We start from the raw sequence: 135,953 nt of genomic DNA, 5'->3' as shown, positions 1-135,953 counted from the left end.
GCTGTGTTTCACAATAGGACCACAAAATTCCTGGAAATTTGACAATCAGTTCTTATGAGCTGGTCCAAGTCGGTTCTACCACACAACTTCACCCATACTCTACACCTTTGTTCCTCAAGCTGTGATTTGTTGACCTGGGAATTTTTCAGAGATTCGGAATCTCAAGGTTTACCCCAGACCTACCGAATCAGAATCTGCGTGTTAACAAGATCCCTAGAAGATCTGAATTCACATTAAAGTTTGAGACACAGTGTTTCAGAGTACCGTATGGCAGTAAAAAACAATGTGAGGTCAATCTTTACGTATTACCATAGGAAAAAGGGCCAAATTTATTGAGTGAAAAAGAAAGTAACTTCCAGAATAATATTTATAGGACAAGAGTATTTTGGTAAAACTCTCACAGTGAGCTAAATTCCTAGATTTTATATAAATATGTATGTAAATTCATGGAAACGGGTTTGGAAGGAGAGTGGGCATCTCTGGATAAGGAAATGGTGTTGGGTATGAAGTAAAGAGTCAAGGGGGGACCTCGGCTATCCAAAAAAAAGTCTCAGAATCATTCTTGCCCTCAGCCTCCAGAGAAAACCTTCCCTACCAGCCCTTAGTTGGTGTTTACAATGCTACCATTATTCATTTATCTTCTTGGTTTAACAACTATTAAAGTGCAAATGCCTGTGAGTTAACATAGCAGTAGGTTACACATTTCAGTGTGAGTTGATTTGATATGTGGGTCCTTTCTGATCCATCAGTTTATGAGAGAAGGTTCCTAAGTAGTAATTTGTCACATAATACATTTGGGATACAGAAGACCAAAACAAAGCTGTTAAGGAAGAGAAGGCATGTGGAGTGTGTGTGGGGTGTGTGTGTGTGTGTGTGTGTGTGTGTGTCCTGCCCTATCTGCTAAAATGGATGCAGTGAGGAGCTGAATCAGATGATCTTGATTTCCTGATGCCAAGACAGCCCTGGGTATCTCACTGCTGGTAGATATCTTGGTTGTTTCAATAAGTAAATAATTTGCTTCTGGGTAGAATGATAGGGTCTTGTATAACACGGTACAATTTGTTCTCTTACATTGTTGTTGGAAGGACACTTTAGTTTCCAACACGTGTCTTCTGCTCAAGTCCTGTTTTCCAAGTAAGACTCAGCTGAGTAAGAACTGCAAATCCCAGGATGCCTTGAGATGAGTAGCTCAGGCAATATTATAATTTTCAACCAATCATGTTCTAGGAGGGAGGTTTGAAAAGCATTTTATATAGTTACAAAGAATGAAGTGCTTCTACAGGTACAATTTCCAACATATATTACTAAGTGAAAAAACAAGGTGGTGCAGAATAGCTGTTACGGTATGCTGTCATTTGTGAGTATAAATACACAGATACACACATATTCTTATGTGTTTAATATATGTCAGGAGCCACAAAAAAATGGTAACTGACTCTGGAAAGGAGAAATGGGGTAGCTGAGGGCTGGGGAGGTGTATAGAAGAAACACTTCCTTTATCCTATAAAAAGGATTCCTATGAATCCTTTTGCACTTTTTGAATTTTTTTCCTATGTGTGTACATAGAAAAACTTTAAAAAACTAAATAAGTAAAAACAAAAAGTTTTGAAAACTAAAACTTTAAAAAGTAAACTAAAAAGTAACAGGTGGAAAGATGATCTTTAAATACTTTCTGTGACCATAATTTTTGTTTTCTTCTGTACCCTGATTGAGTTGGTAAGCATTTGTTGGTTAGCATTTAATCCTAAAGCCTTCAGTTTAAAAATACCTACTTAGGGGGTTCCCAGGAACTGAGATCCCACAAGCGTGCGGCATGGCCAAAAATAAAAAATAAAAAACCCCACTTAGGGCTTCCCTGGTGGCGCAGTGGTTGAGAGTCCGCCTGCCGATGCAGGGGACACGGGTTCGTGCCCCGGTTTGGGAAGATCCCACATGCCGCGGAGCGGCTGGGTCCGTGCGCCATGGCCGCTGAGCCTGCGCATCCGGAGTCTGTGCTCCGCAACGGGAGAGGCCACAGCAGTGAGAAGCCCGCCTACCACAAAAAAAAAAAAAAACCCCACTTAAAGCTGAATTATCATTATTGGGACTTCCCCGGTAGTCCAGTGGTTAAGACTCCGTGCTCCCAACGCAGGGGGCCTGGGTTTGATCCCTGGTCAGGGAACTAGATCCCACATGCCGCAACTAAGACCTGACGCAGACAAATAAATAAATTTTTTTTTTTTTTGGTATGCGGGCCTCTCACTGTTGTGGCCTCTCCCGTTGCGGAGCACAGGCTCCGGACGCGCAGGCTCAGCGGCCATGGCTCACGGGCCCAGCCGCTCCGCGGCATGTGGGATCCTCCCGGACCGGGGCACGAACCCGTGTCCCCTGCATTGGCAGGCAGACTCTCAACCACTGTGCCACCAGGGAAGCCCTAAATAAATTTTTTAAAGTTACATTGTTTATTTAAAAATAATCCATATTATCCTCTGATATAGAAATTGTGTCGTTTGTGTTGGATGGAATGTTTCTTTTGATATTGATACTTTAAATGAAAAGTAAACTGCGAATGAGGTAGGGAAACCCTCAGAAAAAGGTACCCAACTCTATTAATTCCTCACCTCCACAAGAACTGCAAAGTATTGATCCTACCTCTTCCCCGTTCCTCACTCTTCTCGTCTCCACTCCCCTCCGACCCATCATAACTCACGTGTTCCATCTGTAATCACTCGTTTGCACACACGTCCGTGTTCCCTGCTTGCTCTAGGTCTGCTTACTTGTCTGGCAAAAACCCAAACCCTGACAGCAACCAGTTCCCCATGCCTCATGTCTGCACCTGGCCCATAGTAGATATATAATGAATATTTATTGAATGGATGAAATTTCTTAAAGTGATTGCTATTTGTGAGAAATGGCCCTCGTAGAATACTCCCCAGCAATAAAAAGGAAGAAACTATTGATAACCGCAGCAACTTGGATGGATCTCATAGGCATTATGCTAAGTGAAGAAAATGTCAAAATTATAGACATGGAGATCAGCGGAGTGGTTGCCAAAGCCCAGGGAAGGTGGAGGAAGGGATGGGTGTGACTCTAAAAGAGCAGCGCAGGGAACATGTTATAGTGGTGGAATGGTTCTGTATCTTGATTTTTTTTAAAACTCTTTTTAGATCAGACTATTTTTTACAAATATTTATTTATTTATTTGGTTGCACTGGGTCTCAGTTGAGGCAGGTGGGCTCCTTAGTTGTGGCGTGTGCACTCTTAGCTGCGGCACGCATGCAGGATCTAGTTCCCTGAGCGGGGATCGAACCCAGTCCCCGTGCATTGGGAGTGCGGAATCTTAACCATTGCGCCACCGGGGAAGTCCCTGTATCTTGATTATAATAGTGGTTGCGGGCTTCCCTGGTGGCGCAGTGGTTGGGAGTCCGCCTGCCGATGCAGGGGACGCGGGTTCGTGCCCCGGTCCGGGAGGATCCCACATGCCGCAGAGCGGCTGGGCCCGTGAGCCATGGCCACTGAGCCTGCGCGTCCGGAGCCTGTGCTCCGCAACGGGAGAGGCCACAACAGTGAGAGGTCCGCGTACTGCAAAAAAAAAAAAAAAAAAAATAGTGGTTGCGTGACTACACATGTGATAAAGTTACGGATGCCTGTTAAAATACAGGACACCCAGGTAAGTTTGAATTTCAGATAAACAAAGGATAATTTCTTAATATAAGTGTGTCCCAAATATTGCATGGGATATACTTACACTAAAAACAAAATTTAACCGAGTGTCCTTTATTTTTATTTGCTAAGTCTGACAATCCTGGATAACATGGCATAGAACTGGACACACACATTTCACCAATGCCACTGGTCTGGTTGTGATACTGTACTGTAGTTGTGTAAGATGTAACCATTGGGGGAAACCAGGTGAAGGGTACACAGGACCTCTCTGTACTATTTTTGCAACCTCCTGTGAATGTATAATTATTTCAAGATAAAAAGTTGTTTTTTTTTTTAAAGGCCCTCAAAAGAAAACCAACTGTTCCTGTGATAAAAACAAAGAGATATAGGGAAGTGCTGGTTATTAACCTTGGGAGTTTTATGCAGCATTGTAAAACCAGCATAGGTCTTAAGATGTTTCCCTTTCAAATGTCAATGACCTTGTGTAGTAATTGACAGTATAACAAAGTGGTTAAGCACGCGGGCTCAGGATCAGACACCCCTAGGTTTAAGTTCTGGCTCCTTCATTGACTGGCCATTTGCAGTGCTGTGATGGAGCCAGCTCACACTCTCACCCCTTCCAACTCCACATTCAGTGATTTCAGGCTGGTGGCTTGAGACCGGCCTGGGTGTATTTACACCACCGCAATTGGCACATCCTACAAATCAGGGCTTTGCTCTTTTCCTCCAGAGAGCTGACTGTTAAACATTTACCATCATACCACAGACATTGAGCCTCAGTTTCCTCATCTGTAAAATGGGGGAAGATAACAGTAATAACTTTATAATGCTGGGAGGATTAAATGACATAATGCATGTGAAGTGCTTATCATTGTTTGTCAAATAATAAATGATCAGTAAATGTTAGCTATGATTACACACTACTATATAGAAAATAGGTAAACAACAAGGACCTACTGTATAGCACAGGGAACTATATTCAATATCTTGTAATAACCTATAATGGAAAAGAATCTGAGAAAGAATATATATATATATATCTGAATCACTTTGCTGTACACCTGAAACTTAACACAACATAGTAAATTAACTATACTTCAATTTAAAAAAAGTTAAGAAAAAGTTAGCTATTATCATCTCTCAATCTTATCTCTCATATTAAACTGTGAGCAACTTGAGGGCAGGTTTATGCCTTACTTTGATATCTTTAGTGATTGGCACAGGGCCCGAAACACAGTGAGTGCTAAACAAATGTTTAGGAAATTAACAATAAACCACAAATAGTAGTGACTTGAGGGGCTACATCTCCAGAAAACGCACGTTTCATCAGAGGTGTTTTAGGGCACACTTCTTGATCTTTAATCTTGGAGGTTTCAGGCCCTGTAGCAGGCAGCTGGGGAGTTCTGGGGAGCACTCACACCCACAAGGCTAGTGGCTGCCCTTGCAGGCCTGGCCCTGACCTCCTAATGTGCCCCTGCAAAGCCGGCTCATGCCCCCAGGTGGCAAGGAAAGACCCTCACCTCATCTTCTAGGAGCCAAGATGGGGCATTTCTGGCTCCGAACCTCTCTGACTAGAGGTCATTTAATCCTCGCTGGATTTGTCCTGTTTCTTTTGGTGAACGGGGCTGTTTACTTTCAGTTCGTATTTCTAGGGGTGCCTGCTCATTTTTCTTCCCTATTATGTACTCTTTGCAAGCACTTGGGTTTGAGTAAATATGTCTATAAAGATCCAGGGACTGGCTTATTCTTTGGTATTTTAATGGCCTTTAAACAGTGTCTGCTCAGGTAAGCATTTTATAGATGAATCGAAAAGTTAGAGAATTCTGTTCTCAGTGGCTACTGACTCCTTCCAAGCTGACAGCTGGCCACCAGCAGCCTCTGAATCACGGCTTTTCATCAGTAATAAAGTATCAAAAGCTGACACCCATCTCTGGACAGAGAAACCGACCAACCTTGGTCAGCCAGATATGGGACCTGGGGACTATGGTAGGTATTTTTACTCCAGGGCAGTGTTTAGGATAAGAATACCTAGGGTGCTTTTTAAAGTGCAGATTCACGAGCCCCACACTTGAAAATTCTTCTTCGGAAGATTTGCACGAAGGCCCAGGGGCTGTGCATTTTAAACCATGCTGCAAATAATTCTATCTTTAGACCATTCTGAGAAACACGAATCTAGATTCCCCAAACCATGAGTGCCAATGGGTTGGCTGCCCTTGAGCTCAGTGCCCTGTTGTGGGGTGACACGGAGAGAAGCTAGGGAACTAGATTGGGCTGTTTGGAGCATTTCCTTTTTTCTTTTTCTTTTTTTCTTTTTTTTTGGCCTCGCTGTGTAGCTTTCAGGACCTTAGCTCCCCAACCAGAGATTGAACCTGCGCCCTCAGCAGTGAGAGTGCGGAGTCCTAACCACTGGACCGCCAGGGGATTCCCTGTTTGCAGTATTTCCATCACCACTTAGCACACTGTTCTGCCAGAGTTAACCAAGAGGATGATGAGTATGTTCTGGTAAGCCACTTGCTCAGGGTCTGATTTGTCAGCAACTTGAGGACAGGGACGAAGGCTTGTTCATCTTTTTATCCCCCCAGTCCCCGAGACAGTGCATGGCTCACAGCTTGGCGCTCTGCACTGGTTGGGACATTCTCACAGGAGAATACAGGCCTAGAATGCAGCCCTGGTTACCTCAGGGTAGCCTGGGAGCCAGCTGTTGAGAATGGATGTGGCGGAGAGGCTGAGCGCCATGGTCACCTGCTGGCCTCCTCCCGAGCTGAGGCCGGGTCTGTCAGAGGCTGAATGGACACCACCACTCCTCCCCCTGCCTTGGCTCCTCTGCTCTGAACTGCAGGGTCCTGGTCTATCCCACAGGGCCCATTATGATATCTTCAATGCAATTTGAAACAGTAAGGTCCTCACAGCACCCAAGGGTCAGTCTAGCCTACTGTGGCCAAGGGTCTAAGTGATGACCCTTGACCTGGGGAAGGCTGTCCTGTATTCCAGGAGGCTACAGAGGTCTATTTCCCCCGCTCAGACTGTGAGCTCCAGGAGGCACAGCCTACGTCGCCCTTGTTCATGCTGAGTCCTTAGTGTCTAGCACAGTGCCTGACATGTAGTAAGTGTTCAAAGATTTTTGGGGGTGCATGAGTACATGAATGAGAGGCTTGGCTGGCTCCAGCCATCCATTCATTTATTCATTTGACAAATATGTTTTGTGCACCTGTTGCGGGTCAGGTTCTTGTCGATCTGAGTAAAACTCCTTTTCCATCCCGAGGAGCTCCCAGCCTGGTGGTGGGATGCCAGAGACACATCCTTTGTGTAATGCTCCCTGACAAGGGCTCTATCCGCGGTCTAACGGAGATGGGGTTGCAGGGAGGAGCGCACGGTGGCAACGACAGGCTCCTAAGCCAGAGAAATGGTACGTGGTCTGGCAGGATTTCCCCGGCCTGGGTAGGCGAGCCCCATCGGCCCCAAGCCTCTGCCTGTGCAGACAACCAGGCTGCTTGTTTCTGCTAATACTGCAGCAGGGTGCATCTAGAGAAGCAATCTATAGCACACCATTTACAGCCATAACGAAAACACAAAAATCAATCCCCAGCGCTCACTCCCATCAACAAACGTGCTTGCAGAGCCTCGTGAGTGTGGTGCACAGCTTTAAAGTGCCACGGGAGATACAGGGATGAAAGAGTGAGGACTCTGACCCAGGGGACTTTGAATCTCCCTGGGGAGACAGGACACATGGAAATGAGATGATCAGTCACACAGAGCAAAAGAGTGTCTGCCAAGTAGTGAATGCAGGTTCTGGAACTGCACTGCCCAATACACTAGCCACCAGCCACCTGAGCATCTTGAAATGTGGTTAGTCCGAATTGAGAGGTGCTGTACATATAAAATAATGTATACATCAGATTATGACAAAATATTCATATATCTCAATTTTTGACCATTGCTTACATGTTGAAATAATAATATTTTGGATACATTGGGTTAACTATATTATTGATCTCACCTGTTTCTTTTACCATTTTAAAAGGTGGCTACTAGGGCTTCCCTGGTGGCGCAGTGGTTGAGAGTCCGCCTGCCGATGCAGGGGACACGGTTTCATGCCCCAGTCCGGGAAGATCCCACATGCCGCGGAGCGGCTGGGCCCGTGAGCCATGGCCGCTGAGCCTGCGCGTCCGGAGCCTGTGCTCCGCAACGGGAGAGGCCACGACAGTGAGAGGCCCACGTACCGCAAAAAAAAAAAAGGTAGCTACTAGAACATTTGAAATGACATATGTGGCTCCTGGTTACATTTCTGTTGGACAGCACTGGTCTAGGAGTGGAGGGCACCCAGCGAGGGCCCAATAGCCTGTGCTACTACAGTTGGGAAGAATTCTGAGGAAATGGAACAATTAGGAGCAAGCAACAGAATACTGAGGAAGGGTGTGGGAAGACGTTTGAGAAGTTTGATCATGAAGGGAAGGAGGGGAGATGGCAGCTCAAGGAGGCAACAGAGTCCCAGGAACCACGTACACATCACCAACCCAGCCCTTCCTCCCGTTCCTGACATCTTCCAAAAACATGGTGGTACCTCCAGTCACCCTCCCATGCAATGACTCTGGAGGAAGGCTCCTTCCTCTCAGTCCTGGACAATGGGGATTTGGCCTGTGAGCTGGGGTTAGATGCTAAGTATTGGCTGATTCTCAGCCCCGGGGAAAGGGAAGTGGTGGGAGAAGGGAAGGGAGCTCAGGGACCCCCGTGCTGGTGGAGCTAGGAGTTTGGTCAGTGTTTGAAATGGGGAGGACTTCTCAGAGGAGCTGAATGGGAGGAGGAAGGCAGCCCTCAAACCTGGCCAGACAAAGCGTCCACTGTGGACACATTTCATCAGGAGACATCAGGCAGCCTGGATCTGATGTTCCTGCCTCTGCTCTCTCACTCAGCCACACGGAGAAGCCGTAAACACTCAGATACAAGGATTAGCTCTGCATGTGGTGTCTGGGACATTGTGAACAACTCTTGACAGCTGTGTTTTTGTCTGTGTTAAAATTGATCTTTCTAACCCCCAGCACCTAGGATGTGGGGCCTGGTACACAGCCAGTGTTCAATAAGTATCGATGGATGGAGGAAGGAAGGAAGAAAGGAAGGAAGGAAGAGAGGGAGGGAGGGAGGGTGAACAAAATACAAATCTGTCACAGCCCAGAAGTAGATACTTGGAAGGGGCTACACTTGTTCTATGCTAGAGTTTTGGATGTGGGCAGCAAGAGGGGTCTCTCACAGGCCAGATCCCATAGTGTCCAGGTCAGAGGAGAACCGATGCCCAGCACACAGCTTTCCACCACCCTACCTCCCTGCCGCAGGGCCCTGGGCCCACAAGCTTTGAGAGACAGTGTATGTCCAGGCTGTAGCCTTCCTGGGTTAAAGCTCTGATCCTAGTCTCTTATCCTATTAAGTACTTTTTAAAAGCCTCTTACGGCCTCTGTAAAAGGAAGATAATGTGAAGAATTCCAGGAGGGTTGGATGAGCCTGTACCGGGCTGGGGGTGGCTGAGTTAGTTCCTGGTCCAGCAAAGGAAGGACTCCCAAAGCACATCAGAAGCCTGCAGTTTTCCAATATGGCCACTGGAGGGCACTTCAACCATGTAATACCAGCTCTCCTCCACCTCTCTCGTCCTTGGAGAGCCCAGATTTCAACAAAAGTTTAAAAATCATCACAATAATGATAGCTGTCCTGGTTGAATATCCAATAAGGGGCTATACGCCTTAAACATATATCATCTCATTTAATATTCACTACAATTGTGAATTATTTTAGCTATTTAGGAAAAACTGAGGCTTAAAGGAGCCAAAGAATTTACTGAAAACCCCCTAGCTAAATACAATTTGGGAGTAAGAACAAACCCAAGCCCTTGGGCACCGACCATAAACAGTGAATATACAAGAAGCTGAAAAGGAGACTGGATAGAAGCAGAGAGTCTGCTACACAAATATCATTACTGAACAATTTACACATATATGAAATTGGAAGACGGCTTACAGATAATTTGTACGTTTCATACAGTAATGCTTCTTTTTTTCCCCCCTGAAATGATGTAATTAAATAAATGAAGTGTTTCACAATTCATGGTGTCTTAACTTGGAGGAAATAAAGTCATTGTGATACAAGGCAGGAAAAGACATTTTCGTTTAACACTTAAATAGCACTTACCATGTACCCAGATCTGTTCTCAGCACTTTATGTAAAGTAACTCAATACTCGTAGCCACCCTCTGAGGGATGCACTATTGTGATCCCCATTTACAGATGAGGAAATGGAGACTTAGAGAGGGAAGCAACCTGCTCAAGGTCACATGGCTGGTGCGAGGCAGACCAGGGATTAGGGGCCCAGGCAATCTCTGGAATTTGGGAAACCGGGCTGAAGCTGGCCCTTGAGAGGGGAGAGGGTAAGAGTTTCATAGGAAGAAGTGCACTGTGGAGATAAGGGTATTCCAGGCAGAGGGAATTAGCATGGGCAAATGCTCTGAGGAGGTGGGAAAAGACGAGGTGAGGAATCAGGATCGTGTCAGGCCTAGGCTACGGAGTCCACACGTTAGAGACTTGCGCAGCCAGAGCTCCCTGGGGCCTCCTAGGGGTGGGGAAAAGAAGAGGGGAACAGCAGGAGTGCCCGGGATGGGGCTAGGTGGGGCGGTGCTCCAGTGCAGGGAAGAGCGGAGGCCACCCTGCCTCCACCCCGCCCCTCTCCAGGGACCGGCAGTTTGGGAAGTGCAGTGTGTGCTCAGGAAACAGTCAGATTGCATTACAGGGAAGATTAAAGGAGCTAAATTGGGCCTGGGGCTGGGGGAGGTGTGCGAGAAGGGAGCAGCAAAGGGCCAGCTGCTGGAAGACTAGGAGAGGCCGCCGGGAGCTAGGGGTGGGGGCGGGGATCCCACATCGGGCAGGAAGCCCTCCTGACCCCAGTAAGGCTGGAATGTGGGGTCACCAAGCAAGGGCATCCTCACTTAGAGGCAGCTGGGGGAGGGATGGGGGCAGAGACCCAGCAAACCCGGCTGGGGGTTGGGGTGCAGGGACCCTGGGGGAGGTGGAGACAGACCTGGAGGGGGAGGGGGAGGGGAAGACGAGTGACCTGGAGAGGAGGGGAAGCTGTGGGCAGAGACTCAGCCGGAGCCCCGTCCGGAGAGGGTGTCTGGCACTCCAAGCCCGTCCAGGCTGGGGAGTGGGGACACAGGCTGCCTGTCCGGTGTTGGTGGGGAGCCCGTTGCACTACACTGAGAAGCAGCTGGAAGTGGCCTGGGGCCCTGGAGCACCCACCCTCCTGCAGTCCCAGCTCCCCCTTCCCAACCCCCTCCCCCAGCCTGAGTGGCAGCGCCGGCTGTGGCCCCTCCCAGCCCTCAGGGCAGGTGGTCAGTGGTCTATTCTTGTACCCAGGATGGCTGGGGAGCCTGGGGAAAGGCAGAGGGAGAGCCTGGCCCATCTTTTTGAGGCTGGATGGGGAGAGGGCAATGGGGGGGGCTCTCTGGGACAGTTGGGGGGATAGAGTTCTGAGCACTGTGGGTGGGGAAACAAAAATTCCAGTGCTCTCCGTTTTCAACAAATAGTATCTCTCAGGACCTTTAAAATTGGGAAGAGGAGTGTATCTGGGATGTCTTTAGGCTCTGGGGCCTGGGAACTGGGCAGTGGGAATCCCCAGCAGCTGACAGTAGACCCCAGAGTTTCTTTAGAACCTTGAGGCCACAGGACCAAGCCCAGCCCCCAGTCCCAGTCTTCCAGGCAGCCTCTCCAGGACAGAATTGTGGGTACTGTTGCCTAAGGCCTCCTCCCAGGCCTGTTGGGGGCAGTCTGGGGCCAGGGTGCCCTGAGGGTAGCCTCTCCAGCCTGAGGGGGAGCCCCAGTGCCTGACTGGCCTGACGGTGGCACAGGGCAGAGTGGCCCCTATATTCCCCAGACAGGAAATCTTCAGTGCCCCCCAGCTCCTGTGGGATGAAGGCCAGATTCTTCTGCTGCTGGTCCCTAACTCCCTAAAACCTGCCCCTTCCAAGCCCAGCCCCCTCTCTGGAGGGCAGTGGAGTTGGGGAGAGGAGGAGGGCAGAATGTCAGGAGGGATTTGTCCACTACTGGACAAAGGACCTTTCAGTGGAGATCCCCGGGTAAGGCCAAGTTAAAAGGGGAAGGACCTAGAGCTGAACCTGCCAAGTCAGTCTATGGCAAGGCCTTAGCGACCACACAGAGAAATGAGCTGGGTTTCTAGGAGCCATGGACTAAGGCTCAAAACCAGTCTTTGTTTTTACTTGCTGTGCAACCTTAGGGAACTTACCTAACCTCTCTGAGCCTAGTATCCATAACTGTAAAATGAGGTTAATAGTTACTTCCTAGTGTTGTGAAGATCAGAGATGCAGTGATTTTATATGGCAGGTGTCCAGAATACCATGCCTAGTATACGGTAAGTGGTAGCTACGTTATTATCAGAGGCAGCATAGCCTGTGATAGAGAGATTTGGAGTTAGGCAGTCTCGGCTATGAATCTTGGCCCTCTACCTGCTGTCCTAAAGCAAGGACTCAAGCTAGTTCCTGGACCTCTATGAAACAGTTTCCTTATGTGTCCAAAGGGGTTAAAATATTTTAGTAATGGCTGGCACTTACTGAACGCTCACTGTGTGCTGGGCACTGTGCTAAGTGCTTTACGGACAATTTCTCGTTTAATCTTCCCCAAATCCTATGCTGCTTTTTCACTTTACAGATGAGGAAACCGAGGCTCAGAGGGGCGAAGCAGCTCACCGAAGAGTGGTAGATCCAGTTTGAACCCAAGCAGCGGCCCAGCAGCTGCTCCCCAAATTCCTCCCCTTGTCCATACCTCTGCAGAGTCAAATGGAACTTAGGCCATTGACTGTCTATCTGGACAGGTGTGAGAAGGTAGATGACTGGGGCTATGAAAACACTGAGAGACCAAGAATGGGTGTCTTCTGGAACCCAAGACTCAACTTTCATTGTGTGTTTGGATGATTCAGAGAATAAGCATTTGAACCAGCAGTAAGAACAGCTCAGGGGGCTGCAATGGGCTGTGGTCTGGAGTGGCAGAGAAGACCCTGGGGTCCGAGTGGACTCCGAGCTGACTGTGACTCAGTTGGCTGGAGGAAGAGGCGGTTGAGCCTATAAGGCTATAGATAGCAACTGTGCATAGCGGCCCTGTGAGGTCATTGCCAGCCTGCTCAGCCCCTGTTTAAAGCACTCTACAGCCTCAGAGGGATGTAGAAAACCTGGAAAGCACCCAAGACAGCAGGGATATGACCAAACTGGAGGGGCTGAAACCAAAAAAAGCCTATGAAGAAAGATGAAAGGAATGGGGATAAAGCAGGGAGAAGGGAGGGCTGCGTGATGGCACTAAGAACCTGGCAGAGAATTCCAGGGAAGAAAGGAAGCTGCTTTCCTCTATCTGGGTTAAGGTCTAAGAAAGAAGGAAGGGGCTTACATTTCAGCAGAGGGATTAGAGTTAAGCCTTGAGCGACTCTCTAGGGTGTGAGTCTGTGGGTAGGTAGAGAAGCCCATGAAGTCCCCTCCACGGAGGTTGGAGCAGGGCTCAGTGCCACCCTACACCTTCTCAGCTGCTCCCAACTCACCCTGACACCTTCCCACTCCAATTCTCACACCCCTGCCCCTCTTCCACCCAGATACACCCTAGTCTGGTCAAAGAGAGTTGCTTGTTCTTGTCCTTCTTAGGGGTTTCAGCTGAGGGGAGTGTGCGTGTTTGTGCTGGGGAGAGAGGGCTCCCCTGCCTCTCTAGGAAATGGCTCAGGACTGGGGGGATTTGGAGAAGTTCAGGGGTATCCTCCACAAATAGCTGGGAATCGTGGGGAGGTGGCTGGACGTGGTGGGGGGAGAGATGTGCGGGGACAACTGAGACTCCGAGAGCCCAGGATGGGGTGGGGGGCTGTATCCATTTTGTTATGCAGGACCAAACGCTCACACAGTCAGGATGGGAGCCAGGGGAGAGGGAGGAGGAGAGGCCGGGCAGTCAGGGGCAACCTGGGGGGAGGGAGAACGTGTGTCTATGGAGGAGGCTGAGTCCATTTCTGCTGGCGTCTGATCAACACACGGTGGGACTGGGTCTGTTCTGGGGATGCGCCAGTGTCTGGCTTTGGCTTGATGATGAGTCTATCTGAGCAAAAAGGCTTCACAGAAGGCAGCCCAGGGAGGCAATTTTTCAGAAGAAAGGGTCTCTCTCACTCCTCTTTTGGGGGTTAGAATGGTGGTGGGGGATGTCCAGGATATTTCATTTTAAGCAAGGAGGAACTGAAATGCAGAGAGGGGATGCAGCCAGTCCAAGGTCACTCAGCTTATCCAGGGTTGCCCAGGACTCCGGCCTCCTGACTCCCAGCCATATATATGCTGCTCCCAAAGCAACAGGATGTCATCCTGGGGACCTTCCCTTCATGCTAGCAAAGCCCCCTCCTCTGCCTTCAACCTGACTTCCGTCTCCATCCTCCCCACCTCAAACCTCTTACTGATTCAAATAACACCTGAAATTTTTTTAATTAGTTTCTGCTTTATAACAAAGTGAATCAGTTATATATATACATCTGTTCCCATATCCCTTCCCTCTTGCGTCTCCCTCCCTCTCACCCTCCCTATCCCACCCCTCCAGGCAGTCACAAAGCACCGAGCTGACCTCCCTGTGCTATGCAGCTGCTTCCCAGTAGCTATCTACCTTACGTTTGGTAGTGTATATATGTCCATGCCTCTCTCTCGCTTTGTCACAGCTTACCCTTCCCCCTCCCCATATCCTCAAGTCCATTCTCAAGTAGGTCTGAAACGAAATTGAGCTATTTGTAATGAGGTGGATAGACCTAGAGTCTGTCATACAGAGTGAAGTAAGTCAGAAAGAGAAAGACAAATACCGTATGCTAACACATATACATGGAATTTAAGAAAAAAAATGTCATGAAGAACCTAGGGGTAAAACAGGACCACCTGAAATTTACAGGATGCTCATAGTCCACAGAGCACTTTCATCGCCACCATCTCATTAGCTCCTCCCCTTGAGGCTCAGCTTCCCCCCACCTCCTCCTCCCGAGTCTGCAAGGCATCCTATTTGGTAGAATTTGGGAGCTGGGAGGAGGTGAGATTAGCCTCAGACTTCTCCTACTTTGGCAGAAAACCTGCAGCGCTCCATGTCTGTAAAAGGAGTGTGGGGCTGGAGGGTGTTGGAGCCGGGCTGCGGAGCCTCCCCAGAGAAGGAGCTAGATCAGGGGGGCGGGGTGCCGTGAAGGAAGGGGCCCAGGAGAGGGTCTGGGGTCAAGAGGTGGAGAAAATTGGGAGAGGGAGGCTAGGAGGCCTTAAGCCAATGAGATGTGGACGGTGGCAGATGACAGGGGGTGGATTGCTGGCTGAGCGCGTGGCGGGGCGGGGGGGCAGTGCAGCACGGGGGAGATGAGATTCAGGGAGAATCCTGACGCCACCCTTCCAGCTGGGCCCCCCAACTCAACCTCCCCCTGGTGATATCAGGAAGGAACAATTGCCTCTGGACATTCCTTCCCTTTTACAGTCACTCCAGGCTCCTCAGCCGCCTGTGGAGCTGAGAGGAAGATGGGGGTGGGGCGGGCAGCATGGAAGGGGACCATCGCGGGGAGGGCCTCTGGGAGCACTGAGGCAGGGAGGGCTCAGCCAGGGACCACTCCATGTCCCACCCCCTGAGCCCAAAGACTCAGGATGTCAGAAGCTGTGAGGGCTCCAGAGATGACCCAGCCTGATCCCTTTTCACATCTAGGCATGACAGGGCCAGAGAGGAAACAGGAATTGCCCAGGGAGTTCAGATGGTTAGTTGGTGAACTTCCAGGATAAGCACCCACATCTTAGCCTCTGGCTGACCACGCCGCCTCCACACCCCCTTGCTTGGGCCTCCTACCTCCCCACAAAGTGCTAAAGTTGAGGCAAGAGCCAGGTCTCGGAGTTCATACTTGCTACACCGTCCCCAAGGCTCTCACGTAATGGTTGTCTCCTGGCCCAGCGCAGCTTGGGATGGAAGCATGAGGATGCTGGGAAGCAGAAAGAGGAGGAGGATGGGCCCTGGACAAAGGGACAAAGGCAGAAAGAGGAGGACGGGCTCTTGATAAAGGGACAAAGGCAACCCTGGAGGTGGGGGTCAGTCAGTGGAAGGAGGGCACACCGTGCGGGGGCATCAGCACCCGTCTCACATCTGGGATCCTGGAGTAGACCAGGGGTGCATGAGATACTCCCTGACAGGGCAAGGTGGAAAAGTTACTTCTGGTTCTCTCCTTTTTGACCTCTTGCAGTTTTTTCCTCGATCCAAATGCCCTGTGCTGGCCAAGTCAGTGTCCCCATCCCAGCGATCTACCCATAACAGCCACCTGCCCCCTATCCATGCCATCTATGGGGTCTGGGAGGTCCTTTGGGTAGCCAGAGCCCTTGTCTTCTAGGGAGCCCTCTGTGAGGTTCAGAGATCTACCCAGGCCTCCACAGCCCTCTAGTCACTGAGCTTAGGGGAAGGCAAGGGAGAGCTTGGCAGTGTCGCGCAGCAGAAAAGAGGCTGTGTGGCTGAAGTGAGGTGAACCCAAAGGAGAGGTGAGTGAGCTGAGGTTGGCAAGATGGGCAGGGCCAGTTCTGTGGGGCCTTGGAGGCTATGATGAGTTTGGGTTTTGCTGGTTCATTAGTTCAGGGAAGGGAGAGAAATTGGGAATGGTGAAACAGGCAAAGTCTCCAAAAGGCGTGAGCACTGCCCCCAAATATTTGAAGACTAGATCTCTGAAAGCGGTTTCTTCTTGCTCTGTTTGGCTCCCAGGGTGGAATAATAGGCATAGCAGAGACATCTCCTGGGTTCAGATATAAGGAAATGTTTTCTAACAGCCAAGCTGTCCGCTGTCCCATAACAGAGGCTTGTTAGGTACCCAATACTCTTTGTGGAATGGAATGGGCTGCCTGGAGTTCCCAGGCAGTAGAGGGGTTCAAACTAGAGCAGTGCTTGCTGGAGTCACAGTAGAAACTAGTTAAGCCTTAACTGAGAAGTGGGGGTGTGGGATTCGTCGACCTCATGACCTATGAAGTTACCTCCAACCTTAAGTTTCCAAGATTCTCCAACATCAGAGTAATCTGGGAAGATTTCAAGCAAACAATAAGACTGACTTCCTTTTATAATTGATTTAACAAAATATATTGGTAACACCCATTGTACAAGGGACCATACCATGTACACACATTTATAAACTGTCCCCTTTTTCCGGCAAACCCTGAATGAAATGGTTTGTCTTGGTGGACCTTCCCGTTTCCAATATTATTTAGCTCAGGTGAGAGGTGTGACCATAAAATAATGTGAGTGCTACTTTAAAAAAATTTTTTAGACACCTTACCAAAATTTTTATGTTCAAAAGTTTGTCCCAAGGATGTTCATATCAGCATTGTTTATAATAGCAAAAGACTGGAAAAAATATAAATGTCTATTAATAAAAAATTGGCCAATTGGCCAAATAAATTATGGTAAATCTATTCAGTGAAATACAAATGAGGAGGGACCTCCCTGGCAGTCCAGTGGTTAAGACTTCGTGCTTCCACTGCAGGGGCCATGGGTTCCATCCCTGGTCAGGGAACTAAGATCCTGCATGCTATGCGGCATGGCCAAAAAAAAAAAAAAAAGGAAAATAAATACAAATGAAGATATTAAGAAGAATGACTCAATACCTCCCAATAAGGATAAAAGTAGGACAAGACAGCTTTCTTGGTGAATTCTACCAAACATTTCAGAATTAACACCAACCCTTCTCAAACTCTTCTAAAAATTTGAAAAAGAAGGAATATTTCTTAATTCATTCTATGAGGTCAGCATTAGCCTGATACCAAAGCCAGACAAAGACGTACAAGAAAATAAAGCTACAGATCTATATTCCTTATAAATATTGATGTTAAAATTCTCAACAAAATATTAGCAAACCAAATTCAACAGCATATTAAAAGGATTATATACATAATGACATGGGATTTTTTTCCTGGAATGCAGGGATGGTTCAACATATGACAATCAATCAGTGTAATATACCACATTAACAGAATAAAGGGAAAACCCTTCATGATCAACTTCACTTACAATAGCAACAAAAAGAATAAAATACTTAGAAATAAACATAACCAAGGAGACATAAGATTTGTACATTGAGAGCTACAAAATATTGCTGAAATAAAGAAGACACAAAAAATTGAAAGACATCCAATATTCATTGATTGGAAGACTTAATATTGTTAAGCTGTCAATAATACCCAACGTGACCTGCAGATTCAATGCAATCTCTATCAAAACCCCACCAATGTGTTTTGAAGAAATAGAAAAATTCCTTCTATCTAAAATTCATATGGAATCTCAAGGGACCCTACATAGCCAAAACATCTTGAAAAAGAACAAAGTTGGAGGATTCACACTTCCTGATTCCAAAACTTGCTACAAAGCTAGAGTAATCAAAACAGTGCGGTACTGGTGTGAGGACAGATATATAGGTCAATGGAATAGAATAGAGAGCCCAGAAAAAAATCTTCACATATATGGCTAAATTGTTTTCAACAAGGGGAAAAGGACAGTCTTTTCCACAAATGGTGTTGGGAAAACTAGATATTCACATGCAAAAGAATGAAGTTGGACCCTTACCTTATACTATATATGAAAATTAATTCATAATGGATCAAAGACATAAAACTGTAAAGCTCTTAGAAGAAAACACAGGGGATAACATTCTTCACATTGGATTTGGCAGTGATTTCTTGGATATGACACCAAAAGCACAGGCAATAAAAGAATACATAGATAAACTGGAGTTCATCAAAATTTTAAACTTTTGTGCATCAAAGGATACCATCAAGAGAGTGAAAAGGCAACCCACAGAACAGGACCTCTTGAATTATGTGCTAAGTACATTACCCATCCAGATAAATTATCATTATTTTTAGCAAGTCCAGTTCTAAGCAGTCCTCAGGGGAGTCTAAACTCTTACTCCAGTGGTGCTCCCTGCCTGGCTCAGAACATGGTTTGGAATGCTCCTCTTTCACCTGCCTTCCAAGCCTCAGAGTGTTGTTTTTCTGTCCTCCATGGTAGCAAATCCTCAGGGGTGGAACCAAATTTTGGAAGCAGCTCCAAGTGGTTCAGAGCCAAGTCTGGTAAATGTTGATTTTGACTAGAGAATAGATGGTGTAATTTATTTATTTGTTTTCTGCCTCATTTCACTAAGAAAGTGAGGCCTTGAGCTGGTCCGAAGGGCAATTTCCTTTTGTGGTCTGAAGACTATTCACAGAGAGGAGTCCCAAATATGTTCTGTCCTCCCTAGTGTTGTGGAAATGGTTGCACGGTCTCCTACAGTATATTAGCCAGGATTGTTTTGGTTACAAGTGACAGTAGCCAATACCAAGTGTCTCAAGGAAAAATAAAGGAAAAGTTTATTGGCCCCAAAGCCAGGAAGGACACTGGGGAAGCTCACAATATTGAGGGGAGAACTGCAGAACCAGGGCCCCAGGGGATGGAATTTAGGACTTCTAGCCCTGCATTCTCCTTCTCTCTGGGTGTCTCTGTTTCTCCTGGCATGCTGACCTCTCTTTCTTCCTATGCCAGAAAGAACTCCCTGGTGGGCAGGAAACATGGTTACCACACAGGTTCCAGTTTAGTAATTCCAGTTCCATCTATAAATTCCAGGGTAGGTCTCTGATTGGCCCCGCTCAGGTCCGGGCCTGCCCCTTGAGCCAATCAGTGCAGTCAGAGGGATGCAGTTATAAGACTGACTGGGAGCTGAGTCACCTGTCCACTCATGGGGTGTGTGTGTGTGTGTGTGTGTGTGTGTGTGTGTGTGTGTGTGCAGCAAAATAAGGGGATGGGAAAGAAAGCTTGCAGGCTACTTTGAACTAAAACAAGGACAGTGCTGCCTGGGATGTGCTAAGGATTCACATGATCTCCAAAATTCTCCAGGAGCCTACAGTCTAGTTTGGGAGACGAGACACAAAAATAACCAGAACACAACAGCTTGCACCAACTCGAAGGCTGGATAAGAATACCTGGAACTCCCCACCCACCTCATAAGCTCGTCTCTAGGATAAAAATTAGAAACTGAATGTGAAAGGGCTTTGCAAATACAGCAGCATCAAAGCCCTTTGCAGTTCACCTGGCACATTCACACCCACTCTGGGGTCAGACTGCCTCAGCCTCCTGAGCTATAAAACGGGAATGGTACTACTTCCTACCTCACAGGGTTGTCAGAGAATTGGGGATCATGGGTGGGGAGTGCTTAGCAGAGTGGCACACAATGGGTGCTCAGAATACATAAGGTGGTGTTATCTGCATATCGTTACCTGAGCCTCTTCAAAGCCCTAGACAGCAGACACAGCCAGGCTGACCATTCCCACTTTATAGTTGAGGACACAGAGAAGTGAAGGACCTGCCTGCTTGTAATTACATCTGCTGGTAATGGCAGAGCTAGCGTAAGACCAGTCCTCTATTTCCAAGCTTTGCCTTCCAAAAGGGTCAGGCCTGAGAGAGGCCTGTAGAGTGCCAGGTGGAGATACAGAGAGACAGCCAGCATTCATGGAGAAGTAGGGATGTCCTTAGGGGTCAGCCAGTGCCTTGTACTAAGGAGGAGGCCTGTGAAGGGATGGACAAGCCCTCTGCAGGGCTCCATTCCTGCTGGGGGCTTGGAGCATTATGGGGGTGGGAAGTGATTGGGGCTCATCACCCCAAGCCTTCCTCTACCATCTGACACCCTTGTCTCCTCAAGTACTTGGCCCCCACCACCCAGAGCTCCTCTCCTGTGCGCTTGTTTCCCGGACTGATGCATTCTCCTCTATAAATACCAGCTCTGGTATTTGGGGTTGGCAGCTGCTGCTGCCAGGGAGATGGCTGGGTTGACATGAGGCTCCTGACAAAACACAAACCCCTGGTGTGTGTGGGCGTGGGTGGTGTGAGGAGGGGGATGAATCAGAGAGGGGGTGGGGGAGGGCTCAACGGGGGCAGGAGGCAGGCGAAGCTGGTGGTGCGGGGTTGAGAGTGTACAGTTATGTTATAATTGTTATAATTGGAAACAGAGCCTACCAGCCCCTTTCTGGAAGTCACCCTGTTGTTTATAAACTTGAGGCCCTGCCCTCATCCGTAGTGGGGAGGAAAAGGGCCTTCACTAGTTCAGAGGGAAACTGAGGCTGGGAACTGGAACCCAGGGGCTAGTGGACACACCTGAGCAGGCGGGCTCTGGCGGGGACGGCTGAGTGCCCCGGGCTGGTCCCCCCCATCCTCCCTGCCTGTCTAGAGACCCTCGTCCTCTAGGCCTGGCTAGTGGGCTCCTGGTCTTTGCCCGAGCCGTCCTAAATGTTCGCCACTTTCAGAGACTCTTTAGAAAAAAAGGTGATTTGGAGCCTTTCTTGGAAATAGGCCTTGTCCCTTCAGGAAATGACCCAGAGTATCTGCTTGCAGCAAAAAGGAGCCCCTCAAACTACATGGAAGCCTCTCCCTTGCTCTCTCCTCTGCCCGCAGGCAGGCGGGCCTACCTGGGGGCTCCAGACATGCTTGAGCCCTGGTGAGGCGGTTGGCAGGCTTGCCCATCTTCTGCCCCCCTAGGTCCACCAGCCTCTCCCACGCCCCTCAGGGGCCCCCCACCCGCCGGCTGAGGGGCGCAGGCTTCTTGCGGGGGAGCTGGCCTCCCTGCCCCCACGCCAGAGGCCGCCCTTTCCTGGCAGGACAGCGGGATCCTGCAGCTGTCAGGGGAGGGGCGGAGGGGGCTGATGTCAGGACGCATACAAATAGTGCCGACGGCCTGGGGCCCTGTCTCCCCTCGCCGCAGCCACTCTCCAGCCGGCCGCCCGCCGCTTCCTCCTCCGCGCCGCGCCGCCCAGCCTCGCCCTCGCCGCCACCATGAGCCAGGCCTACTCGTCCAGCCAGCGCGTGTCCTCCTACCGCCGCACCTTCGGCGGGGCCCCGGGCTTCCCGCTCGGCTCCCCGCTGAGCTCGCCGGTGTTCCCGCGTGCGGGCTTCGGCACCAAGGGCTCCTCGAGCTCGGTGACATCCCGCGTGTACCAGGTGTCGCGCACGTCGGGCGGGGCCGGGGGCCTGGGGGCGATGCGGGCCAGCCGGCTGGGGTCAACCCGCGCGCCCTCCTCCTACGGGGCGGGCGAGCTGCTGGACTTCTCGCTGGCCGACGCCGTGAACCAGGAGTTCCTGACCACGCGCACCAACGAGAAGGTGGAGCTTCAGGAGCTCAACGATCGCTTCGCCAACTACATAGAGAAGGTGCGCTTCCTGGAGCAGCAGAACGCGGCGCTCGCTGCCGAGGTGAACCGGCTCAAGGGTCGGGAGCCGACGCGGGTGGCCGAGATCTACGAGGAGGAGCTGCGCGAGCTGCGGCGCCAGGTGGAGGTGCTCACCAACCAGCGCGCCCGCGTCGACGTCGAGCGGGACAACCTGCTGGATGACCTGCAGCGGCTCAAGGCCAAGTGAGGACCCAGCGCTCCCAGAACCCCCCTCTCCATGGGCTGGGCGCGGGAGGCTAGGCCTGGGGCTGGGTCCAGCTGTCAGCACCCTGTCGTACCCAGGGAGAGGGTCGTCTACCTGTGTCCCCCCAGGAGGGGAGAGGGACGCCAGGTCTCTCCCCTGTGCCCGCAGTCTGCAAACGAGGAATTTTCTTGGGGACATCATGGGATGGAAACGGGAGACCTTGGGAGACCAGGTGTTTCTTTAAAAAGCATCTTAAGTTGCTGGGGGCTGGGCAGGCACATGGATGAAGAAAGGAGGCCCATGTGCAGTCAGAGGGAGAGGGGAGGTTGGTAGGAGACAAGGAAATCTGGGGCCAGCAGTAGCTCTCAGCTCATCTGTGATGAGGCCCTGAGTATGGGAGTAGAGAGGGGATCTTGGCCCCTGGGCCCGGCTGAAGCTTTCCAGGGGGGACCGATAAGCTAAAGGAAAGCGGAGAGTGGGTGGGGGCCGCAGCCCTCAGAAAGCTTGGAGGACCAGGTGGTGGGCTCCACCAGGCTCCCAGTATGTACAGGCAGCAAGTGTAGTGAGCCGAGTCACTGGCCCACTACCCAGGTCACAGATGTTAAATGAGCACCTGCGTGGGCCAGGCTGGGGCTGGGGCCTGGGAACGCAGAGGTGGATAAAATAGACATGGTTCTGGACCTCCCTGGTGGCGCAATGGTTGGGAGTCCGCCTGCCAGTGCAGGGGACAGGGGTTCGAGCCCTGGTCCGGGAAGATCCCACATGCCGCGGAGCAACTGGGCCTGTGCGCCACAACTACTGAGCCTGCGCTCTAGAGCCCGCGAGCCACAACTACTGAAACCCACAACAAGAGAAGCAGCCCCCGCAATGAGAGGCCCGTGCACCACAACGAAGAGTAGCCCCCGCTCACCGCAACTAGAGAAAGCCCGGTGCAGCAACGAAGACCCAACGCAGCCAAAAATAAATAAACAAATAAATATTAAAAACAAACAAAAAGAAGTAGACATGGTTCTTAATCCCAGGGAGGTCACAATCTGGTGGGGACATAGACTTACAGGGTGTGGCTCCAGGGCAGAGATTGGGCCACTTCCTGTTCCCTCTCTGTGTGGGCAGGTCCTCCTGTCTCTATCCAGCAGCCAGGCTTCCTCTCTCTGTCCTGAGCCCACTCCCTGGGCAGCCCCCAGTCAGTCTTCTCCACCGCCTGTTTTATCCCCACCAACTGTCTGTCCTTCTGCCTGTCTCTGCCAGGATGCAAGAGGAAATTCAGCTGAAAGAAGAAGCGGAGAACAATTTGGCTGCCTTCCGAGCGGTGAGCCCTCTTTGGTCCCCCAGCAGCCTTACCCCTTCTGTCTCCTCTGTGTCACCCTTGCTCTCCCTCTGCCCTGACCGGGTGATCAGTGACCCTCTCCCTCTCACTTGACCTTTACCAGGATGTGGATGCAGCCACTCTAGCTCGAATTGACCTGGAGCGCAGGATCGAATCTCTCAACGAGGAAATTGCGTTCCTTAAGAAAGTGCACGAAGAGGTATGCCCTTGTGAAAGCAGCTGGAAGGGGGGGTGGTTGTGCTGGGCTCCGGGAATGGGGGTGTGAGGATACGTGCGGGGGCTGGTTGGGGACTGAAGCCCAGCTGTACCCTGCAGGAGATCCGTGAGCTGCAAGCCCAGCTTCAGGAACAGCAGGTCCAGGTGGAGGTGGACATGTCCAAGCCAGACCTCACAGCCGCCCTCAGGGACATCCGGGCTCAGTATGAGACCATCGCGGCTAAGAACATCTCGGAAGCCGAGGAGTGGTACAAGTCAAAGGTGGGACTCTGGCCCCTCTGTCCCCCTCAATCCCAGTTTGGAGATACTTTCTATGGCTCCATCTTTGGGGAGGAGGGTGATCCTGGGGTCTCCATGCTCCCTTGCCCACCCCTACCTGTGTCCTGGTCATCTCAGGGCCCCTCTCTTTGCCCTTAGGTGTCTGACCTGACCCAGGCAGCCAACAAGAACAATGATGCACTGCGCCAGGCCAAACAGGAGATGATGGAGTACCGCCACCAGATCCAGTCCTACACTTGCGAGATCGACGCTCTCAAGGGCACTGTGAGTCCCTGCCCACCTTGCCTGGTCTAGCCCTTCCTGTCTGCAGCTCACACTGTGACCTTGGGCCCATCATAGAGTCTCTGTCTGATCAAATCTACCACAGGGATAAAAAAAGATAGGTGGATTCCCAGTGGGGCTCTCAGGAATCATGGGACTCCTGCATGGAGGCAAGGAGGCCGAACAGTCATGCTCCCTTGTTTCAGTTCTGTTCTCTGAGTTTCCACATAAGACTTCATTTGAGCTCAGAGTTCTCTGGCTCAGAAGAGTTTGACAAGCCCTAGACTTGGCCATCTGGGGTTGCCTCCCAGCCCCGAGGCTGTGCCTCTCTCCGGCCGAGTGTCCCCGCCCCTCACCGCAGCCTGTCCTTGACCCGGGCGCCCCTCCCCTGCAGAACGACTCGCTGATGAGGCAGATGCGGGAGCTGGAGGAACGTTTTGCTAGTGAGGCCGGCGGCTACCAGGACAACATCGCACGCCTGGAGGAGGAGATCCGACACCTCAAGGATGAGATGGCCCGCCACCTGCGCGAGTACCAGGACCTGCTCAATGTCAAGATGGCCTTGGACGTGGAGATTGCCACCTACCGGAAGCTGCTGGAGGGCGAGGAAAGCCGGTGAGGGGGCAAGGCAGGGGCTGGCCGTGGGCTCCTGGGGGGTGCTGGGGGCCCATTCCTGCCCTGAAGCGGGGCTCAGGATCACCTTCACAAGATCTGGAAACGATATTATACGAGTCCACCACTCCGCTAATTGCAGAGAATTAACCAAGGCCACCTGGGTAAAAAGTGATTTAATTAATAGCTTTTATAAAAAGAGAAGTATAAGTATTCCCACATCCATCTTCAGAATTAAGAACCAGCAGCATAAAACCATATTCAGCACCAGTAATAAAACATTACTGCCAGTCAAGAGAGAGATGGAAGCACAGCGGGGAATGATGAGGAAGGAAAGGGAGGGGGCAGATAGAGACAAATAGAGACAGAGGGGCTTGGACACGATAGGCTAAGAGAGAAGGTACAGAAACTCGTGCTCAGAGGGTGCACGCACACGCACATGCACATGTATACACACACATACGCTCATAGGAAAAGACACAATGATACGCTCAGAGCAAATCACCTCTAGACACAGAAAACAACATACAACCAGAAAGGGACACGAGGGAACCTTCTTGATTGATGGAAATGTTCTATATCTTGATTTCAACTGGTGGTTACATGTTTTTAGACACTGATCAAAACTCATTGGATTGCACACTAAAGATCTATGCATTTCACTATGTAGACTTTTTTTAATATAAATTTATTTTATTTATTTATTTTATTTATTTTTGGCTGCGTTGGTTCTTCATTGCTGCGTGTGGGGCGGGGGTTACTCTTCGTTGTGGTGCATGGGCTTCTCATTGCAGTGGCTTCTCTTGTTGTAGAACACTGGCTGTAGGCACACGGGCTTCAGTAGTTGTGGCATGTGGGCTCAATAGTTGTGGCACGCAGGCTCAGTAGTTGTGGTGCACGGGCTTAGTTGCTCCATGGCATGTGGGATCTTCCCAGACCAGGGCTCGAACCCGTGTCCCTTGCATTGGCAGGCGGATTCTTAACCACTGCACCACCAGGGAAGCCCCTTCACTATGTAAACTTATCATCAATTAATAACAGGTCAATTACTCAACAAAATGATGCCCATTGATACTCACAAAAATGAAAAAATCTGAAGTTTAAAAAAATCGGCAGACGTATTTAGATACAGATTTATACAAAGAAAGATTTCAGATATTGTAGAATAACATCTGCATGTAATGACCCCTTAAGTGGCATTGCATTTTCCCAGCACTAGGCATAAATGGGGGTGGCAGCTCCTGGAACTTGCCCTCAGGTGAATGGGCCAGAGGTTCCCAGCCTGACTGGAGGGTGGGCACACACAGTGGATGCCCACAGCTGCCGTTGATACACCCTGCAGTGCCAAGGGCAAGAAGCAAATCCTGGTGCAATGGAGGGTGCAGTGGGGTCGGGGGTTCTGGTGTCACACCAGCAGGTCAGAGATGGAATGGGTGATCCTTCCAGAAGGGACAGTTCCTGGGACAACTGGAGTTGGCCTTTGGCCCCATGCCCCAAGCAGTGTTGAAGTCAGTGGGACTGGGACAGCTGAGGATGGTGTTTACAGAGGACCAGGGAAAGTTTGAGGGGTGGTCACAGAGAGAGATGGAGGGTCCTAACCCTTTGGGGGCTTGGTCTCTCCCCTTTCAGGATCAACCTCCCTACCCAGACCTTCTCTGCCCTCAACTTCCGAGGTGAGTGCATGTTGGTAAGCGGAGGCTGGGGTGGCAGGGGATAGGAGTCCAGCATGGGCACTGCCCAAGGCCAGCCAGGAGGGGAGGATAGAACCGTAGGGACAGGGCTGGGGTCTGGGGAAGAGAAAGGGGGCTGCTACAGGAGGACGGGGGAGTTTAGGTAGAGGCACCTTCTAACAGAGGGAGCTTTTAATTTTATTTTATTTCATGGTATTGTATTGCATGACCACGTCCCCTGCACCTTCTGGGAGTACTGAATGGCCAGTAGTTTCTGTTTCCTAATATGCCCAAACTCCAAGGTACCAGGGGTGTCCTTGGGGACCAGGCAGCAGGAGCATCTAGAACCATATATCCTGGGCTACAAGGCACCCACCACTCACTGTCTGTTTGGCAAGTTGACAAGCACTCCCCCCCACCCCCACCCCCAGCTGCTTGTTGAACACCTCCAGTTTGCTGGAGCAAGATGTTGGGTGCATGTTTTAAAAAATGAAGCCAAACCTTAGCAAAGCCATACAATTAAAAGAACGAACTCCTAGGGCATTCTGCCATTCTGATGTTAGTAATATGCAGATCGAGTGGTTTTCAAACCCCAGAGAGCAGAACAACCTGCTATAATAATACATTAGGAAAGCAAGCTGGAGTCCTTGGCAGCTTCGCCTTTCCTAGATCAAACCTTTTATATATTCGATGTTCATTTTCATCAGGAAAAAATACACGCTGTGCTCCACCGAGTTACAATGTTCCACATGCTGGTTGCCTGCTAAGGAGGTTCACCAACACCAAACTCCTAATACCAAGGACCTAAATTTGACCCTTCCTATAAAACTCAGAACGTCTCTTTTCAGTTAGTAGTTTATCCAGACACCAAGTGTGAGCCTTGCATTTAAAATCGCTTAATGCTTTTACAAGCCAATAGTTCTGGGCCATTATAGGGAAAGTACCGTCGTTACAATTTAACAGTGGGGAAACTGAGGCACAGAGGGACAAGTGACTGGCCAAGGGCACAGTGAATCAGTGACTGACTCCTCTCCATCTCTCTTTCATTAAGACATCAGACTGCTCATCTGGAGTCTTAAGGGGGCTGGGTACCATGAGGTCCTCCACAAGAGTATCTTGGTTCTGGGCTTTGGGGTCCCGTCAGGGTACAAATTCATGCAGGGCTCTCCTGCAGCCAGGGGTGTAGAGGGAGCGAGGTGGTGTGGGGGGTGGGGAGGGGTGGGCCTCGGGGATCCCCTGCCGTCCTGAACCCGCTGGCACCTGGAGCACATCTGTTGGCTTCTGATCTTATCCCAGCCCTGGGACAGGTGCCTGGGTCTGCAGAGCCACCTGTTGGGTGCTGGGCTTAAGGACAGGTGAGGACATTTTGCTGAAAAAGTAACAGGACCATCTTGAGGGGGTGGGCGTCTTCCGGGCTCTGCCCGGTGGGACCAGGGAAGGACTCCCAGCCACAGGAAGAGCCCAGGTGTGGCCTTGGTCAGGCTGAGTATGTGGATGGATCTGTCATAGAAACAAGCCCCGAGCAAAGGGGTCCTGAGGTCCATACCAAGAAGACAGTGATGATCAAGACCATCGAGACCCGGGACGGGGAGGTAAGTGGTCTGCCTGGTCCCCTTACCCTTGGCGGGGGCCTCTGGGGTGTGTGTGTGGGGGCTGTCAGCCAGGTGCTTTCCACCAGCTGTGCTGGTTCAGGCTCCTGCCTGGGGGCAGAGGGGATCCTGCTGTGCTGGGGTGGAGGTGGCCCGGGGCCATGGCTCCATTCTCTGGCCAGCACTGGGTTAGACTGGGTTTCTCTTCCTCTCCAGGTCGTCAGTGAGGCCACACAGCAGCAACACGAGGTGCTGTAAAGCCAGAGACCCCTGTGCCATCAGAGACCGTCCTCACCCCTGCCCTCACTGCCTCCTAAAGCCAGCCTCCTTCTATCCCAGGGCACCACACCCAGCCACAGTGCTCCCCTCACAGCCTCGGACCCTTGCTTACCAACCAGCCCTCATGGTCCCCACAGGGGACATGGCCGAACCCTCCCAGGCACAGGGAGCCCCCTGCTGTGTGAGGTGTGGATGTTGGAAGTGAGTGAGCCTGGCCCTCGGCTGCCCTTGTAGTGTGCTGGGCAGAGCCGGGATGGAGCCAAGACACAGCAGTGACCCTGCCCCTCCCACATCCGTGACCTCAGGCTCTAGCCTCTGGCTTTGGAGAGGACTCCAATGCAGGGTGTAGGGACCCCGCAGGGTCAGGCTCAAGCCCCATGGACCTCCCCCACCCCCCCTCCCCAGCCTGAGTCAGAAAGGGCAGCATCCTCAGCAAGCCGGGCAGGTAACTAGGGACATAGCCCTCTGTGGAGACTGTGGGGCTTGAAACTGACCCCATGGTCCATTACTTTCCCAGGGTGGGCTTAGAAAGCAGGGGCTGCAAGAGGGAACCCCCGAAGGTGCCAGATGTGGGCGCAGGAGATTCAGAAGGAGAGAGGGTGGGCGAGATGCTAGAGAGAAGAGAGGAGAGAGGCAGAGAGCGGTCTCAGGCAGGTGGCCGGGGTGCCCACTTCCCTGTGCCTGCCCCTCCCCTGCTGCAGAGGCTCTGGACAGAAACAATAAAAAGATAAGCACAAGCCTAGCATGGCCCCTGCTGTCTTGACTGCCAGTTCTCCTCTGGGGAACCCCAGGGCCCTGTCGCACCACCTCTTGGGATGGACTGTGTGCTGCCTTCCTGCCCAGCTAGACTGTCCCCCGGGGCCTGTCACCCCTTCTGTCCCCAGAGCCTCCCAGCCTTGCTGTATGTGTGTAGCATATGGGGGAGGGGGCTGGGCAGGGGGCTTTGGGTGGGGAATCACAGATACCTCTCGTTAGGCCCCAGTTCCAGGACTGACCCCACAGACTGGCTCTGAAGTAGGGCTCCCTCGGTCCCTTTCCTAAAGAAACTTACACTTTCTTCCCACTAAACCTGCATCTTTTAAGCTCAAAGCCAGATTCAGGAAAAATAACAATGTTAAGAAAAATAGAAAGCTCTCTCTTGTTCTTGGAGAAGACTCAGTACTCTAAAGATGTGATGTCAAGTCATCCTGTGTTAATTTATAATTTCAGTGCAATACAATCTCAATTAAAATACCAAAGGGAAATTTGGGGAGAATTTGGGAAGATGGGAGGGGAAGGTAGGACATATTAAAAAAAAAGGAAATCATGGAATGAAACATTAACACAGGTACGTTAAATGTTTCTGTGAAGAAACCTTAATTATTCAATATAGGGCATGGGGGCATTTGGATAGCCATGGGCAAGAGCAGGAGTGAAAGCTGTCTTGTCTTTTCACTCCTTCCAAAAAATAAATTCCAGGTGGATCAGAGATTTAGGAAGCTTGATGGATCCACATAGGTCTCAGCCTTCCAGCCACTCCTCAGATTTAAGGGATTACACTTTAGAGGTGGGAGGAGGGTAGAGATCACAAACATGATAAATTCGGACAGTCTGTAGGTGAAATAACTAATGGGGTTTTACTCTTAAAGCCCCTAGTGTGCCATTCCTAACTGGCTTTTTCCAGAAGCTTCCAAAGCCTTTCTGGTGTCACTTTCTCCCCCTCCTTGGATGTGGCCTTGGCTCACGAGTTGCCAGGCTCCCCCTCTAGCTTGTGTGGTCCCTCCCTCCAGGAAGGACCCCTTCTTTGACGTATGCTATCCTTCACCTTGCCCTGGGAGCATCTGGGGCTACGCCCCATGTCCACACCTTCTGCCACTGGTGATTAATGTCCCTTTCTTTCTCCCAAATTCTCCAACGGAGTGAGCCCTGCAGGCCCCAGAATGCTCCCAATCAACTGGTGGTGGAACCCCAAATGAAATTAGAAGTAGCATTTTATGTGTCTGCACAGTGGGATCAAGGAGGAGGGATGGGTGAGGGGCTTCTTAACCTCGAGCTTGTTGGGGGCGCTAGAATCAGAGCTAGTCTCTCTGTGAGAGAAACACCTGGGTGAGATGGGCCAAGTGGATAAGTGGTGGTGTGTGTGTATCTGTGAGTAATCTCCGGAGCCTCTCGCCTCTTTCTTCTTTCCCCTGAATGAGTTCCATGCGCTCATCTACCCCCCAAAGGATAAAGGGACAAAGAGGTCAGAGAAGGTCTTAGAGTCATCCCTACCTTCCCATAAAAGGCTTAGGTGCAGGGACTTCACTGGTGGCGCAGTGGATAAGAATCCGCCTGCCAATGCAGGGGACACGGGTTCGATCCCGGGTCCGGAAAGATCCCACATGCCGCAGAGCAACTAAACCCGTGAGCCACAACTACTGAAGCCCGTGTGCCTAGAGCCTGTGCTCTGCAACAAGAGAAGCCCGCGCACCACAAAGAAGAGTAGCCCCGGCTCGCCACATCTAGAGAAAGCCCGCGCGCAGCAACGAAGACCCAACGCAGCCAAAAATAAATAAAATTAAATCTTTAAAAAAAAAAAAGCTTATGTGCAGACTGGTCACTAAGAAGGAGCGAGTGTAGGACTTTTAGACTCTCAGATCCAGACCTCAGAGTCCCCCAAGCAATGACCTCCACAATGTGGAAATCCCCTCCCCGGCCTTGTCCCACACCTTGATGAGCAGTCCTCAGGCTCTGCTTGAATGTCTGTGGATCCGAGAACTCAGTGCCTCCTCGGTAGCCCCTTCTAGCTGGGACAGCTCTGAAGGTCAGAAAGTCCTTCCTTCTCAGCACACATCTGCCCCTGTGATGGCTATCCACCTGTCCTCAGAGAAGAGGGGAGGCCCAAGGGAAAGCACTCTCTGAGCAGAGCCTTCCTGGGACTGGAGATTCTGGAGATTCTAAGCCCTCTGCTTTGTCTTTCTCCTTAGGAGCCGAGCAGTGACCCAGGAATCTAGGGCAGAGGAGACGGATGTGGGGCTCCAAGAGAATGGACAAAAATAAACGAAAAAGGATCTGGGTCTCATGTGGTCATACACATACACCCAGACCTTCAGTGTGCCCTCACCCTGTGCACACACATACACCCCACACCTCCATGGCAAAATCCCTCCCTGTTCCTTGGGACACTGGCATCTCCTCTTTCAAGACTCTGCAACCACCAGGTGTTCATTCACCCTTGGCATTGCTGGGTTTTATCTCCTTCAGCCATGAGTCATGGGGGAAGGGGAAGGGAGTTAGAAGGTCAAAGTAGTGGTGCTCTAGTGGGAGCGTACGAGGTGGGGTTGAGCCCTCGGTCCTGTCTTCTGTTCCTCTGTACCCTACCCACAGCACCTCTGGACCTTGTGCCCTCCTGAGCCTAACCAGAAGACAGGGGTGTGTGTGACTAAACCAGAAATTGTGCAGTTGGAAGTATTTTATTTTTACTTTTTTTAATTTTTTTTGCGGTACGCTGGCCTCTCACTGTTGTGGCCTCTCCCGTTGTGGAGCACAGGCTCCGGACACGCAGGCTCAGCAGCCATGGCTCACGGGCCCAGCCGCGGATGGGATCTTCCCGGACCGGGTCACGAACCTGTGTCCCCTGCATCGGCAGGCAGGCTCTCAACCACTGCGCCACCAGGGAAGCCCTATTTTTACTTTTGAATACAAGCAACAAAAGGTTTAATGCTGCATGATGTTTGTTTAATTGTAGAGTACAACCGTATAAATAGAAGGTAACAGATGAGGTCTTAATATGTGTTTGATTCAGTATTTTTTGAGCATATAGACTGTTTTCTAAAGTACTGTGGAGGAAAGTTAAGCTAAATAAAATACACCCTGCCCTCTAGCAGCTCAGAGTCAAGTAGTTAATACAGTTCTTATGGAACAGAACCCAGTTGTTACTTGTGTTGTTAAGAAAATGTGAAACTCCACGAGAAAAGCAAATAAAAATGCAATACCAACATGATTATTTTTAAATCTGTAATCAGAATATTGCAAACTCTTCTTAGAAAATCTAGGAAATACAAAATTTATTAAAAGAAAACCAAAATCACTCTACTCAGAGATTAAAAAAAAAAAAAAGACTCTGAATACTGAGAAATGAGAGGGCTCAGAGAGCACTAACCAGCTTCGCACTGGACCGGTGGGACCAGTTCCAGACCAACTCAGGCCCCACTTGAGGAGGTGGAGTGGGAAGGATTGTGGAGGCAAATAGGTCCCTAAGCCAAGAACTGAGGTCTCAGTGGGTACTTTCCTACCCTGTCTGTCCACTCTGGCTACCCTGCCACCCCTCCCCCTGGAGACAAGTCATTCCACCCATTCACCGCCTCCCTCACTCCTCCTCTGACCACAAGCCTGACCAGGACACATATGCAAATATATCATAGACCTTTAATTCGACACCTAAAATGTCAGCTACCCAAGGGCAAGGTTTTCACTCATTTTATTCACTACTACATTCCTGGTGCCCGGAAAAGGGCTTGGTCCATAGAAGGTGCCCATCAAATATTTAAATACCTGTTGAGTGAATACCCACTGGGCCCTTTTATTTACTTTTCTCTAAATTACATATTTATCAGAAAGGCTGATGGTCCCCACTTCATTCACTGATTCAACAAACAGTGAGCTTTTACCATGTGCCAAGCACATGGTGCATGCATCATTATGACTTGGAGGAAACTCCCCATGGCCCAGAGAGGTGGGGTGAGCTGTCAAGGTCACACAGCGTATCATTGGCAGAGGAGTACCGGGGCCCCTGCTTCTTGGCCTCCAGAGCGCAGATTTCTTTCCATGACAGCACAGCCTTGTGATTGCAAGGCAGGGCAGACTGGCAGTACACACCAGCCCGGTGCCAGGCCGCAGGGCACTGTGGGGCCATTCTGAGGGACAGATGAGTGCCTTGCAGCCAGCTGCTCTGGGTGCGGGCCCTGGTTAGGGCCTGAGGGCTTCCAGTGTCACAGCTAGTGCAGACTCCTCCAGGAGAGGGCGTCCGTGACTTGCAAGGGCCTGTACCCTCCCTACCCAGGCCCACACACTCCTGCCCACACCTCAGTGAATGCCCCCATTATGGACATTTAAACAGAAGATGCACAAGCCATGTTCCAGGCTCTGTGCCAGGCCCTTTTAAATAGTTAATATTTATTTTAATATTTAATATACTAATTTAAAGCCATCACAACAACCTACGTCAGATCATGTAATTCCTTGGCTCACAAAATCCTCTGAGATGACTTCTGTTTTCACTAGGAATAAAAAAGCCATGACCAGGCTTCCCTGGTGGCGCAGTGGTTAAGACTCCGCCTGCCAATGCAGGGGACACGGGTTCGAGCCCTACTCCGGGAAGATCCCACATGCCGCGGAGCAACTAAGCCGTGAGCCACAACTACTGAGCCTGTGCTCTAGAGCCCGCGAGCCACAACTACTGAGCCTGCGAGGCACAACTACTGAAGCCTGTGCACCAAGAGAAGCCACCTTAATGAGAGGCCTGCACACCGCAAGGAAGAGTAGCCCCTGCTCATTGCAACTAATAAGAAAGCCCACGTGCAGCAACGAAGGCCCAATGCAGCCATAAATAAATAAATAAATAAATACATTTATTTAAAAAAAAAAAGCCATGGCCTACAAGATTCTAGGTTATCTGGCCCCTGCTGCTTGTCCGACCTCTTGTCCCTCCAGTCTCCCCTCTCACTCCCTCCAGCCCCGCTGGCCTCCTGGCTCTTCTGGAGCCCACAGGGCATATCCCACCTCTGTCTGAAGCAGTCCTGCCCAGACTTCTACCCCGTTTGCCTCCCTACCCCTTCAAGATTGGCTCAACTGCTCCTAGCGAGGTCAATTCCCATCATCACCCTGTTTGAAAGTGCAAGTCCCCCACTACACTCCCATCTCCCTTATCCTGCTCCATTTTCCCACAATACTCATCTTCTTCTAATGATCTCTATCATTTCTTTATTTCTTTATAGTTGTCTCCTTCCTCGAATATAAGCAACATAGGGGCAGGAACCCTCTTCTGTTTTTTTGTTTGTTTGTTTTTTGCGGTACGCGGGCCTCTCACTGTTGTGGCCTCTCCCGTTGTGGAGCACAGGCTCCGGACGCACAGGCTCAGCGGCCATGGCTCACGGGCCCAGCCGCTCCGCGGCATGTGGGATCTTCCCGGACTGGGGCACGAACCATTGTCCCCTGCATCAGCAGGCGGACTCTCAACCACCGCGCCACCAGGGAAGACCCCTCGTCTGTTTTGTTTGCTGCTATTTCTCTAGTGGCTAGCACAGTGCCAGGCACACAGTAGAAACTCAAAAATGTTTGTTGAATGAATGAGTAAACCCTGAGTTGGGCTACCCCCAACTTATAGATGAGGAAGCTGAGGCTTAGAGATGTTAGGTGACTTGATCAAGACCATACAGTTCATTTATTCAACCAACCAGCCAACCAGCCAACATTTATTTGCAGACCACCTACTGTTTTCCATGCAAATTTTTGAGGCACAGTGGCAGGAAGTTTTGGATTATTGGTTTTTAAAAACAGTCTTGAATCCTTTGGTCTTGGTGTTCCATCTGCTTACAATGTCTTCCCCCACATTTTTACTTTTTAGAATTCAATTTACATTTAAGAATTCAGTTCAGCATCAGTGGTTGCCTGGGTTGGTGGAGGGGGCTAGGTTGATTACAAAGGGGATGCTCCAGCCAGTCTTTAGGGTGATGAGACTGTCCTGTATGGTCCTGGGGTAGCAGATGCACAGTTGTTTGCATATGTCAAAACCAGGAGAACTGCACATTACAAAGAGTAAGCTTTAATGTATGTAAACTAAAACCAAAGATTTTATTCCTCAAGGCTCTTGGTCCCTGTAGGCATAATTCAGTGTTTAAATTGTTTCTTCCCTGCCCTCTCCATGCACACACAGACACAAGCACACTTTTTTTTTTTTTTTTTTTGTGGTATGTGGACCTCTCCCGTTGCAGAGCACAGGCTCCGGACGCGCAGGCTCAGCGGCCATGGCCCAGGGGCCCAGCTGCTCCGCGGCATGTGGGATCCTCCCGGACCGGGGCACAAACCCGTGTCGCCTGCATCGGCAGGCGGACTCTCAACCACTGCGCCACCAGGGAAGCCCCACAAGCACACTTTGACTTGGGCCTCCCAGAATGACGGGGTGGGGGGCATGGGGGGTGTATAAGAGTACCTTTCTCCATCTAATGACTCCTGGCTCCTCTTTTGGCTCCCCCCTGCCTTTCCCAGGCTTCATCTCTCAGGGCTCAAGGTCAGGCCTGGGTCTCTCACCTAAACATCTTTTTAAACTTTTTATTTTGTGACAATTGTAGATTCACATGCAGTTAAGTGAACTAGAAACAATACAGAGGGACTTCCCTGGTGGCCCAGTGATTAAGGCTCCATGCTCCCAATGCAGGGGGCCCAGGATCGTTCGATCCCTGGTCAGAGAACTAGATCCCACATGACGCAACAAAGAGCTCGTATGCTACAACTAAAAGATCCCACATGCTGCGATGAAAATCCCGCAAGCTGCAACTAAGGCCTGGCACAGCCAAATAAAAAATAATAATAAATATTTTTTAAAAAACCCAATACAGAGAGATCCTGTATATCATTCACCTGTTTTCCCCCAATGGTAACATCTACAGTACAATATCACAACCAGGAAATTGCCATTGATATAGCCCACCTTCTTCAGGTTTTACCAGTTTGTGCACTCAGTGTGTGTGTGTGTGTGTGTGTGTGTGTGTGTGCGCGCGCGTGCATGCACGTGCATTTAGTTCTGTGCAATTTTATTGCATGTGTAGATTCACATGACTACCACCAGAGTCAACATACAGACGGTCTCATCACAAGAGTCTCACTTAGACTTTTAAAAGCAGTAATGTCCTATCTTGATGTTTCTCAAGGTACAACTCTTAGATGCATCAGAGTCAATGGGCTACTGATGTACCAATTCCTGAGCCCTCCCAGCGCCCCATATTGAATCTGCACCTCTGGGAGTGGAGCCTGGAAATCTCTATTTTTAACAGAGACCATATTTTGAGAACCATGGGTCTAACTGCCTTCCACATCTCCCATCTTGAATCCACCCTCCACACTGTGGCTGCTAGAGGAATCCTTCTAAAGCACAGCTCTGACCACATTATCCTACTGTTTAACGCCCTGTAGTGGCCCCCATCAGCCATCAGGATAGAGCCCTTAGCAAGCAAAGGTTCTCTTGCCAGGCCCCTCCTCTCACCTCCACTCACCTCACCCCACTGCGGTTCAAACCCTCCAAACTCCTCTGATTCCTTTTTTTGGCTTCGCCGTGGGGCTTGCGGGATCTTAGTCCCCCAACTAGGGTTCGAACCCCGTGCCCTCGGAAATGAAACCGCTGAGTCCTAACCACTGGACCGCCAGGGAAGTCCCCAAAGTCCTCTGATCCTTAGCACACGTCATCTACTTTCATCATGCTCTGATTTTGGTCACGCGGTTCCCTCTGCCTGGAACATCCTTCCCACTCTTCTCTGCCTGTTGCAACTCTATACAACAACTCATTTTTTACAAATGAGGACTTGGAGGTTGAGAGAGGTTTGATGTCACCCAGTAAGTAAGGGCAGGGAGCCAGTCCACCCGACTCCCTGCTCCATGTCTTACTGTTCACCACGGCTGTCCTGGAGGCTGGGGGACGCCACTGGTCCCTCTTCCCCAGGGTCTGCTCACCTCCACTTGGGCCTGCCTGCCCATCTGCCTCTCAGAGGTCTCACCCAGGACCTCCTCTCCCTCTCCCCCAGCCGCGTGGGGCTGGGAATCAGGGGCCTGAGAGGAGGGAGGAAGGGAAATGGGATTGAGCCCAAGGGTAACCCGACTCCATGAGTGGGTGGCTGGGGGGGTGGGGCACACCACGGGGGAGGGGGCTTGGAACACGTCCTCGGGGACCCCGTTGAGCCAAGGGGGGCGATGGGGGCTCCTAGAGGGGGGGAAGGAGCAGAGTGGAGTCCAAATCCCCTCCTCTGCTGCCCCCTCCCTCCACAACTCCCTCGGCAACCCGAGCCGGGGGGCCTAAAAATAGCCCCCGAGGCGCAACCGCGGCCGCCCTGGTGACCTTCTGGGTAACACAGGCCGAAGGCGGGCGGGCAGCAGGAAGGCAGGGCGCCGGTCCCCCAGGACTCATCTCCCAGGGCAACATCCCCCGGGTGGCCCAGTGGCCATCCGGTTCCAGCGTCCCCCCAGCCCAACTCGCAGAGACCATGCAGAAAGCCCGGGGCACGCGAGGCGAGGACGCGGGCACGAGGGCACCCCCCAGCCCTGGGGTGCCCCCGAAGAGGGCCAAAGTGGGGGCCGGCGGAGGGGCGGGGGCCGGGGCTCCCGTCTTCCTGCGGCCCCTGAAGGACGTGGTGGTGTCTGCGGGCAGCGACGTGCAGCTCCGGGTGGTGGTGAGCGGGACGCCCCAGCCCAGCCTCAGCTGGTTCCGGGATGGGCAGCTCCTGCCCGCGCCGGCCCCTGAGCCCAGCTGCCTGCGGCTGCGGAGCTGCGGGGCGCGGGATGCCGGCGTGTACAGCTGCAGGGCGCAGAACCAGCGGGGCCAGGCCTCCTGCGAGGCTGTTCTCACAGTGCTGCAGGTCGGAGGTAATGGGGAGGTGGGAGCCAAGCCTGGCAGGGAGGGCCGCCCACAGGTAGAGAAGGGTTACCTGGGCCACACAGGGGAGGTACCCGTTCATCCAGCCTTCCTCCCGCATTTCTGGCTTCTCAGCTGTGCTGACCCAGGAGTGCCCATCAAGAGGAACGTGCAGGGAAAGGGGTGTCAAGGTAGAGAGGCTCCCCACAGAAAGTCAGAGGTTAAGGGTCAGCATTTGGTAAGCAAAGCCTGAGCCCCACCCAGGTGTTTCTGGGAATTCCATAGTGGGAACCCTCCTAGTTTCCCTGTAGAGGGAGGCTTCCTGGGGAAATTGTTTTCATCGGCTCTGATAATTTAGACTGGAGACTCCTAATCAGCCTCTTACAGGTGCGCACATGTCTGAAGGACGAGGCCAGCTCCCCCGGTGTGCTGCAATGTTGAGGGGGTGGGTCAGAACCCCTCACAGTCCACTGCTAGGGCAGGCTGGTGTGGTCAGCACCAGGCCGGTTGGAGGAGGCCAGTGGGTGGACAAGTACGAACAGGGCGCAGAGCATCAGGGGGTAGAGCTAGGGCTGGGGGCTCCTAGGCAGGTATGGAGGTGAGTGCTTGCACATCCACATGCAAGCACGCCCGTGTGCATGTGCGTGTGCACGTACGGGCTGTGCGGGGGTCTGGCGGTACCAGCAGTTGAGGGGTTTGTGGAGTTGGTATAGAAAGTGCATGGCCCATGTCTGTCTGAAGTTCAGAGGGCATGGAAGGGGGGTGCTTAGGCCGGTGTTGGGGCCCCCGCCTGTGTGTGTGAAGGGGTGGACGATTCCCGCATTCCGAGGCAGAAGGGCAGGGGTACGAGACTGGGCCTGGTGCTCAGGGTCCTGCTGGGGCTGATGTGGCTTCAGGCCAGGGCGGAATCTCCTTGGGTCAGTGTTTGGGCTTCCTTTTTGACTTCCTCAGCCCCAAGCCAGTTCTTCTCTAGGCTGAAGACATAGCCTCAGCAGACTGAGTCTTAAGAAATAGAATGCTGGGCTTCCCTGGTGGCGCAGTGGTTGAGAGTCCACCTGCCGATGCAGGGGACACGGGTTCATGCCCCGGTCCGGGAAGATCCCACAGGCCGCGGAGCGGCTGGGCCCGTGGGCCATGCCCGTTGAGCCTGCGCATCCGGAGCCTGTGCTCCGCAACGGGAGAGGCCACAACAGTGAGAGGCCCGCGTACAGCAAAAAAAAAATAAAAAATAAAGAAATAGAATTCTGAGGAAGTAGGCTGCAGCTGAAGGAGACGGCAAAGAGCTTGGGGTCACTGAGTCTGTCCTGGATAATTTCAAGAGGGAATTCTCACTCCAGCTGGGTAGTGTCATATAGGGTACATCCTTGGGGGCTGAGGGGGAGGCGTACCATGCCACCCGGGTTACAGTGGGACTTGGGGGCTCTAGCGTCCTGAAGGAACTCAGCAGTTGGAGGAAAAAGAAGGCCGCAGAGTGCAGCTGTGTCAGGAGCTGGAGCAGGGGCTCAGCCTCCCTCTGTCAGCCTCTCCACTGTCTTCCGAGCCCCGCCCTGCCCACCTTCCTCTTCAATGACACAGAGGGCCAAGGCTGGCTTCTCTTGGCTGCCTTCGCACTGGCCAGGTAAAGGCTTTCCTTGCACCCTTCTGGGGTCAGGGGCTGGGGCCCATCCTGTCAGAGCTCTGAGCTGGGGAAGGATTGGACTCCTTGGGGGTCTTTGCTCTGATGCCCTCAGGGGCAAAGGGGGCTGAAAACAGAACATAAATAAAGGCACAATAGATAGATTGATGAGAATACAACTTGGAGGAGAGACATATTGGGCAGAGAGAGAAAGTGCTGAGAAGGAGCTTGGTGTCATAATGTTTGTTTAGAGTCAGAAAGGACCACAGAGAACCGCAGGTGCAAAGGCTGCCTTTTACAGGTGAGGACACTGTGGTCCAGAGCAGAGGGAGAGGCCATCACTAGCTAACTAGCTGAAAGACAAACAGCTAGTTATGTCCATCCCAGAACTCAGAACCCAGTCCTTTTGGCTTGGGCTCTGGGGGCATTTTACCTCTTAACTTCCGGAGGGAGGAGAGAGAAAAGGGAGGGGGAGCTGTCCATTGTATGGAGAGTAGCCCAGCCCTGGCCTTTCTGAAGATGAGAGGCTCCTAGCCTGTCCTTGTCCCCCAAAGCGGGGAGAGTGACATCATGCTAGAGCTCCCCAGACCCTCTGTAATCCGGGTGGCATGGTTGGCAGAGCTGAGCCCTGGCTGGGCATACCTAGCTAGAGGCCGGGAGGATGGTCTCCAGGCTGCTCTGGCAGAACAGCATGTTTGAAAGGCTGGGGTGTGGAAAAGACCCTGGGTGCTGGGGGACTGGATTGGGGGCCTTTTGCCAGTCATGTTAAAACAAGAAGAGGGTTGGGCTGCAGCAAGTCATATTTGAGAACTTTTTCATGCTGGTAAAATCTTTGCCCCAAGAGCAGGTTTATAATTATGATTAATTGGTAATAATTCTTAGTAGTATTGATAATTTGTAATAATATGAATAGCTACTATGCTGCTGTGTGGTAGGCAATATGCTGTTATATCCTTTGATATATCATTTAAGTCCCACAGCAACCCTAGGGAAACCGAGGCCCAGAGGGATTAAATGAAGCATCTTGGTTGTACTGATAGGAGGTGGCAAGGCAGGGATGGAAACCTGGGTCTGTCCCACTGCGAAGAACCACATGCTTAACTACTATGCCCCTCCAACATGATTGGCAAGGGAGGGGCTTTGCTTTGGTGATGTTGGGGGACTGACTGGGTGAGTCTGTCTTCCTCTTCTTCCTATTGCCCACCCTCCACCAGTCCCTGCCTAGTGACAGGTCCTGGTCAAGGTCAGTTGGGCAGGCAGCTCAGCATTGCTCAGACTTACTTATGGAAAACTTTCTTGGTTGGGATCAACAGCAGGAGGACTTCAGGGTTCTCGAGGAAGTCCAGCCAGGACCTGGCTACAGAGGGAAGAAGGCAGTATCCTGGCTGGGATTGCTGTCTGGCTCGGCAAGACAGGGTGATGCTAAGGTTCCTGGCACTCCTGAAGCCTGAGATGTTAGCTCAGGGATAGAGGGATATTGGCACGGCTTGGGGAGGCTGGGGCCTTGAGGAGACAAGAGGGCTGTTGGAGGATGGGAAACAGGAGGGTGGGATTTGGGGTGCAGAAATGAGGAAAGACCAGAAATAGTGAAGATGGCAGAGATGCAGGATACTTGCAGAATATGTCACATGTGTAAAGCACCCTGTCTCATTTTGGTATTTAAACTTCTAAGCCCCAGGTTACTGTTATGACCATTATATGTATAAGAAAACTGGGGTTCAAAGAGGGAATTTACCCCAGGTCACACGGCTAGTGCGGTGGCAGGACCAGATCTGAAGGCTGGGTCTCTGGGTCTAGGTCCACAGCGCCTGTCCTCAGAAAGAGAAGTGTGGGAAGACGGAGGCAGGGATCTGTCATCCCGACCATCCTTCTGTCAATATCCCCAAAGCCGTCTTCTGCCTCAGTCTCCAAGAGAGGCAGGCATGCTTCTCTCTCAAAACATCAGGCTCCCACTTGCATGGGCCGAGGAGCCATGTGCCAATCAAGTAACCAGAGCAAGCGCCACCATTAAAGCTTGGGGCATGTGTGACCGGAGCGGGAGGCCTGCACTGAAGGATGGGGGGTAAGGAGGAGAGAGCACAGCCAAGGGAAGGCGCAAGCTGGCAATGCTCTCCGTGTTTGGCAGTTGGAAGTCTCATAGCCCGGGCCTGGGGGACCCTGGTGCCAATCAGAAGGGTCAAAGGTCAACAGATGGTAGTGAACCACGCAGGGGACTTGAAGGCATGGAGAGGAGAGATTAGAGAGAAGGAGAGAAGGCCAATTAGCAAGGGAAAGGTGGGGGATACACCAGGAACTGCAGGCGGGTAGATTGTGCAGTATCATCTTTTTCACCTACAATGTGGAATGTCCGGATGAAAAGCCAGGAGGAAACTAGTATGGGGTTGGGAATGGGTATTTAGAGTGGCCTCCTTCATTCATGCCAAGCCTTAATTAGGGAGAGCAGGAGGGGCCAGAGAGGGAGCAGTGAGGAGTCCTGGGAGGGAAGAAAGGGAAGAACAGAGAGCCCATGAAGTCAGCCAAAGCCCGTGCAGGAGAACTTTCCTGAAGCTAAGGCAGGCCCTCCCAGGAAGATCCTGAGTGGAAAGCAAGACTGTCACTTCTCCAGTTTCTGGAAAGGGGTCTGCGTCAGAACAGAAGCGGAAGGCTGGAGAATGAGCTGCTCGGGGAAAATTTACAGTCCCCATCCCCCCATCCCCATCCTCTCCACCGGCAGCTCTGTCGCCCCTTCCCATGTGTATTGAGTGCCCACCGTGTGCCAGTCACTGTGCTAGGTGCTTGAGATTTATAAGTGGGGGGGCGGGAGGGGGAAGACCAAAATTCTTGTCCTCCTAGAGATGACATTCTAGGGAGGGGACACAGCTTATATGCAATAAACATAATAAATATGTGAAAATGATATAGTGTGTCAGAAATACAGAGCTGGGTAAGCAGGAGGAAGGAAGGGAGAAGACTGAAGCAAGGCAGGAGAGAGAGGGGAGTGGGGGTCTGGCTCAGAGGAGGGTCTGTGTGAGAGATGAGGCACAGCATGATGACGGGTTTTCTCTGGTTAAGGAGAAATGCTGGGGGGGGCAGAAGTTGGAAGTCTGGTTTGGGGAAATGGTGGGGGAGCCCAGGCTGCCCAGCCTTGGAGGGAAATGGGACATTCTGGGGCCAGCTGGGGCTCTGAGAGCATGCCCCAGGCTGGCCTATGTGGGTGAGCAGTGCAGGCCCAGAGCAGGAACCCAGAATCTCATGGGCCTCTCCTCGGCCCAGCTGTCCCGTCACTCACGCCTGCTGCCCATTGGTTATTTTTGCTACGGAATGTGCCAGCCCCTCGGATTCTCCTGGGCAACAGGGGCTCAAGTTACCCCCTCTCCTCACTCAGCTCCCCCATCTGTGTGTGGGTGTGTTTGGGGGTGGGCAGGGAAAGCGCCTGTGTGAGTCCAGGGTCCTCTGGTTGGAACTGATGTGGACATGCACATGTACCCTCTCATTGCACGTCCTGTGCGTGTGTCTGTAGGCACAACCTCTGCTTCTGGGGGTCTGGGAAACAGGGCCACCTGTAGGCACTGAGATTGTACAAGTCATGACCTAAAACTTTAAAGGGCCACAAACTCAAATAACTTCAGGAGCCAAGTAGGAACTGAAAAGGAGGGAGCTGCTGTTGTCAGCAGCTGAATTTGAGCATGTTTGCCATGCAAAATATTGGGCAGGCTGAACAAAACTCATCAGTTGGCTCTGTATTTATTTTGGACGCATGCTTTAAAGAAAAAAAGTTAGGCGTCCCACTGACCAATCAGCGCATGAGGCTTTATGGGACAGTGGTCAGTAACTCAGTCACAGTGCCTGGGTTAGAGTCCTGGTCTCCCAGTTACCGGCTCTGTGACCTTGGGCAAGTAACTTCTCTGTGCCTCTGTGCACAGATTAAATGAGTTTATTTATATCAAGTGCCTAGGACATTGCTCGGTACATACTAAGCATGCTGTCAGCATTAATGTTAATGACTTAGTAGTCACATCTCAGAAACCAGATTGGCACTACTTGTGCAGGCTGGGGTGGGAATTTGGATCTGGGGACACATGGAGGCACAGAAGCTGTGTGGCTTTGGCTAAGTGATAGGACTTCTCTGAGCCTTAGTCACTTATCAATTAAATGGAGTCAGTTACATGTTCATAAGGGTTTCAAGCTCACCGTGTTGTTGTCAATAAGGTAACGTTTATAAAGTGCCTGGCATTTAATAAATGCTTAAGAAACTTAGTTATAATGATTGTTGGGGCGGGTAGTTTTGTGTAGGCAAAATATGCATGGTACCAAATGAGAGGCGGACAAAGAAAATTTGGTGAGAGTGCTCACCTGTGAATGAGAAGGTGGGTTATATGTGTGAAGAATAGGAGCATCTCTGGGCACCTTAGCTGGGGTGTGTGTGTGTGTGTGTGTGTGTGTGCTCGCGCGCGCGCGCGTGTGTGTGCGCGTGTGCGCGCGCGCACACGCCAAGATGCACAAAGTACCTATCATCACGGAACTCGAGGGCCCTCTCTGGCTTTCCTAAACAGCCTGGGGGGATTCGCATTCTGGGTACATGTCACTACGAGGATCCTTGCCCTGTGTATGATCTGAGCGCCCCCGCCCGGCGCCACTGCCCTGCGGCGTGTTGGGTACTGCCTAGAAAGGCGGACGCGTGCGCATGTTTGTGGAGTGAGCCAGTGGAGATGCGGCTGACCTTCCGGAGCAGCCCCGCGGGAGGCGGGTGGGGGTGGCGTGGACGCCGCGTTGGGCGACCAATGACAGAGTGGCCCGAACTCTCCTAGGGGCCACTGCACCCCTTTCTGTGCCTCAGTTTCCCCAAGTGTCGATGCGGGGCGGGGGGGCCGCGAGGCAGGTGATCGTCGCCCCAGGGGACGCAGGGGAGCAGGCGAGGGAAGGGGCGTCCGGTGGGGGGAGTGCGGGCTGGCGGGGGAAGGGCCGGCTCCGGCCGCCGCCGCCGCCGCCGCCGCTGCCGCCAACCCCCCCCGCCTGGGCTCCCGCCTGGGCTCCCGCCTGGGCTCCCGCCTGGGCTCCCGCGGCCCCGAGGCTCCTTCCGCCACCGGCGCCGGTCCCCGCCCGCTCCCCGCCTCGCCCCCGGCCCCGCCTCCGACTCCGCCCCGCCCCCGCCCGTCCCCTCCTCGCCCGGCCGCCGGCCCGGCCCCCTCCCCCGCCATGAAGAAGCTGTGGGTGAAGAAGCGTTTCCAGGTGAGGGCTCTGGGGGCGGGCGGCGCAGGGAGGGGGCAGGAAGGGCTGGGCGCCCCGGAGGGAGGGCGGGTCGCCGCGGCCGGGCCCGGGGAGGGGGCGCCGGAGCCGCGCCTGCCCAACCCCGGTACCCGAGGCTGCGGGCCGGGCGCGCTCCGGGGGGCTCCCGAGCCTGCGTCAGGCCCCTTCCCTCGCCCAAGCGCAGACCCCTCCAGCGCCCGCGATCCCCGCGACCACCGGGGAGGCCCCCGCAGCAGCCCTCGGCGTGGAGCGCCCACGGGCTTCTGTGCCACCTCTAGTCTCTGTCCAACCCCTGGCCCCCGCCTGGCTCTCCCCAGCCCCCCCCTCCGGAGCCTTCCATCTTCCGGTGCTCCTGAAAGCACCGCGCAGGGATCTGCGCTGAGCTCAATGCATTCCCCAAGCCCTGCCCCGTCCTCCGCGGACCCGGGCCTCCTTCCTGCGTTCGTGAGGCTCCGGCCCTTTGGGGGATCTTGCCCTCTGCCCCTTTGTCACCCTCCCTGCCCTCTTGACACCTATCCCAGATGTCTGTCCTTCCCCCAGCAGGAATCTGTGTCCTGGTCCCTCCATCTCCCAGTCATCCAAGCATGTCCCCCCCACCAAGTCTCTACCTTCACATCAGTCAGCCTCTGTCTCTGGGGGGTGTCGCTCAGGTCCCCAGTCCTCTGTCCAGCCTTTGGCCCTTAGTCCTCTCTCCTTCCTCCCCGCTCCTCCCCAGAGGCACGCTGGAGCTCCAGCTGGGAGGGCTGACAGGCAAGGAAGAGTGGAGACATTCCATACAGGGGAAGCTAGCTGCCCGGGGTCTCTTCCACTTCCCCCACCCACACTGGCCCCTGGAATGACTTTCTGTTTGATATAGAGGTTTGGACGAGAGGTATAGGGAGGTCAGGAGCAAGCCTTCCCCTCAACAACTCATTCTGGCTTTTCTCTTTCAGAAAACCGGCCACTCCCGCCGGGCCTTTGGCCGACTCACCCATGGTGCGTGGACCATGAGCTGCCTGCTGTACCCCATGAGCACTCCTCCTCTTGGTTCATGTCCCTTCATGAGGCACCCAGGCCTTGAAGATGGCCCATGAGATGCGGGACCCCCCACATGCCCACACTCACCCACCCACCCACCCAAGAAGGCCCCTTGCAGCTGAGAGAGGACCTAGCAATGGGGGTGAGGGGTTAGCTGGCACACCCCATCATGGGCCTGGGCTTACTGTTCTCCAACTGTGGGCCCTGTGGGGATGAGTTCAGTGCCATGCTCCTATAACCAGTACACGGCTCCTGCTTGTCATGGCACCCGGGGAGAAACTGAGGCACAGAACCTGATAGAATTTGGGGAAGTTAAAAAATGTGCCCAGGAAACTTTGCTCCTAGCCTGACCACATTTCTGAGGACCATTCAGCAGTAGAAGAGAGAGATCGGGAAGAGGGTGCCTGTCACATCATGATGCAGAACAGATGGGGAGGTTCGTTTGAAAGGAGAGGTCACAATGCAGATGCACAATGCAGATATCCTAATAGAGGGTGGGCCTGACCCCTAATGGGGGGCCTGGGTCTGTGGCTGGGCCGAGCACAAGTAGGTGTGTGTATGTGTGTCCATGTGTGTGTGTGGCCAGTGGGAGCACCAGTGAAAGTGCCAAGGATGCCAAATCGCTTGGGTAGTTAGTTGAAGAATCTGCCAAAGCACATGGGCTCCCCAGTGCGGGGCCCCATGGAGCCTGCAGGCAGTCAGTGAATGAGAGATGCTTTGCCCATCCCAGGTGTCTCCCTCCCCCCACTCCCATCCCGACAGGGCATCTCTGGGCACTGGGTAGCCTCATGGCCCCTCTGTCCTGCCTGCCCACTGCGCCCGACCCCACAAACCCTCTGATAACAGTCTGTCCATGTCTCTCTCCTGCTGCTCCTATGGAAGCGAAGTTTTCCGCTCCTGCAGAAAGCAAAGTTACGGTAGGAAACTGGCTCCTGCCCTAGCCCTCCACTTCCCCACTTCCCTGCCCGACCCCGGCCTCTCCTCACCCTGCGTCAGCTGCACCCTGATGTGTTCCGGCTGGTTTGGGGTGGAGGACAGGCTCGCCCTGCGATTGGTCGAGTGCCCTGACAGTACGACTCTGAGGTGACTCCCCTTTGTTCCTGGGGGGCCAGAACCCAGAATTTAGAGCCTTGGAACCTAGGACCTTATTATTTTGGGGGGCTGCACAGGAACTTAAGTTATCACTGACGGGAGGAGGGAGAGGGGCTGCAGCCCTGCAGTCCATTAAGTGGCCGGGAGGGGGGACTGTAGGTAGCTTTGAGGGCACCACCAAGGAGGCAAGGGTGAGGAGCCAGGGGCCCAGAGATGGAGCCAGGGGACTGGCATGGGAGGGGTTACCCTGCGCCTCTCAGGATGGGCAGCGGGATGTGGGGAGAAACGGGGGGAGGAGATAGACGCTGGAAGCCCTGCTGGTGGTGATACGGAGCCTCCTGTGGGGGAGGCAGGAGGTGACAGAGGGAAGAGTTGGAGTCAGAGGGAGGGGAGCCCTGCCCACACAGACCCCTTCTGCTCCAGACTCGGAGACGGGCGAGGATGACATCAGCGACGTGCAGGGGACCCAGCGCCTGGAGCTTCGGGATGACGGGGCCTTCAGCACCCCAACGGGTGAGCTCTCTGGGGCGCTCACAGAGCCGGCAGACGGCCTTCCCACAAGAGGTGCCTCGCTTCACTGTGCTCCTTTCTCTAGAGGGCTCCGACACCCTGGTGGGCACCTCCCTGGACACACCCCCGACCTCCGTGACAGGCACCTCAGAGGAGCAAGTGAGCTGGTGGGGCAGCGGGCAGACGGTCCTGGAACAGGAAGCGGGCAGCAGGGGTGGCACCCACCGCCACCTGGGCAGCCCAAGGCAAGCACAGGCAACCGGGGCCGGGCCACGGCACCTGGGGGTGGAGCCGCTGGTACGGGCGTCTCGAGCTAATCTGGTGGGCGCAAGCTGGGGGTCAGAGGATAGCCTTTCGGTGGCCAGTGACCTGTACGGCAGCGCATTCAGCCTGTACAGAGGACGGGCGCTCTCGATCCACGTGTAAGTAATGGCCTCACCTGGGCCCGCACTGTCCCACCTTACCATGCCGTCCTGCACTGCCCCTCACTGCTCATCAGCCTCCACCCCCCCATCCCCTGCACCATCCATCCCTCTGTGCACTTCTCCACGCCCCCCCGCCGACTGCTTCCACTCCTGGCCCCAGCTACCCACTCTGCCTTCCCACACGGCTCCATCCTCCTCCTGTACCATCACCACCCACACCCTCCTGCTGCCACCTGTCCTGGCTCACTGTGCCATCTCCATGGTCTCATGGACCCCTCTCTGCCTTCCTCGTCTCCTCCAAACTCTCCACTCTCCCAGGGGCCCTCTCCTGCCTCGCCCATTCAGGCTCCAGTTGTCCCCAGGATCCCCCCCACCAGGGCCCCCTCCGTGCCTGTTGTCTCAGCAGCTGCTGCCTTTTCATCTCTCTGCACATTCCTGGTCCCATGTGGGCCTTTTTCTGGGAGGAACGGAACCTTTCCGCACGGCAGCTCCCGGGAGAGCAGGAGGGAGCGAGAACACAACCAGGAGACAGAAGCGAGCGAGGCGGTCAGGGGGTAGCTGGGGCCGGGGGCCTGGGAAAGCAGGGGGATGTGAGGTGCATGGAAGGCAGGGGGCTGGGGCAGGGAGGAATGGCGATGGCGGGGGGCCTAGGGTGGAGGCAGAGGGCTGGAGTGATGGAGGTGGCATGTGCAGATCTCGCGGGAGACGCCCAAGGGTGGGGTTGAAGGTTGTCTGGTAGGCGGCGGTGAGGAGCAGGGGTGTTGGAGGCGCTGGAGCCATTTTTGGAGATTTGAGGCTGGCAGATACAGGAGGGAGTGCTATGGTAGAAGAGGGGAGTGGCTGATGAGAGAGGTATTAGGGGGCATTTGGGGAGCCGACGGTGGGGGGGGCCTGATTCATGATGGGTATGGGTGTGTGGGGGAGGTACCATCATGGAGGAGAAAGAAGGGGCCTGGTGGGGGGAGGCCTTTGTGAGAGTGGCTGAGCTTGCTAGTGATAGGCAGGGGAGAGGTCCCGGGCAGGCGCAGGGGAGGCGCCCTTGCTTTATCTGGTTGGCGTTAGCCGGGCACTCCCGTGCCCTGGACTTGCCTTTTCCTTCCCTGCCTTTCTTTGCCAGGCCCCAGCCTGAGCCTGGAGTTGCTATGGCAACTTCGGAGGAACCTATTTCCTTAGTGATATCTGTGGTACAGAGGCTGGCCTAGAGCTGGAAGCTGCCGGCAACAGGCCTCCTCTGCTGTCCCCAATTTCTCTCCATGCCTCACCCAGTTCCCAGAGGCCATTCCTCAGCGACTTTGTTGTCCCTCCCCCAGAGTAGATTCTGCCTCCCCGAAGGTGGCTGGCTGAGGTTCTGCTCCCTAGGGCACTCTGGATTGCATCCCCGCCCCCCATCAGAGGTGAGGTCTGCAGTGTAGGTGGCTGACCCGGGTAGTTTAAAACATCCTGACACTCGGGCATCCCTAGAACTTCTGCTCTTGGCCAGTACCGTACTATTTCTCCTCCCTTCTGTGCCCCCAAAATCCCATTTTGCAGGGAACAAGGGCTCAGAAGCCAGACTACCTGGGTTTCAACCTAGTACCAACCACTTACTAGCTGTGTCAGCTTAGTAAGGCACTTCGCCTCTTTCAGCCTCAGTTTCTTCATCTGTAAATGGAGATAATAACAGTCCTATCGCAAAGGACTTTTGTGAGGATTAAATGACTCAATGCATTTTAAGCATTCAGTACATGCCTGACACATGATAAGTACTCAGTGAGCCACTTCATAATTTTTTTTTTTTTTATAAATTTATTTTTGGCTGCGTTGGGTCTTCGTTGCTGCGCGCGGGCGAGTGGGGGCTAGTCTTCATTGCGGTGCGCGGGCTTCTCATTGCGGTGGCTTCTCTTGTTGCGGAGCATGGGCTCTAGGTGTGCGGGCTTCAGTAGTCGTGAGTCGCAGGCTCTAGAGCACAGGCTCAGTAGTTGTGGTGCACAGGCTTAGTTGCTCGGCGGTATTTGGGATCTTCCCAGACCAGGGCTCGAACCCGTGCCCCCTGCATTGGCAGGTGGATTCTTAACCACTGCGCCACCAGGGAAGTCCCCATAAGTTTTTATTAAGCTGTCTCTTACGTGTTAGGTATGACGCTAATATCTCAGATCCCTTTTCTTGCTAATTTCTATACTTGATGTGCCCCTAAGAGTCCAGATGGGGGAAACTGAAGCCCAGCTCTTGGGCATCAAAGCTCTGAAGGTGAGAGGGGCACTCTGGGCCGACCAGCTTCTTCCCTCCTCCTCTTCTCCCACACCCACTGTTCAGGGCCACACAGTAGTTATTCAGGAGCTGAGTTATTTCGGAGCATACCCCTCTGGGGAGTTCCTGTGTTTCTTAGGGGGGTTTCCAAGGACTCAAGGTAACTTTCCCAGGAACAGGACAAAGTCAAAGCCCTGTACTGGGGGCAGATTTATCAAAGGGAACAGGAACCTGGGTTTCCCACCCCAGGGACCCCAACTGCCTGCCACCTGCTGTTAGCACTGCTGAGGGGCTCAGGTGTGAGGAGGTGCTAGGCAATCTCAGGGATAAGGGCATTGCTCCTGGGAAGCTTATGCCTGTTCTTCCAGGGGCACGGTGAAGGGGATATGTCCTGCTGAGGATGGGCAGGGCTATGGGGGCCAGCTGGGGGCAGGAATGAGTAGGAGGCTGCATTCCCGAGAGGGCCCCTCCCCATCCAGCCCTCCTGCCTTCCCTCACCACTTCATCCTTCGGGTCCTAAGCCTCATTCTTTTCTCTCCCACCACTCAGTTCTGTTTCTGCTGTTTCCCAGCTTCTGGGGCTGGGGGGAGGGGGCTGGCCAGAGCCCCTGGGACTGAGTCTGTACCTGGACCCAGCCACCAGCCCAAGCTTCCGGTGCCAGAGCTGCTAGCCTCTCCCCAGCACCTGCTCTGGCTGTGCCTTCCTCTTGGAGGGGGGAGGAGGAGGGGCTGGCCCATGTCACCCCCAAGCCTTCCCAGCATGCCCACCGCCCGATTCCTGTCACGACCTGAAGGTCTAGGAGGGGAGGCCCCCTGAATCTTCTGCCCCTCTTCGTCTTGGTCCTGCAGCAGTCTCCCTCAGAGCGGATTGCACAGGGAGGAGCCTGACCTTCAGCCTCAGCCGGCCAGCGAAGCCCCCCGTCGCCCGGCCCTCCCGCCTCCCTCCAAATCCGCGCTGCTGCGCCCACCGTCCCCTCGGGTGGGCAAGCGGCCCCCACCGGGACCCGGAGCCCAGCCCCCAGCCCCTCCCCAACCGCCCTACCGGCGCACCCGGGAGCCGGTGCCGCCCGAGGACGCCACCGCCGAAGAGAAGCAAGGGAAAAAGTCCAAGTCTTCGGGGCCCTCGCTAGCGGGCACAGCGGAGTCCCGGCCCCAGACGCCCCTGAGCGAGGCCTCGGGCCGCCAGTCGGCGCTGGGCCGCTCGCCGAGGCTGGTGCGCGCCGGCTCCCGCATCCTGGACAAGCTGCAGTTCTTCGAGGAGCGCCGGCGCAGCCTGGAGCGCAGCGACTCACCGCCGGCGCCCCTGCGGCCCTGGGTGCCCCTGCGCAAGGCCCGCTCGCTAGAGCAGCCCAAGTCCGAGGGCGGCGGGCCGTGGGGCACGCCCGGGGCGTCGCAGGAGGAGCTGCAAGCGCCGGCGCGCAGCGTGGCCGAGCAGCGACGCCTGTTCCGGCAGAAGGCGGCCTCCCTGGACGAGCGCACGCGGCAGCGCAGCCGGGCCTCTGACCTCGAGCTGCGCTTCGCCCAGGAGCTGGGCCGCATCCGCCGCTCCGCGTCGCGGGAGGAGCTGGTGCGCTCGCACAAGTCCCTGCGCGCCACGTTGCAGCGCGCTCCGTCCCCTCGAGAGCCCGGCGAGCCCCCGCTCTTCTCCCAGCCCTCCACCCCCAAGACCCCGCGGGCCTTGAGCCCCGCCGACGCCCAGCCGCCCCCTCCCAGTGTCGCGGGGAAGCCCGGGGATGAGCCAGGGAGGCCCCGGAGCCGCGGGCCAGCGGGCAGGACGGAGCCGGGGGAAGGCCCGCAGCAGGAGGTTAGGCGCCGGGACCAGTTCCCGCTGACCCGGGGCAGAGCCATCCAGGAGTGCCGGAGCCCCGTGCCGTCCCCGGCCGCCGATCTCCCCGAGACCAGGACGAAAGCGCCCCCGGGTCGGAAGCGGGAGCCCCCGCCACAGGCCGTGCGCTTCCTGCCCTGGGCCACGCCGGGCCAGGAGGGCGCTGCTGTGCCCCAGACCTTGGAGAAGAACAGGGCGGGGCCTGAGGCCGAGAAGAGGCTGCGCAGAGGGCCGGAGGAGGACGGCCCTTGGGGGGCCTGGGACCGCCGAGGGGCCCGCAGCCAGGGCAGAGGTCGCCGGGCCCGGCCCACCTCGCCTGAGCTCGGTAAGGCCTCGGGGAGGGTAGAAGAGGTGCTGAGACCTGGGTGGGAGCGTGTCTGGGAAGAGCGAGGCTGCTAGGCAGCTGCAAGGGTGCGGTTTCCCAGGGAGGGCATGGCCCCAGGTTCGAGTTTGAGTGAAGGATTGTGAAGGCCCCTTGTGTATAACCTGCCCGCTGGTGACGCAGAGTGTGCGAGTGTTTTGTTGGAGGCTGGGCGGAGCCGAGGTGTGAGTAGACACCTGGTGCCCAATGTTTGCTATAGGGCCCCTGAGTCCAGTGGCCTGCTGGCCTTAACGGTGGACCTAATGGTGGGGGGAGGTACTGTGGGAACCTAAGGAGCCCCTCCACCCCCCACCCCTCTGTGGGGGAAGAGACAAGCCCGTCTCAATAAATAATTGGTCATGTCCCTATTACAGGTGAGCTTTGGGCCAGCCAGTTCTCAATATTTACCTTCCCATCCCGGCACCATCTCCTGCCCCATCATAGCTACTAAGATCTGACCCAGCCTGCCTTCTAGCCTCCTCTCTCCCATCTTTGAGTCCCTGCATGGCTGAGCTGACTGTGTGTTGTCTCTCAGTCTTCCCGTGGATGGTGGCCAGTGGCCAGAATGACCCTGCTGCCCCTAACTCTGCCTAACTGAACATCAACTTGGGGCCACTCCTGGAGCGAGACAGAGGAAGCTGTCCTTGACTCGCTCCCACCTCAGCTGCTTTCTCAGGCCAGATACCTCCACCCCCTGCTCCTAGGACGCCCTGTCAGTATCTCTTTCAGTGCCTATACCACCCCTGGTTTTTTGGTTTTTGTTTTTTATCACGTTATTTTTCATTTTAGTATTACTGTCTCAAGATCTTTAGAGATGATTAGGAATCTGTTCATGATCCTGCTAGCCACATTGTTGCATATCCACAGCCATTTCCCGAGCCACATTGTTGCATATCCACAGCCATTTCCCGAGCCACATTGTTGCATATCCACAGCCCTGTCCCAGGCATTGTGTTAACTGGGCACTTAGGGATGTTACTTTATTTTAATTTGTATGTCAGCTCTGCAAGATGTTGGGTGTTATTTATCAGCTCCATCTTACAGATAAAACTGAGGCACAGAGATTATCTAATTTGCCCAAGGTTATGGGGCTAGAAAACAGCATAATTGGGATCCTCACTGTTCTTTTGGCTACGTACACTGTGCTTTATCTAGCTTATAGAATGTCAGAATTAGAAAATACCCAAAGAGAGCCACAACAGTGGAGTTTTATGATCTCTTTGTGTGTACAAGCTTCCTGTAAGCAGGGACTGCATCTTATTTCCTGTTGTGTCCCTGGTACCTGTACAGAGTAAGCAGTAAGTGCAGTGTTACTGTTTGATGAATGAACACAATCTAAGCTGATCTTCATGAGTCCTCAGGTGGCTACCGGAAGCACCTGCCCCTCCCTCTTTTGAATCCAGTGGCATCACTAGTTTGACAGTTCACCACGTGTTGCCCTGTGACACTATCATTGCTCAAGTCTTGGTTTGCTGTTGGCTTGTCTTCTGTCTGTTTAGAAGTTTGTGAAGTCTTGTGCCCCTCAGAGCACCTTACACAGGGCCTGATCTACCATCCCTGATGCCTGATTTGTGTAAAGACATACACAGCCCAGCCCCTGTCTTCCTCCAGAAACCAGCACTCTGTAACTGTGGCTGAAATTGAGCAGCCAAACCACTGTAGAGTCCAGGCCGCCCTGTCCTGTTTAAGAACTCCCTTCTGTCTTCCTTTCTTTCCTGTCTCAGGACATTTAGGAGAGAGACCCTTTGCTCCCTAACCCTTGCCTGCTAGAAGCCCCTCTCTCTGGGTTTGCCCCCTCTCCCCCTGAGTCATCCCCACAGGGACCGTGTCCCCTTACCCTGTCACCCATGTCTCCGGCAGAGTCTTCGGATGACTCCTATGTGTCTGCTGGAGAGGAGCCCCTGGAGGCTCCAGCCTTTGAGATACCCCTGCAGAATGTGGTGGTGGCCCCGGGGGTGGATGTGCTGCTCAAATGTATTGTCACCGCCAACCCCCCACCCCAAGGTGAGCTCTAGGCCTGGGGCCAGGCTAAGATTGAGAGAGGGAGGGGAGATCCCCCACTCCCTGCCCCCCACCCCGGTCCTCAGAGGGCAGGGTAGGGTGGGTGAAGGGGGGAGATCATTGCTCCATGGGGCTGGCCGAACTCCTCTGTGTGTGTGTGAGGGAAGCTTTTCCAGAATCCCTTGAGAGTGGGGGGCGCGGCAGGCCTAGGCTTCTGTGACTGAGGGGCATTCCTCGGGTTTCCCTAGGGTGGGAGAGGAGTGCCGTGGGCTCTGTGTGGGGTGGGGCGGGCCCCAGTGGGCCCCTTTGGGCAACGGCAACCTAGTTAACCCGCTGCTTCCGCACAGTGTCCTGGCAGAAGGATGGGTCCTCGCTGCGCAGTGATGGCCGCCTTCTCATTCGGGCCGAAGGCGAGCGGCACACCCTGCTGCTCCGCGAGGCCCGGGCAGCCGACTCAGGGAGCTATACAGCTACTGCCACCAACGAGCTGGGCCAGGCCAGCTGTGCTGCTGCGTTGGCCGTGAGACCTGGTAGGGAGCCCGCGGGCCCTGGGGCCGGGTGGGGTGAGCAGTGACCCTTCCCATTCCTAGCCTGGAGCTTGGGCTCTCAACCAGTGTGCAGTCTGTTCTCGTGTGTTGGCTGATCTGGTGGAAGCATTTTAAATGGCCCTGGCTTCAGGGCAGGGGCCAAATTCCCAAGGCACACACCAGATGGGCCAACTCATGAAGTCATTGAAATTTCTCTTTAGCATCATCTAAATGCCATCCTCCCATGGCATTTCCCTGATCAGGGTCCTGTGGAGAAAGCAAATTATTCTTGAGTCTCAGAGAAAAAGACTCTCCCAGCTCAAAAGGCTTAAAAGCCATCAGGAGTCTTTTGAGGCCACTTCCTGTCTAGAACGGCCACCCTCCCCACCCCCGCAGTAAAAAGAGATGCTTTTAAGTGCCATAGCCCTCCCCCACTCCCTTGCTCCTTCTGTGGCACCCAGAGCCCTAAAGAAGGTACAGCCGAGAGCGCCTTTCGGGAGGTGGCACTGGCTGAGGCTACCTCGTTTTCTGTTTTTATGAAAGTCCTTTCTTGGTGTCGGACTACTTCCTTTGGATTTAAGCCCACTTTCTTTCAGGTTGAGGGCTGGTGTCAGTGTGCCCGGCCAGTTCAAGTCATTCAGGTTGCTGGGCCTGACAAGGTGCTAGCCCTGGGCGGGGAGTGGTGGGGAGGATAGGTGAGGCTGGGTAGGGGGTGTTCAGAAGGAAAAGTCACAGACTCAACCCTTAAGGATATTATCACTGGGTCATGAACTTAGATCAGAGGACCTGGGTTGGCGGACAGTGCAGGGCAGATGAACCCAGTGCCTAGAGCAGCCAAGTGGTCGGTCAGTGTTGTGGGATGCTGGACTGAGAGACATCAGAGCCCTGAGGAGCCTGGGAATTAGATGGGCAGGGGGTGGGGCCGGGCATGCCTGTAGAGGGAACAGCACGCACTGTTCTATCCCTTTCTTCCACTCAGTGCTGCAGGAGATGAGATTACAGAGCCCAATTTGCTATAGTCCTGGGGCCTCAGCACCGTCACGATTAGGGAGTTCTCGGTGGCATCTGACCTGAGTCCCAGTCCTGCATTAGATCCTTTGGGCCGCACATGTCTGGCTTTGCAGAACTGCAGGTCTTCCTCTTCCTTAGCTTACGTACACCTCCCAGGAGCCCGTGTGTTAGGATTTCTCCTTCTCCTCACCCCTCCCGCCACGCTGAATCATACCCATCCCTCTGCTGCATGCTTCCATCCTTCCATCACCTCTGGGATCTGCCTTCTGACTCAGCTCCCAGCTCTAGGTGGCTCAGACCTGGCTCCAGGACTCCGGTCAATACCTGGCTTGGGCTGAGATTTGGCACGGGCTTGTGGGCGGGTTGCCCCAATACTGGCTTGGGGCCATTTGGGAGCCTTTTAAGGTTGGGAAGGAGGCTTGGGCAAGGCAGCTGTCAGCACTTGACTGGGAGTTCTGCATTCGCCACGCAGAAGCTCCCTGCACTTCAGTTTCCTCGTTTGTAAACCAGAGATAATTATACCGTCCTTACGAATGAAAGCAAATGTGTGAACGAGCTTTATGAACTATAAAACTGTAGACAAATGTTAGTTGTTAGCGTCATTAAGGGGTGATGTGCACAGGAGCGTGGGTTTCCACGAGGCTGCTGGGAAACTGCCTCTTCCTCTTCTGCCCTTTCTTCAGACTGTCTGTGCCTTGGGGACTCCTCCCCTGCCCTTGCCAGGCCTGCAGTCCCTCCATATTTCCCAGTCCCTGGGTCTTCAGCCCATCACAGCATCTCTGTGCCTCCTCCACCCTGGGGAGCCAGAAAGCTTCGTCACGGTAGTCAGCTGTACCAGGCGTTGCAGCCAGGGAACAGCTTCTGTAAGTCAGGCTGGCTGGAGGGCCCCAGGGCTTGAGGGGCAGGCATGTGAGTCTAGATTTGGCTGTCGTGGAAAAAGCAGATTTTCTTACCCTACAAGGCACTGTTTGGTCCAGAGCAGCTGGACGGGGGCCAGTGGACCCAGAGAGCAGCAGAAATGGGCGGGACCAGTGGGTGGCATAGACATTTGGCAAGGGAGGGGGTCCCAGGTCTGGAGTCTGTAGGGAGTGAGGGGGCGGAGCAAGGGAAGGGTGTGTGTGTGCCCAGGCTGGGAGCGGAGCGGGTTGGGGGAGGGAGTGTATAGCGTCTTGTGCAAGAGGCCTCACGGAACCACCTCCCTTTCTTGCTCCTCACGGCCCCCCCGTGCTAACCAGGGCTGGCTTCCCAGTGCCCTCTTGGGGTTCCCCCCTCAACAGGACAAGCTTTTGAGATCCCACAGATCTCAGTTCCTGGTTGGGAACTTCGGGAACAGGGAGAACTGAAGAGGTAGTTCCCTGGGCGCTGCGATTTGGGGGGCACAGCCTGTCTTCACCGCCTCTGACAGCCCCACCCCAGCCCTGGCTCCCTCCCAGCCTGCTCCACCCCACTGGTAAACTCAGCGGAGACCATGGTCATGCTCCCAAAGGGGGTGTGTGGATTGGGGCGGGGGCTTGGGGAGTGTGGGAGGTGTGCCTAACCAAAGTGAGCACCAGTCGGGTGCCGAGTGCTACATCTCTCTAAGCAGCTTCTTGTGTTTGGAGAGCACCGCACCATATATACCCCTTGGAGAGGGACATCTCAGGTAGTAATATTACCATCTTACAGATGGGAAGATGAAAGCATAAAGTGACAGAGTTAGCACAAGGCCGGCAGCCTTTACTGAGCATCTATCATCTGCCTAAGAATGTTAGAAGCAGTAGGTGATTTAGGGTGATGGAAATAGTCACCTGTGAAGCAGATGAACTTAGTATGGATGGCAGAATAAGATAACATGACTCCTTAGCATTTACTGCATGCTTCGTGTGTATCAGGCCCTGTGTTGATTGGGTTATCACATTTAATCCCCCACTGGGAGGTAGCCTCTATTATCATGCCCATGTTACAGATGAGGAAGCTGAGACTTGGAAGGCTTTAGCGAATTACTCCAGAGCACCGCTAATCATAGAACCGATGATAGAAATGTTCTCACGTGCACTAAAAGGGTAGCCCCTGGCTACATGCGGCCGGCCGTTGAGCACATGAAGTGCGGCAAGTGTGACTGAAAAGCTGACTTTTCCATTTTATTTTAGTTAAAGTGCACTGAAATAGTCTAAGGAAGCTCGTGGCTACCCTGTTGGGGTGCTCAGCTCTAGGAGCGGAGGCCACTGGGAGGCCGGGTCGTGAAATGAAGCCCTGTCCCCGGGTCTCCCAAACCTGTATTCCTAACTACTGTACTGTACCATCCCCTTTCCCATGACTCTGAAAGGGTTCAGGGTTAAGGTGGAATTGTGAGCCTGAGCTCCTGGGGCAGGGGGTGGAGAGGCAGAGACTATCGATGCCCTCTGTGGGTGGGTCAGCCTGGGGGGAGGGTTCCTCTCCTTCCTCTCTGAGTCCCCACATTCCCCGTGGCTCTGGTCCTGCTTCATTTCCCTGAGTGCCTGGTGTGCCCATGCTCGGCTCACCCCCACCGCAGGCTCTGGTCAGGAGTAGGGGGAATGTAGGGGATTCGTGCACCTGGGCCTCCATCCTGCTGCCTTCAGTCCTCCCCTCAGGCACAGGTCTCATATATTTGAGCCCAAGGTTCTAGAATTTTCCAGCTGAGACCTTGGCTTCTATACTTCCCCTTAGCTGGCCACTGTGTTCTCATCTACAAAGCAAGGGTCATTGTAACTCCTGGGCTACTTCCTTGATAAGATTTTTGAGGCTCTGTGGGGCTAATGATTTAGCTAAGGACCTTTTGGCCAGAGGATGAGGCTTAACAAAGCTCATTGTGGTCCCACCTATAGGACCAACACCACCATAACAGAAAAGAGGTGGTTTATTGGAGGTCGTGAACATGAAAGGAAGAAGAAATCACGGCACCAACATCTGCCCCCCCTCTTTTCCTGGCCCTGGTCTTGGCCGGCTGCTGCAGAATTACAGGTTCTCCCTTGGGAAGGCAGTGGCTGCCCATGGAGAGGATCTTGAAATGCCACACGGCCTTTTTGTCCATCCTTGATGGGGGTTTGGACAGCATCTAAGAAACCAGTGTGGTCCCTTGACCCGACTCAGCCCTCCCTCTCCACTCCTGTCTACCAGAAGCAGGTCGGCCCCAATCCGTGCCTTCCCCCAAGGCTGTTACCTCAGAATGGGGGTCCTCACCCACAGCTGTCAGAAGAATGAGGGTGGGGAATTCCCTGGCAGTCCAGTGGTTAGAACTCAGCACTTTCACTGCCGAGGGCCTGGGTTCCATCCCTGGTCAGAGAACTAAGATCCTGCAAGCCGTGTGGTAAGGCCAAAAAAAAAGAAGAAGAAGAATGGGGACCTAATCTATCATGGGTGCCAATTTATCTAAACATGCAGCAATCCCAAGTAACCCACGTAGGGAGTTAACCACTTCCATGGCTAGGTCAGCCTGCCCAGGTGAAATTCTCTCCGCTTCGTTGTCCATTTTAAGCCAAAATGGAAACATTCTCAGCACAGCCCTTCTCCTTTTCCAAGGGGAGATACTCACGGCAGCACCTGCGGAAATTCCCACCTGCAGGCCGGCCTGTGCATTCTTTTCCCTCACTTCCGTGGTGGGATTGCACAGCAGACATATATAGAAATCCTGAGACGATGCGTGTGGAGAGCCGGCTGTGAACAGCCAGACCATTTATGTACATGCTGTGAACCTCCAGCATGTTACTCCTTCCTCAGAAACCTCACGGAGCTCCCCTTTGCCTTCAGAGTGAAGGCCACACTCCTGGCCTTGACCACCTGGACCTGAGGATGACCCAAGGGTGGCTGGAGGCACCTGCTCCAACACTCCATGTCCCACTTCTTTCTTGTTTACCCAGTTCTGAGCCAGAAGGTTGAGCTACAGTTCTCTGCACACGCTTTCTGCCTTTGAGCATTTGCTCAAGTGGTTTCCTCTCCCAGGAAACCTGCTTTTTCCTGCTTAAACCAAACTCTTAATTCTAATACCACCCTTCCATCAGTTTTCCCTTCTTCCCTGAGCCAAAAGCAATGTCCTGCTCTCTGTACTTGTCTGGCCCTTGTCTGCCCCTCTCTTGCCACCTTATTTGTGCTTGCTGTTACAGTCTTGTGTGTATCTGGTTGTTCATCCCAACCAGCCAGAAGGTTTCTGAGGGCATTACTATGCCTTCACCACTGTCAGTCCTTCCAGCCATACCTGAGGCCCTCCTGGACAGTCAGGGGCTGAGTGGACCGCAGGGACTGTGTGTGAGGTGGCAATGGGGTAGAGACTTTCACAAGGCCCTAGAAAAACCTGGGTCATATGCAGAGGCTGGGGGGGACCTGCATCTGCAAAGGGTAACGAGGATCTGCCTGAGAGTGGAGGTTGGGATGGCAGAGGAGACCACAGAGTAGTGGTCCTCAAAGTGTGGTCCCCGGACCAGGAGCGTCGTCAGCACCTTGGGAATGTGTTAGAGATACGTGATATCAGCCCCAGCCGGACCTACTGGATCAGAAATTCTGGAGCTGGGGCCCAGCGAGCTGTGATTTAAGGAGCACTCCACACGATTCTGGTGCCAGGTGAACTCTGCGCAGCACTGCCGTGAGTCAGGGACCTTGCGCCAGGTGGGAGGCCAGGTGGTGCAGTGCGAAGCATATGGGCTGTGGAGCCAGGCCTCCAAGGTTCGGAGCCTGGCCCTGAAGTTTGTTAGCCGAGTGAGGTGAGACTTAGTGATACCACCTCTTTGGGTTGTCCTCCTCCCATGAGGGTCCCAGGGGTCCCTAAACTTTTGTGTGCATAAGAATCACCCTGGGGGGTGCCTTTTAACAAATTTCCCATGTTTCTTCAGGTCAGAGTAAGGCCCAGAAATTTATAGTTTAAACAGCTTCCCAGGTAGTCCTGATGTGGGTGGTTCAGGGACGACTCTGAGAAACCCTGATGTAGAGGGCCCTGTGTGACGCCTTTCATGTAGGTGGCTGTGACTATATCCATCCTGGGGACACCTTAGGGGATGTTGAGATGCACTGGTCTGGAGATGAAGGGCTTCCCAACTTGTGGGCTCCCCAATGCCATTATTTTCATTAAATGAATCTGACCTGGAAGCAGTGTTGAAAGGCGAGACAAGGGCACAGAGTGTGTAGGGCCAGCACATGGCGGGCATATGTGCATCTTAGATTTGGGGGGCACCTGCTGCCGTCTCCTTGGCTGGTGTAACTGTGTTTCCCACAGTGAGAGCCAGGCTTGTGGGTGGAGCAGGGCTGGGATATAGGGACAGAGATGGTTTTGGCAGTGGGGCCAGTGAAAAGTCGGGTGGCACCAAGGCCTGGTGTGGAGCCCCAGAGGCTCTGCGAGCTGGAGACAAATCCTTGATCAGCCTCCTTGTTCTTGCAGTTCTGGGGGTACAGAGGAGTGAGGGGCCACTGCCTTGTTTTGAAGAGGCCTAGTTCTGACTCCTTTGGAGCCTGAGCGTCCTGCCTGTGCTGCTATGACAGTTCCCCTCTCTAAGGGGCTTGAGGACTCCTGAATCACTTGGTCCCCTGACGCCCCTAGGGTGCTATTCCCCCAGATACCACCAGGGGTCTCTGGCTCCCTGCAAACCCTGCCCATCCAGCTCTAATCTCCTGCAGTCCCTCCCTGGGCCCTTGAGCTGCTTCAGTGCCGTGCAACCTGGAAGTGACCCCAGGGGGGGAGGGAGTGCCTTCCTCCAGGGACCGTGCCGGTGATCTCAGCATCAGCTAGTGGCCCAGCCCAGAGCAGAGGCTCATCAAGTGCCATCCTGACTCCCCTTTCCACCCCCATGTCAGGACAGCCAACCTGAATGGTGCCCCCCGCCCCCGCCCCCGCCCGTCTTCACTGGGAATGTTGGGAAACACGGGTCACAGCTCGGGAATGTGGCCCTGGGGCATGGGTGATAGGAGGCGGGAGAAGGCCGTGTGACCTCTCCTCAGCGGCTCCCCTGCTCTGCCCTTCTCCAAGCCCCATCGCCACCAAGTCCAGATGGGTGCTAGTTGTGGGGGTCACTGAGAGGAGCAGCCCTCATCCTCCTGACCGTTGGCTCTGGTGGGGCTGACGGGGTGAGGGAGCGTTGCCAACAGGTCCCTGGTAGAGCCTGTAGGAGGGGGTTGGGTGCAGACCCAGGAACCGGGGGTGGGGCTGCTGGGCCAAAGCTGCCATGGCAGGAACAGGGAGGCAGAGGTGGGATTCCGGGCCCCTCAAGTTGAGGGGCCAGCATCTCTGGGAAGGAGGCCGAACAGCTCTCTGATTCTTAGCACCAGAGAAGACTGGGTATGGCCCGGCGCCAGAGTATTTGAGGCTTGTTGGTGTGGATTGCAGCATCAGCGACCTTGGCAATTTGGTCAGGGAAAGGGGCACCACAGGGGCCATTTGCCGTCAGCACCTCCTCTGGTGGACACATCAAAACAAATGGGTCCGTGCGAGCATGTTGGCTGCTGCAGTGAAGTGCCACCCCCATCTTCCCCTGGGGACTGAGGCCCCCATCCTTTGAGTGGAGGTGCCACTGAGGGGGCTTTGTTTGTCAGGGTCCAGGAGCTGTAAGGAGAGAAAAGGCAGATCCCGCTGCGTGGGAGTGAGCAGGGTGGCTAAATACAGCTGGCCGCTCCGCCCCTCCCCCACCCTCCACGCCAGGGCCCAGGCTGCCTGTGGCCTCGGCAGGCACCACCTCCCCAGCCAGCTGCCTGCCGGCGCCCAGCCTGTCCCGGCCTGGCCAGCCCTCACCTCCTCCTTCCCCTCCTAAGGTTCCTTCCCCTCCCCCAGGACCTCGTGCAGATCCTCGGCAGAGTGAGTGGGGCCAGGCGGGCTGGGCTCCTGCTCCCAGGGGAGCGGCCGGCAGGGGTGGGCAGTGGGCAGGCAGCCGGAGGGCCTGGTGCCAGGACAGAGCCTTCGGGGCAAGCGCAGGCTGGGGTCCGCGTGCAGAGTCTCGGGGTGAGTTGGGGTGCAGCCCTGCCCCTGGCATAGCCAGAGGGGCTTGGGGTGGGGGGTCAGGAGGAGGGGCCGGGGGCTGCGGCAGATTCATGTCTGTATTTGGCAGTCGGATAGGAGCCAGCTCAGTGAGGCTGGGCCCCTGGCCAGTTGCAGGGGAGGGCATCAGGGCTCTGGGGACACCCCTCCCCCAAGGCAATGCTGGTGCCCCCTCCTCTTCCCCAGGCTGAGCCACCCTTCTCTGTGGATGAGTCAAACTCTGCTTTCCCAGCCCCTGAGAGTTCTGGGGGCTCTGCTGTAGGGATGGGGGCCAACAGGTGTCCCTGGGGTATCTGGGGCAGGAAGCTGAGAAGGGAGCGGGGGAAGGGCCGGCTGGACAGTGCCGCCCCATTGACCCTGGCACTGAGGTCAGGATGGGGCTTGTCTGAGGTGTGTGTTCCTCTGCAGCAGGCCCGGCTCACCCGAGAAACAGGTGTCCTGGTTGTGCCGCTCTGGGGTCCAGAGACGTGAACCGCCTGCATTGGGAGCCTGCAGTTCTGTGCCGGGAATGTGGGTTCCCTGCTCTAGTGGAATTCCAAGTCTCCCACAGGGCCCAGGAATGGCCCCTCTGGTGCCTGAGTCCTGTGCCCCAGGCTGTTCCCTATGATTCCCTCACTCAGGAGGATCAGGGTCAGGGTTCGGAGAGTCTGTGGCAGAGCACGAGTCAGGGGCTCAGGGACAGGAAACGCCTGGGCAGAAAGGTTACTCAGCGAGTGAGTAGGAACCCCGGGGAAGTGAAGTCAGGGCAGGGCTGGCCTGTGGGAGCTGCCTGAGCTCCTGGGTTCTGGGATACTGCAGACCTTATCAGGACCTTGACCCCAGGCTGTTCCATCCAGTTCTCTCTGTCTCCCTGCCCCCCTTTCTCCCCTGGCATCTCTACGCCACTACCTCTCCTGTGTCTCTCCTCCAGGCGGGTCCACGTCCCCTTTCAGCAGCCCCATCACCTCTGACGAGGAGTACCTGAGCCCCCCAGAGGAGTTCCCAGAGCCCGGGGAGACCTGGCCCCGAGCCCCCACCATGAAGCTTAGTCCTGACCAGAACCGCCGTTCCTCCGACACTGGCTCCAAGGCGCCCCCCACCTTCAAGGTCAGATCCCTGAGGCCAGCCCCCAGGTCTCTGGGTGCCCCTATTCCTTTGTGTGGCCCCTTGGTCTTGGGGCCACACCAGGCTCCAGCAAGGCCTGGAGCCTGGTCCCATTAACCCTTCTTATCCAGAGCCAGCCTTAGACTGGTGTGGAAGAGGCCTCTATCCCAGATCCCCCTGCCCCTAGGAGCCAAAGCTGGGCCTTGTCTCACCTGACACGTTGGGGTCCCCCCTTCAGGTCTCACTTATGGACCAGTCAGTCAGAGAAGGCCAAGATGTCACCATGAGCATCCGTGTGCAGGGCGAGCCCAAGCCCGTGGTCTCCTGGTGAGTAGCAGTCACTGACCACCATCTGCCAGCTTCCCCCACTCCGGGCCGGGCCCTGTGAAGCCTGGCTTTGGGTGGAGGGCAGTGGACCCTTTGTGGACTTCCCAGTGATCTGCCCTAGGCTAGGGGGCCTCATCCCAGGTGCAGTGGCGCCGCTGCCCACAACATGCCGCTGCCCCTTGCCTGGTGTTCATGCTCGTTCAGGGCTTCCCCTCTGGGAGGGGTTTGGGTAACACATGGTCTCTTGTCTGCTTGGCATGACTAGCCGGGAGTCATCTCACTCCTGAAAAAGCCTGTCCCCTGCCATTCCCACCTCAACACCCATCCTTCGACAATAGGGTGACTTTTGAGGCCTGTTCTGTGCCCAGCCCTGTGCTAGGCCCGCACACAACAATCTGTGTCTGAGCTGCCAGAGTCCAGAGTTAAACTCGGGCCTCAGCTGCAGTGCTTCATCCCAGGTGCCATTTGATTACTCAGTTCACTTAGCTTTCTATTAGTTTGGGTTCTGTTTTTCATTTTTAACTGATTACCTGGTCCCCAGTGCGATCTTTTAACATTCATAGTCCTTTTGGGAAGTGGGAAAGCTATCTGTCCATTAAAATAAATAAAAACAAAACATGAAATCTAAGAAGTGTTAAGATCTGAATAGCTTTGGTGCTGCTCTAAGTGCAGTTAGGTTCCAAGAGGGGAGAGACCCAGGGGGGCAGAGGGGGCTGGAAGTTCCTGGAGGGGGTGGGATGGCAGAGTCACGGTGAAAAGCTAGCCCCGTAACCCAGGGGTGAGGGGTGCCCACAGTCAGCGGGATAGGTCTGAGGAGTGGACAGGTGATGTGGAGGGAGGGTAGGCCTGCTTGCCTCTGCAGCCCCACTTCCCCACGCCTGCAGGTCAGGACCTTGGGCCCAGGGACTGAGTTCTAGCCCCTCTGACAGGCTGAGAAACCGTCAGCCTGTGCGCCCAGACCAGCGGCGCTTCGCCGAGGAGGCGGAGGGTGGGCTTTGCCAGCTTCGGATCCTGGCCGCTGAGCGGGGCGACGCCGGCTTCTACACTTGCAAGGCGGTTAACGAGTATGGCGCTCGGCAGTGCGAGGCACGCCTGGAGGTCAGAGGTGAGTACCTCACACTCTCTACGAACCCCCTGCCCTGGACCCCGCCTTGTCCCTGCCCAGGTGTCAACTTTGACACTAGCTTAGTTATTCTAGCATGCCACAACTGAGAGGGCCTTCAAGGTCCCGAAGTTCAGCTGCTTATGCTGTAGTTGAGTAAACTGAGGCCCAGAGAGGGTAGGTGATTTGCCTAAGGCCACACAGCAAACTGTTCAGTTCTCAGCTTCCTACACAGTACTGCCTTCCCTACACTCAGTCACACCTGCCCTGGTGCCAGCCAGAGAGACCCTGCTTCCTGTTGCCGGCCGTCCTCCTCCCACACTCTTCCAAGCCTTTGTCACCTTGCCGTTGCCAGGCCCCTTCCTCACAGCCGCTCCCCACTCATCTCTCGCCTCCTCTGTCCATCCCACGGCTATGCAGAAGATACTGTGGTCGGGGGTGGCAGTGGGGAGTGTCTGGTAGTTGGACCCGTCCGGAGGGGCCCTTGGAGTGACTTGGGCATGGAGCATCGCAGGGCCCCGAGGGGTGTCAGGGTGAGCGGAGCTGGGAAATGTGGAGAGGGCTGGGCCCCCGGACTCGGGGCATAACGGCGGGCGGCCTTCTGGGCATCAGGGACGGCAGGCCAGGCTGCCCTCGGGGGTAATGGTTTTCCTCGTGAGGGCAGGCCATCTGCCTCACATTCTACTCACCCTTCCCCGTGGGCAGTTCAGGGCCAGGAACCCCTTGGTAGCTCCACACTCAGCCACCCCCGCTCTCTTCCTGGCAGAGGCCAGCTCTGAGGAGACCCCCAGCCCCCTGTTGGAGCCTAGACGCTGAGAGCCATGTTCAGCTCCCTGGGCCCCCCAGCCTCAGTTCCCCTGCCCTGTGCCTCCGGCTCCTGGGGTCGCCACCTCCTCCGTCTCTGAACTCTTCAGCTCTCACCCCCCCCGAACCCAGTCCCATTCTCTGGCCTGCTCCTTCCCCTCCAGGGTCTGGCTCTGCCTTGCTTCTCTGTGTTAACCCACATCTCGGTGCTTCTCTCTCTTTGGAATTCTTCCCACTATCCCCCAGGCTCTGGGGTGCCCCTGACGCCTAGGAATGCCTCTCCCTTGGTTGCCCAGGGCCTCTTCCTGCCCAGGAACCCCAGAGACCTGGCCTCTGACTGACTGCCAGCCCTCGCCCCAGGGCTGACCTTGGGGGAGCTGAAAGTGGCAGTGCCGCCCTGGCCATTTTAGGGGGGCCCTAGCCAGGTCGGCGTGCGCGTGCGTGCCTGTGCTGCGTGGGTGTGCGTGTGCTGCACTAACCTGCCGCTTGCTGACTGAGGTTTTTGTCTGTACACAGGCGAGTGAGCTCAGGGGCCGCCTGCGCTCCCCCCGCTACCCTCCGAGCCGCGCCCCTGTCTCAGGCACCTCTCGGACCTCGCTGTGTTTCACTGCCTCCTGCCCACAGACCCTGCCGGCCCGGACCCTGTCCCAGCCTCCCCTCCCCTCCCCTCCCCTCCCCACCCACGCAGCATCCTGGGATAGCCCATGAGCCCCTGTGGACCCTTCCTCCCCCAGTGGACATATGGCTGGGCAGGCTGGGAGCCCCCCCCATGGACTGAGTGCCAGGAGGGGGCGGCCCTGAGGGGTATCAAGACCACCCCCCAGTCTGTCCCCGAAGGGGAGCACCCAACGAGTGCATGTGCTGCTGCTGCTACAGGCCCTGTCTGTCTTTCCGTTTGTCTGTCTGTGTGTCTGTGACAGTCAGGGAAGGATGCCTCCGAGCTGGTGTGGGGTGAGGCAGAGGGGGAGAGGACAGGGCATGGCATCCATAGGATGGAGGGGGCCAGAGGGGCAGGGGGCTGTGGACAAGGGGATCAGGGGGCATTGACCATTCCAGAAGAGGGGGACATGGGCACTGACCATTCCCGAAATGGGTTTCAAATGGCACAATACTTTTTATTTCACAAGAGACCAAAAGCCAGAGGCCCCTGGGCCTTGTGCTGATGAAGAGGCCTGGCTGAGTTCTGGCCCGGGGCAGGCTTAGGGCCCATTTGGGGCTCCCTTGTTCACGGCGAGGGCCAGGGATGCTCTGTCCAGGAGTGAGGGAGTTAGCCAGGCTCGGCGCAGGAGTAGGGGCCTGCTGTAGTGGGTGTGGACATGTTCAGAAATACCTGTTTCTTAGCTCAAATAAAGTCCAGTTTGTACCCAGCTGGTGTGCTGTGTTTTCTTTTTCCGCCGCCGTCTCTGCCCCTATGTGGCCCTCTCAGTTTTCATGCCTTTGATTCCCTCCCACTTCCCCTGAGTTCACCCTCTCTGTCCCACGTGGGATTGCCATCCTGAAGCCAGGCCTGGGAGCTCCTTGCTGTCTTGGCCTGCTGGGTGGGCGGGCTTTCCCTGTCTCCAAAGGAACAAAATGCATCTCTCTCTCTGTGTCTGTCTGTCTCTCTGTGTGTGCGTGTGTCTCCCTTGCCCCGTGTTTCTCTGCTCCACGTGTGCCCCTCGTGGCTGCTTTCCCCCAGCACACCCTGAAAGCCGGTCCCTGGCCGTGCTGGCCCCCCTGCAGGACGTGGACGTGGGGGCCGGGGAGATGGCGCTGTTTGAGTGCCTGGTGGCAGGTCCTGCCGACGTGGAGGTAGACTGGCTGTGCCGAGGCCGCCTGCTGCAGCCCGCACTGCTCAAGTGCAAGATGCATTTCGATGGCCGGAAATGCAAGCTGCTGCTTACCTCTGTGCATGAGGACGACAGTGGCGTCTACACCTGCAAGCTCAGCACGGCCAAAGGTAACTGCCCGCTTGGGCCAGAGGGCTGCCGCCGGCACCCAAGAGCTGGAGGGAGGGGAGTGGAGGTGAAGGACCGGCCGCAGAATAAGACGCCCAGGAAACGGAGCTCCATCTCCTGGGTGAAGAGCAGTGGGGTGGGAGGTGGTGCTGTACACCTGCCTCCATAAATCAGCACTTGTCGCAGCTGGCACAAAACACGTTCTGTGTCAGTGTTCACTGTGGTTCCCGTTCGGGAGCCAGCTGCTGAAGTGTGGTGACCACACCTGCGCTGGGGTTCCAGTTCTTGCCCTGCCGTGTACCAGCCACGTAACTTGGGACAAGTCACTTCATCTCTCTGAGCTTTAGACTGTTCATCTGTAAAAAGGGATCATAATACCTACCTCATAGGGGGATCGATAGGACTAATGAGATAATGTATGTAAGGAACAAAGCACAGCACCTGGCAAAGTGTGGCACCTAATAAATGTCAGCCATTATTATTATTAACGACATCTCTGACCTGGTCCTCGTCCTCATGTGAAGAGCTGAGATAATGCCTCATTTGGTTGTGGTGACGAGCACCTAAGGTGACACTAGAGGGGCTTTGTAAGCAGGAAAGGATCAGGTCCGCGTAAGGGGCTCTTATTTCCCCCAGAAGGTTCCGTGTGGGGTGGTAGAGTGGGGCACAGGGGCGCTTGCTCTGGGTCTGGGGTGTGGGTGAGGGAGTGTGGGCACGACCCGGGGGCAGAGGAGAGTTCCAAGGGTAAGGGAGAGGGGTGTGGGGGAGGGAGTGGGCTCGGCTTCTAGACCCTTCTCCTAGAGCTGTGCTGAGATTCATCCTGGGTGAGCAGGATGAGGTGAGGTGGGGAGAGTCAGGCCAGGCCCTGGACTCCTGCCGTATCCCCAGCCACCGTGGCAGCCTGCCGCCCACCCTTGCTGACTGCCAGCCTCCTGAGATGGTCTGCTCTTAAGATCTTGCCCATTGCCTCACTCGGGTGCCCTGGGACCTCACTGGGCTCTTCCCAGGCTCCAGGTTCTGGCCCAGCTCCTTTTTCCTGCCCAGCACAAGGTCAGGACTCACGGGTCGGGGTGCCTGGGACTCTGTGGCCTTCCCTGCCCCAGTGCTGACCCCTCCCCACCAGATGAGCTGACCTGCAGCGCCCGGCTGACAGTGCGGCCCTCGCTGGCGCCCCTGTTCACGTGGATGCTGGAGGATGTGGAGGTGCTGGAGGGACGCGCAGCTCGCTTCGACTGCAAGATCAGCGGCAGCCCGCCCCCCTCTGTCACCTGGACTCAGTTTGGTATGGCCCTCCGCCCTGCAGATGTTGGGGGACCCCCAAGGGCCAGAGGGCAGGGCCCCTAGCTGAGGCTGCTCTGCCTGCCCGCCCCTCCCTCCCAGGCCGCCCCGTGGAGGAGAGCGAGAACTTGCGACTTCGGCAGGAAGGAGGTCTGCACTCGCTGCACATCGCCCACGTGGGCAGTGAGGACGAGGGTCTCTACGAGGTCAGTGCCACCAACGCCCACGGCCAGGCCCACTGCTCAGCCCAGCTCTACGTGGAGGAGCCTCGGACGCCTGCCACTGGCCCTAGGTACCACCCGGGGCCCCCAGGGCTGCCTCTGTGGGGCCCCGGCCCTGTGGTGGGAGGTGCGGCTCCGGGCCTCTGGGCAGTTGTGTGGTTCTTACAGCTCGAAGCTGGAGAAGATGCCGTCCATCCCTGAGGAGCCGGAGCAGGGCGAGCTGGAGCGGCTGTCCATGCCCGACTTCCTGCGGCCGCTTCAGGACCTGGACGTGGGACTGGCCAAGGAAGCCATGCTGGAGTGCCAGGTGACCGGCCTGCCCTACCCCACCATCAGCTGGTTCCACAATGGCCACCGCATCCAGAGCAGCGATGACCGGCGCATGACACAGTGTAGGTGTCCGGGAAGGGACCCTGCGGGTGTCCCCTCCAGCACCGTCTTTGCTTGCAGTGCCCGCCCCCTCTCCCCACCCTCAGGCCTTCCTTTCCTCACCTGGTCAGGGATGGGGCGTCTGGGAGAGGGGAGCCCAGAGAGGCTATGGGGTCACTGCGTCCTTCCTTGAGCCCACACGGCACCCATCTGCTGGGTCACCACTCTGGGCCTCGCTGTCCTGTTAGCACTTACTGGACGGGCAGTCCAACCTGCTGCTGACTGTGGGCAAGTTACAGAATGCCTTCAGGCCTCAGTTTCCTCATCTGTGGTAGGCTTGTTGGGAGAATTGAAGCAGTTAATACACAGAAGCACTTAGAGCGGGGCCTGGCAAATAGCGAGGGGGCAGTGAGCGTTAAATCTTAGTGTTACTGCTGTTATTGTTGCTGCCGTCATCACCTGTGTTGACAAAGCGATGCTGCTCACGCCCCCTTGAGAAATTCCAGTGAAAAGCCTGATGTGGGTCGTGTCTGGCATCAAAAGGTTGCTTGGTCCAGGGTTGTTCAGTAGTAAATAAAGAAGACAGAGCAGGGAAAAGTACTTTCTCACGGTGTATCTCAGTTCCATCCTTGAAGGAGTCTGAGTCTTGTGTGAGAAGGTCTACCTACGCCTCATCAGACAGTGCCACCCCATGTCCCGTGGTGGGCTCCTCTTACGGCTGCCACGTGACAAAACTCCCCTCTCTTAAGCGCTTCTGAGTGCCAGGCCCTGAGTGCTAAAGGCCTGACGTGATCTCACCTTCCTCACCACGGGCCTGTAAGGCAGGTACTATGACCCCTGTTTACAGATGGGGAAAGTGAGGCTTACAGAGGGACAGGGGTTTACCCAAGGGCAGACAAATACCGTCTGACTTCCTAACCAGGACGTCCCCGGTCACCCGTGCCCCACTCTCCCCTCCCATCCCTAGTGTCACCACTGCGGCTCTGACCCTCCCCTCGGCCCCCTCTGCCACTGTCTTTGCTCAGCCCACAGGCTTCCTATCTCATCACAATCTGCTCTGAGGCCCCCGGTGGGTGTCTGTCTCAGGATCTGAGCCGGCGCCTCTGCTTCTGTCTGTATCTGGGGTCAGTGGCAGCCCTGGGCTTCTCTTCCTTTATAAATAGTGTCAGCAGAGATGAATGAATGGGTGGGTGTTCCATGCAGAGATAACCGCTAAGAGAAGGGAGGGGTGTTTGGGGATGGCCCTGATGTCAAGGATAGAGGACAGTGCAGATCTCTTCCCCTTCACGTCCCGCCAGGGGTGGCCTCCTGACCATCATTCAGGAAGCACGGTGTAGGGAGAGGGCTTTGGAATCAGAGGGAACCAGGTTCAAGCCATGGCTTCATCATTTACTAGCTGTGTGACCTTGGGACGAGTTCATTAATGTCTCTGACCTTCACTGGTAAAATGAGGATACTTTTGCAGGGTTGCTCAAAGGATTATGGAGAAAAAATGTATGTCAAGTATCTGGCATGGGCTGGGTACAATGGAAACAACTCTTACTGTAATATATAATCTAATGTATCTGCACTTACTACATGCAAGGCATCCAGTTCTGGGCCTGGCAGGACATACAAGCTCTGTCATTAAGGAGCTTACAGGAGGCGTGATGTGTGCAAGAAAAGAGGAAGGACCACCCAAAGCACCGTGGGCTGGGTGCTGGAGGTCCCGGGGAGGGAGTCAGAGATGGAGGTACAGAGGGGACCAGGGGCGTGGAGAGGATTTCCCAGGGCTGACACTCACTTGAACTGCATCTTGAAGGAGAAAGAGGCCTTAGGTAAGAGAAGAGCAGTCCAGAAGCGAGGAATTTTGTGAGCAAAGGCCTGGAGAAAGAACTCATGTGGCTTGTTCAGGGGCCTGATGGTGGGTCGGGGTCAGGACGTGTAGGAATAGCAGGAGACGAGGCTGGACGGGAGTTTGGGCTGAGGGCTTTGGAGGCCACCTGCTTAGCAGTAGGTGCCATTAAGGTCCCCAGATCGAGAGATCACATGCGATGCTGCTGGTGGGGTGTGGACCGCACGCGTGGAGGCTTTCATGGGCTCTGAGCTGGAGATGGGACCGGCAGTGGCTGTGAGGATGGAGAAGAGGGAGCTCTCCAGGACAGGAACCCACAGAGAGTGAACTGGCGTGGGAGGAGGATGAGAAGTGGCTGGGCCTGTAGTGCTGGAGGGACAGGCAAGAGGTGCAGGGCTGCAGGTGTGCACTTGGTGGCCTGGACCTAGAGTGTGCTGCGTGATGGACACCCTCCTTGTGTCTGCCCCACCCTTCCCTTCCACCTGTAGCGGGTGGGAGTGAAGGGCCTGGCCTGGGTGGCATGGGCCCACCCTCCAAAGTATCCTCCTAGCTCAGACACAGTATCACTGTCCCACCCCGCCCACAGACCGGGATGTCCATCGCTTGGTGTTCCCTAGTGTGGGACCTCAGCATGCTGGCGTCTACAAGAGCGTCATTGCCAACAAACTGGGCAAAGCGGCCTGCTATGCACACCTCTATGTCACAGGTGAGGCAGGTACCCTCCCGGTCAGCTGTGTGCACAGCCTAGCCTCTGGGCCACCCAGGGGCCTGGGTGAGGGCGGGGCCTCCACACCAGCTCCCTCCCCCTCGGTCCCCCGGGAAGCCAGCTGGCCTTGCCTCTGCCCCCGTGGCTGTGCCCCCGGCCCCCAGCCCACTGCCTGGAGGCCTGGTGATCCTGTGGGGCCATTGAGCCCGAAAGGACCCAGCGGACGTCGGACCTGTGGCTTTCAGATGTGGTTCCAGGCCCCCCAGATGGCGCCCCACAGGTAGTGGCTGTGACCGGAAAGATGATCACGCTCGCATGGGACGCCCCCAGGAGTCTCGACATGGCCATCGGTGGGTCCCAGCCACACAGGGCTGTGGGTGGGGGCGGGGGCCCTGAGGGCGCCAGGAGAGGAGGGCAAGGCCCAGGGGGGCATACAGGTGCGGGCAGGGGTGGATGGAGCACTGGGACCCTGGCCAGGAGCGGCTTTGCGGGCCTCCTCCCCACAGTGGACAGAGCCCTGGCTCCGGGTCAGGAGAGGAGAAGAAAGGGGAGCTGCCACGTGCCCTTCTCTTCTCAGAGGGACTGGGTGCTTGGGTCGTGGTCCTGGGGACCCCCTCTCCTTCCCTGTGCACGATCTCCTACTGCTCTGGGCCTCAGTCTCCCTACCTCAGGTAGTAGCAAGGAATCGGGACTAAGTCAAGGTCCCTCCATGCCTGTAACTGGATCCCATGCCTGACACCTCGTGGGCTCTGAGCCTGGCCAGGCCTGTGGCTGGGCAGGAGCAGATAGGGGACGGGCAGAAGGGACAGGAGAAACTGAGGCAGGTCCTCAGAGCAGACTGATGATGAATCCCTGAGTCCCGAGCCAGCTGAATGGGGTCGGGGGTCACCCCCGCAAGGCCTGCCTCTAGCAGCTGCCTCCCCACCAGACCCGGACGCCCTGACCTACACTGTGCAGCACCAGGTGCTAGGCTCAGACCACTGGACAGTGCTGGTTACGGGCCTGCGGCAGCCTGGGTGGACGGCCACCGGGCTGCGTAAGGGGGTCCAGCACATCTTCCGGGTCCTCAGCACCACCATCAAGAGCAGCAGCAAGCCCTCGCCCCCCTCTGAGCCCGTGCAGCTGCTGGACCGTGGTGAGCCTGGTGTTCTGTGGGGCGGTGGCGAGAGCTACTGGGCCAGGGAACTGGGTGTCCATGGAGGAGGCTCCAGGGCTGGTGTGGACGTGATAACTAGGGTGGGATTGGCGTGGTTGGGCGCGACCCCTACCTGTCAGAGTGCTTCCTTCTTACTCCTAAAAGCAGCACACGCAGTGGGCAAGGCTGAGGCTCTGGTGTCCAGTCCCAGCTCTGCTGCTTGCTTCTGGCTGAGTTCCCTAGACAAGTCGCTAAACCCCTCTGAACCTCGGCTTCCTCGTCTGTAAAAATGGAGCTCGCATGGCGATTGGGAGGGTTCAAGGAGCAGTGGGTGCTGAGGATCTGGTGTCAAGCCCAGCATAGAGCCAGCCCTCCTGCTCCCAGGCCCGCCCCTGGAGGAGGCGCCCGCCGTGCTGGACAAGCCAGACATCGTGTGCGTGGTGGAGGGACAGCCTGCCAGTGTCACCGTCACCTTGAACCACGTGGAGGCCCAGGTCGTCTGGAGGAGGTGGGGCCCACCTGGCATGCCCTACTCCTCACGTGAGGCGGTCCCGCTCCAGCCGGCCAGGCCGACCTCCCTGGGACTGGATCTCGGGTGACCTCCCTGTGCTGTGTCCCTTAGCTGCCGAGGGGCCCTCCTAGAGGCCCGGGCGGGTGTGTATGAGCTGAGCCAGCCAGACGACGACCAGTACTGTCTTCGGATCTGCCGGGTGGGCCGCCGGGACGTGGGGGCCCTCACTTGCACTGCCCACAACCGCCATGGCACACAGGCCTGCTCGGTCACACTGGAGCTGGCAGGTAGGTGACAGCCGCCTCCTTTCCTCCCCTCCCTCTGAGGTCCACAGCCCTCTCCTCACACCCCCAGGTGAACACACCCACCTGCCAACCCTAGGTCTCCCCTCTCAGGCCTGTCCATCTAGTGGCCATAATAATAGCAGTACTAGTAACAATAGCAGTACTACTAAGATACTTATTGCGCACCTAGTATGTGCCAGGCTCAGCGCTAAGTACCTTACATGTATCACCTCATTTAATATTTACATCAACCCTGTGAGATGGAGTCAGTTATTATAGCCATTTTACAGATGGGGAAACTGAGGCCCAGAGAGTGTGCTAAGTAACAGGCCCAAGGTCACACAACCTAATAAGTCAGGAGCTGGGATTCAAGCCTGGATGCCCTACTCCAAAGCCAGACAGTGTTCTTAGATCCTGTGTTAAACACAACAGGAAATAGTACTTCAAATGAAACAAACTGGGAGGAGGTGGGGGACCAAGTCAATTTCAAAAAGAAAAAGGCCCAAGTGAGGCATCTTATCCCCAGACTCCCAGCTCTGGGGATCCTGGCTGCTGCCCTTTCACACAAGCCTGTTTGACAAGGCCTTCCAGCCTTTGCAGTGAGGACCCTTTTTATAATTTCTCCTTTCGAGATGTAGTCTCTCAGACTGTAACATGCATGAAGTAGTAATTATCTTGTTTTCCGGTTTGTTAATTAACTCTAGACATATGTAACTGCCACTCCGAACGTCAGATCAGCGTGAGCTAAACAGTGTTACCTGCTGAGTAGATAAGATTCCAACCAACTGCAAAGAAAGTGACATTTTAGTTAGCACAGGCCATCTTATCATGGGGTAAATGTACATTTTCTAGTGCTTTAAAAGAAACTGTTGAAGTTCACTTGACATCTTCTGATCCTCTGACCTTCATAGACGGACCTCTGTCACTGCCCCCATCCCCACTCCCAGCAGACCAGGGACCAGATTCTAGAGGGCAGAGCAGGCAGCCTTAAAGTAGGAGAGAGGTGGCAGTAGGGTGTGTGAGGAGGAGACACGGGGCCGCTACTGGCCCCGCGGTAGATGGGGTACTGGTTTCCCTTTTATGTGTCTTCCCCTTTGCCCAGCTTCCCCCCACCTCATCCTGGCACTTCCTACTCAGCCACCGCTTTGCTCCTTGGTTGTGTGTGTGTGTGTGTGTGTGTGTGTGTGTGTGTGTTTTGTTTTGTCGGCCGCACTACATGGCTTGCGGGATCTTAGTTCCCCAACCAGGGATTGAACCTGGGCGCCCCGCCCCGCCATGCAGTGGAAGCACGGGGCTAACCACTGGACCACCAGGGAATTCCCAACCGCTTTGCTCCTTGACAGTACCATCTGCAGGACTCATCTTTCTTCCCAGATATAGGAGGAGCCCTGGGGTTTGGGGAGGCTCTGGACACTGAGAGCCCTGCAGCCAGCCTGGCTGGGACAGTGACTGAGGGAGACTGAGTCCCAGCTGGCCAGGGCTAGAGCAGGCCTGGGGCTTGGATCCACACCCCCTCCTGCTGTGCCCCACCCCCTACCCCCCAGGTGGGTGGAATGGCCTCTTTCCCCCACACCTGCTCCGCTGATGCATATTCCCCAGGATGACCTCCCCCTTTATCTATGTAAAGGTTGAGCTGTGTGCCTGTGGCCGGGTAGTGCTCCTTGCCCAGCACCCCTGCTTTTCCCTCAAGGCCTCCCTCTCCCACTCCCTTTAAAGCCCAGATCCTCAAACATTCTCAGAGGAGGAGGAGGGCACCAGGAAGTCACAGGCTTCTTCGAAAAGCACAAGCATATTGGAATATGTATTTAATTCCATCATGAGAATTAGAAGCTGCTTTACCAGGAAATAACACAACCGCATGATATGTGCAGAGAATAAAATCAGTCACACGTGGGAGAACTAAACTGAGAACTGGTGCCCGTGGATTCATCTTGCCATCTCCCAGATGGCTGAAGGCCCCTTAAATATTTAAATAAGATTCAGAGAGAAAACTTCAAGATAGAGGCAATGCCCTCCATGAACTTGATTCAGGGTCATAGACTGAGCTGCCTGCAGGGCCCAGGACGGTTAGAGTTCGAGAAGCCCACGGTAGGACTGTGCTGAAGGGCCACCACCCACAGGGGGCAGTGTCGGCCACTCCTCGCCAGCCCATTAATGCAGTGAGGGAAGCAGCTCAGGACAGCCAGTCCTGATTTTCCAAGAGAGACAGGAAGTCCAGATTTCTTTTGTGTGTGAAAATCTCCTAATTTCAAAGCTGGCACATGAATACGAGAGCCAAACAAAGCAAGCCTGCACCCCCGGCTTGGGTTTTCTGAGGTTTGCAGAACATCACGTTTGGATTTGCAAGGACAGCGTTTGGTCCAGGCCAGGAACTCATGTTGCTGGGGGTGGAGTTTGAGAGCCTCAGGGTGGCCTGCTGGGGCTCTGGGTGGGGGGGGCAGGGGCGGTCTGGTGTTCCGCCTGAGCCAGTCGCTGAGGGAGGGCTTAGAGAGGCAGGCCCCGTGACCCCCCTATTCTCTCCCCCTCCCTCCCCCACCTTCACCCCTGTGTGTTTCAGAGGCCCCTCGGTTTGAGTCCATCATGGAGGACGTTGAGGTGGGAGCTGGAGAAACCGCTCGCTTCGCCGTGGTGGTTGAGGGGAAGCCACTGCCGGACATCATGTGGTACAAGGTCAGAGGCTGATGAAGGCCTCCATGGAGTCCGAGCTGGGGCTGGCCAGGAGCCTACGGGGAAGGGAGGAGTGATTTCCCGGGGGCGTGGGAGGGGTCAGAGGAGCCTGGACAGAGAGGAGAGCAGTTGTCAGAGGTGTGAAAAGGAGGAGGAAGTGGGACCCAGAGGTGCTGGTGACCCTGGGAAATAAGGGTGGAGCTGATCCTGTGTCTGAGCAAGGCCCCTAGGGTGGAGATAATGGTGGGCCCTAAGGTAAGGATGAGACTGGGTCTCTGGCGTGGCGGTAAAGCTGGGTCCCAGGTGGAGGGGAAGCCAGGCCTGGACTGGAGGTGACGGCCACCTCTGCAGGACGAGGCGCTGCTGACCGAGAGCAACCACGTGAGCTTCGTGTACGAGGAGAATGAGTGCTCCCTGGTGGTGCTCAGCGCGGGGTCCCAGGACGGAGGCGTCTACACCTGCACGGCCCGCAACCTGGCTGGCGAAGTCTCCTGCAAAGCAGAGTTGGCTGTGCACTCAGGTGGGCTGGAGTTCAAGAGGAGTAAGGCCAAGGGCTCACCCAGGAATCCCACGTGAGCGCCCTCCCACCGGGAATCACTCACCCGGCCCTCCACTCCAGACCGCCACCTGCTGCAGCCCCAGCAGCGCTGCCTCGGGCACCCACATTCTTGCTTCTCGGCCGTGCCTTCCACCTGCGCTCCCTGTGCCCTCGTTCCTTCTTGCCCTCTCCACCTAACACCAGGCATCTCTCCTCAGCTCAGACAGCTATGGAGGTGGAGGGGGTCAGGGAAGACGAGGAGCGGCGAGGAAGGAGACTCAGCGACTTCTACGACATCCACCAGGAGATCGGCAGGTGTGGGGCTAGGAGGGGGTGTGGTGTCCGGGGCCCAAGGGAGGCTGGGCCTGAGGCTCAGCAACGCCTGAGCCCTGTCCTCTCCCTGTGTCCTCACCCAGGGGTGCCTTCTCCTACCTGCGGCGTGTAGTGGAGCGAAGCTCTGGCCTGGAGTTTGCAGCCAAGTTCATCCCCAGTCAGGCCAAGCCAAAGGCGTCGGCGTGGCGAGAGGCCCGGCTGCTGGCCCGGCTCCAGCATGACTGCATCCTCTACTTCCATGAGGCCTTCGAGAGGCGCCGGGGACTGGTCATTGTCACCGAGCTGTATCCTGGGACAGGCTGGGTGGGTGGGGGACACATGGCCTGAATGACTGGCCCTTGTAACAGCCGATTAGCAACACGTTTCACACGTTACAAAATGGTCCCATTGACAGCTGGGAGTTCTGAAGACATCTTATAAATACTTCACAGAGTGGAGTCTGGTGACTTGTGTGAAAAACAACATTTTTTAGCTTAAATTTACATAGCGCTTGATGTGTGCCTGGCAGTGTTCTAGGAGTTTTACAGATATTAATCTATTTAATCATCGCGTATGCTTATCTCTTGGAATTTTATTATCCTCATTTTATAGATGATGAAACTAAGATATAGAGAAGTTAAGTAACTCACTCGAGGTCACACAGGTGGCAAAAGGTGCATGATTTTTATCATGAAATGCAGTACAGTATATCTGAACGTTTGCAGTGACCCCATTAATACTTGGCTTTATTTGAGAGGCTCTTCTCATAAAGAATGGATTTTATCCTTTCATAAGAGCTATGGTTAAACAAAGTCACACTGAGGTAAGGATGCTGGATGGTTGGCTTGTCACTGCCACCTGCAGGGTGACCGTGTCCTACATGCTAGCCTCCCAGTCTGTACTGTTCGAACCCAAACCTCAGTAAAATGACAAATTATTATGTGTCATGGGCCTTCTGGGTCATTCTCTAATAGAGTCAAGGAGTTCCATCCACAGTCAACAAAATGCTGCTCTAACTTGATCCTTATAAATACTTCACAAGGTGGGTGAGAGGAGTCTTATCCCTATTTGACACCGGAGGGAACCTAGGCTCAGAAAGGTTAGGTGACTTGCCTGAGATCCCACAGCAAGTGAGAGTTCAAGCAGGGTTGTCCCATCTAAGCACCCAGATGACAGGGGGAAGAGGGAAGGTGCAGTTGCTCACTGGTAGCAGATGTGCTTTTCGGGGAAGGAGGACCCTGTGCTGAGCTGGCACCCGACTTGAGCTCTGGGGGTGGAGGGCACTGCCTAAGGCAGGCCCAGCAGTTGGCACTGGTCACTGTTCTCCTTGATCCAGGACATAGCTGCACAGAGGAGCTGCTGGAGCGAATGGCCAGGAAACCCACCGTGTGTGAGTCTGAGGTGAGGGCAGTGGGTGGTAGGGGCCAGGTTGGGCACCAGTGTTCACCCACCTGAGCTCTGAGACCCGAGGGGTGCGTCCTGGGCATGCCATCTGTGCCCACGAATAGACCAGGGGTGGTGGTGGAGAGCACTGTTAGGTAGGCAGCAAAGCCCCCTTCCCCCATCAGAGCAGACCCCCACGCTGGCACTTAAATTGTCTTCTGAAAATTTCGGCACCCACCCTGGCCCCGAACTCTGTTTGTTTCCCAGTATTCCTCACATAAAGGTTCCTCAGGCCTTGCGCCAGAAGGAGCCCCATCTAGACTCTGTTCAGTCTCAATGATGTCCTGCCATGTAGGGCTGTACGAGTTGTGCACTGCACAATTCTTTTTATTATCATGCAAATGGCGCCCTCCTATAATGGTGCGGTGCCCAACTTGTGCAGCTGTATATGGAAGCCCTGAATCTCAGGAACCCCAAACCTATGTTTCAGCCCCCTCCACCAGCCACCTGAAGGCCACTTCCCAAGCATGGCCTGGCTTCTTGCTACAACCCTGCTGGTGATCAAACATAATACCCCAGCCCGGACTCTGGGCCTCCTGTTTTCACAGATCCGGGCCTACATGCGGCAGGTGCTAGAGGGAATATGCTACTTGCACAAGAACCATGTGCTGCACCTGGATGTCAAGGTGAGATGCAGGTGTGGGGTGGGGAGCAGACGGCACCTGTAGGAGCCAGGCACTGGGGTGTCCCCCCCGCTGCACTCAGCTCCCATGTCTTGCCTTGTGTCCTGCAGCCTGAGAACCTGCTGGTATGGGATGGTGTTGAGGGTGAACAGCAGGTGAGGATCTGTGACTTCGGGAACGCTCAGAAGCTGACGCCGGGAGAGCCCCAGTACTGCCAATATGGCACACCCGAGTTCGTGGCACCCGAGGTTGTCAACCAGACCCCTGTCTCTGGGGTCACGGACATCTGGTAACGTTGGCATACTGGGCTGCTGGGACGGGCCAGGGCAGCTTCCCTCAGTGCCATGCTGAGGGCTCGCTCAGTGGCACGGAGGAGCTTTACTAAGCCCGGATGCCTACTGTGACAGTTGGCTGGTGGCATTGCGCACGGGGGTCTCCTGCCCATGTCGCTCCCTCCCCCTCATCCGTTAGGGCTGACCCAGTCACTCAAGCCTCAGCCCTCACAGTCCTGGGTGCTGGGCCTCCGCACCTACAGCCACCTTGTCTCCCCCGGTGAGGCAGGCACGGTCTCTTGGTCCCCCAGACTCCTCTGGGCTTCCTAGGCCGGCCCTGCCATGACCCTTGAGTCCTCCAGGCATGTCGGGATCTCTGGGTTCAGGGTCCTCCCCCAAGGAGGCAACGCTGTGCCCATTTGTCCACGGCCGTGTTCACAGGGAGGACCTTTCCTCAGTAGATCATGGTAGCAAGAGGACTGCTCACTTCCGGTGGGAGCTGGGCTGTCCTCTTACCCATCCACTCTCCTTTCCCCTCAGGCCCGTGGGTGTCGTCGCCTTCCTCTGGTAAGGACCCCTCTGCACTCAGGACCCCGTCTCCTAACGGTCTCGTAGCAGGCCCACCCCTAACGTTTGCAGAGCCTGGGGCAAGGGAGAAGTTGGGGGCCTGCAGCCTGCCTCTTCTCTTCCGCACGCCGGTTCCTTCCTGCCCTGGGAGGGGCCTCCACGTGCATGAATGTGGACACCCAGACTGAGTGTCCAAGCTCTGGCCGCCACCACACCCCTCCATAAGGGGTGGGCACGCGTGGCGTGCTTGGGAGGCCAGTGCCGGCTCAGTGCCGTTTAGGCAGGGAACTAGTCCAGAACGTGGGCTACAAAGGGGAGGCCCAGGCTCCAGGGGCGTATCCCCTTGGCACAGGCTCCTCACCTCAGGGACAGGCCGCGGCTGGAGGAGGGCTGGAACAGGTCCTCTAGAGCACGGGCCTGGGATAAGGACCTGGTGGCCCAGGTCTCAAGGCAGCACTGCTTCCTTGCCCGTTCAGGGGATCGAGTAGGGGCAGGACAGGCCAAAGTCTGCAAGATTCTGCCCAGATTCACCCAGCCTCCGCCTGTCCCCGGCCCTGCGCTCCCACTGGCACCCCACTTTGTCTCATCTCAGCCCCGGGGCCCACATCTCACTCCAGCCACCTCCATCTCCACCCCTGCAGCCTGACGGGAATCTCTCCGTTTGTCGGGGAGAACGATCGGACAACGTTGATGAACATCCAAAACTACAATGTGGCCTTCGAGGAGACCACGTTCCTGAGCCTGAGCAGGGAGGCCCGGGGCTTCCTCATCAAAGTGCTGGTGCGGGACCGGCTGTGAGTATGAGGCCGGAGGAGCCTCCCCCATGCAGAGTCCCCTCACGCCGCCCCTACTCCTGCCCAAGCCTCCGCCCGTAGACAGTCAATCCCCCAACTCCTTAGAGGCCCCGTTTTCCCAAACATTTATTGAATGAATGAATGAATGATAAATCCCTTCTTAATCCTCTTTCCTTTGCAGGAGGCCTACCGCAGAGGAGACCCTAGAACATCCTTGGTTTAAAGTGAGTCTTGTCTTGCAAACTGGTGATAGAAGAGGTGGAAGGAGCGAGAACGTTACTAACAGCTCCATTTTATTGAGTCCCTAGTGTGTACAGGAACCATGACATGCATTTTATTTACATATGATCCGTTAGCCTGACAATAGCTCTACAGAGGAAGGTATTATCACTTCCCTTTTGCTGATAAGGAAACTGAGGCTCAGCTTGGGGTATCGTGGACTCCAAGGCACAGGTCTGGACCCCCACCCCTCATCCTAGGGATGCACATCAGTGCTCTCCCTGGCTCTCGAGACCAGCCCCAGTCCTCCTCACTCCTGTGGCTCGCCTCCATCCTGCCCTGGTCCCCCACACTGTGCTTGGTGGGTGGCCTGGCTGTCTTGTCCTTTTGGTTTTGAACTCCCTGTGGCAGAGTTCTCACTCATCTTCAAACTCCAGCACTGCAGGGCACAGTGCCAGGCAGAGGGAGGGGTTCAGCAAATGACCCAGAAAGAGCGACTGAACAAACCGTCCAGGGAGCATCGTGCTGGGTCAACAGAAGGCTGAGGTCATTCTGGCATCTGTCCTTGGAGTACAAGCCTGGTCTCTCAGATCAGAAATGAGCTCTGAAAAGGTGGCTGAGGGAAGCATCTGAGGTGTGGCCCCCCAAGGCTCCAGAGAGATGTCTGGGGCACTGTCTCTACATGGAGACAGCTGGGGAGCTGGGGAGCAGGGTTCAAGCTGGGGGCCTGAGCACAGGCCTCCCAGGGCAGCCAGTGCACCAGGACAGGGCCTTGAGCCCTGGTGTGAGCTCTGAAGCCTAGGAGCCACCGACTTCCCGCCTCTCCGCTTAGGTTCAGGCAATTTGTCCACACGTGGGAACCTTGACTGTGGGAGTTATTGTGACAGATCCCCTGGGAGAGGGAGCCCCAGGAGCCCAGACCCGACGCTGCTCTGTCTACTGTCCCCTCCTGTGGCCGTTGTCTCTCCATTGCCAAACCTGGAAGGTTAGGGTTGACAGAGGGCTTTCCCTCAGGCCCTCTTTCTTGGTTTACAGGCACAGGCAAGGGGCGCAGAGGTGAGCACGGATCACTTAAAGCTATTCCTCTCCCGGCGGAGATGGCAGGTGAGTTTGGCTGGGCCCTGCTCCGTGGCTTCATCTTCTCATTCTACAGCCTTCTCTCTCTAACCCTGCTTTTTCTATCAGGTGCCCTCACTTCTGCTCATCTGTCTTCCTCCACCTTTTAATTCTCTCAGCTCCCACTTCTGCCTGCCGTAGGCCTTCTCCCCCGGGGATGAGGTGGGCCTGAGTGGGTCAGTTTGGCCCCGTGGGTCCCTCAGGTCTGACTCTGGTACCCTGTCTCCAGCGCTCCCAGATCAGCTACAAGTGCCACCTGGTGCTGCGCCCCATCCCTGAGCTGCTGCGGGCACCCCCGGAGCGGGTGTGGGTGGCCGTACCCAGAAGACCACCCCCTAGTGGAGGGCTGTCGTCCTCCTCCGATTCTGAAGAGGAAGAGCTGGAGGAGCTGCCCTCAGTGCCCCGGCCACTGCAGCCTGAGTTCTCGGGCTCCCGGGTGTCCCTCACTGACATTCCCACTGAGGATGAGGCCCCGGGCGCCCCAGAGGCTGGGGCCGCCACCCCCATGGACTGGCAGGAGCAAGGAAAGGCCCCTTCTCAGGACCAGGAGGCCCCCAGCCCTCAGGTCCTCCCCTCCCCAGGCCAGGAGCCCAGCCCCCGGCGGGGAGAGCTCCGGAGGGGCAGCTCGGCTGAGAGCGCCCTGCCCCGGGCCGGGCCGAGGGAGCCGGGCCGGGGCCTGCACAAGGCAGCGTCTGTAGAGCTGCCGCAGCGCCGAAGCCCCAGCCCGGGGGCCACCCGCCTGACCCGAGGAGGCCTGGGCGAGGGCGAGTATGCCCAGAGGCTGCAGACCCTGCGCCAGCGGCTGCTGCGGGGTGGCCCTGAGGATGGCAAGGTCAGCGGCCTAAGGGGCCCCCTGCTGGAGAGCCTGGGGGGCCGTGCCCGGGACCCCCGGCTGGCTCGGGCGGCCTCCAGCGAAGCAGCACCCCACCATCAGCACCCGCCCGAGACCCGGGGCCTGCAGAAGAGCAGCAGCTTCTCGCAGGCTGAGGCGGAGCCGGGGGGCCGGCACCGCCGAGCTGGGGCGCCCCTCGAGATCCCCGTGGCCCGGCTCGGGGCCCGCAGGCTGCAGGAGTCTCCCTCCTTGTCCGCCCTCAGCGAGGCCCAGCTACCTAGCCCTGTGCGGCCCAGCGCCCCCAAGCCCAGTGTCCCTAAGGCTTCAGAACCTCCTGTCGCCACACCCAGTGATGCTGCACAGCCCTCGGCACCCCAGCCTGCCCGAGAGAAGGCCCCAGAGTCCACGCCAGAACCAGCCCCCAAGCCTACACAGCCCCCGCTAGCTCCGCAAACCCTAGCGCCCCCCCTCACACCCTATGCCCAGATCATGCAGTCGCTCCAGCTGTCAGGCCACGCGCAAGGCCCCCCGCAAGGCCCCCCGCAGGGCCCTGTCGCATCGCCGTCGGAGCCCAAGCCCCACCCGGCTGTGTTCGCCAGGGTGGCCTCCCCACCTCTGGGAGCCTCCGAGAAGCGCCTGCCTTCGCCCGGGGCTCCGCCAGGGCCAGCCGAGAAAGCCCGGGTCCCTACGGTGCCCCGCAGGCCAGGGAGCAGTCTCAGCAGCAGCATCGAGAACCTGGAGTCGGAGGCCGTGTTCGAAGCCAAGTTCAAGCGCAGCCGTGAGTCGCCCCTGTCGCGGGGGCTGCGGCTGCTGAGCCGCTCGCGCTCCGAGGAGCGCGGCCTCTTCCGTGGCGCGGAGGAGGAGGACGGCATGTACCGGCCCAGCCCGGCGGGAACGCCGCTGGAGCTGGTGCGACGGCCCGAGCGCTCCCGCTCCGTGCAGGACCTCAGGGCGGTCGGGGAGCCGGGCCTCGTCCGCCGCCTCTCGCTGTCGCTGTCCCAGCGCCTGCGGCGGACCCCACCCGCGCAGCGCCACCCAGCCTGGGAGGCCCGCGGTGGGGATGGGGAGAGCTCAGAGGGCGGCAGCTCGGCGCGGGGCTCCCCGGTACCGGCGGTGCGCAGGAGGCTCAGCTCCACGCTGGAGCGGCTGTCGAGCCGCTTGCAGCGCAGCGGCAGCAGCGAGGACTCCGGGGGCGCGTCGGTCCGGAGCACGCCGCTGTTCAGCCGGCTGCGCAGGGCCACGTCCGAGGGCGAGAGTCTGCGGCGCCTGGGCCTCGCGCACAACCAGCTGGCCGCCCAGGCCGGCGCCACCACGCCTTCCGCGGAGTCCCTGGGCTCCGAGGCCAGCGCCGTGTCGGGCTCCTCAGGTAAGGAGGGGCCCAGGGGGAGAGTGGAGGGCGAATGTGTGAACGAGTGTGTTTGGGGTGCGGGTGTGGGGCTGGGATGACAGGTGCGCTGGAGGGACGCTCTGGGAGAAGGAGAGGGCCGGGGACACCCACCGCAAAGAGGCTCAGGCGTTTCTGGAGGCCCTGAGGACGGAACTGGCAGGGCCGGGCTGACGCGAGGCCGAGGGGCAGAGGCTGGTGTGGGAACAGGCTAGGGTCGGGGCCAGAAGTTCTCTATTCTGTCGTACCGGCTGGGCAAGTGCTCATGGGCCTGGTTCTTAGCAGCTCCTGCAGAAAGCCGAAGCCGCCTGCGCTGGGGCCTCTCTCGGCTGCGGAAGGACAAGGGGTTGTCACAGCCAAACCTCTCTGGCAGCGTCCAGGAGAATTTGGGTCACCAGTATGTGCGCAGCGAGTCAGGTAATAGAGACCTGCTCGGTGAGTAGTCCCCTTTGAGCCACCGGGAAGGTCACAGCCGGGTGGGGAGATGGCCCACGTTGGGGGAGCCCTGGCAGCGGTGGAGGGAGCCTGGAGTCAGGAAACAACAACAACAGTAATAGCAGCAGCTACCGTTAATTAGCAATGCCAAGCGTCCTATTAAGCACTTTACAAGCATTCCCTCACTCAACGCTCCCACATTGCTTAGGAACTATTCTTGTCATCTCCCTGTCTTACAGGTGAGGGAACAGAGGCTTAGCCATGCTAAGTAGCTTGTCCAAATCACAGAGCTGGTAGTAAGTGGAGCAGCCAGAGGGCTGGACTGTATGACCCTCTGCAGTCAGAGCCCACAAGTCGCTTCGCGACATCATACTAATGCCTTTCTTTGGCCAGCCTCCTCCCCAGAAGGTCTCTGTCACTGGGTGTGGTACTGAAGGAGCTCGGGATAGGGCTCCCTGCCTCTCAGCCCCCCTGCATATGTGTGTATGCATGAACATGCTCCCAAAGACACCCTTTCTCTCCCAGCCTAGAGGCCCGCAGTCTGGACTGTGCCTCCAACCTTCCATTTCTCTGTAGCCCCAAACACCCGATCGCCCCTCCCTGTCCCCTCTGCCCCTACAGAAGGCACTTCGCACAGATAAGCAGCCTCCAGGGCTCTTTGCTGGGGGGAGGGAGACCTGGGATATGCCCTGGTCCGTTTCTCTTGACACTTGTCCTGGGGCTGCAGGGAGGGAGGTATTCTCCACCTGGGTCACCTCAGTCCTCTACCTGAAAGGGGGGTGTTACTCAAGGACGACAAGCAAAGGTTCAGGAGGCCAGGGTTTCCAGACCAGCCTGCAGACAGCAGCAGGCCCACCAAACCGGGCTGCGTGCAGGACCTTTATCAGTCACCATCTGTTCTTCTCCAGTTTCCGATAAAACTCCTCAGAACCGTCCCAGACGTGCCTCAGCCAGGCTTGCTACTAGACACGTAACCGTGTCTCGCCTTGGCCAGGGGAGCCAGGACATCTCACTCGAGGCGGTAGACGGTGGGGCTCTAGTGAGGGAACAGGAGGGAGGGAGGCCAGCTGGTGGGGGCAGTGGTGGAGAAGGAGGGGGGAGAGAGAGGGAAGCCAGCACTGAGGCCTGGGGACAGCTGATCCCTTCCCACCTGGGGCCTCCCTCCCACCTCGGTTTTGCTTGTGCAGCTGATTTCTTGCCGAGGCGAGGCCGCGTCCCCTTACTTCATCCTCTCCCCGCTTCCCGCAGGAGGAAGGCCCCATGTTCACTTTGCCAACTAGGGCTGGCCCCTGGGGAGATGGGGGTGGGACTGGCAGAGCTGGGCCAGGGTCACCTTTCACCTCTCCTCCTCGGCTCCCTCTCTCTCCCCCCGACCCAGTACCCTCACTTGCTCTGAAGGCAGCCCACTGACAAAACTATATTCACTTTATGTTATTGGAGCCTCGGTGTGGGACCCCTCCTTAGGGAACACTGGGGTACAGTGGGAGGGGGGGCATGCTGCTGTCCTGATCATCCACTTCTGCAGGTCCTCTTCAGCCCAGTTCATCCGTACCCTACTCCCTTCTGATTCCGCAGACAGGCAGCAGCTGGGGCTCCCAGGGGTATCTACCTCTCAGCTCTTTCTGCCCACATGAGAGAAATCCACCCCCACTCCGACCCCACCCCGCCATCCCTGGACCAGAATGGGATTTTTCTATGAAGACATTCCCAGGGAGCAGGAGTGCAAATCCCCATGGCGCTAAGGAGCCACAGGCCAGCAAAGACCTGGAGCAAAGACATTGGCCGTCCATCCGCAGCCCTGCCGTGGGCCCATTCACCAGCCAGCTGTGAAGCCAGCTTTGCTGAAACAGCCTCTTCCCACGGGGGTCTGTGCCTGGCTTCTCTACTGGGCATATTAACAAGATAATAATCGCAACAACAATAGAAGCTACCATCTTTGAGCATTTATTATATGTTAGACATCTGCTAAGCGCTTTACGTGCCTCTTTGAATTCTCATAACAATCCTCTGAGCTGGGTGTTATTATTTTCCTCAATTTACAGACAGGGTCCAAGGTCATGCAGATATTGTCTCTTTCTCCTTCAAAAGCTCTCACCACTTAGCTGACCTGAGGGAGTGCATAGAAGGTCTGGGACGGGCTCCCCAGACCCCAGGGGCCATGAGGGATGGGGGAGACTGACACACACTTTCGGGGTCTGCCCCGGGTTTGCCTTGACTTCAGGTCTTTTGAGATTGCACATTTTGACGGAACATTTGTTCACTCCTGGGAGTCTCAGCTCAGGTCACCAGCTCCTGTCACTTGCCCTATGGTGCCCCAGAAGTAATAGGTATTGTAGGAGCTTAACCATTGTAGTTTTTCAATATTTGTGTTTTTTTTTTTTTATCGAATAAGTGCTTACAGAGCACTTATTGAGTGCCAGGCCCTGCTCAAAATGACCTACAAACATACGAGGTTGCAGCTACTAAGCACCTTCAATAGTCAGTAAAAGAGAATTCTACACACAGTGAGTGCCTGGGAAACTGATGCTTGCCCCAGAGGAGATTCTCAGAGGCAAGGCCTTCTACTTCCCACCTCTGACTGGGAAGAGATGGCCTTTCAGTCTGCTCCCTGAAGGCAGCGCCAGCTCTCACGTGCATCCGTCGATCAGCAGCGAGGGAGCCAGGGGCCCTGCAGACCCATGACTGTCTTTGCTCTCCCTCCAGACTTCCCCCCGGTCTTCCACATCAAACTCAAGGACCAGGTGCTGCTGGAGGGAGAGGCAGCCACCTTGCTCTGCCTGCCGGCGGCCTGCCCTGCACCCCACATCTCCTGGATGAAAGGTGAGGACATCACTTCTCCCCCACAGAGAGGGGTAGGCAAGTGGCCCCAAGGCCAGGGGATGTTCAGCGGGAAATGCCCAGAGGGGGCCTTCACTCAGCAGCCTCTCCTGCTCTTCCTTTGCCCCCAGACAAGCAGTCCCTACGGTCAGAGCCCTCAGTGATCATCGTGTCCTGCAAAGACGGCCGGCAGCTGCTGAGCATCCCCCGGGCAGGCAAGCGGCACGCCGGCCTCTACGAGTGCTCAGCCACCAACGTCCTGGGCAGCATCACCAGCTCCTGTACCGTGGCTGTGGCCCGTGAGCTCGGGGCAGGGACCAAGGGGGATGTGATGGGGGATGGGCCCTAAGCTAAGGCACAGGGGCTCACTGTGGCTCCCTTTCTCTTGCCAGGCATCCCAGGGAAGCTAGCTCCTCCCGAGGTGCCCCAGACCTACCAGGACACGGCGCTGGTGCTCTGGAAGCCAGGAGACAGCAAGGCACCTTGCACGTACACGCTGGAGCGGCGGGTAGATGGTGAGGGACCGGCAGGCTGGTGGGGGGTGGGGGAGAGGGAGGGCGGGTGGAAGGCAGAGATGCTGGGGAGACAAGTGCCTTCCCCGGGCACAGGTCCCCAGGCTCTTCACAGATGGCACTGGGAGCTTGGGCCACCCCTTCTGTGGCCTCAGCCCCTCCCCCATGCTGCCTGTAGGCGAGTCTTCCTGGCACCCCGTGAGCTCGGGCATCCCTGACTGTTACTACAACGTGACCCACCTACCAGTTGGCGTGACTGTGAGGTTCCGTGTGGCCTGTGCCAATCGCGCTGGGCAAGGGCCTTTCAGCGGCCCTTCTGACAAGGTCCTCGTCAGGGGCATGCGAGGTCAGTGGGACAGGGTAGGGGATGTCCAGAGAGGGCAGGGGACCCTGAGTCCAGGGTCCACCCCCTCCTTGGAGCACCCGGTTTTGCCCTTGGGGCACCACGGTGATGATTTTCTCTGTCTCCACTTAGACGCCTCAGCTCTGCCATCTGCTGCTCACAGAGACGCCCCTGTTACCTCAGGGCCAGCCAGGGCCCCGCCTCCTGACTCTCCTACCTCACTGGCCCCTTCACTGAGCCCCTCCGCAGCTCCTGCCCCCCCAGGCCCCCAGCCACCCCTTCTCAGCCCCTCATCTTCCCCAGCACCCCCCAGCCAGGCCTTGTCCTCACTCAAGGCTGTGGGTCCACCACCCCAAACCCCCCCACGAAAGCACAGGGGCCTGCAGGCTGCCCAGCAAGTAGAAGCTACCCCACCCAGTGCCCAGGTCTCCCCGAGTGAGCCCAAGTCTTCCGTCCCCGACACTGGGACCCCGACCACAGCTTCTACCTCTCAAGGGGTGAAAACAGCATCTTCCTCAACTCCCCTGTATATGGTGACCTCCTTTGTGTCTGCACCACCAGCCCCCGAGCCCCCGGCCCCCGAGCCCCCTCCTGAGCCCACCAAGGTGACTGTGCAGAGCCTCAGCCTGGCCAAGGACGTGGTCAGCTCCCCTGGGGGTGGTCCCCCCAGTGCTCCCAGGCCAGAGGGCACCACTCTTCGAAAGGGCCCCCCTCAGAAACCCTACACCTTCCTGGAGGAGAAGGCCAGGCAAGCAGGGCCAGGGCTGGGGCAGGGAAGGAGGAAAGAGGCGGGGAGTGTGTGGAACTTTGGCAACACAGGGATTTGGAGAGGAGACCAGCCTGCTGGGGCCTGGGGAGGGGGCAGGGAGCCGGGGGAGGGGACGAGATCTGGGTCCTTAGCATGATTACGGTCAGATTTTCTCTGAGCCAGGCCCCGTGCTAAGCGCTTTGGCCACATGATCTCATTTAATATTCACAACCGAGAGGGAGACCCTGCATTATTCCATTTCACAGATGGGAACACTGAGGTTGGAGAGGTTATGGGATTTGCCTGAGGTACTGAGCCAGTTAGTGGCAGAGCTGGGGCTCAAACCCAGGCTCCTGGGATTGAACTCCAGAGCCCACCCTGGGAACCACAGCATTCTTGCCCCCAGCAGTCGCTGCTACTCCCTGCTTAGCCCACAGAATGCAAGTGTTCCCCTCTCTCCTCTGAGCCTATGATATCCCGCCCCCAACACACAGGGGCCGCTTTGGTGTAGTGCGCGCCTGCCGGGAGAATGCCACCGGGCGAATGTTCGTGGCCAAGATCGTGCCCTATGTGGCCGAGGGCAAGCGGCGGGTCCTGCAGGAGTACGAAGTGCTGCGGACGCTGCACCACGAGCGGCTCATGTCCCTGCACGAGGCCTACATCACCCCACGTTACCTCGTGCTCATCGCTGAGAGCTGCGGCAACCGGGAGCTCCTCTGTGGGCTCAGCGACAGGTAGCTGGGCATTCTGGGGGAGCAGGAAGCAAGGATGGGGGGAACTGAGCTGGGATATCACCTGACCCACCCCCGCCATCCCTCTAGGTTCCGGTATTCAGAGGACGACGTGGCCACCTACGTGGTGCAGCTGCTACAAGGCCTGGACTATCTCCATGGCCGCCATGTGCTGCATCTGGACATCAAACCAGACAACCTGCTCCTGGCCCCTGACAACGCCCTTAAGATCGTGGACTTTGGCAGCGCCCAGCCCTACAACCCCCAGGCTCTGCGGCCCCTTGGCCACCGCACCGGCACGCTGGAGTTCATGGGTGAGGGCACCATGCCAGCCGGGGGGGAAGGTGGGGTACTGCCAAAGGGGCAGCAGCCAGGGCTCACCCCACTTCACTCACGTGTGCCATTTATTGAGTGCTTGCTGTATGCAAACAATTAAGTCCTTTCCATAGATTGTTTTCAGTTTCTCTTTATAATAGCCCTGGAGATTGGCCTAATATTACCCCTATTTTACAGATGAGGAAACAGAGGCGCCGTGAGGTATTTGTTCAATATCAGACAGTTATAAATGGTAGCGCCAGGACTTGATAAAGCTAGAAAGACAGGAGAATCAATTATTAATTTATGTAAAAAAGGGAAAGCAGCTACCATTTAGCTACCTGCTAAATACTTTCTGTTCGTCCTCTCCATTCCTTAGAGTAATTCTGCAAGCCACACGTTACAGGTGAGAAGATGGAGAGCCAGACAGGTTTCGTACATTGCCCAGGGTCCTGTCGCTAGAAGGGGCAGGCTGGGATTAGAGCCAGCCAGGCTGATTTCAAAGGTGCTTAATCTTGGTGTGGGCCACACCCTTTGTGAATGGGCGCCCACCTTTGGAGCTGATCCAGGAGAGCTTGTGACCCTGGTTCTTAGCTCCCCTGCAGTTCTGGGGACCGCCCACCATTCAGTGCCTGGACTGATTCCTCAGGTGCCCCACATCTCCCCTGGGGGCCGCTCTGCCCGCTGGCATCCAGGGCCTGCCGCTCTGGTTGTCCCCATGGTCTGGTGACCTGGGCACTGTCCTGCTCCTCAAGCCCCCAGGGGCCTCCTCTGCCTCTCCCTGGTCCCTTGCCACCAGGAAGCTGCTTTAACTTGGCCTCTTGTCTCCTGTCAGCTCCTGAGATGGTAAAGGGAGACCCCATCGGCTCTGCCACGGACATCTGGGGAGCGGGTGTGCTCACTTACATCATGTGAGTGCCCCCAGGACCCACCCTCTGCCTGTACTCTCCCCCTGCCGCCTCCCCAGCCACACATGCATGTGCACACTCGTGCACACACACACACACACATGCACATACACACACGAGTACCCAGGTGTGGGTAGCCTTGTCCCCGAGCACTGTGCCCCTAAGAACCTCCACACTAACGTCCCCCTGGACCTGTGAGTTGACCCTCAGTCTGCATCTGTCAACTGAACTGTCTCCTCCACAGGCTCAGTGGACGCTCCCCGTTCTATGAGCCAGACCCCCAGAAAACGGAGGCTCGCATTGTGGGGGGCCGCTTTGATGCCTTCCAGCTGTACCCCAACACGTCCCAGAGCGCCACCCTTTTCTTGCGAAAGGTCCTCTCAGTACATCCCTGGTGAGTGGGTCCCACACCTGCCAGCCTCCCAGCATTACCTGCCTCTGGCCTCAGACTGCCCTGGCCCAGCCCATGCCTAAGCCCCCAACTCCTCCCCCGCCCCAGTAATACACTGCTGCTGCTACTACTACTACTTTTCCTACTCCTACTCCTCCTAAGTGGCTGCACTACCACCCTTTAAAGCCCATAACAGCCCTATGACGTAGGCAGAATCACTGTCCTCATTTCAGAGGCTGGGAAACTGAGTCCCAGAGCTGTCTAAGCTCACTCACTAGGGGCAAAGCCCTCTAGGAGGGTGGGGCCCCCTCCCTGCTCTGGGAGCCGTGCCTGCAGGCTCACTGTCCCTGGCTTCTCCTGGCAGGAGCCGGCCCTCCCTGCAGGACTGCCTAGCCCACCCATGGCTGCAGGACGCCTACCTGATGAAGCTGCGCCGCCAGACGCTCACCTTCACCACCAGCCGGCTCAAGGAGTTCCTGGGCGAGCAGCAGCGCCGCCGGGCCGAGGCTGCCACCCGTCACAAGGTGCTGCTCCGCTCCTACCCAGGCAGCCCCTAGTGGCTCGGACCACAGCCCGGCCTCGGGCTTCGACTCGGGGTTCCTGCTGACGCCCCCTGGACATTCCAGGGCCCACGCTGAGCCGGGTGGGCCCGGGGCTTTGGACACCAGCAGCAGCAACATCCGGCCGGGCTATTACCTCATGGACCTGCGGGGACCGAGACCCCCGGGCTTTGGCCAATGCCACCCGGCCAGAGCCAGAGTGGGAGACCCGTTGTCCAGGCTGGGTGGGGTTAGGAACAGGAAGAGGGGCAAGAAGGGAATGGGCAAGTGAGGAGGAAAAGAAGAGGAGGAATAGGGAAGGGGAGACTCTCGGAAGGTTCTGGGGGAGGGAGACAGTGCATCTGGGGGAGAACCAACCCAGGAGGGTGGGAGTGGCTGAAGAGGAGGAAAAGGGGGGAGGCCAGGCTGTCTACAGGCCATGGGCTGGGAGTGTCAGTGAAGCAGGGACAGGACATGTAGACGGTGCCAGGAAGCCGGAGCCAGTATGTGAGAGAAGGCAGTGAGGTGGGGGAGGGAGAGGAGAGATGACTCAGGTGGGGCTGGGGTGGCCAGCTGCCAGCATCCCCAGAAGGAGAAGCATGGAGGGCTGAAGGTGGAAGTAGTGGTCTCTTGAGCCAGCGCTCTCCTCCTATCCCAGTGGGTGCGGCTCTGGGCACTGTGCTGGCCCGAGGATGTTCTCATCACCTCTCCGTGGCCTTCGCCCTTCTGCCCATTAATATTTATTTATTTATTGACTTTTATGAAGTCTCTCTGCCATCCAATCCCTACCGCCTATGTTGTCCTGACCATCCCCCAAGCCATTCAGCTGTCTGTGCAGCTGTCTGTCTGTCTGTCTGTCACAAGGAAAATAAAAACGGCAAGCAGCAGGACCTATGTGTGTGGTCTATGGGGAGGGATGGCTAGGGGTACGGGGGGTGCACGATGCTGGGGGTACTGGGGCATTCCAGCCTTCTCCGGGCCAGTGAGAGCCAAGGTATACTAGCTAGCACCTTGGGACCTTCCTACTCCACCCCTTGACCCTCCCGACCCCTCACCTCTCCCTTATTCCTAGAGGGAGGAAAGATGTAGGTCTGTTTCTCCATCTAAAGTTTCTGGAATCCTGGCAGGACCACTGAATCCCCACCACCGCCCTCTAACCAGACTGGTGGCCCCCACCTCTTCTCACGTGTTCCATCATCACAACTGGGAGGACGCTGGGCTCTGGAATAGACCAGCCCACACCCCAATCCAGGCTCAGCCTTCTGCACTCTGCCCAGGAGACAGGGCAGCTCTCGTCCTGGCCCCTGGGGCAGAGGGGGTTTCATCATGATGGTTGGTCAGAGCAGGATGTGTGAAGAGTTACAGAGGAAACCAGGACAGGCCCACGTGCCCACGCTCCCAGTGTTGGAGCACTGATCAGGACACATGGGGTACCACCAGCTCAGGGCAGCTGTGAGTGCTCTGGTTGGCGTGTCTGCTGTGATGGGGCTGTAGACGAGCATTTTCCTAGGGCCCAGGGACGCTCAGTCTGGACCTTCTTAGTCCCATGGCAAGCCAGGGGTCCGCTGGGGGCTAAGGGGCCTTGACTCTAAGTGCCCCCTGTGGTGCCACAGAAGGGTCACTGAGTCCTATAACTGAGCTGCCCTGCCCTGAGGTGGGGGGAGGGGGAGCCAGTTCTTGTGTCCAGAGGGACTTTTCCCCCCGCCCCTCCTCCCATTGCAACTCTGCTCTTGGCAATGTAAAAGGAATAAAGGCTTTCACCATGAGCAGAGGGACCTGGTGCGGGTGTGTTGCTGATTGAGGTTGAGGGCCCCTTGGATGTAGCCCAAACAACCCTTTGCCCAGCCCACCCCAGTCTCTCTGGCTTCCCAGGACCCCAGGGAAGAGGCAAGCCCCATCATCATAAAATAAGAGGATATTAAAGCCAGCTGGAAGGGGCCAGAGGGACACCTTTCCCACCTGCCATTTTAGCGATGAAGATATACAGTTTGCCTGTGAGAATTTCTAATCCCCTACACACTGCAAGTGTTTTCATATAAAAATCAGGTGCCTGAACTCATCTTGATAAATGGTAAAATTCTTCTCCCGCCCCCCCCCCCGCCCCGATCTTGAGCTTCCTTCTCATCTCCATTGGAAATGGCATGTGACCTGCTTGTTCCAAACCCGGAGGAGCAAAGGTAATTTATGTCAGCAGAGCCATGTCAAAATTGCTCTGATCAAAAGGTGACAGCGCTCTGCACCTGGGCAGGCAGTTACAATGAATACAAGCAAGGCTTACCTGGTGCCCTGGCCTGGGCAGACTGGACTCCAGGCAAGTCTCAGAGGGATTAACCCCTTCATCCCAGATGCTCTGATGCCCCTATGCACCAGCTGATGCCCAGAGAGGGAGCTTGGCTTGGGCAGACCCAGAGTTTTAGAGTCAGTATTACTGCCAATCTCCAGGGACAGTGTAGCCCAGCCGGACCTGACCATGTCACATGGAGGGGAGTGAGTGGGAATGGGGTGGCAGGAGAGGATGCTGTTCCCAAAACTCTTTAAGGTCCCCTCCAGGTTTATCTCAGTTTACCACCAGGAGGCACAGTGTGGAAATGACAACCCTAGACTCCTGGGGTGGAGGGAGTAAGGCGCTTCCAGATTGGTTCTGACTGCCACGTGGCCCTCTCATAATTGGCTAGATGGACAGTGAAGTCCATCGCTATTCTGGCTTCAGTCGAGGGCACCTCCACAAACACTCGCACCCCTTCACTGGCTGTGTCTAGGAAGGACACGTTGTCCCACTGTCCAGGGACTGACCTGAGTATAAACTACCCCAGCAAGGAGCTGAGTTTCTTGTCGACCTGAGGCCTTGTCTGGTCCTCCTGGGAGTGGGATGGCTACCTCCTGCTCTGGGAGGGCATGGGGCCACATCCAGCTGCCCAGCTGTCAGGGCGCTGACGTGTGATGCACCCCAGAGCCGCTCGGATTTCCCCCCGGGGCTGCCCCTGTGGCTGAGTTAGCATCCCAGGCATCCTCAGGCTAAATAAGGAGCCTGTTTGGGTCAGGGGGCGGGGGCTGGGGTCCCCAGGGGCTTGGGGCAACCACACCAAACAAGGCAAGGAGAGGAGCGATGTATAAAACCTGGGCCTGGGGCTGAGCACCTGCCCGCGCCCTTGCTGTGCCATCTGGAAGGGCTCCGAGCCTCCTGCTACACAGCCAGTGGACCCGAGTCCTGAAGTCGACCCCTCACGGTGAGTTCAGATCCTCAGGTCAGCCCTAGACACTCCCACGTCGGGAGATGTTCTGAATCCGCAGGGAAAGGGCTGAAGTTTGGAGTCTCTGTGTCAGCCTGGACCCCTTTGTTTTCTGTTCCCCAGATGTCCAAAGCAGCTCCTGCCAAAAAACCAGTGGCTGCAGCCCCGCCTCCAGGATGTACCCTGGATATCAAGGACCCCCAGGTCCAGAGGGCGGCCATTCGCATCCAGGCCTCTTACCGGGGCCACAGGTGAGGGGGAGCCCTGGAGAACCTCTGGAGGAAGGGAGCTGGAGCTGCAGAACGCTCATGACTGCATTTGGCGGATGGACGGGGGCTGAGCACAGTGTCATGGACCACTAGGGTCACCGGACTTAGGGGAGAGCAGTTACTGAGGTGTGGAAGGGTGGCTGACACAGAGTAGACAATTTTATTAGGGTAACAATTCAGTAGCCATCACCTTCCCTACCCACCCCCATGTTTAAGGGTCTAGTGGGCTGAGGGGGTGGGCAGGGGACGGTGTACGGATGGACAGGGCTGCAGGCCGGCCGGGGCCGTGTCATGGGAGCTCTGGGACCTGACCTGGGCCGCGGGTAGGTCCCGGAAGGAGCTGCGCGAGAAGGGGCCGCCGCGAGTGCTGGAGCCTCTGAAGGATGTGGTGCTGATTGAGGGCAGCGCGGCTAAGCTGACTTGCCGCATTTCGGCTTTCCCGGACCCATTCATCCGCTGGAGCAAGGACGGCAAGGAGCTGCGCGACGGGCCCAAGTATCGCTACGTCTTCGAGGACCCTGACGTAGTCGCACTGGTGGTGCGCGATGGCGAGCTGGCAGACCTGGGCCAGTACAGCATCAACGTAACCAACCCCTTCGGCCAGTGCTCCGACTCGGCACGCATCCTCGTGGAAGGTACGCGCGCCCTGGGTGCAGTGCCACCGTGCAGAGCAGCACCACACAGCGGGCGGCCGCAACCGGCTCCAGCCGCGTTTACCTCTGAGCCTTGCCGAGTCCGGATGCGGATGTGGCCCAGCCCCGGCACAGCCTAAGGCGCAGAACAGGGCGCAGCGCCGGCCGCGCGTAGTCCTTTCCTACCCCAGAATTCTGTCCCATACAGCCTAAGGAGTCCGCTATGGGCTTCAGTCACTCGATTCCCGGGCCTCAAGGTCACAGCCAGACAGAAGGAGAGCCAGGGTCAGAGCCCTGGTCTTCTGGCTCTCAGCCCAGGGCAATTTCCAAGGCGCCGCGTGATGTGTGAACATTCCCGGACTTTCACCCCTAGAATCTCTTTTGATCCTCCCTTCACCTCTGCGAAGGGCAGGATTAGTCCCGTTTGACAGTTGACAAGATGATGCCCCAGAGAGGCTAAAGACTTGCTCAACGTCACACAGCGAGCTTAAATCCATCTCCTATTTAGAGCCGGGTATTAGCTGGGGAGGTGATGCCCCTGACCGCCTCACCTCTAGGTTCCTCACTGGGTGGCCCTTTCCCTTCCTCTAGTACCGGCGAAGATTCAGAAGGGACCGGATAACACTAAGGCGCGCAAAGGCACCACGGTAACGCTGACTGCCGAGATCATGGGCGAGCCTGCGCCCGACGTGGGCTGGACCAAGGACGGGGAGGACATCGATGAGGACGACAGGTGTGGGGGCGGGCGGGGCTTGCAGCAAGGACAGCGCCTGGAGCAGGAGCTTGGGTGGGCGGGGCCCAGAAACTGGAGGGAGTGGGATGGGGGCGGGGAATTGGGGAGGCGAAGAACGGAGCTGGATAGTCAGCCCGACCCGACCAGGGCGCGCGTAAACTGACCGCAGGCCCTGCCCTCCCCTTCTTCCCACCTAGAGTGTTCTTCGAGATCGGCAGTACCACCACGACGCTGACTATCCGCCGGGCCACGCCTGAGGACAGCGGCAAGTACGAGGTGTACGTGGAGAACAGCCTGGGCGTGGACCAGAGCTTCGCTCGCGTGGACGTGGCCTGAAAGGGACCCTCAGACCCTTCACCCTGGCTGGAGCCCCGGGTGGGTGGGACAGACAACCCTCCTTCATCTTGCTTAATAAAGCTGCTCTCGCTGACCCTCCGCGTCCATTCGGTCCTTTTGAGACGCCATTTCCCCTGCATTTGCACCCACGCTTTATTCCCAGACCTACACCCCAAGGTCACAGAATGTTGAGGTCAGAATGTTTGGGGAGTGCCTAGTCCAGTGCTTCATTCTGCAGGCTGTAAATCTGAGATAGAACTTCTCTCACGGTCAGAAGTTCCTTCACCTCCCAGACAGACTGGCAGAGGAGTCTACGACTCCGCCTTCTCTTCTTTTGTATACCTCAAGCCCCACCCTCTCCTGGGGGTTTGCACTCTGGGCCCTCCCATTTCAAGGCTGGCCACACCCCCCTCAGGTCTCTAGCCTCGCTCTTCCCTGTGACCCGGCTCTAGGCTTTGGCTGGTACCCCTGGACCCTTTCCTAGACAGCTTAGGTCCTAATCTTAAATTCCAACCTCTGCTTCTCAGGGGCCATCCCTCTTATTTATATCCGCCCCTAGATTCCTTGGCCACGCCCCCATACTTTCCCATAAATCCCATCTCCTCCCTCGGTTAGAAAGCAAGGAGATAGTAAAAACTACAATTCCCGGCAGACTCCGCGAAGGAGTTCTCGCGACTTGCGAGAAGACACGTGCGCGGAAGGAGCAGGCAGTAGTGGGCGACAGATCTGGCAAAAGGGGACTAGTGGTAAAGGGAGCCAGTGGTAAAGGGGCCAGGTGGAGGGGCGGCGAAAGGGGTAGAGGGCAGAGGACGGACGGTAGACCGAGAGAGGCTCGGAGGCCTCGGCTGGCTCTCCGCACTTCCGCTCTTGTGTTGGTTCCACAACCCCTGGCTACGCGAGGCTAGGGTTTATTAGTCAGTTGTGGGGTTCAGAGGGTCACAATCAGTTCTCCGAATCCAGAGATTCAGTACTTATCGTCAGTATCGGTACTCAGGGCTTGGTAGGTTCGGTGTTTGGGATGCTAAAGGAATCTGTCTTTTGAGTCAGGGTGCATCACCTAGAGATTGGTTTTAGGATTCAGGTTCAGCCTATATAGTTCTTTTTTGCCAGGATTTGGGATGCATCAGATGCGGATCAGTATTAGTTCAATACTTGGGATTCATTCTTAGGATTGTAGTTAAATATTTGGGGCTCACTCAGGGTCTGGGGTTCAGTATTCAGGGTTCACTATTGGGGTTCAGGGCTTAACATCTAGAGTGAGGATGCAACAGTTGGGAATCGGTGGGTTTGGGGTTTCGGTTTTTTGAGGTTTGGGGTCTGAGAAGGGCTTCTCTTGCTGAGTTTCTGAGTTTGCTGAATTTGTGGCCAGAGGGAAGTCTGTTAGGGGTCAAATTGTGGGGTGTGAATTTCAGAGTTTGGGTGAGATCCCTGTGGGGTTTGAAGGCTGCCTGGAGACTGGGCTAGGATTTGAGTTGTGTGGGATTTGTGAGGTGTTGTGTCCGGGGCAGGTCTATATTGAACTTCGGATTTACATCCTCCGAGGGGACTAAGTGTTGCTATTTGGGGCTTTGGGGCTTGGTTGGGGTATGAGTCAGGTTCCTGGGTTGGGGTGTGAGATCTGAGCCTGACTTCTCTGTTGGGATTTGAGGTTTAGGTAGCAGTCGCCATCATGCTCAAAGCTGTGATCCTGATTGGAGGCCCTCAAAAGGGTGAGGAGCCAGGGGAATTGGGGGAGGAGGTTGGGCTGGAGTGGTCGGTGGGGTGGGGACAGAGGGAGGCGGGAAGCTGAAATGTGCATCTTTCTCCTCTCCCAGGGACTCGCTTCAGGCCTTTGTCATTTGAGGTGCCCAAACCACTGTTTCCTGTGGCGGGGGTCCCTATGATCCAGCACCACATTGAGGCTTGTGCCCAGGTAACCCCATAGGCTCACCTCTCCCACCTCACTTCCTGCTCATCTCCTTCTTGCTGTATTTCCCCCTTTTCCAACCATGACCTTCCCACAGGGACCACCATTTACAAGTGAAAATGTGAATGTCGCCCCCTGGAGATGTGCGGTACAGCTGCTCTGCTGTCTTCCTCTAACCTAGTGTCTCCTCTGGCCTCCTGCTCAGATTGCACTCCTATTTATTTTTAAAGCATGGAATGTGAGATCAGGCAAGACTCTTAGAGACAATTTAACACTGCAGGAGGGGGAACCTTAATGATAGCAAAGCGCAGAACTCATACCTTTGCTCATTGTGGAGCTAATTTCTTTATTGCTTTTGGTGTTGAGGCAGGCATGGTTTTATTTGAATCCAGTCTCTGCCTCCTGTAAGGACTTGAGCAAATTTCCCATCCTTTCTGAGCCTTAGTTTCCTTATTTGTAAAATGGAGGTGATGAGACCTGCTTTGCGGAGTGGCGAAGCTTGCAATGATGTTTGTAAAGTGCCTTGTACAATGTAGGCACCTGATAAATGATATCCTCATCTCAAGCTCAGATTGACATATAATAAATATGGGGGGAAAATTATGGGTTATTCTTTAACGCAGCTTGGTAGGCAAAATCTTCCCTAGGGAGAGCCCCAATTCAGATGTGAGGGGGCAGGGGATAATAGAATAATAAAAGGTTAAAAGATCAGGGACTGATCTTTTAAACTTCCTCATTGTCCAGAGGAGAAAACGGGCCAGAGTGGGAAAGTGAGTGCCCAGGGGCCCCATAGCTGAGAATGAAACTGGTCTCTCCAGACTTATGGGCCAGTCCCAGGGATTTCTCCCTCCTATCAGATATCTTTTTTCTTCCAACCTCTTCCCTTGTCCCCAGGTCGCTGGGATGCAGGAGATTCTGCTCATTGGCTTCTACCAACCTGATGAGCCCCTTACCCGGTTCCTAGAAGCTGCCCAGCAGGAGTTTAATCTTCCGATCAGGTGTTTGTGCACACATGCTGAATGGGGCTGGGGGGTCAGTGCCTTAAGCCTCTGGTTCTCGGGAGTGGGGTGAGTCAGCATTCGCCAGACTTCACCCTCACACACTAGGAGGGTTCCTATTTGGGCATTTTTGAATCCCTGAGTATATTGCCTCCTCTGTGGGCCTTGGGCAGGTATAACCCTGGGAATAGGAGGAGTCAGGTGCCCAGGCTCCTGGTATCTGTCTCCTCTGATCTCACTGAGCTGGCCCTGGGGTCCCTGGGGACAGGTACCTGCAAGAATTTGCCCCCCTGGGCACAGGGGGTGGTCTCTACCATTTCCGGGACCAAATTCTGGCTGGAGGCCCCGAAGCCTTCTTCGTGCTCAACGCTGACGTCTGCTCCGACTTCCCCTTGAGCACTATGTTGGATGTCCACAGACACCAGCCTCACCCTTTCTTGCTCCTTGGCACCACGGTGAGGGGGCCAGGGGGGCTGGAGGGTGCAGAGAGGGTGATCCAGAAAGGTTTCTGGAATGCAGGATGTCAGGGAGGCAGGGGCAGCCCAGGCGGTGGGATCAGGCATCAGGAGGGAGATGTGCCTGAAACCCCAGCAGTGGTGGAGGTGGTGGCAGAGACCCCAAGCCCTCTGGCTGCTCAGCAGTAGGGAGTGGGCGAGGAGTGGCGGCAGCCGTCAGTTCTCACCCTTGCTGCAGCCCTGTCCACAGCAGCAGAGATGCGTGCCAGGTGCTATAGGAGAGGGAAAGAAAGAAAGAGAAAACAGACCTTGCTGCCGTGGAGCTGGCAGGTCACTGTCTCGGTGTGTCTGTCTTTCAGGCTAACAGGACACAATCCCTCAACTACGGCTGCATCGTAGAGAATCCACAGACGCATGAGGTGAGAGCAGAGATGGGGCTGGCTGGGTGCTTGCTCTGTGTATCATCATTCCCACTCCGCCTCTAGAGAATGCTGGAATGCTTTGGGATGGGCCCCAGTCTTGTCAAGCAGGTGGGGCATACCCTCAGTTGTTCATCCTATATCCCTTCTAGAGAGATCGTTGAGAGTGAAGGGGTAACAGTAGATGAATGATCTGGGTGCTATGAGAGCACAAAAGGAGGCCCAACCCAGCCTTGTCTGGGTGGTGGGGGGAAGGGCTCCCTGGAAAAGGCAAGGTCTGAGCTGAGTTTTAGATTTGTTTCGATGATGGAGACAGGAAGGCATTGCAGGTAGAGGGACCAGCATGTGCAAAGGCCAGGAGGCAGGAAACAGCATGCCTCCAGAATTACGGAGGGAGGAGCATAATCAGCAAGGCAGAGGGTCTCTGTCCTTGTTTGTGAAGCTCCCTGCCCCTGAGCCTGACGGACTTTCATGCACCCCTTTTATTTGTTCCAGCTTTAGTATTAAAAATACATGTATACACACACACACACACACACACACACACACACACAAATTTTTTTCTTTTTTGAAGTTTTGTGTTAGGCACTAGCTAGGTGTGAGGGAAACGCAGCCGAACAACAATCCCTGCTTCCCAGGAACCCTTGGACTAGTGGGAGAGACAGTCAAAAACCAACCATCGCAAATGATACAAGTGCTACCGGTGAGGTGTGGCCAGAGGCCGGGGTGCCCAGACCTGAGAAGCCAACTCTGGGGCAGAGTGGACTCATAGAGGAAGTGACAGTGCCAGCTAGGTTTTGAAAGCCGAGTTTTCCAGACGAAGAGATGGGAAGGGACATTCCCAGCGCAGGCGTGCAATAGCATGGAGTCGTGTTTTGGAAGCTCTGGGAGGTGGGGAGGAGAAAGGCCGGTAGTTCAGACTTATCTTGAAGGTGAAGGCCAGCGGCAAGATGCGATGCAGTCTGCATTTTAGGAAGACCACTCCGGCAGCAGGGAGGACCTGGAGGTCAGAGGGTCTTAGGGGGTGATGGCAGTGGCCTCTCCTCCACTGATCCCAGACCGCTGTGTCCTCAGGTCCTGCATTATGTGGAGAAACCCAGCACTTTTGTCAGTGACATCATCAACTGTGGCATCTATCTCTTTTCCCCGGAAGCCCTGAAGCCCCTTCGGGATGTCTTCCAGCGTAATCAGCAGGATGGGCAAGTGTGAGGCAGGCCCCATGGCCCTGAGACCCCAAGTGCCCCCGGCCACAGACCGCCCCCCCAGTCTCTGCAGGCTCCATCTCCTGAGCCCCCGCTCACCTTCCTTCCCCTTCTCGTCTCTGCTTGTCCTCTCCAGCTGAGCCTCCCAGCCCCTCCCTTCCTAACCTCATTCTATCCCTCTTCTTATCCATCCCAGTTCCTCTTCTGTCACCGCCTGCCCACTCCCCTTCTGGTCCATTTCTCTCAAGCCCTGTGTGTCCCAGAGATGCCTTTTAGAACAGACGGCAACACACACAGTTGGGTGCACACAGGCTTGAGACACACACACAGACACACACACAGACACACACACGTACTCTCAGGCTGAGTGCCCCAGAGCCCCGCTCACCACAAGCCAAAGTCCAGGGTCATCCTCCTAGGCCTGGAACCTGTTCCTTTCTGTGGATCCCTGCCTTTGCTCCCCTCTCCCCATCTCAAGCCTCATTCACTCATCACCATCTTCTTACCCCCACCCATCTCTCTGCTTCTCTCTCCATCTCTCTCGGCCTCTCTGTCTGTTTCTGCTGAGCTGGCATCTCCACCATCTCTCTCTTCTCTCTCTTTCTGTGACTGTCTCTGCCCCCACCAGCTGCCTTCCTCTGGGGTGAGTCTGTCTGTGTTTCATTCCATCCAGTGAGTGAGAGGGAGGGTGACCGGAGGCGGGGTTCAGAGGAGTGGATGGGGTGGGGGAGAATGGGAAAAGGGGGAGAAGCCGGGTCTGCTCGAACTCCATCTGGATGTGGGGCAGGATGAGCAGCAGGTCTGTGCCTGGGGACACAACCAGCTCAGGGAGGAGAGGGGGTGATGTGTATGAGGGTGAAGGGAGAGCTTCCTGGGATGGGAGCATCCTTTTGGAGCAGATCTGACCAGACCTGGAGAGGTGGTGGGATTCACTCTCATTCCTACCCGCAAGGGACTGTTGGCCCCCGGTTGGGCTCAGCTGGGGAACTGATGTCAGCATCCCTTCCTCTGTGCCAGGGAGGACTCGTCGGCCTTGTGGCCTGGGGCAGGTACCATCCGCCTGGAGCAGGATGTGTTCTCCGCCCTGGCCGGGCAGGGCCAGATCTATGTGCACCTCACTGACGGTATCTGGAGTCAGATCAAGTCTGCAGGGTATGGGAGGGGCCTCTGATGGGGTGGTTGGGTCACCTGGGGGTTGAGACTTTGGGGTGGTGGGCACAGGCCCTGCCGGCCCCTGAGCCCCTGTGCCACTTTCTGGCCCCCAGCTCAGCCCTCTATGCCTCCCGCCTCTATCTGGGCCAGTACCAGCTCACTCACCCAGAACGCCTGGCCAAGCACACCCCAGGGGGTCCACGGATTCGAGGTACCCATCCGGCCCCGATTCCTAACCTTTGCCCCTCAGCCCAGCCCCCTCTCCCCTCTGAGCTGTGACTCCTGACCTTAGATCCAGAGGTGAAGTCTCAATCCCTGCCCTCCCTGAACCAGATGTGGTTTGGGGTATTTGCCCCCAGGTCTTCTCTTCTGCTTCTAGGAAATGTTTACATCCACCCAACAGCTAAGGTGGCCCCGTCTGCTGTGGTAAGTGGTGGCCCAGCCCAGGGGAAGCATGGGTGGGGCAGTGCTCGTGCTCGGAGTGGCGGTCTCTCCACTTTGCCACAGCCTGTCCTATGGCCTCAAGCCTTATCTGTTTTATGAGGGGATTGGATTTGGGGCCCTCCAAGGCTATGGTTGTACTCTTCTCCACAGCTGGGCCCCAACGTCTCCATCGGGGAGGGGGTGACCGTAGGCGAGGGTGTGCGGCTCCGAGAGAGCATCGTCCTCCATGGAGCCTCACTGCAGGTAGGCACCCAGGCACACGCAGCAGCCATGGCGCCCCAGGAGGCTGAGGGGAGGGGTGAGCCCCGTGGGCTCTGTGTCTGGCCCCTTCTCACCCCCTCACCTCACATCGTCCTGTTTGGCAGGAGCACACGTGTGTTCTGCACAGCATCGTGGGCTGGGGGAGCACCGTGGGGCGCTGGGCCCGCGTGGAGGGTACCCCCAATGACCCCAATCCCAACGACCCCAGAGCCCACATGGACAGTGAGAGCCTCTTCAAGGATGGGAAGCTGCTTCCTGCCATTACCATCCTAGGTATGCTTCCCAGGGCCCTAGGCTGTGAGAAACCTCCACAGGTGATGCCCATGCCCTGTGGGAGCGTGTGCGTGTGCGTGTGCGTGCGTGTGTGTGTGTGTGCGTGTGTGTGTGCCTTTAGCAAACATTTACCCAGTGTCTGCTCTATGCCAGGTCCTGTGTGAGTCACAAGGGGCATGAGCCCAGGGCACAGGTGGGCAGGGAGGGATCCCTCCCGGATGGCGGTGGCCCCCAGCTCCTTGCCCCTCGCCTCGCCTCCCCATGGCCTCCCCCTGGTGCCCTTGTCCACACTGCAGGCTGCCGCGTCCGGATCCCTGCCGAGGTGCTCATACTGAACTCAATTGTTCTGCCACACAAGGAGCTGAGCCGCAGCTTCACCAACCAGATCATCCTCTGAGGGGGGGCTGCCTGAAGTTCCCCCCAACTCTGATCCGCCGCTCCCCTTGAGGCTCCTGCCTGCATGGCCAGCCTCTGTCCAGGAGGGACCGGAGGAAGCCAGCCAGGCTCTTCCTGCGCACGCGCACGCGGGGAGCAACGTGGGTGGCCGGGGGACTGGTGGCCTCCCTCTCCACTCCCTAATAAACCTGGGTGAACCTTCGAGCCAGTAAGGACTCCGCTTGTGCCTGGGCTGGGGGTGAGAGTGGAAGGGGGGCGGCTGACTCAGTCCCCCCCCACATTAGCATTTAAATTGGAGTCGTTGCTTCGGGCTCATGAATAATGAATCTGGAGCCGTGGTAAATCTCCCCCTCCCACTGCCTCAGCCTCTCGCGCTGATCTGGAGGAAGGCCCTCAAGTCTCCCAGCCGGCTGGCCCCCGCCTTCACCCGTACCCCGACGCCGCCTCTCTGTTCCTCTTCACTGGGCCTGGCTCAGGCTCCAGAGTGGAAGGATTCTGAAGGGAAGCGGGGAGGATTTCGGTTGGGCAGTGGGGTGCGGGCTGGGAGCGCTGGGCCCGAGATTGAATCCCCCGGAGCCGCCCTCCTCGGGTGCTGCTGAGCCCCGGCCCGGCCTGCTTTCTGCTTTGCCAGCTCCATCTGCTCCCAGTCTGGCTTTTGGCGGGGTCGGGGTTTCTCTCCCGCCCGAGGCCCAGTATCTGCCTCCTAGTCCCTGGCAGGCAGGGTGGGCCTGAGCTGGTGCCTTTCTCTCCAGAAGCACAGTGGGAGCTACTCCATTCTGGGAGGGGAGGGGCCCTGGCCACCTCCCACCTCCCACCACCCTGGCTCTGCTCTTTGGGGGGTCTCAGTCTTCCTTCCACATTCCTGAAGCCCCAGAGATACCCAGCCATCTCTGGTGTTTGCCCACCACCCCCGTGTGCCCCTCCCGGTGCCCCCCTTTCCCCAGCTGTGGGTGCGGAGCTTAGTTGCCAGATGAGCGGGTAATGATGGTAATCTGCTAATTGAGAGGAATCTAATTACCCGAAGAGAATGGGGGGGGGCAGGGCGTGGGTGGGAGGGAGGAGGGGGTCCTGGCAGCAGGCAGGGGTGGCAGGCAGCAGGGTGCCGGGGCCTGGTTATCGGCACCAGGGTCTGGGACAGAGCCCAGGATTTCAGAGCTTCAGAGCTGGGCTGTTAGGAGGATGCACTTTCTCAGGAGCTGGGCTGACGGTGGTCTGAGGATTGGGCTAGGTGTGACCCCCCAGCCCCTGGAGGCCCTGCAGGCTGTCAGAGCGCATGTGCATGTTAAACAACCGGGGGTTTTAGCGGTCCTGACCTACAACCTGCCTGGACGCAGCCCTTCTCCTGGTTCCCGTTCCTGGTCCCTCCAGTCTCTGCCTCCAGCCCACACCTTCCGTCACCACTGTATGGGGTCCGGAGGGGTCTGCAGATGCCTCCTCTGGGCTGGGGTCAACCCCCTGAGGGCAGGGCTGGGAGAAGGGTGGGCCGCAGGGCCAGGGGCTGGCTCCCTTCCTCTCCTCCCCCCAGTCCTGACCCTTCTGTTCTGAGTGGTTGGCAGAAGCCATGGCAGCTTCATCATAAATATGATAATTTAATTATTTTCTCAGCAAAACACCGTGAAATCCAATAAGTCTGTGTCAGGCCCTGGCCCCCGGGACCCCCCCCTCCTGGGCCCAGTGGGGGTGGGGACAGGCACTGGACAGGGACGACGGGGTCAGTGTTTAAAGTGAAGGGGGGCTGGTGAAGCTGAGGTCTCTGTGGCGCCCCCCCCCCCATGCAGAGGGCGTTACTGATGTATGCGTGCTCAGGTGGATGGAGCGGGGTCTAAGGAGAGAAGTTCCGATGCCCCCCACTCCTCTCCAGCCTAGTCTGCCCTGGGAGGGCCTAGCATCCCTCCACCTCTGAGGGCACAGCCAAGAGCCCAGGGTGTGGGGGTACCCTGCCTCCGGAGGGGAGAGGGCAGGGAGCCCCCTTCACCACCTCTGGGACCTCATTGGCCCTGTAAGGGTAGGAGGGTGCTGGCCCTTCGAGAACAGAGGGAACTGGGGTGGGAAGCAGGGGGGGAGGGGGGAGGGATGCGGGGGAGGGGTGCGCTCCTGCCATTAGTGCTTTTTTCGGTTTCCATAAAAAGATGATTCTGTAAAATCAGCGAGGGGGAGCGAGCTGGGGGCCGGGGAGGGGGGCGGGTCCCTAGCACCGAGCTGGATGGGGTGACAGAGGAGGAGAGCTGGGGACCGACCGGGACTGAGCGTGGAGAGAAATTTGGATGGGCTTCGGGAGCCAGCTAGGGGAAAGAGGCCGAGCCAAGAACGCAGACTGGGGGCAGGCTGGCCAGGATGGGGCGGGGGGAGTGGCAGGGCCCTCATCTCCCTCCTGCCTGGGCCTCCTTCCCACCCCCATCCCCATCCCCTCCCCCTGGCACTTAGCAGCCATCATGGGGGAGCAGATCGCAGCCCCCTCCCCCTCTCCGGGAAGCAGACACAGCTGGGGCCCTGCTACATCTGCCGCATCAGCACGGAGCACAGCTGGGTGTGCCCAGAGCCGCGCTCCCCCAAAACACAAAGTTGGGGCGGGGGCCAAGGAGAGCCCAGACCCCTGAGACAGATGCACTCACACTTCTGCCAACAGACACAGACTCCTCGAGGCGAAGCTACACTCACCACCACACACGCTCCCTCGTGTGCAGAGACAGGAGAACCGACAAACATGCAATTACTCTGCCCCGCCTGCCGCCCTCACCCCTTCCTCCTCCTTCCCTTCCTTCCCTCCAGGCTCCCCTCCACCGCCTTGGCCACCTCTGAACCGCTCTTGCCCTCGTCTGGAGGTAGCAGGGGCTTCACCCTCCCCAGGCACACGCTTCTGGGAGGCTTGGAGAACAGGAGAACGGGGGGTGGGGGTGGGTAAGGGGCATCTGAGTCTGAAGCTTGAGCCTGGGGAAGCCAGTGCCCCCCTCCATGCCCATGCCTCTTCCCACAAAGAAACCCCCTCTGAAGCACTGGTCCTTGCCACCCTGGACGTGATGGGGTCTCCATCCCAGGGCTGGGACCCTTGAGTGTGGTGAAGGTCCCCGTGACACTCTGTGTTCCACTGGCCACCTCAAGGAGGTGCTGTATGTCCTGCACGTCCAAGTTCTAGCCAGAGCTCGGCTCCCAGGGCCGGGCACTCCCGTCCCCAACAGTCTGCAGTACCCTCCACTCAGCAATGCACCCCTCTGCTTAGCTTTGCTACCCCAAAAGGCGCAGGGTATGGGGCCTCCGTCGGTGGCGGAAAAGTCCCCCCTCCTCAGCAGGAGTGATCAGGAGTCCCTTCTCCCTGCCTCCACCATCCCGCTTCCCAGGCGATGACCACCTCTGGCCTCTGATTAAATCCTGCCCCTTTGCAGCCCTCGTTTCTCACGCTCATCTCCTTGGCCCCGGTGTCTTGCCCTCAGCCCTCTCCTCCCTGCCTGCCCCCACCCCCGTGTCCCACGCCTCGTCCCCGCCCCTGCCCCTCAGAGCTTTAATCCCTGCTGCTGGGCTGCCTTATCTGCTCCCAGCAGCTTTCGCTGCTGCAAAGCCCTCTCCCCCTCCTTCTCGGGATCTTCTTCCCCCCGCCTTCCCCGGTTCTCTCTTCTCTCTGACCAGCACCCCCTGGCCTGTCTCTGCCTCTCAGGCCCCCCATGATGACTCCTGGCTGACACCAGATCTGCACCCCAATGCCCTTTGCTCTCTCTCCAGCCTCAGCCCTGAGGTTGCAGCTGCCCACCCAGTCCCACACTGATCTCCTTCCGCCTCAACCCTCCCCCACAGGCCCCACAGACTTGGTCAGTTTCTGACCAGCCAAGATTTTCCATCTTTCTTCCTTTCCTGCCCTCTATCTCCTGGGCCCCTCCCCTGGTTCCTCCAGCAGCCCCTCAATCTTGGACATGGTCCCCTTCAATCCCAGTAACCCACTGCCTCGGCTTGGGTTGTTGGTGCCCGCCACAGGAGAGGGCTCAGGGCTGGGCAGGGCTGGGCTGGTCCTTGGACAGGGTAGGGTGTGCAGAGTGCTGGTGGGCAGTGGGGGCAGGGCCGGGCGGCGGGACGCTAACCCTCTTCAGTCGCCTCAGATCACGTCCGGGCCTCCCCACCCCCTTCGCTGGAACTCTCATTAACCGCTTCTCCTGCCTCGTCCGCAGCATAAATAACCCAGATAAATCAGCCGCCGTCCGCCCCCCGCCCCTCGGCCCCCGCACAGCCCGTTTGTCACCGCTGCTCGCTCACCAGCCAGGCCTGGCCCAGTCCCGGCCTCCGCACCCCCCATCCGTGTCCCTTCCCGCCCACGTCTGTCCCACACTGGCTCATGCCTTGGTCCGCAGCACAGCCAGGCCTGGGACAGGTGTCTGAGCTGGGCAGGGTGGCAAGGGGTGTACTCTGCGAGCAGGGGGAGACTGGGGCCTCCCCCTAGAATGCTATCTAGGAGTTTGGGGGTCATGTCATTTAGGAGTGGGGCCACCCAGGCTGGGAGTCTAAGGCCCACAAATGGGGGGAAGGGGCAAATGCAGCTCAGCTTGCGGGTCCCTGCTGGAGAAGAGGGAACCCCAGGGCTCGGGGTGCGGGATGCACCTTGGAGCCTCCTTGGAGCCCCGCAAGCAGGATCCTGGGAGGTCTCCAGGTCTACCTTTTGGAGCATTTTGCCCAAAGAAAAACTCCGTGCCCCCTACCAGCTGCTCTGAGTCAGAACCCTCCTGCTCTCCCTACCTCTCTGCCCCCCATTCCCATGCCCTGCCTTGTCAGGCTGTACAGATGGCACTCTAATCTCTGCCTCTCAGTCCATCCACCATTCTCTCTCTGTTAGGAAGCCTAGTTCAGCCCCTGGGGGGTGGGTGGAGAATTGGACTGCGAACAAATCTGGGGAATGGGGACAACTGGTGGGCAGAGGATGCCTGGCTGAGGCTTCACATCCTGACCCTGCACTCCACACTCCCCCCCCAGGCCCCCCCACCGAACCTGCACCCACATTCCCACCCCCAGGGTCCTTGGCATCCCCTCCCCCTTTGCTCACACCCAGCTTGGGTCCTGGCTAGCCACACTTGGCCCTGATGCTCTCTGCAGGGGGCAGCTGGTCCCCTGGGAGTGGGTGGGGGAAGCAGGGAAGGGATGGGGGAGCTTGGGCGCAGGGCTGGGCATGGGGGTGGGGAAGAAGCTGGGCTGGGCCCCAGGGACCAGCTGGGCAATGAGCCGGGGAAGCAGCCGGGAGGCTAAATGAGGGAGATTATCACCCAACTGCAGCCGGGCAGAGAGGGAGGCAGGCAGGGAAGCGGGGAAAGGGAGGGGAGAAAGGACGGGGGCCAGAGGGGAGAAGGGTGTAAGGGGACAGGGTGGGTGATAGAAGAGGCTGGAGGAGTGGGGGGAAAAGGCCAAGGAATGGGCTGAAAGGACATGGTGGGTGCTCCAACTGAGCACAACCATATTCCTGGGGCCTGGGAGACTGGAGGATGAGGACTTGGGGACAATTGAAGACAGCTCGCTGTAGGGCAGCAGGGGCGGGGGGAGGAAATGCAGCTAACTGCTGCTCCACTTCCTGGTGGCCTAGAACTCCCCTCACCACCCTGCCCCGCCCCCCAGTACCAGCTTACCACCCAACTTCATTCCTTCTAGAGGTTGAAGGCTCCCCGACATGCCCTCAGGAGAAAAGAGGGCGTGCCTCGGGCTCCTGATGGAGGCCAGTATGTTGGGGAGAAAGACCCTGTGATCTCATTGGATGGCAGGACAATTTAGTGACACACACTGAGTCCTGGGCGGCAACCAGTGCTGGGGAGAGCTTGGGGGGCAGTTCCCCGCTTTTCTGGCAGAGCCCCAGACTGAAGTAACCTTAAAAAAGCAATTAAATCACCTTTAAAAAGAAAAAAAAAAACAGTAAAGAAAAATCAATACCAGGAGAAAGGGGAAGAGAGAGGCTGGGGAGGATAAGGAGGTGGGGGAGGAAGTGCTGGAAGGGTCTGGTAGTCTAGCAGGGAGTGGTGAGCGTGGGAGGGGGCTGCCCCTGGGCAGGGGGCAGAGATGGGGACAGTCTGCCGTCGCTTGGAGGCTCTGGGTGCCAACCCCTTTCCCCTCTGGGATGCTGCCAGATGCAGCCCCTGACCCCAGGGATCTCTGCTCCCCAGCTTAGGGGAGACGGCTGGTGAGGAAGCCCAGCCAAGGGGCCACTGGAGACAAACCCCAACGGGGTGCCCCAAAGGGCCAGGGTTGGTGGGCGGCTGTGTGGGGGTGGGCTCTGTGCTGGGGTGACCCGTGATGGACGGGGTCTGACCCGGCCTTGCAACCAAGGGTGAGCAGAGTGGTTCCCTGCTCCCCAGGGGAGCCATCCCTGGGCCCCTTTCCCAGGCCAGGCAGGGGCTGCGACCGGCAGGGCAGGCCCGCCGCTGGGGAGGGGTGGCCACTGGGCAGCGGGTGGACCTCGGACTCTAATCCCCAGCAGCTGCTGTTTCCCTCAGATCGATTCCCTTCTCACTTTTTTTTTTTCAGCTGCGCGGTTCCGAGGCTCGGATCGATGGAGCTGCCTCCCCCACCCCTCTGAGCTTCCTCTCCCTGCTGCTCATTAGCGCCCCGATTAATCAGCCCCCCCTTTCCTCTAGGGGACGAGTACTTCCTCTCCCATGAGGGCTCTCGCTCTCACACGCCTCCCCCACCCAGAGCACAAGCTGCTCACGGTGACCACCCCCACCCTGGGGGCACCCAGGCATCACCTCCTCTCCGCCGGCCACCAGGGGCCCCATCCCTGCCTGTGATAGCAGACCGCGTGCCTGTTTCCCCTCCGCCAGGCGGCCGCCACCCCAGGGCTCCCCTGCCCCTCTGCCAGGCGCCCCCTGCATCCGTTTCCCTAGGACTGCGTTCCTTCCCATTCAAGCGCAGCACCTCTCTGCTCCCTCCAGCACCCCCATGTGGGCTCTCCCTGACCTCCGTTCGCCACCCTCTCACCACATCACACCTCTGCTCCCTGGCCTGTCCACCCAACACGCGCCCCGACCCCCGGCCTGGCAAGGGATTTGGGAAACGTGGGGAAGCAAAGCGGCCACAGATGTGCAAGTCAGCCAGGGTGCCCTCTGTCCCAGACACACGAGAGACTGAGTTTCGGGGGTGGAGGTGAAGTCGGGGAGAGGGAGGCCAGCATCCCAGAGGGGGCAGGGGTATGGTGGGTGTTAAGTCGGGAGCAAAGCTGTAGGGAAGCCGAGAATCTTGGCGGAGCCACCATTGTCCCCTTGTCTGTCTCGCCTGCCCTTCTCTGCTCTGCCCTCCCCTTCCCTCCCCTCCCTCATTCAAACAAGTGGCTCTCCCAAGGAGTTTCTGGAAGCCGCTGTGAGTGGGGTAGTGGGGTCAGGTGGTGGCTGGGTGGCTGCACTCAGGAGTCAGGGAGGCCAGGAGGTCGGGGATGGAGTCGGCTGACCCTTCCTGGGGTGCGGTCCAGAAAAGTGGTAGAATGAGCCAAGGACTCCGGGTGCAACCCTCCTCCCCGGGTGGCCTGGGAGTGGGGCCATGCGGGGACCCCACGAATGGCTGGGGTGTAGCAAGAGTTTGGGGCTATCCCGACGAGGTCTCAGGCAGCAGGGACGGGCGATCCCTGGCCCGGGCTGGGGGCTGCCCCCTCCCCTGGCCTGGCTCCTGCCGCCCGTGCCGCCGGTGAAACGCTGTTGACATGTCCTGAATTATTAAGCACGGGGTGGGCTCCGGAGCACATGCTGAGCGGAGCGGCTGGGGCTGCGCGGCGTGGCGGAGCAGCGCTCGCTCCCTCGCTCCCTCGCTCGCTCGCAGGGACACACGCAGGGGCTGACAGCTGTGCCGGTGCTGATAAGGGAAGCCACAAGGAGACGATCGAGGAGACAAGCGGCGGCAGCGGCGGCAGCGGCAGCGGCAGCGCCAGGGCTGCGGAGCCGCCGGGAGTGGGAGTGACTCCCCCACCTCAGGCCCCCACCCTGTCCCCGTCCTCTTCCCGTTTGCCCTGAGTTTAGAAGAGCAGCCGCTGCCCCCGCCGCCACTCCGGAGGGCACCGGGGGCTGCTGGTCAGGGAGGGACAGGGGCAGGGAGGCTCCGGCCAGTCCCAGCAGCTGGGCACAGATGCCGATCGAGATTGTGTGCAAAATCAAATTTGCAGAGGAGGATGCGAAACCCAAGGAGAAGGAGGCAGGGGATGAGCAGAGCCTCCTGGGGGCCGCGCGGGGGGCAGCAGCCCCCCGGGACCTGGCCACCTTTGCCAGCACCAGCACTCTGCACGGGCTGGGCCGGGCCTGTGGCCCAGGCCCCCATGGACTGCGCAGAACCCTGTGGGCACTGGCCCTACTCACCTCGCTGGCTGCCTTCCTGTACCAGGCGGCCGGCCTGGCCCGGGGCTACCTGACCCGGCCTCACCTGGTGGTACTGGACCCGGCTGCCCCAGCCCCAGTGGCGGGCTTCCCGGCCGTCACCCTCTGCAACATCAACCGTTTCCGGCATTCGGCACTCAGCGACGCGGACATCTTCCACCTGGCCAATCTGACGGGGCTGCCCCCCAAAGACCGGGACGGGCACCGTGCCGCTGGCCTGCGCTACCCAGAGCCCGACATGGTAGACATCCTCAACCGCACTGGCCACCAGCTCGCGGATATGCTCAAGAGCTGCAACTTCAGCGGGCACCACTGCTCCGCCAGCAACTTCTCGGTGGTGAGTCCTGCCAGCCGGCCCGCCCAGCCTGGGGTGGCCAGAGGCTGGCGGTGGGGGAGGGAGTGGTGCGCAGGGCATCCTCACCAGGGCTTCCCCTCCTGCCGCCGCCAGAGGCTGGCCTCGTGTCGCCCCCAAGCCCGGTGTTGCCCTCGGGCTCCCCAGCATGAAGCAGTGGACGCTCGTGGGGGCTCACTGTGCGCCACTCCTCTTCGGGCTCTGCCACTGCTGCAGAGCCTAGGTCTGGGGGCCGGGGGTCCTGGAGTGGGCCCGGGGGCCCGGAAGCTGGTCAGCTTGCAGGGGAAGGATGCACCATGCCACAGCCGGACCAAGGGATCCCCGCTTTTCTCTTGTTCCCCTTTTCTTCTGTGGCCACTGGATTCTTCTCCCCACCCAACAAGGGCAATGGGGAGAGGGTATTCTGGGGGCTCCAGCAAAGGAGGGACTCAGGGCTGCCTCTGGGGGAGCTGGCCCGGCCGGCAGGCTGGATAGAGCCGATCTTCGCGTACACTGGGTGCCAGTGTCCCTTATCTGTCTCTGTGTCTCTCACACACACCCCCTTTCACTGACTCCCTCACACATCCTTCTTTCATGCTGCCCCTCCAGCTTCTGCCGCTTTCCAGGCCCTCCCTCTGTTTCTTGGTTCTTGCTGCTCCCTTGCCCGGCTCTGGCTCTTACACTGAGGATCACTCATTCACTCTTAGGTGCATGGCTCACCCTCACTGCTGCCCAGCACACGTGTGCGCGCGCACACACACACACACACACACACACCCCTACCGCATGGGGACATAGTTTCCTGCACACTCTCTCACACACACTCAGTGTCCCTGTCACTACACTCACGTGCACACCTGCACACCCACGCACCCAGGAAGCTGCTCATCCCCGTGCCCACATCCCAGCTCTTACTAAGCTGCTGAGGACAGGGTCACACCGTGGATGCCGTCCCCTCTTGTGACACCCCCACCTACCTCAGCCCCTGCTCCCCGTCTCTCACATATGTGCAAACACACACACACTCTCACGAGGAGTGGAGTGCAGTGTTGGCTTGGGCTACTCTCCCATGCACACCTCCCACAATCGGGTGTGTGAGGTGTGTGTGGGGGGGTGTGTCTTGCATACTGTCTGTCTGTCTGTCGGTGCTCCGTTCACCCATAGTCACAGGCTGTCTATTATTCCTGGTGCAACTCAAGATTGCTGTCCCCAGTCCACAGTTTATCCCCGGCATTGTGTACGTGTGGTGTGTGGGATGTGTGTTTTCATTCTTATGACCACCGCCCAGCGCATGTGCAAATACATGGCATCGACGTGGTGCCCATCCAGCCCAGCCTCCAGCGCCAGCCCCAGATGGGGACCTTTTCCTTCTCATGGCCCGGTGCCTGCACCCGGGCTCTCATTCACTCACTGCCTCAGTAGCACCAGGAAACATGCTCCACCCGTGTTCCTGCCCCCACCATGCCTGCAGCCTCGGGGTCCTCCTGCCATTGGATGGCGGGAGTTGCGTAGAAATGGAGGAAGGGACGAGAAGGAGGATGTGCTGGGAGAGGAACCGGGGTGGGGAGGGGATGGCGCTGGCCTGTTGTCCAGCTGCACGCCCCTTCGTCCAGGAAAAAATCAACGCTCTCAAAGTGATTGTCCCTAAGGAGCAGTGTGTGAATGTGGCCTTTCGGGTCAGTGGGGTTCCTCTGTGAGACATCGTCACCCCTGAGTTTTGGGGGTGGGGACAGAGCCCATGTCAGCAGGTGCTGTTGGGGCAGAAATCAATGCGGGCTTTGTGTCCCTGAGTGGGAGTTTGTGTCCCAGGCCCCAGTGAGGGGTGGAAGGGCAAGAGGAAGAGTAATGAAGCCTCGGGGGGAGGGGAGGGGAGGAAGAGATGGAGGGGCAAGGAAGCAAGGGGAGGGAGGCAGGGGGTAGCTGCCTGGCCTCCAGGAAAGGAGGAGGTACCTGGAGGATATGGGAACAGGGAGCCCCCTGATTAAAGCTGGCGAGTCCCTCTGAATCTGGGGATGGCCAGGCAGAGGTGAGGGTGGATATCTCACAGGCCCTTCCGTACCCTGAGGACGGAGAGAAAAGGACAGAAGCTTGTGGGTCTCTGCTCTGGGGCTGCAGCAGGACAATGAGGGGAAGAGGAGCAAAGCAAGACGGGGGGCCAGGGATTCCCCTTGGACCCACCTGTCCCCTGGGGAACTCCTGTCCCCCCACTCAGCCTAGTCCTCATACCCTTCTGCCCAAACGCCAACCCCCATCTCCTGAGTGGAACTCTCCCTTGGACCTGGCATTCTAAGGCTGAGTCTGCTGCCAGTTTACAAGGGTCTGGGATTATGGTTGGGATGGGATGATCCACGGTAACGGGGAAGATGGGGGTGTACTGTGTGGGCAAGACTGGAGAAGGGGTATGGAGACAAAGACATCAGGGGTCTCTGATGAGGACATGAGGTCCACAATAGACTCCGTGGTGAGAATAGGGAGCCCATGATGGGGATTTGGGATGGATGGAGGGGTGATGGGTGCAGGAATCAGTGGTGGGAACCTGCCAGGGCACGTGGGCTGAGATGGTCAGAGACGACGACGCGCTTTGGGGAAGGTGTTTTCTGTTGCTTTCCCCCATTTCCTCCTTCCCACTCCCCACTCTGCTGTGACCTTTCTTCCGGAATCCAAGTTAATAAATGTCACATTTTCCAGCCTATTTTTACTCCGGGTAATGTGCCCTCCCCCAGTCCCCTCAGCTGCTGCTCCCGCTTCTGTTACCACTGCAGTCTCTCTCACCCCCATGCTCCCTTATATCTCCTCACTGATTCTCAATCAGTCACTCAATCAACACGGAGCTCTGAGCACCTACTACGTGCCAGGCCCGCTGCCAGGTGCTGTGGTGGAGAACAAAGAAGGGGAGCCCTGGTCCCCAGTCCCTGTCCTCAAGCAGCCTCCAGTCTTGTGGTGGAGCTGGGATGGGGACACTTAAAAAGCTTAACCAATGGAAGAGTTAACCAGCCATGCAAGCAGCGTCAGGAGGTGCCGGGATTAATTGCCAAACGAGGTACGTGGATAGTAAGAGCCTGGGTTCAGAGAGAGAGGCCATTCTGGGCTGAAGAGGGCTGGGAAGGCTTAACGGACGAAGCAGGCTGGGCAGGCTGGGCGAGGTGTGGAGAGGAGGGGAGGGGAGAGAGGCGAGAGAGAGGAGTGATGCTCCCACCTCTCCACCCATATGCCCCTCCACCCAGCTCACCCCATCTCTTCTCTTTGCCGCCCCCCTCCCCACCCGGTCTCATACCAACCCACTCCCACCTCCACCACCACGTATATGTTCTCTCTCTTCCTCCTCAATTCCTACCACCATCCGCTCCCCCAGCCCAGCGCGCCAAGCCCCATCTATACTTTCCCCCCTGCGGCTGCTCTCAGCCTGCCCACTTACTAGAAGGCAGAAATCACTCTTTCTTCCTAGGCTTCGTTTCTTCAGCTGTAAAATGTGGCTCTAAATTCCAGTGTCTCCTCTCAGCTGGGGACTGTACGGTGGAGTGGACAAGTGTGTGGGTTCTGGAGCCAGACGGTCTGGATTCAAACCTTGGCTGGGTGGCCTTGGAGAAGTTAGCTTCCGTGAGCCTCAGTTTCTGTATTCGTGATATAGAATATTAGAACCTAAAAAAATTCGGGTGGTTGTGAGGATTAAAAGAGATGGCTGTAAAGGGCGTAGCACACTGCCTGGCACACACATCATGTGCACTCAGAGGGTCAGCTGTTAGAAATGCCACCACCCCAACTCCTGGCTCTCTTTAACCTGACTGTTCCCAGCACCACCTGCTGTTTTCCAACCTATGTGCTGGCATCTTCGCTAGTCTCCATCACCTAGCCTTCCTCCTCTCTTGACCCTCAAGCCTCCGCCCCCCACCCTATTATAGCATCCCCATGCTTCCCAACCCTCCCCAGCATTCAGGCATGCGTGTGCATGTGTATTAGTGCATACACTTGAGATCCGTGCTGTCCCACAGAACACTCTGCGATGACGGAAATGTCCTGCATCTGCGCTGTCCAATGTGGTCGTCACTAGCCACACCGGCCAGTGAGCATCTGCAGTGTGATTAGTGTGACAGAGAGAATGAATGTTCTATTCAAACAGCTGAGTGTGGCCAGTAGCCGCCATATCAGACAGTGCTGCTCTAGGTGGTCCTGGGGATGTGGTTCAGCCTTCCAGGTTGGGCAGGGCTAGGCTTTCCAACTGGTATCAAAGGATATAAAGTGATGGTGGTGGGCTGTGATCAGAAGTCCGGCCATCTACTCTCTGGGCTGAGGTCCCAGGTTGAGCTGAGGATGGGGCCTGTGTCTGGGGACATCAAGGTGTCTGGAAACACCACGTGAACAGATATACCTTTCTTCCCAGGTGCAGGACGTGACCTTGGTCTTTTCCATTCTATTGTCTGGAAAATTGAGGCATGGGGAAGGTAGAGGATCCATGAGGAGGCAGGGGGAGGGCCAGCCCCTCTGTGGGGTCCTCCGGGGTCCAGGCAGCCCCTGGAGGGACAGCTGACCATAGACCTGTGGGCGCTTCCCTGTTTCTATCCCCTCTCGGGCTCTCAGCCTTCCCTCCCCGCCTCCCAACCCTCCTTCCCCACATGCTGGTGACTGCCGTGACTATTAATCACTCGCCCTGTTCTCTTCCTCTCTACTAATCAGGCACAATTAGACAAGGCCTCTTCCAGCTGGGCAGTCCTCCTCCCTGTCCTCTTCCCTCCTCCCCCAGCCCTACCCCAGGTCAGTAGGGACGGCTCTGAGGCAGAGGGAGCTGCGTGCCAGCCCTCCATCACTCTCTGGCTCCCCCAGCCCACAATTCCAGGCTCCTCCGCAATCCCCTGCTTTCTATCCAAGCTTCCTCCTGAGCCCGCCCCTTCCCTGGTGTGGTCAGGCCGGTACTGACAGTCTCTGCACCCACTCCTTGATTGTGGGAGGGGCTACTCGACAAACATCCCAACTCCAGGCCTTCGCCACTGGCGCCGAGGGCCTGAGGGCTGCCCCTTGCCCCCCCACCCCGTGACTCAAAAGGGAGAGGAGTCCCACTGAGGCCTCTCATCTACCGGATGAGCTTACCTCTGACCCTCACTCCCAGCCCAGCCCTCCGTGCCCTCCGGCCCCACCTTCTCCTGAGGCATGAACCTTGAGAACATTTAGTTCAACATCTAGTTCAGGAATGGCCCTGCCTTCGGGAGCCAGGCAGATCAGGTCAGAGAAGGCACACAGTAGGGAAGGGTGGGGTATGAGGAGAAGTGAAGGTCACTTACCCTTGAAGGGAGCAGCTGTTTCTCAGCCCCAGCTAACTGTTGCCCTGTGGTCAGGGATGCCTGGTGTTAGGGGGTCTTCCAATTTGTCCCGAGAAGCCCCGAGTCTTGATTATTTTAATTAAAAATTTCCTGAGTAAAAAAAATATTCACAGGGCTATCTACAACTCCGACTGCAGGACCCAGCGTGCCTGCCCTCCCCACCGCCTGCCCCACTGCTGGCTCCTGCCCCTCAGGCCCTCCTGGAGGGGGCGCTCTCAGCCTGGCTGCCTCCCATTGGCCGGTGGAGGTGCTGGAGGGGGATTTGAGCCCAGCAACCAGCGGCAGGGACTGTTACTGTTACCCGGGGCGGGCCTGCAAGGGCAACGGGGAATGCCAGGAGGGACGTGCCCCACCTGGCCCCGCTCTGCAGCCCTGTGGCCTCTTCATTAATCAGGAATCAGCCCCGAGCTGGGCTCATTATCAGCTCAGCTTCCCGTGGCACTGCCGGAAGATGCTGATTAGCATTTGAAGAAATGGCCCCCGCGTTTCCCTCCTGTCCTCCGTCTTTCTACCCGTGCTCCTTCCTGGACCCCCACGCCGGCCCTTCTGCTTCTCGGGAGGAATCTGCTCCCTCTCGCGGCTGGTGGCAGGGCTGCCTTTGCCAAGCCCAGGCCAGGGACAGAAAAGGACCAGGACCAGGGGGCAGGGAGGCAGGAGCACCCCAAGGAGTACTCGGAGAGCAGAGCTTCGGGACTACTCAGGCTGAGGTCACCGGGCGGAGGAGGGGGAGTGAATGCGGGGTGGAGACTCAGGGTGGTGGGGAGAGATGGACAGCCTCCCTGGAGGAGGGGATGAGAGGGCAGCCTCAGGCTGTGAGTGTTATCAGTGTTTCCCTGTCCTTCTCCTGGCAATGCCACCTCCTTGGAGCAGCTGGGCAGAGGGGGTGGGGACAGCCAGAACCGTGGACAGGAGGCCTGAGGGTTTTGGGTTTTTGTTTTTTTGTAAATCCTGGTGGCGGCTTAGGGTCTTGGAGCCATCCCACATGAATGGGGGTGGGAAGGCAGGAGGAGGACAGAGACCCCGTGGGTGGAGATAAGAGGCTTCAGAGTGCTGTGTGTTTTCCAGAAGAGGGAGTGGGTATCTGCAATTCTTCCCCGGCTCTCAGGCCCCGAGGCCGGGGCTGGCAGTGCTGAAAATCCAACTCCCCCCCGCAAATGTTCACCATGCCCTTGGGACACCCATTTTGAGTCAGAGGGGGAACAGTTCCAGAAAGACAGGCATAGGCAGCAGCAAGAGAGTTCAGAGAGGAGCCACGGGATGATTAAGGGGAAATGGAGGATTGATTTAGGAGGAAAGATTAAAGGAGCTAAATCCGTGGCGCTTGGCTCGGCGGTGACTAAGCGTGGACAGGATAATAGCTTTACAAATGTGTGAAAGGTGTAAATACCAAACGGGGGGGAGGGGAGGCGGCTCGGCGGGCCAGGAGAGCGGGGCTGGGGGGCTGAAGAGGCCCCCGGAAGGGCTGGAGGCCCTTGGGCGACTGCCCGGTAGGGCTGGCTCCTCTCCGGTAGGGGTGCAGGGGGAGCAAACGGGGTGTCGGGGAGCCCCGGGTTCCAAGCAGGGGTTCCATTTCGGGGCCGCAGCTTCGCCGGCCTGTGCTGACCTCCACGTCCCACTCCCGCCCCGCTGAGGATCTGAGGCCGCGGGTTCAAATCCCATCCGAGTCCCTCTGCGCCCCTCGGCACCGGGCCTTTCCCTCTGCATCCATCGCTGGGGCCCGGGCCTCTGCCCCGCCTTGCCGACTCGCGCCCCTCGCTCCTCCCCGGCCGCGGAGCGCGGCGGGAGGCGGTGTCTCCCTCCGCGGTGGAAGCCTTTGGCGCGGCTGTGCGCGGAGGTCACTTTGCCGAGGAGCCGGGAGCCGGAGGAATGCAAATGAGGCAAACCCCGGGAGGAGAGCGGAGGAGCCCGGAGCAGACGGGAGGGAGGGCGCCCGGGCGCCGCGATGGATGCCTGCCCCGCGGGAGGGAGGAGGGGGGCGGCGAGGAGCACGAGGCGGTGGGTGCGGCCTTCTGGGTGCGGCTGGGCCCAGCCTGGAGGCTCGGGCGCACCCACCCACCTCCTCCATCTCCTTCACCTCCTCGGTCTCGGTACCTGAACTCCCGCCAGGACACGGATGCGATCCACTGTGTAGGCAAGCTCTTAACGAATAACTTTGCATCGAGGGCTGGAACGTCAGGGAAGGACTTCGTTACAAATTTAAAATATTCCCGTCTGCAAAACTGACTTTCTAGGGTTTAAGGCCTATGCGGCCGCTACCTGGGAACAGGTTTGGCTGTTTACCTGCGTCCTGGAGGCCCCGCTCTCTCCTCTCCAGTGGAGACGCGGCGCTCCCTGAGATCACCGTGTTCTTCCACGGCCCCAAGGGCTCCGGGCTCCCAGCTCCAGCTCGGCCTCAGCCTGGAGTCATACGGCCTTGACTGTCTCCTACTTCTCCACTACTGACCACGTATTTACATTTGCTCAAACGTCGTGCCCATTTCCTCCTAGACTCACAAGCACTTGTACCTTGGGGAAGAAGTCGCCTTGAAGAGCACCTGGGTGGCTGGGGGCTGGGGGGATGCTGCGTTGACCCTGTGGGGGAGGGCAGGCGCACTAGGACCGGGGGTGGGGTGGGGGTATTCTCCCTGTGTCTGACTGTGGTGTGATCGGATGCCCTTCCTGGGTGGATGAGTGCACTTGCTCTGGGAAGCTTTATACTCTCCAACCCAAGTCGAATTCCTGTTCCACTCTCAGGGGACTTGGACTTGCCTATCCGTGGGATTGTTGGTTTTGTGTGCTTTGTTCACCACTGCTGTATACCTGGCTCCCAGCCTAGGTGCTCAATAAACACCTTTGGAATGAATGAATGCCTCTGGGGCCAGACAACCAACTCCCTCAGGGCAGAGACCAGTGATTTTGTTCTCCGAATCATCCCCAGCAGCAAGCACAGTACCTGGCATATTGTACAGGCTCAAGGAACAGTGTTGGACAAGTAAGTGTGATGTGAACACCCACTGTTTCTTTTTTTTTTTAAATAAATTTATTTATTTATTTATTTATTTTTGGCTGCGTCGGGTCTTCGTTGCTGAGCGCGGGCTTTCTCTAGTTGCGGCGAGGGGGGCTACTCTTTGTTGCGGTGTGCGGGCCTCTCAATGCAGTGGCTTCTCTTGTTGTGGAGTGCGGGCTCTAGGCACGCGGGCTCAGTAGTTGTGGCACGCAGGCTCAGTAGTTGTGGCATGCAGGCTCAGTAGTTGTGGTGCACAGGCTTAGTTGCTCCGCGGCATGTGGGATCTTCCTGGACCAGAGCTCAAACCCGTGTCCCCTGCACTGGCAGGCGGATTCCCAACCACTGCGCCACCAGGGAAGTCCCCACCCACCATTTCTTGAGCACCTCCTATTCACTGGGGCTGTGCCAGGTATGTTTCAGCACACAGTGGCTGTGAGCGCAGAGTCCAGTGCCAGATCGCCTGGTCCCCTCCTCTGCCACGTCATGTGAGTCTGGCCAGCTCCTTACTCTCTCTGGACTTCCACTGTCTTGTCTGTAAAATGGAGATGTTTAGAAACCTCCAGTAGAGGGTTTTTTTGAGAATTAAGGAGTTAATTTATATAAAAGGCTTAGGACTGTGCTTGACACAGAGTAAGCACTGAATAAATGTTAATTGTGGCTATTATCTGTGTACATTATCTCTTTCCTCATAACACCTCTGACGATGCCTATTATTATTCCTATTTTACAGATGAAAAATGGCGGGTCAGAGAGGTTAAATGACTGAACCCGAATCCCATAGACAGTAAGGGCAGGGCTGCAGGCTTGTACCCTCCTCTGATAGGAGAGCCAGATCTCAGACCCTGGGGGGTTTGCTCTGACAGAATTCCATCCTCTCCCACAATTGCTGAGAGAGCGTTTACCAAGGTGCCTGATGCTGTGTGAGAATGGGCCCAGTGGGGAGCCAAGATCAAATGGCTGCACCATCTTGGCAAGAAGATTCCCTAAATGGGCTCCCCTGCTTTCTTTTTTTTTTTTTTTTAAATGTTGAGCCTTCTTTTAATTTATTTATTCTTATTTTTGGCTGTGTTGGGTCTTCGTTTCTGTGCGAGGGCTTTCTCTAGTTGTGGCAAGCGGGGGCCACTCTTCATCACGGTGCGCGGGCCTCTCACTGTCGTGGCCTCTCGTTGCGGAGCACAGGCTCCAGACGCGCAGGCTCAGTAGTTGTGGCTCACGGGCCTAGTTGCTCCGAGGCATGTGGGATCCTCCCAGACTAGGGCTCGAACCCGTGTCCCCTGCATTAGCAGGCAGACTCTCAACCACTGCGCCACCAGGGAAGCCCTCCCCTGCTTTCTTGAGCACCTTGCACACATCCCTCTGGACTTATCTCTGATCCTCACTACTAACCTTCGGAGGAGGAATTACCATTCCCCCTTTTACTGATAAGTAAACTGAGGCTCAGAGAGGTTAAATCGCCACTCAAGGTTGTTTGTCCAAGGCTGGTGGCGGAGCCAGGATTTGAACCCTATTCTGTCAGGCTCCAAATCGTGCACCCGTTTTTCCATGTTATGAAGCTTAGGTAGATCCTTTTCCAGCACCATATTCAATGGTCGATCTCTGCCCCAGTTTGGGCCTTACTGGTCTCCACAACACTCTTATTACTAATACTGAGGCCTCATGTATATGATTTTACCTTGCAAATACATTTCACCTACTTCATTTCTTTTGAGACTTATAACCAACCCGTGAAATAAGTCGAGCAGGAATTTCTATCCCCACTTGACGGACGAGGAAACTGAGGACCAAAGAAGTAAAAAAATCACTTTACTAACCAAGGTTACACAGCTATCACTGGTGGCGCCAGAGCTGAGATCAGGGTCTACTGACCCCCAGGGGGGTGATGGAGGTTAGTGGAGAATGCTGGGGCCCAGTGGGGGGCAGGGGACTGGGCTCAGGTTCTGAATGTGCCCTCTTTTTTCTGTATGCCCTTGGATATGTCCCTTGCCATCTCTAGGCTTCCGATTTGACCTTTGTACAATGAGGGTTTGGACTGAGTTACCTCCCAGTTCTGACCAGCGCAGACACCCCAGGCATTCTGAGTTGGTACTATCTTCCCTGGCAAGGAGAGAGGAGGAGAAGGCTTTGAACCTGGTTGCTTGGGCCACCCCTGAGTGAAGCTGGGGCCCGAGGGCCATCTGACTTGGGATGCTAGCCACAGTCCAGGGCAGATGAAGATGTACCCGCTTCCATTGGCCCACTCTGGACCCCAGGGCACTGCAGGATTAAGGGGAGTTCGTTCCAGGGGCCTAAGAGAGAGGCATGGGGCTGGATCACATCAGGAGAGGGCTGACGGAATTTGGAGGGATAAAGCTGCCATGGAAAAGAGTGCTGGGGGGAGGTGCCAAGGCCTTGGCAGAGGCAGGGTGCCCAGAAGGCGCTGGAGATAAAGCCCAGGCTGCAGATTAACGCTGGGATTAGCCCAGCCTTGGCTGTTCCTGGCTGCTTCTTATCTCCTGGAGGCCTGGAGGAGCCCTCTCCCCCACCGCTCTGAGCCCTGGCCCTGCTAATTGCCTGTTAACCCTGTGGGCTCCGTGACTGCAGGGAGGATGAGTGGGTGGGGAGGGGTGGGTAAGAATGCGAGGAAATGGGAGCTGTGGACAGATGGAACTCAAGGGACTGAGAGAGAAGCCACTGCTCAGAGGAGCAAGCTCTGGACGGATCTCTCCGACCCTGATCATTGTCTAGGGCAGACCTGGAGGGGAGGGCAGGGAGAAGGAGGGAAGGGCGCCTGGGGAGAGGTTCCTGGCTTGGGGAGGTGGCTTTAGGCCCAGGGAAAAGTCAAGAGGAGGAATACAAGAGTCAGTGACTGGATGCCTAGACTAGAGAATAGACAGAAAAGGAAACAGTATAGAGATGCAGTGGGCAAAAGAACAACGGAGAGGCTGCGGGGGCAGCCAGGCCAATGGGAGAAAGACGAGGCCATGGGGATGGACAGGCTGACAGAGGGCAAGGGACAGAGACACAGGCAGATGGATAATTGATCAGATGCTGGGGACAGACAGGCCAGGAGGATGGAGAAAGACCTGAGAGAGAGAAAGATCAGGCGACCTAGGCTAGGGAGATGGACAGACCCAGGGCAGGGACCAGGCCAGCACTGAAGGGGAGGTGGCCCGAGAGGGACAGGCAGAGGGCTGGCAGGAAGGCAGCTGGTCCAAGGCTCTGCCTGCAGCATGGACATAGACCTGTCTAGAACCCGTCCAGCATAGGTCTGGAGGGGTTCAGCCCAGGGCCAGGGGGATGGACCTAGGAGTGAAGGCAGAGAGCAAGGGAGGGCCGAGAAGAGGGAGAGTCAGACGGAAGAAAAAGGTGGGCTCTGAGATGGGGACAGGGCTCAGAGGCTGAGGCTGCTGGGGGTGGGATCTGGAAATAGCCCCTTGGCCCGTCAGGGCACATCCTGGCCCAGGAGCTGCCCCTTCCCGTGGCTGGACTCTGGACCCTCAACTCCTGTCCACACACCCTCCTCTGGGGCCATTCGGGAGAGAGCAGTGGACAGCCAGTGGGACCCTGTGGCAGAGCGGCCGTGCCGTCTCCATGGAAGAGGTTGTGGGCTGTGCTGCTACCAGAGTTCTGCCACTTAGGAGCTGGCGGCTCCACCCGCTGCTGCCTGCCTGGCCCAGGGACCGTCTCCAGGGCAATGCTCTGTTCTGCCCTGCAGTCGGGCCTGACCCGGGCTGTGCAGGTGTCCTGGCCCTGCCAGTCTGGCCTGTCCACTCCCTGCAGAGCTTTGTCCATCAGCAGACCCAGAGTTCTTCCAACCATCTATCTCCCTTTGTCACCCCCACTCTGCACAGTTGCCTCAAGGGCAGGCGTACCAGGTAGCCACCACCATCTGAAGCCACTGGAACCCAAGCCTTCCCAGTTGGCTTTGCCCTGCACAGGGAGAGGCTCAGTGTCATGTAGCCTGTGTCTGTGTCTGTGTGGTGGAGGTATCGAGTAGGGAGGCTGCCCCAGCCCCACCCAGGTTCAGGAGGCTACCAGACTCATTCATTCACTGAACGCCTACCAGGTGTTTTATAAGCACTAACTCTGCTTTGGCATCAGGCTCAGTTCCGCTCGAATCTCTGCTGTCATTTACTTGCTGTGTGCCCTTAGCCAAGTCATTTTCCCTCTCTGAGCTTCCTCAACATGAAAGGGGGGCTACAATGCTTACCTCATGTGGTTTTCTTGGCGGCTCAAAGGAGAAAATAGATCAAAAGTACAGGACCCAGTACAAAGTGGGAATGTTTGGTAATGTTCACTTTGCATCCCTTCCCTGGACCTCACTCCTCCTTCTGCAAATTGCACTGGGCTCTGGGGATACCAAGATGATGAAACGGGGCTCCCAGCCTCAGGGAGTCCATGGTCCCATGGGAGAGACCATGACAGTGTCCAGCGGTCAGGGTCAGCTGCTGCACACTGGGGGGCACGAGTGAGCAGCTCACTACTGAGACTCCCCCATGCAGCCCATGCCTTGTTTAGCCTCCCAACTGGAGCACAGACTGAAAAATGGCTGCAGCAGCAAGAGCTGATTCCAGCATCTTCTTGACCCAAAATAGGAAGGGGATGAGTGCTTTGAGATTTGGGGCAAATACTTACATATTCCCCCCATCTGCCTTTCCCCCACCACTGAGGACACAGGGATCTTGCCCCCAGCCCCCTTCAGGGCTCTCCTCCCTCCAGTGACACGTAAAAGCACAGGTCTAGAGTCAGGCTCTCTCGCTGGACTCTCGCCCCTTCGACTAGGGCCTTGCTACTCACCGTGCGGTCTGCAGACCAGCAGGTTGTTAGAAATGCAGAATCTCAGTCTTGCTGCCCAACACACGTTTACGGAATCAGAATCTGCATTTTAGCAAGATCCCCAGGTGCTTTGTGTGCACATTAAAGTTTGAGAAGCACGGATCTTGGAGACCTTGGCAAATCAGCCAACCTCTCGGAGCCTCAGTCTCCTCATCTGTAGGAGGTAGGGTCACTGTGAGACTCGATTGGAAAGAGCACATTAAGCATTTAGTGCAGTGCCTGGGGCAGAGCGGATGCTCTGGGACTGTCAGTGATACCTATTCCTGCCCCCAGATGGACACACAACAGGGAGCTGCGGCAGGGGTGATACAACGTCAAGGACTGGAAGCTGGCGAGGGTGCAGAAGGAGGCGGGGAGGGACAGGTGGGGAATTGAATTGAGAGGCAGCAGATATGGAGAAGAGAGTAAGGAAGGTATAGAGGAGTGGAGTGCAAGGGAAGGAGGGAGGGAAGAAAACGGGTCGAGCGTTGAGACTCCGGCCTCATTTCAGCTGGATGGGGCTGAAGCAGGAGCCGGGGCTTGGGGTGGTGTAGGCTTGGGTTGGGGGAATTGCCAGCAATGGAGGACTGTGGGAACACCTTGAGTCTTGCATCTCAATGAGTTCCACCTCTCCCCCTAAGCTGTGTGACCTTGGGCAAGTCACATCACCTCTCTGAGCTCTGGTTTCCTCATCTGTATTAAGCAGGCTAATTAAACCTACCGGATACCAGAGTGGCTGAGGAGATGCAATGGGGTGGCAGATGTTGCCATGTTTTGTAAACTGTACAGTTCTTGTCATTTGCGTGCTTTTGTTTTGGGAATCTGAGGCAGGGTGTTTGGGTGATGGAAGAACTGTCTTGAGAGGGGAGAATCAGCAGGGCGATTAACCTAGGGGGATGGGGATGGGAGACAAAGCTGCCCCACAACGAGGGCACCCCCAGGCCCCCAGTTCTTAGAACTCCTTGCTCCGACTGCCCTCCACCCAGCCCTCTCCCTTCCACAGCCTCCCTCTGGAGCTAGGCATTTAGGAATCTTTTCCCTTACACTGCCCCATGCCTTTTCTCCCAGCTTTCACCAGAGTGAAAATGTTCCCAAGGACAGAGGCCGGGGGGAGAGAGAGAGTGATTGAGTGCGCTGACCTCCTTACCCCCGGGGAAGGTGCCGCCTGTGATGGGTTTGACCTGGGGGCTGGTCTCTGTGGGGTGAGCCTGGCAGGGGGAGCTCCCATCTGCCTCTCCCTCCACCTCCTCCCCACCCCAGCTGCTTGCAACTCCCATGGCAGCTCTGTCCCCGCCAGAGCCTCGGCTTCCATCTCCGGGGCTCCAGCGCCATCTGGTGTCCACATGGGAGGACTCTCTGCAGAGGAAAAGGGAGATTGGCGGCTGCGCGGGTGGAACCGCGTATTAAAGTATCCCTTGTGCCCCGCCCTGGGCCAGGTGCTGGACTCATTGCCCCTGAGCAGCATGAATTCTAGTGGGGGGAAGATGAGCAATGAACACGGAGGCAAACAGATAAGCAAGGTCATCTCAGGTCTTGATGAGGACTTTGAGCAAACCAACAAATGTGTTTGATGAGGGGAGGCTGACCCTGGGAGCGTGTGTGTGGGATATGAGTGTGCATCTGAGGAAGGGACACTTAACCTCAGGCTTAAAAGGTGAGCAGCTAGCCATGCCAACTGGGGGAAGGGGAACGTTCCAGGAGAGGGAACTGCGTGAACAAAGGCCTGGGGAGGGAAGTCGCTCCGAAAGTTTGCATGTGTCTCAGAGATCTGGGAGTGGAAAGGCAGGAGACAGAGGCAGAGGTTACCTCATGTGGAGACTTTCAGGCAAGGGAAGGAATTGGGCTTTCTTCTCTGGGGAATGGGAAGCCATTGGTGGACTTCAAGTTGGCAAGTGACTTGACTGGATCTCCTCAGTTTAGAATGAGCACTCTGGCTACTGTGTAGTGAATGGCTTGGAGGGAGAGGCAAAGACCGACAAAGCACACCACTTAGGAGTCTGCCGCCGTGGCGGGGTCGGGGGGAGGTGATGCTGAAAGGGGGACATGAGATGGAAGGAGAGTAGATGGATTCTAAATAGATATTGCCTGGGACAGCAGCTGGATTGTATGCCTGGTCACCCCTGTCCCATATCCCAACAACCAACCTACAGGGAGAGGGAGATTTCAGGGATTCTGACTTGAGAAACTAGATAGATAGTGGGGCCCTTTACTCATAAGAGAAGAATGGGTCGGGGACAGGATTTGGGAAGACATCAAGAGTTCTGCTAATTTTTAAAAATTTATTTATTTATTTATTTATTTATTTTGGCTGCGTTGGGTCTTCGTTGCTGCATGTGGGCTTTCTCTAATGGAGGTGAGCGGGGGCTGCTGTTCGTTGCGGTGCACGGGCTTCTCATTGCGGTGGCTTCTCTTGTTGCGGAGCACGGTCTCTAGGCACACGGGCTTCAGTAGTTGTGGCACGCGGGCTCAGCAGTTGTGGCTCGCGGGCTCTAGAGCACAGGCTCAGTAGCCGTGGTCCATGGGCTTAGTTGCTCCGCAGCATGTGGGATCTTCCCGGACCAGGGCTCGAATCTGTGTCCACTGCATTGGCAGGAGGATTCTTAACCACTGTGCCACAAAGGAAGTCCAAGAGGTCCGTTATTGATATGTTAAGCTGGAGGTGCCTTTTAATCATCTAAGAGAGGATGTCAGTAGAAAAGATGGAGCTCAAGGGAGGCTGGGCTGTCGGTTGGTTGCTGGGATATGGGGCAGGGGTGACCAGGCAGGTCTGGTGGCCATCACAGGGGACAGGGAACCCTAAGCCTAAGGCATTGTCTTTCATCTCCCCCCTCCACACCCCTGCCCCTCCCGCTCCTGTCTCTTATCCCCAGGTCTATACTCGCTATGGGAAGTGTTATACCTTCAACGCGGATGCACAGAGCTCACTGGCCAGCCGGGTGGGGGGCATGGGCAGTGGCCTGGAGATCATGCTGGACATCCAGCAGGAGGAGTACCTGCCCATCTGGAGAGAGACAAGTACGCAGGCGGGAAAGGGACAGGGGCTCCGGCCTGGGTCCTCTGCCTGGGATGGGTTTCCAAAGGTGCCCCTCTCTACTGTGCAGACGAGACATCGTTTGAGGCAGGCATCCGAGTGCAAATCCACAGCCAGGAGGAGCCACCCTACATCCACCAGCTGGGCTTCGGCGTTTCCCCAGGCTTCCAGACCTTTGTGTCCTGCCAGGAGCAGCGGGTGAGCACCTCCAGCTGGGTCCTGGGTCAGGCACGGGGCCGGGCCTTTGGGCTCAGAGGGGATGCTGACCAGATCTGCCCCCCAGAAGCTCACATCCCACCAGCCCTCCCATGGACTTTACTGGGGCTGTGGGCGCCGGAGGGCCGGGTGGGACATCTGTGCGTGACCCCGTCATGCCCCACCTCTGCAGCTGACCTATCTGCCCCAGCCCTGGGGCAACTGCCGAGCGGAGAGTGGGCTCAGGGAGCCTGAGCTTCAAGGCTACTCGGCCTACAGTGTGTCTGCCTGCCGGCTGCGCTGTGAAAAGGAGGCCGTGCTTCAGCGCTGCCACTGCCGGATGGTGCACATGCCAGGTGGGCACCCCACCCCCTGCCAGCCCTCTGTGTCACCCTGCCAGGCTCCAGAGCCCCCAAGGGCAGAACACTGCTCATGGGCAGGGGGGCAGGTGCACGTGTATGACAACATGTGTGCATACCTCTGCCCACGTGAGTGTACATGGTATGTGTTCGGGATTTTATGCTTGTTTTCACGTATGCATATGGGATGCATACATGCATGTTTGTGTGCCTGTTAATATGTATTTATGTGTACATGTACTTGTGCATATCTGTACTTTTGTACTTGAGGTTGTGTGCATGTGCTTGAACACGTGCATGCAAATGCATGTGCATGTGTGTGCAAGCACGCATGGATTTACGTGCATATGTGCACGCGTACATCTCCATGCTTCTATGCACGGGCATGTATAAATTCATGTGCGCACATTTCTGTGTGTGCGTGCATGTGTGTGCCCACATTTGGGAATATGGGAGGGGAGAGTGGATGGAACTATAGACTCCAGGAATAATCTTCTCTCCTTTCAGGCAATGAGACCATCTGCCCGCCCAATATCTACATCGAGTGTGCTGACCACACCCTGGGTCCGTGCTGCCTTCTCCGCTCCCCGTCTCTCCGGTCCCCTCCTCCCCTTCGTCTCTCTGTGCACCCTGGTCCTCACTGCCTTGGCTCCCCGCCTCCCAGTCTCTTCCTGGGTTTTTTTTCCCTGGGGGTTGAGCCTTATCCCGTACCTCCAGGGCTCTGAGGACCTTTGCAGTTGTGGTGGAGGCAGCAGGGTGGGGGGTTGCAGAGAACCGGAACCGAGAGCGAAGGGCGGGGCTTCTCATCTTGGTTCAGCCAATGAGCTTGCCTCTCTGGGAAAGTGAAATGACTTCTCCCTTGGTATGAGGAAAGATGTATTGCTGGCTATCGGTGTGGGTAAGGCCACCCCATCTGTCCATAGGTCTCGCCTGATCCACACTTCATTCATTCATTCATTTATTCATTCTACAGATGTTTACAGCCTGCACTGGTGCCAGAGGTAAAAGTGGGAACAAGAGCCCCGCTCTTGTGGCGCTTACTGCCTGGCGGGGCTGTGGATGGGCATCACAACACAGCGTGTGAATCCTTGTGTAGGGGAACCTCAGCGATCCTACAGGGCCCCAGCAAGGGCATGCAGCCTCACCTGGGCAGGCAGGGAGGATTCCCAGAGGGAGTGACATATGAGCTGAGATTGGAAGGGTGTGGAAGAGTCAGCCAGGTGAAAAGGGGGGACGTGTTCTAGGCAACGGGAACAGCTCGTGCTAAAGACCTGTGGCCAGAGAGAGCGTGTGTGTCTGGAGCCCTGAAAGGTCAGTGTGGCTGGAGGTCCGAGAACAAAGGAGGGCTTGGAAAGAGCAGAGGAGGCTCTGGGAAGCCAACACTGGCTTAAGGCAAGGCAAGAATGTCTTCTGATTTTAGGAAGGGGGTGAGGATGGATAAGCGGGGAGGAAGACTAGGAACAGGGTGACTGGTTAGGAGAGCATGGCGGCAATCCAGATGCTGGGGGCGGCTTTGAGGTGCTGGGGCAGTAGAATCCCACCTTCGCTGTCCCACACACCAACTACATCCGCCAAAGGGGTGACTGAAGCGTGTTTAATGAAGGAACAGGTGTAAGTGGGGATAAGGGAACCACAAGGGGTGGTGAGAGTCCACAGAACTAAGGAGCCTTTCTTGCCCCCGCGCCTGAAGGGGCAAAGGAAGGGGTTGCTACTGGCACCCAGAGAGGGACCTGTGGCTGTCTGAGATGGACAGGAGCCGGGAGCCAGGACCACAAGAGGAAAGACGCAGCCTCTGCCAACCTAAGCCCTGCAGTGAGGAAGCCAGGGAAGAAATACACTGGCATCTCTCCCCTCCTTGCCCTGTGATCCTGACGGGGCCTCCCATTGGCCAAACCCAACCCAAAGCCATAGGACAGGGAGTCTAGGTGATGCATTTGGCAGGGATCAGCATCCTGGGACAGAGTTAGGTGGGGAGAGTGGAGAGTGGATCTGAAGGGGCGAACAGAGAAAACCCAGCATACTGAGCATAATAACCCTGCCCATTTGTTCTTCTGTCCATCCATCCATCCATCCGTGTATCCACTCATCCATCTACTCATCCACAGGCACATGTGAAAACATGCATACCTCCCACTCATCCCAGCATCCTGTCCAAGCCCATCACGTGTCTGAGGCCTCATGTGGTTGATTAGCTCTGGTGGATGGCCCGTGCCCTCCGAGCCATGAGGACCTCTCTGTCCCAGGGGGCTAGGCAGCAGAGGGATGAGCCTACAGGAGTGTGCTGGGGGTTCTGCCTCCGCCCACTTTCTTGGATGGTCTGAAGCTGGTCCAGGAAGGGACTCCCAGCCAGTCTCCTCCAGGCAGTGCCAGTGCCGGCCAGACCAGGCCCTCAGTGTGGGTGTGCCTGCCTCAGCACAGTCCCTAAGCTTCCTCCCTGCAGCTGGTGGGCCTCTGGGCCATCCCACCCCGCACGGCAGCTGGTGCCTCTGTGTTGCAGATTCCCTGGGTGGGGGCTCCGAAGGCCCGTGTTTCTGCCCTACCCCCTGCAACCTGACCCGCTATGGGAAAGAAATCTCCATGGTCAGGATCCCCAACAGGGGCTCAGCCCGGTACCTGGCAAGAAAATACAACCGCAACGAGACCTACATACGGTATGTATGTGTGTGTGTGTGCGTGTGTGCGTTCGTGAGTGTGTGTCCGTGTGTGGTCGAGACCACCCTCAACAGGCCTGCTGCATGGTGGAGGCTGGGAGTGGGCCGCATCTTTGTTAATAATGAGTCTCCTGCCGGGAATGCCTTTCACGATCTTTTTCTTCTAGCTAACCCCTACCCATCCTCCAAGTCACATCCTGTGTCTCCACCTCCAGGGGAGCCCTTCTTAGTCCAAACACCTTTCATCCGCACTCCCACAGCACCCTGTACATACCTCTGTCGTTGCATTTACCCACTGTTTTGTGTTTGCATGTGTGTTTGCGTGTCTTTCTCCCGCAGCAACCCGGAGCCATTAAATGCATGTCCAGTGAATGCTGTGCTGAGGGAGAGGAACTGGAAGGGATGGGGGAGGAGCCAGGTGGCCCACAGGAGGGGTCCCACTGAGCCTTGGGCCTGGAACCCTGCAGCCAATCTACCAATGCTGAGCATCCTCTGAGTGCCAAGCCCAGCGCTGGCTCCTATGGGGACAGAGATGATGATAACACAAAACTCATGCCAGTTTGTGGATGGGGCCATGTTTGAAGGTGTGGTACTGATTCTTAGGCCCCAGGAGAGATGAATGTGCATAGGGGAAGTAGGGGAGGCATGAGCTGGGCCTCTGAGCACCCCGGGTTTGGGTCCGTGAGAAGAGGAGAGAGGGGAGGCATCCCAGTTAGAGATCTGTGGGCTGATGTCAAGACCAGCCTGAGCAGCAGCGAGGCTGTGTGGAAAGAAGCAGACAGAAAAGCGGTTTGGATAAGAAGGTGCAGCGCAGCTGATCATGGGCAGTCTTGAAGGTCTGGAAGAGGAATTCTGGAGTAGACTGTCAAGCAATAGGGAGGCACTGAACGTTCTAGAGAGGTATGGGGATGAGGCAAAGTGAATACTATTTGCTGCTTTAGAGAAGGCGGGGGCGGGGGCGGGGCGGGGGCGGGAATCTTGCTGGCCCAGGAGTTTTGTTTTATTCTTCCAGGCCCTTTGCTAGCCCTCAAAAGATGAAGCTGACAGGCATCTGGGCCCGTCTCCCTTCACAGCTTTTGGGAGCTTCTTGGCACAGGGGGGCCTCAGATCCGGATCTGCTGGGCCTGGGATGTCCCGCCAGCCAGTCTTGTCAGGAGGACGGCCCCTTAGGGATACCCTGCTTCCTGTCTCTGCAGGGAGAACTTCCTGGTCCTAGATGTCTTTTTTGAAGCCCTGACATCCGAGGCCATGGAGCAACGAGCAGCCTACGGCCTGTCAGCCCTGCTGGGTGAGCCCCGGCCCCGATTCCACGGGGGTGGACCGGACCAGCCTGCCCCCCCTGACCCTGCTCTCGTGCTCCCCAGGGGACCTCGGGGGACAGATGGGCTTATTCATCGGAGCCAGTGTCCTCACGCTGCTGGAGATCCTAGACTACATCTACGAGGCAAGGGATGGGGCCCTGGTGGGGGCCACCCAGATGGGGAGGGGCGGGGAGGGGGAGGGGCTGGGGGAAAGCAGAGGGGCAGTGCAGGCTTCCTGGTGGAGCTGGACTGGCTGGGGGTCAAGCTCAGGGTTATTTACCAGCGTCCCCTGACTGGTGGGAAGGCCCCAGCGCGCTGAGAAGTCAGGAGAGGGGGATGGGTGAGGAGAACTGGGGCGTCCTAGTGGGGGTTTGCTGGGCCAGCAAGTCCTATGAGGTGGGCCTGGTGAGGCCCATCCTTCTCCTCTAGCGAGTTTCCTGAGCCCACTGCTATCCCCCTTCCCCAAACCCCCAGGTGTCCTGGGACCGACTGAGGCGGGTGTGGCGTCGTCCCAAGACCCCCCTCCGGACGGCCACTGGGGGCATCTCCACTTTGGGGCTTCAGGAACTGAAGGAGCAGGTGAGGGTGAGCGCTGTAGAGTATGCAGCCAGCGTCCTCTCCCAGGACTGAATCCCCCCATAACTTCTGAACTAGCCTGCGGGAGGGGGTTCCTGGGCTCCCCTGAGGCCTCTGCCCCAGGGGACAGGGCAAGGCTGGCTGTGTGAGGCCTGGGGGTACCACGTGAGCTCTCCCTGTCCCACCCCCCCTTCGCCTCGCAGAGTCCCTGCCCAAGCCAGGGCCACGCTGAAGGCGGAGGCACCGGCGGCCTGCTCCCAAACCACCACCCCCGGGGAGGCCTCTTTGAAGACTTCGCTTGCTAGGATGGTGCTGCGTCCAAAAGGACCCAGGAGTTGGGGACTCCAGCCCAGATCCCCACCGTAGCCTCCCACTCTTAGGACCGAAGGCTTGGGGGCAGCCCAAAGCTGAGGGGAAGAGGGCGGTGCTCACTGGGAGGGTGGGGACTCGGTCCCTGCTCTCACCCACCCTAGTGCCAGCTGCTTTGCACAAGGGTCCCTCTTGTCCACACCCTCCACCCCCAGGCTGGTGCCCAAGGAGGGCTGGGGACCAGGCCATGGGCCCCAGTGGAGGGGAGGAGAAAGGGAGGTGGAAAAAGGGCCCCACCTCAGAGGGGGTGGAACCCTCTGTACATTTGTATA

At 56.6% G+C, this 135,953-nt stretch overlaps 5 protein-coding genes across 24 annotated transcripts; all 5 read left to right on the top strand.

Annotated features, from left to right (window-relative positions):
* Positions 1-21,482: 21,482 nt before the first annotated feature.
* On the top strand, positions 21,483-29,014 carry DES (desmin). Of its 6 annotated transcripts, none has more exons than XM_060105825.1 (9): positions 21,483-22,060; positions 23,310-23,367; positions 23,492-23,587; positions 23,704-23,865; positions 24,022-24,147; positions 24,539-24,759; positions 26,386-26,429; positions 27,936-28,018; positions 28,232-29,014. In XM_060105825.1, the coding sequence occupies exons 1-9, from the start codon at positions 21,483-21,485 to the stop codon at positions 28,271-28,273; spliced, it is 1,410 nt and encodes a 469-aa protein (XP_059961808.1). In that variant the 3' UTR covers positions 28,274-29,014. The 6 variants fall into 6 exon arrangements, with proteins under 6 accessions (XP_059961808.1, XP_059961809.1, XP_059961806.1 ...); XM_060105826.1 differs by having other exon boundaries at positions 23,310-23,370; positions 24,608-24,759; XM_060105823.1 differs by having other exon boundaries at positions 23,310-23,370; positions 24,560-24,759.
* A 15,606-nt stretch (positions 29,015-44,620) lies between these two features.
* On the top strand, positions 44,621-93,635 carry SPEG (striated muscle enriched protein kinase). 10 transcript variants are annotated; one of them, XM_060107338.1, is made up of 43 exons: positions 44,621-44,694; positions 45,645-45,687; positions 46,617-46,646; positions 47,245-47,334; positions 47,417-47,753; positions 50,831-52,131; positions 54,028-54,171; positions 54,516-54,698; positions 63,569-63,744; positions 63,980-64,068; positions 64,953-65,173; positions 67,653-67,913; positions 69,035-69,193; positions 69,292-69,481; positions 69,579-69,802; positions 72,200-72,319; positions 72,565-72,669; positions 73,248-73,454; positions 73,839-73,962; positions 74,077-74,252; positions 76,807-76,919; positions 77,268-77,436; positions 77,673-77,769; positions 77,871-78,071; positions 79,110-79,167; positions 79,758-79,835; positions 79,943-80,121; positions 80,645-80,671; positions 81,313-81,465; positions 81,647-81,689; positions 82,720-82,788; positions 83,030-84,998; positions 85,299-85,433; positions 88,155-88,271; positions 88,400-88,567; positions 88,661-88,783; positions 88,959-89,126; positions 89,256-89,871; positions 90,366-90,605; positions 90,693-90,916; positions 91,753-91,828; positions 92,070-92,219; positions 92,581-93,635. In XM_060107338.1, the coding sequence occupies exons 1-43, from the start codon at positions 44,662-44,664 to the stop codon at positions 92,771-92,773; spliced, it is 9,579 nt and encodes a 3,192-aa protein (XP_059963321.1). In that variant the 5' UTR covers positions 44,621-44,661; the 3' UTR covers positions 92,774-93,635. The 10 variants fall into 10 exon arrangements, with proteins under 10 accessions (XP_059963321.1, XP_059963326.1, XP_059963323.1 ...); XM_060107343.1 differs by having other exon boundaries at positions 44,650-44,694; positions 45,645-45,871; positions 47,417-47,576; XM_060107340.1 differs by having other exon boundaries at positions 44,650-44,694; positions 45,645-45,871; positions 64,998-65,173; positions 85,302-85,433.
* A 2,473-nt stretch (positions 93,636-96,108) lies between these two features.
* SPEGNB (SPEG neighbor) lies at positions 96,109-97,955 on the top strand. Its single transcript, XM_060106062.1, has 4 exons — positions 96,109-96,236; positions 96,582-96,889; positions 97,478-97,619; positions 97,817-97,955. Exons 1-4 carry the CDS (start codon positions 96,109-96,111, stop codon positions 97,953-97,955), a joined length of 717 nt encoding a protein of 238 aa, XP_059962045.1.
* A 645-nt stretch (positions 97,956-98,600) lies between these two features.
* On the top strand, positions 98,601-105,669 carry GMPPA (GDP-mannose pyrophosphorylase A). 5 transcript variants are annotated; one of them, XM_060106757.1, is made up of 13 exons: positions 98,601-98,701; positions 99,604-99,664; positions 99,770-99,867; positions 100,756-100,859; positions 101,128-101,314; positions 101,674-101,733; positions 102,808-102,938; positions 103,953-104,087; positions 104,201-104,298; positions 104,380-104,513; positions 104,682-104,774; positions 104,897-105,065; positions 105,362-105,669. In XM_060106757.1, the coding sequence occupies exons 2-13, from the start codon at positions 99,625-99,627 to the stop codon at positions 105,460-105,462; spliced, it is 1,350 nt and encodes a 449-aa protein (XP_059962740.1). In that variant the 5' UTR covers positions 98,601-98,701; positions 99,604-99,624; the 3' UTR covers positions 105,463-105,669. The 5 variants fall into 5 exon arrangements, with proteins under 5 accessions (XP_059962740.1, XP_059962739.1, XP_059962741.1 ...); XM_060106756.1 differs by having other exon boundaries at positions 98,612-98,955; XM_060106758.1 differs by having other exon boundaries at positions 98,615-98,717.
* A 7,847-nt stretch (positions 105,670-113,516) lies between these two features.
* Positions 113,517-135,617, top strand: ASIC4 (acid sensing ion channel subunit family member 4). Of its 2 annotated transcripts, XM_060106489.1 has the most exons (10): positions 113,517-114,113; positions 130,070-130,214; positions 130,301-130,428; positions 130,619-130,781; positions 131,292-131,348; positions 133,282-133,435; positions 134,632-134,723; positions 134,800-134,879; positions 135,211-135,315; positions 135,516-135,617. In XM_060106489.1, exons 1-10 carry the CDS (start codon positions 113,532-113,534, stop codon positions 135,615-135,617), a joined length of 1,608 nt encoding a protein of 535 aa, XP_059962472.1. In that variant the 5' UTR covers positions 113,517-113,531. The 2 variants fall into 2 exon arrangements, with proteins under 2 accessions (XP_059962472.1, XP_059962473.1); XM_060106490.1 differs by lacking the exon at positions 131,292-131,348.
* Positions 135,618-135,953: the final 336 nt, after the last annotated feature.

The sequence above is a fragment of the Mesoplodon densirostris genome, chromosome 8 (genome assembly GCF_025265405.1).
Source record: "Mesoplodon densirostris isolate mMesDen1 chromosome 8, mMesDen1 primary haplotype, whole genome shotgun sequence".
In the NCBI taxonomy this organism is placed as follows: Eukaryota; Metazoa; Chordata; class Mammalia; order Artiodactyla; family Ziphiidae; genus Mesoplodon; species Mesoplodon densirostris.
The sequence above is the reverse complement of the archived record's forward strand: the minus strand, read 5'-3'. Positions and strand labels throughout refer to the sequence as shown.

Coding starts and splice junctions, on each gene's coding strand:
- DES (XM_060105822.1), top strand. CDS start 21,483: ATGAGCCAGGCCTACTCGTCCAGCCAGCGCGTGTCCTCCTACCGCCGC. Junction 23,371..23,491: donor ATTTGGCTGCCTTCCGAGCG/GTGAGCCCTCTT, acceptor GACCTTTACCAG/GATGTGGATGCAGCCACTCT. Junction 23,588..23,703: donor TTAAGAAAGTGCACGAAGAG/GTATGCCCTTGT, acceptor TGTACCCTGCAG/GAGATCCGTGAGCTGCAAGC.
- SPEG (XM_060107336.1), top strand. CDS start 45,775: ATGGCCCATGAGATGCGGGACCCCCCACATGCCCACACTCACCCACCC. Junction 65,174..67,652: donor GGCACGCCTGGAGGTCAGAG/GTGAGTACCTCA, acceptor GCTTTCCCCCAG/CACACCCTGAAAGCCGGTCC. Junction 88,784..88,958: donor GCTGGAGCGGCGGGTAGATG/GTGAGGGACCGG, acceptor TGCTGCCTGTAG/GCGAGTCTTCCTGGCACCCC.
- SPEGNB (XM_060106062.1), top strand. CDS start 96,109: ATGTCCAAAGCAGCTCCTGCCAAAAAACCAGTGGCTGCAGCCCCGCCT. Junction 96,237..96,581: donor GCCTCTTACCGGGGCCACAG/GTGAGGGGGAGC, acceptor GGCCGCGGGTAG/GTCCCGGAAGGAGCTGCGCG. Junction 97,620..97,816: donor GACATCGATGAGGACGACAG/GTGTGGGGGCGG, acceptor CTTCCCACCTAG/AGTGTTCTTCGAGATCGGCA.
- GMPPA (XM_060106757.1), top strand. CDS start 99,625: ATGCTCAAAGCTGTGATCCTGATTGGAGGCCCTCAAAAGG. Junction 99,868..100,755: donor ACATTGAGGCTTGTGCCCAG/GTAACCCCATAG, acceptor CCTTGTCCCCAG/GTCGCTGGGATGCAGGAGAT. Junction 100,860..101,127: donor GAGTTTAATCTTCCGATCAG/GTGTTTGTGCAC, acceptor CCCTGGGGACAG/GTACCTGCAAGAATTTGCCC.
- ASIC4 (XM_060106489.1), top strand. CDS start 113,532: ATGCCGATCGAGATTGTGTGCAAAATCAAATTTGCAGAGGAGGATGCG. Junction 130,429..130,618: donor TGTCCTGCCAGGAGCAGCGG/GTGAGCACCTCC, acceptor CCACCTCTGCAG/CTGACCTATCTGCCCCAGCC. Junction 134,880..135,210: donor TCCTAGACTACATCTACGAG/GCAAGGGATGGG, acceptor CCAAACCCCCAG/GTGTCCTGGGACCGACTGAG.